Genomic DNA, 144179 nt, shown 5'->3' on the forward strand with positions numbered 1-144179 from the left:
TCTCACCAGGCATGGCGAATATTTTACTCAATTATAAAATCTTGTAAGATCTTGGCGAGTCTTTCACTAAATAATCAAACTTTGTAAATTCCTAGTGAATCTTAGCATAGGCTACATGCTGGTTTAATTCCCCCATTTAAATAGGCTACATTCCAGGTGAATACCATGGGTCAATACCATGTGCCATTTTTATTTTTATTAATTCTAATATTAGTGTTAATAATGGTTTTTTGCATGGTATTAATAACAATCTAGTCCATGGTATTTGCCCCATAGTATTTTGGCCATAGTTTTCACCTAAATATAACCCATTTTTTGAGTGTTCATAAATATAAGGTGACTTATGGAGTAAATATAAAAAAATGTTTTATTTGTTTACCATACCTCTCGTTTATTTATATTTTTATTAATTTACCATACCTCTTTTACAAATATGGTATTTGGCCCATAGGATTCACTTAAATAAAACCTCTTTCTTGAGCCTTCATAAATAGAACAAGGGTTATGGACTAAATATAAAAAGAGGTTTTATTTATTTACGATACGTCTAGTTTATTTATATTTTTATTTATTTACCATACCTTTTGAGTAAGTATAAAAAGATGTTTTATTTATTTACCATACCTCCACTTTACTTATATTTTTATTTGTTCACACCCTTACATGTATATAAGGTGACTTATGGAGTAAATATAAAAAATGTTTTATTTATTTACTATACCTCTCATTTATTTATATTTTTATTAATTTACCATACCTCTTTTATAAATATGGTATTTGGCCCATAGGATTCACTTAAATAAAACCTATTCTTGAAAATGGGCGAATGGAAGGTTGTAAGTCCTAATTTCAAGGGCTAAATTTACGTTTTTTACCCTCTCCCTTAAAATAAGGTGGGCTATTTGAGGTGATTTGTAAAAATGTACTATGATACAAATTATTCGCCCACTAAAAATTTAAAACCCCTTAATTTCGCCAAAGGGCGAACATTCGCCCCTAAAATTATCCTTGCCGTGGAGTACGGCCTATTCCCTTGTTGGCCGATAAACGGATTCCCGGTTCTCGCGCTACTAATCCCAGGGTTATTCCAACCTTGGAAAGGATTGCTACTTTGTCCTACAGAAGAAAAAGGCATGGATCCTACCGTCGGGTTGGAATGTGGTATATGACCACTTCCGAAAGGAAAACCTTGGAATGAAGCCGATCCACCCATCATGGACGTAACGTCACTAAACGGAACTGATGGAATACCCTGTGAGTGGGTGCCAAATGGGAAGAATCCAGTACCAAAAGCATTGGTTTGGGTATTTCCACTCGTGGAAGGACTGGAGGTAGACCCAACTAAAGATGTGCTAGCAAAAGATCCAAACAAGGAAGCAGAGGAGATGGAAATGGTTCCCCCCCCTTGCACCGATGTTGGGGTTTGCATAGTCGTAGCACTTGTAGAATCCATGCCTCCAGTAGTGGTCATCGATGGTAAGTGCATAGCGTAACCTGGACTTGACGGTCTATGCGTCGGAGTCCCAACGTATTGCAGTACGTTTGGATGACTAGATAGTAGTGGAGAATTTGGAGCCGCTAACGACTCTGAAAGTTCTTCTACCTCTATGTTATTCTCCACTTGAAAGAGAACTCGAGAAAGGACTGGAGTGTCCCTCTCTTGTTCAGAAGTGCCAGGCCTTGCTTGGCCGCTAATGCCCCCGAGAGGAGGATCAATCCCCGATGCGTCAACCGGCGTGGGATGGAACCCACCGGTAGTATTGCCTCTGCGCCTTCTAGGAGAAGGCTCTAAACTTGGTGGCGAAAGACCACGAAGTCTTTGAGACCATCTAGGAGATCGGTTAGCCACTTTGAATTTTTTGTTATGATCTAACTAAAGACTCAAAAAATTGAAAGCTAGGCCAACTAGGAGTATAGAGCACACACTATAAAGTCCCTAAAGATACAGCCAGTAAAACAACTTCCAAGTATTTCCGCTCCGGGTGATTAAGACCGGACACCAAAATACGAGAAAGTGAAATAATGGGCCTTCCGAAGATAGTCTGGGATGATGAGGGCCCAGTCCTATCAGCGAAGGTATCAGAGGAAGTTACGTTGACCTCCTAACAACAGCCTGCGCTGATGCAAGCCCCCAAGCTTCGCAAGGGTGCCCTCCAGTAATACTGTCGAGAGTGATGCAACGTCAACCTCAGGTGCCACGGGATTCCCCTCCGCAGCCACCTGTGTAGTTCCCTAGGAGCAGCAACTATGGATACAAACTCGTCGCAGAAGCCTGGCGAAACAGTCGTGAGGTAAGTTCGGACAAGTAGGAGAGGGGGTATCTCTCTTCCTTGTCTTCACAGACCCTCGTGCTTAACTCCCAGATCCAGAGCTTTCCTGGTCTTCCTAACGCTATTGGATTTTCTCTCGTTATTCAAACTCCTACGTTTGACGTTTATATGGCCTTGGAGAGTTAACTCTCCACTCGCCTAAACCAAGGCCCTAAAATCCTAATCTTGTTGGTGTAATTGACTAAAACAAAAAGTTCTAGTGAATTTTAGTTAGTGCTTGATTTTATTAGGTTGTTCTTTAAGTCACAAGGTAACGGAAGTGAAACTAATGGTGTTTTTTGACGCAAAAGAAATTAATAAAAACTTAACTACATGCACATGCACTTTTTCGTTTTTCAATGCAGAGCAATTTCTATAGGGTTCAGAGGTACTTCTAATAAAACAAATTTTCCTTTTCTTTTCGTTAATACACACTTCACACTCACAAAAGCTAACAAAGCTATGTATGCCTAAAAAGGGGATGCAAATCTATCCTAATGCAACAACTATATGTGGATGCAAGATTCGAAACTCCACTAAAAACAAAAAATGAAAGTTGCTTGCTTATCAATCTTTATCTTGCCACTTAAAATGCCTAGATGGAATATGAAATGTTACCATTCATTTCGTCTAGACACTAAAAACAAGTTCTAAGACAAACATAAAGCACTTTCACTTACTAAAAGGAAACCAAATGAAAAGCAAGTTCAAGAAAGCAAAACTAATATTTCCAAAAGATTTTCTTCAAAGCAACAAACAAAAGAGTCTTTTCAAAAAATGCTCTCAACAACACTGAAACTTGTGATTGAAGAATAGGCAATTAAACACTTTTGCGAATCAACACCACGCAATGGATGAAAACTCAACAAAAATAAATGTGTTTGAAATCGCTCTTAACAATCAAAAGCAACAATGAAAGCTTTGGCACCGAAAACCAAAAGATCAAAAAGACAAATTCCAAGAAAGTGTTAATCAACAACTTTCATGAAACAAAGAAGTGGATGGTCACTAAAAGCAGTTTTGTCAAGCAAACAAAAAGTCACCAAAAAGCAAGATTAACACAAAGATTGAATTCAATCTTCCTACCCTGATGAAACAGAGCAGCCAAGATTCCTAGCAAGAAATCTTGCGTGCTTTCGCAAAAAACGATGACACTTGCAATCAACAAAAAACAAGACCAATACTCCTTATAATCAGAGAGAATTCGGAACGAGATGCTTGCTGTAAAACAAATAACTGATACTGGAAAATGATTGTTTCAGACTGACTCAAACCACCAGACAAACCTTCAGAGACTAAAAAGATTTATAGATCTTGAAAATTGCAATATATACGCGACTGTACTTACGTACAGATTGCGTGTATATGCGACTGTGTTTGAGGAAACCTGCATATACGCGGGTTCACTCAAAGAAACAAGCGTATATATGCTTCTGTATCTAATAAAAACAGCGTATATGAAAAGCTTCAAGAAAAATAAAAAAGACAAACTGAAGAAACTGGCAAAACTTAAAGTTCAAAAACGGACTAGACAGTAACAGCAAGCAGACAAAGCAGCTGAGCCCTTATTGGCTTGAAAAACACCCAAACTAGGAACAACAAGAATGTTGTCCCCAGCGGAGTCACCAATTCTGGTAGAGGGAAATGTTCCCCTAGGGCTTTTTGGGTTGAAACCCTAGCAGACTGAAAGTTATCTATTCAAAGAAACATACATTCATACAGCCATTATGCTATTATAAGCAAATTCTATGATAAGGGTACGTACCTTTAGTCCTACGTTTGAGAAGACCTTTAGGGTGCAAACCCTTCTTGGAGTTCCCTTCTTCTCTTTTGTCCTGCAAAACAACCAATTCAAAGAATATAGCAGTACATGGACAAAAACTTATAAAGAAACCATCTTCATGTTATAAAGAAAGGTAGTTAGTTATGAAATCCAAACAACCATTTACATCTGAATTCTAAACATGAATATCATTAACATAAAGAAGATTCATTTCAGGAACCAAGACATGTGTTTCTTTTATTATAGACAAATAAAGTACATAAAAAGGAATATTTTCACCTGAGTCACCTTCAGCAGGCTCCAAGCAAAGCTTCCTTCCGGATCCGTTCCAGCCTCAAGCCTCTAACAAAACTCCTTCCATGACTCTCTCCATGATTTCATAAATGGTGGATGAACATCAACACACAAGGAAACAAAGGTTTCCTATACAAAATGGGGGAAGTGCAGAAGGCACAAGGGATTTCAGACCTGGTCAAGGGAAATATCTCAGCATAATAACCTTTCTCTCTCTTCTCTCCTCCCTTAGGCCTTCCCTTTGAGGTCTTTTTATACCATCTCCAAAGTAGTTTTTTATTTAGGAGTTGGTTGGGAACAGTTGGGCCACGAGCACTAACAGGTGATCAGCAGGTAAAACCCGCAATCTCCGCCCGAAAATAAGGAGTGTTATATTTTTTTAAGTGTTTTAGTACATACACTCGGGTTGGCTATACACATACCCGCGTATACACGCGTTTAACTCAGGGCAATGTCGCGTATAAGGGATAAAACACTGTTTTTTAAATTTTAGGACCAGGTCTGGAAGGAGGGATTGCCCTAGGCCATGAGTACAGCATCACAAACCATAAGAGTGAGATTTGGAGCTATAACAGTATTGAAGACAAGAATTGAGTTAGGAGGGAAAGCCTACCCTATCCCTGGGATGAGGTACCCTACCATATACTAAAATACATCTCTTGTGAAGTAAGGATGAGTGTAGTATATGGCTACCATTTTAGATTACTCCATGAACTAAGGTTTCAAGTAGAATTTCCCCTGGCCTAAAGAATCAGTGTACCATACTTCCTCCTATAGTCCATCAGGGACATGAGTCAAAAAGTGAGAGAGGGAAAACACCAACACCTAGGCCACCATGGCCTCATTAAAATTATGGTGGTATATTCCTTGAAAAAACTAAGGATCCGTGTCCTTTGGTCCAAATTCATTGTTATGGACATAGAGACCTTAATTGACACTCAAACCCTCACACCAGGTGAGACCCCAGCCTCTAGCGTTGGAGGAAGAGGTAGAGGCAGAAGAGGAAAGAGAGAGAGAGGTAGAGAAGACAGAAGAAGAACCATAGGAAGAATTAGAGAAAGAGCAAGATGAAGAGGAAGAGGGGGAGAAACAGGAAAAACCAAGCCCTGAGAAAACTATTAAATCTAGAGAAGCAGGGATATCCCCAGAAAAAACAAGGTTGTTTCCAAGACCTACAAAAAAAGAGGTAGCTTCCACCTTAGCTACATTGAGTACCCTAGTCAAACACAAAAAGAAGAGGCAAAGGCAAAATACCCTCTACTTTAAGACCATGAAAAGCACCAGGATTAAGCAAGGAAGGCCTCAAACTCCCACAAAGGCCCCTATAACAATTGAAGAGTCCCCAAGTAGGAAAGAGGAGGTGGGGCCCACTGAAAGAAAAGTTGAGAAGGTCACCTCTCCAAAGACCATATCAAAGACTCCCATAACTTAGACCCACCACTAGATCAACCTCCTTTAAATAAACCAAGACACCTACCACCCTCCAACAAAAAGGAAAGGGGAAGCTAATGGAAAAATAGAGCATGCTACAATAGAAATACAATGTGCTATAGGAAGAGTAGAGGGTGCTACAAGAAGGGAAGAATGAGCAACATGAGGGGTAGAAGGTAACAAAACATCCATAGGAGGGGTCATCTTCTCCAAAAACATTTGAGAAGAACTTCCTAGAGCTACAAGATCCTATTACACAACCTAATTTGAGCTCCTATTATAAATTCATTAAAGGAGGGAGATTTATTCCTCAAAATTTTTCAATCCCACTTTTCTTTGAACTTGAAGCAGAAAGAGGAAGAACCCATAGATGAATGTAGACTTCTAAGTCCAAAAATGTGGAAGATGTGGGCCTCATGAAAGAGAAGGTCCTTGAAAAGGGAAAAGATTTGAGTGAGCTAAGAGAGAAAGATACCACATTGAGGGAACAACTATAGGCAGAGAATACATGGTTGAGGAGAATCCGCAGGAGACGAAAACCTAACTGGCCATAATGGAAAGCCTCTCCCTAGAGGCATTGCAATGCAGACAACCATCTAAGTATTATGCACTCTTTCTCAAAGAGAAGAGGATTCTATTCCAAATAGAGATCCTACCACAACATGGATCCATGCCATTTCAAGACTACAAACAATTCATTGAATTATGTGACCAAAGTAGCATAGAAGATAGAGAAAAATTGGCTAAGTTCTACATGCATAACCTCAACTTGATTGATATGAATGTTTGGGATCCCAATTCAAAGTTGGGGGACATGCAACTGATGGCCCTAGCATCTTGGATGACTCATGAGGAGGCCAAAGCTAAGGAGGTAAAGAAAGTAATGGCAAAGGAAGAAAAATAACCACTATATATCAGGGCAGACCAGATAAGCCCAATGGTTGTCATTAATAATAATAACATCATATCCAATTATGCTCATCTATCACCCATATACCTTGCCACCCAAGAGTAGGCCATCTCACATTTTGAAGACACACTCAGGCTGTTAGGGATAGAAAGCCAAGAATATGGAATGCCTTACCCCACAATCTCTAGATCAAGGAATATCACTCTCCTGAAAGGTTGAGGAATGCATTGGAAAGGACACCCCTATACAAAAGAATCATGCAAATATTAAAAACCAACTAGATTGGACTCAAACTCAGTCCACCTTTGTTGCTAGGCCAACAGGAAGGAAGGGATGAGGAAGAGGAGAGGAAGCAGTGGACATACATAGAAAAGGATGTAGGCTGCTCTCCTCATGAAGGCACACCATCTAAAGAGCCATGGGATGTCAAAGAGGCCACACAGGCCATGAAATACATGGACATAGATGACTGAGTTTCTCAGAGGATGAGAAACAACATCAGTAGGGGGTGATGATGAGGCTCATCAATAGGTATATCACAAGGGTCATAATGCCATCCTCCAACTTTAGAATTATCTTTTTCTCACATTTATTTACATTTTTTGTTAAATTATTCTTAGTTACAAGGATAAAATATGTGTTGCTATGTCAAGTGGCTTAACATGGTTTAAATGTAGGAATTAGGATAGTTTTGAGATAATTTCAATCAGGAGCTCAAATCAGACAATTGGGAGAGATTGTAGGAGGTTTTCCACCTCCTTAACTCCTTCAATCAGCGAAGATCACCACTTTGTCTCTCATCAACTCAGAGTCATTGGTAGCCAATTAGGATGAGTTCATTAGTAGCCAAGCCAATGTAGTTCAAGGAAGATCTAGATCTACCTTTCTCAAGTTTTGGGAGACAAACATCTCTATTTTCTAGGGAGCTGTTGGTAGCTACCCTTTTGTATACATAAACATGCCAAGGAACTCATTAGGATTCAAATTTTTTTGGAAACTAAGAAGCTATTGAGCTAAAGCACTTGTTACTGATATTTTTAACTTGTTATGTGATGTATTTTACATTTTTGCAATGATAATGAGAATTTTATTATTGATCCATCACTGAGTTAGTTCAAAGGGTTGAGGCTCTTAGGTTTGGGCCCAACCCCACTAGCTTAGGTCCCTCTCGTGTATTGATATTCCTTTTTAGCTTAGAATGTTTATTAGTTGCTACATTTTAGTAGAATCTAAGTCCTCAAAAATCCTATGACTGTTGCCTCTATCTCATCCCTCTCATGGGAGCCTGACTAGAGGACTCTACAATCATAGCCTAAAAACACTATGTGATGATTTCTTGTTTATGATTTCTTAGAAAACGTTCTACAATAGTTATCTTGTTTTACATATTATTGTTGTAGATTAGAAGTTAATTCATTGAATGGATCAGAGTTTTTAGCGTCAGTTAGATAATTTCCAAATTCAACTCATCTTTTCCACAATTGGTTATTATATTTTGTAAATGAAAAGAAGAGCAGGTGCATGTGATGTTGTAGGACTATTGGACCTGTAGGAAAGGGACCTTTTCACCATCTCCATCCAGGACTTCTCCACTCTCTTTTGATGAATCCCAACCATTGTTCTTGATCTCTGCTTTTTAGGTCACCGTGAGCAACCCTCTTAGTCCAAAATTGGCCTTCCTAAAGTGTTGAGCTTGGCTAGGGGTGTTGGTCACCTTCCATCCATCCACCACAACCTTCATCCATCTTTCCATCCCTTGATCCCATCATCCTTACCTTCCAAACCCTCTCGACAACCTTCCTATAGCATTACATGACTTCCTGTAGCAATACATGGATCCTGTAGCAATACAAGGATCTTGTAGCAACCCGTTTTCCCCTTGTTTTGACCTATAATGCCAATATGGCTTAGTTTAGGAGTAGTTTCACCCCCTAGCTTGCACTCCATGATCATAGGTACCACCTAGGTCATTCCCACCATTCCTTTCCCTTCATTACAGAGAAAATAGCATTAGTTCTTCATCAGAGAATTAGAAAATAGGACATTACTCTATATGCAAGTGTGGATTAGATAGATGATGCATGAAATCTTGAGTTATGAGTTGGTAGAATAGTTTTTTGTCTTCAATTGAATGTGATAGCTATATGGTTGAGCGCAATTAGTGTAATTTCCTTTTTGCAGGTAGCGTAACTCTTGTTTTTTTTTCATGAATTGATTCAATAGCTTTTACAAGTGGGTAGCATTTACAAGTTAGATTTGAAAAGCATTTACTTCCTCTACACTAGGGCTAGCTTTTTAATTTCATTTTCAGTAGTTAATTCCCCCTAATTCAATAGAAAAATGGTCTTCGAGCCCTAATGATAAAATGGCCTAGTTGAAAGTGGCATGAGTAGAATTCCATCCATTGTGTATACAACACTGTCACCTCGAAGTTTGTACAAACCCCGAGTTGATAAATAGAGCTGAGGAGCCCCTGGGAGTTGCAATACTCTTGGTGCAATACCAAGGCTCACCAAAAGTTATGTCCATTTCTTTGACCATATCCTTGTACATTTTTTTGGACATTCCTACTGGCATGTTTCAAATATCATCTCATTGATCCTTTGAAATTTTCATAATCTTCTTGAAAAAGTAATAAACCATTTTTATATTGATATATGAAAACAAAATATAAAAAAATTGATATTAATAAATTAATGCTTTGTAATAATATATACATATAATTCTAGAAAGCATTTTAAATAAGAATATTACTTTTTGAATTATTCTTTTTTGTTGTTGTATGTTTTTGATATTGCAAGTCTCACATGTCTCATTGACCATTGCTCTAGAAATGCTTTCTGTAGTTTTAATATAACTTAGTTCTTGGTATCATTAGATTGATTTTTGTATTGTAAGTGGAAAGTACATTTATACACTCATTCCATTATATCCCTCAAGCTTTGTAAAAATCCCCCCCGCCCCTTTCATTAACCTCCAATGCCACTCCAGATGAGCTAAGGACCAATCCATCGTCGTTTACATGTTCTATAACTTTTTTTCTTATAACAAATTTATTTTCCTTCGTTGTTGGTTCTTGTAGAACATTAAACATATGTGAATTAGTAGATTCTTTGAAATATGTTATCTAATATTCTTAAGCATATTATTAATGAACATTCAAAAGAAAAAAACTCATGCTGAATAATATTTCTTCATTCACCTGATTCATACTTCTGCAATTTTTCCATCGGGATTTTACACTCTTCTGCACTTAGATAAAAAAAAAAATATTATCAAGCTTCCTCATTTTGTGGCTCTGCATGACACACAGTAACGAATGCATATTATTTAGACTTACATATAGTTCAAATAAATTAATTATGTAAAGAATTGACAAAGAACTTGGATTTTCTGCTTTTTTGGATGTGTTATCATTGTGTCGATCAATATTTTGCTACTTGTTCTTAGACACTTTTTTATGAATATACAATATGTACCATTTAATACAAAAGCCATTAAATATATTTAATAAGTAAATGACATAATTTTCACCCAAAAAGAGCTCTGGAAACTGGTGCGCTCATTTGAATAAACACACTAATGCATTTCATTCAGTAAACACACTAAGTGTTTAATAATTAAGCATTGACAACTAAAATTATTTAAAAAAAAACTTTAAATTATGATGGTGAGATATATAATGATAAAAGTACCTCCATGACAGTAAAAAAGGAAAACAATAAAATAAAAATAAAAACTTTTTTGACTTAGAGGTGCTATTTGACATAGGCGCCCTGATGCGTTATATAAAAATGGGGCATTGGTGCATTATCCTTTAGTAAATGCACCGAGCATTGAAAATGTTTTTTTTTAACTAAAACAAAAAAATTAAAACATGGTTTTTGACTTAACAATGCTATTTGTCATAGGTGCCCTAGTGCGTTATGTCAAACATGAAGCACTGGTGTGTTTTTTAAAACATAGCACATTGGTAAACAAAATTTATTTAAAAAAATAACGGATATAGATGATAGGGTTTGCATCCCATTCAAAAAATGCTTCGCGTGCTTTACATGTGAAACACCTTATATATAGTAATACACAAACCCCTTAAATCTAAAATGCCTAAATGAAAAGCCCTAATTATGAAGTGGTAGAGGGAGTTAAACCCTAAGATGAAATTTTTCAATCACATAAGCAAGAATAAACAAGGGTTTAAGATAAGTATTGTTTTTTTTTGTTTTTTTTTCTAAATTTTAATTAAATCAAAATAAGAACATATATTGTAAAAAAAATTATTAGTAAAATCAATAGTAGAATTTTTACCATGTAGAGGTTTTTTTTTTGTGAATTTCAATTAAATCTAAGAGAAATTGTAAAATTTGTTTTTAGTAAAATCAACAGTAAAATTTAAAATTTTTATTATGCAGGGGTTTTGAGTGAATCACTATACTTTCAAATTATGATCTTTTGAATAGTTAATCTGTTGTTACAAAGTATTTTGCTGCTCCACAGTGCTCCTAGTATGTCTCTCTTGCAATTATCTACTTTAATTAAATCTAACAAAAAATGTGATTTTTTTATTAGTAAAATTTAAAAATTTTACTATGCAAGGTTTTGAGTGAATCACAATACCTTTCCACTTCTCATCTTCTGAATAGTTATGTTGTTCCAAATTATCATGCTGCTCCACAATACTCTCATTTTGTCTCTCTTGTAAACCTCTCCATTGAAATTTTGGGAAAATAATGAAATGATGAATAAATTCTTACTATTTAAAATATTTTATGAAATTAGATTTTGAAAAATCATTCACTACTCATTTTTCAATTTGAAGAAAACCAACATGCATTTCTTTTTCGAACGTTGTTGCATTTCAAAGAAAAAATGCATCGGTTCATTTTTGCGTACTACACACCAGTTAAGATAACTTATTGGTGTGCTAAATTTTATAAGCCACCGATATGATAGAATTCCTTCTTCTTTTTTTTGAAATCCCTGAAAGCGGTGTGATTTTTAATTTAACGCCCTAGTGCAGTTATTGGTTAAACATATCGGTGTGGTTAGTTTTAGAAGAGCATTGATATGATATAATTCCTTTTTCATTTTTGAAATCCTGGAAACTAATGCAATTATTATTTTAATGCACTAGTGCAATTTTTGTTGAAACACATTAGTGTGATTAGTCTTAGAAGAACACTGAAATGATGGAATTCCTTTTTTAATTTTGAAATCTCGGAAACTGGTGTGGTTATTATGTTAACACATTGGTATTGTTATTATTGAATGCATCGGTGCATTGAAGTTTACAAGAGCACTGATATGCTTTAAAAGTTATCTGAATTTTTATTTTCACATAAAATGGCATATTCATCTCAAATTATCCTTTAGGATGCATCCACATGAGTTACAATAGTTCATAGTATACATTTTTTGCTTAAAGTCACCTTATTCTTGAAAAATGGTTTGAAAACTATATTGAAATTCAGATTGTGGTTATATGGTTCTCGAAATTAATTTGAGGTATGTACACAAAAATTTATTGCTAATTTTTTATGCGGGAGCATCCGGACTTAGCCAACAATGTGATTATATGTTCACATGTTGTGGATAACAAGAGATGAATTTCATTCACCTGAGTGGTCAAAATCAATTCTTAGTAGAGAGGGTTGAATCTCTTGAAAATGATCTTTACTCCAATTATTGTAATAATTTGAATATTGTATTATTTTTAGAATATGAGATAAGTTGTTAGTATAGGTGTTTATCAGAACTTGAGAATAGGGATTTAATGGTTGATTTGATAAAAATAGAGATTGAGTTGTCAATGCAGTTAAGATAGGATTTGATTCATAAAAGAGGAAAGAATGTAATGACAGAGAGATTAGATGTTCGAGAATAGAGTAAGTAAGCAAGAGGTGTGTGAGAGATAGGGTCGGAGAGTGAACAAAGGTCAGACAAACTGTTATAATCGAGCCAAGAGGGCCAAGACTCTGGAAATTCTATTTTGTTAAATAAATGATTAAGTGTGGGGTTGCGTGTTAATCCCAATGCAGAAATTCATTTGTATCAGTGTATTGGCGTTCTGGACCCTAATCGGGTATTTTTCTCTGTTTATACATTTTATTTATAAATCACAATCGATTAGTGTTAAGGGTTAATATTGTACTCAAGCGCTAAACATTTCCTTAAGCACCTTTCTCAAAATATGAATTAAGAACGTGGGTAGTATTTGGAAAGTGGTAAGTGGTATCTCGCATGCCCTAAAAGCTGTAAATGGTATTTCTAAATTTCACGCGATTAACCTTAGCGGGTGACACGTAGCACAACAAAACTACTTTTCTCGTGCACTCTCGACCTGATATCGGTTGTGCAAGAATCTGCATGAGATTGTGCCATAGCCATTCAATTGGACGGATTGGTCGACAACGGAGATTGGCCGAGCTAGTTGGCGAGTGGGTGACGCGATATCCATTAGATTTGAAGGAGTGAAATCGACAGCGTGGATTGAGGCACCTAACAAAAGGAAAAGTCAAAGAAGGACTGGCGGTGATTAGTCAGGAAGGTGGGACCCTCAGGAGGAAATATATGTACATAATCTAATTAAAGCACAACTGAATGGTTCTAAAGTTAACCAGTAGTCTAATTCCAGACTACCACCCCATTTTCATCAACCTCCTACATCATTTTGGTTTCAGAGCCAAGATTAAGTTTTGCTACAATAAACATGCCACCGAGGAAAGCAGTTGGCATAGGTCGGGGAAGACCTGTAGCGAATGCAGTTCTGCTAGATGAGATCCGAAATCTGTGTACAAGGATGGAGACAATGGAGACTGCTTAGAGGAGAGCACCTGATGAAGGAGATGCCAGTGTTGCAGAAGAATATTCTGAGGAAGAAGAAGAGGATGAATGTGAAGCTACCAAAGTTCTCAAGATATTGGCCAAAGCAAGTGGAAGACCAAAGGTGGAAATACCTTTGTATGACGGGAATCTCAATGTAGAAGAATTGATGGAATAGATCAGTTCATTAGACAAGTATTTTGACTATGAGGAGGTTGATGATAAAAAGAAGGTGAAATTTGCAGTTACCAGATTGAAGGGTCATGCAGCTATCTGGTGGGATGAATTACAAACATCCAGAGGGAGAAAGGGAAAGCCCAAGATCAAACAATGGGATAAAATGGTAAGTAGATTGAAAGCCAAATTTATGCCAAAAGATTATCAGTTAAATCTTTTCAAACAATTACAAAATTTGAGGCAAAAAGGAATAACTGTCAATGAATACATAGAAGAGTTTTATAAGCTAGGCATTAGAGCAGGACATGCAGAGGATGATGTAGAAAAGGTAGCCATATATATAAATGGGTTGAGATATGTGTTGACACCTAATCATCAGGATTGGGTGAATAAGTAACTAATGTAAATAAATAATAAAAAATATGAATAGACATGGGGAGATGAAGTGAACAATCTCTCCCTCATGTATATAATAAAGATCAACCTGAATGAATAAATGAATTAATTTGAAGAGAAGTTACTGCCTGATCTGACATGGTATCAGAGCCAACTCCTGAAATTAGCTTTTGTGTAACTCCTATTGTTAGTTTCCTGCCTATATTCTGCTCGGTTGCCTAAAGCCTGCTCCAGGCAGTGTCATATACATTTTAAAATCTGCGCCCTCTGTCACATGCGTTTTAAAATTTGGCGTAGTTGATGTTTCCATTATAGTGGCCTCCCTCCATATGCTGTTGCTCTTTCCCCACCCTCCATACATTGTAGCTCCATACTTTGTAGCTCCATTGTTGCTCTCAGTTTCAAAGCTCGTCTCCAGCATGGAAGCCGAATAGAGTTGTAATACTTTTGCACTGCGTGACACCTCGAGAAGATCTTTCAATGCATACAAAAATTGAGTCGCTGAAATATCAAAGGGGAATTCAGAACATTGAAGTGATTATTCTTTATCAAAAGCTGAGCTAATGTTGATATTTTAGCATAATTGGAAGAGCGATTCGTGTATTTGGAATCCAAGATTTCTGAAATGGAGATTGAATTGAAGAACATGATCTCTAGGATACGCACAAGCATTGCAAATAATGATGGCAATTAAGCCCCTTTATGCTTCAACTACTGTTATGTTTTATGTTCTCTCGGTCGCTATATATATTGTTATATATACTGCTATTGAATCTATTTGAGCCAATGTTATATGCATTGTGACTTTTATAAATATATGAGGATGTCCTCAATCCCTCTGAATTAGTTTAATGTCCAGGTTGAGTTTGTAATATTTTTAATAAGAAATTGGAATGAAGATTTCAAAGATCCTGATTGTCTTGATGTCCTATCAATTTCAGGCTTCTTCCTTTGAATTTTTGTTGTAGAACAGCTTGGGTGGCTATTCTTCACACTGTTAATAATCTCTTTAGAAGACTGTTGATTTTGTGTGGAAGGATTTGAAACTGGGGATAATGGATGAGACCTGCCTGATTATTGATCTTTGAGGGCTCTATTGTTGACATGATATTATTCATTGTTTTCCAAAAGAAGAATTAGAATATCTGTGCAGCTTGTTTCTTGGTTTTCATAAAAATTCAGAATATTGCTACTACAGCGCATTTTTTTCCATCAAAGCAGAGGTTTTTTTTTTACAGTATGCATTCAATCATATCTATTGTGGGAATAGTTCTCACTGGCAAGGAGAACTATCCTGAGTGGTCCCGGATGATAAAACACACCCTCATTTTCAATGAGTTGTGGAAAGGAGTGTGTATTGGAGACGGAGACAAAGAGCCAGAACAACCTACCTCAGACAAAGAGCTCGCCATTTGGGAAAATAAGAACAGCAAAGCCTATGCATTAATTGCAGCATCTGTAAGTGAAGAGGTGAGTCACCTTATTTCGCCATTTTCAACTGCTTTCGAAGCCTTAAAAAATCTTAAAGAACTCTATGACTCACATTCTCCACTTGAAGTTGTTCAACTCATGATTAAACTCTTCACCCTTGAATTGCAAAATAATGATCCTCTTGCTCTTGCATCCGAAGTAAAATCTATAATGCATGATATGAAAGCCACTAAGTTCAAATTGGATATTCCTCTTATTTCTTTTCTCAAGGCACTTCATCCTACTTACTCCAATTATCTTGAGTCATTGCAAGCAAATGTAAATCTCAAAGATATTATCTTTGACTCTCTTGTGAAAAAAATTGTTGAAAGAGAGAAAGCTTTTGGAAAGAAAACAACCCCTAAATCTTCTGAAGAGACTATGTGCCTTGCTCATAAAGAAAAGAATCCTGCTCAAGATTCTTCCAGAGGAAGAGGCGGTCGAAGAGGAAGAGGAAGATATTTCAGAGGTGGGGGGGCAGACACTTTCAAGGAGAAAAGGCATATTTGCACTACATACGCTGCAAAAGAAATGGATCACATGATGCCTCTACATGCAAGTTACCATGGGACAAAATTGAGCAGCAAAGAAACCAATAGAAAGGTAAAAATAATGACACAGACAAAGGTAAAGCACCTGAATCCGCTCACTATGTTGTGGCACAATGTAATATTGGAGTAAATGAAGATTTATTTAACGCTTCACTTGCTTCTTCGAAAAATGATTAGTTGCTTGATTCAGGAGCAACTTGCCACATGACTCATAGAAAAGATTTTTTTGAAGAATTTATTGACAATGTTGATGGAGCAGTATACTTTGCAGACCAATCAAAAATCAAGCCATCAGGGCTTGGCACAATCAGGCTTAAATTGCCTGGTCTTCCAGACTTTCTTCTGCATCATGCTCTATATCTCCCACAGCTGAAGAGAAACTTGTTGTCCTTGGTCCACATCCGCCAGCAAGGTCACTCCATTCATATGTTTGATGGCAAGTTTGAGGTGAGAAAAGCATCTGACCATTCACTTGTCATGAGGCGAATAGAAGAAGAAAGGCTTCTCAAGCTGCAAGGTACCTCTGCTCATGCACAACATCTCATAAAATTCTCATTATGAAGAAGGTACACTTCCATCAAGTTTATTATGGCATGCTAGATTTGGACATTTGAACTATGACAACCTCCGCTTATTGAAGAAAAATGGTGTTGCTGGTTTGCCTACAATTCTTAGGAAATTTAAGCAATGTGATGCTTTCATTCTAAGAAAGCATAGCAAACAGTCTTTTCATGATTCACATTCAAGAGAACATAGAAAACTTGAACTCATTCATTCAGATTTATGTGGTCCAATGTCTGTTCCTTATACAAATGGAAATAAATATATGATGACATTTATTGATGACTACGCCAGAATGTGTTGGGTTTATTTATTGAAGAACAAATCTCAAACATTCAAGAACTTTCATAAATGGATTGAAAATGATGCACAATCTCATATTGGGTCTATTCGCACTAATAATGGAAAAGAATACACAGCAAATGAATTTGAAAACTATCTTCGCCAACATGGGATCAAACATCAAACAATTGTGCCTTATAATCCCCAACAGAATGGTATAGCTGAAAGAATGAATAGGACAGTCTTAAATATGGTACGCTCCATGCTCTTCTTCAAAAATGTAAAAATAATGTTTTGGGTTGATGTTTTTCTATGTGCTACATATATAAAGAATAGATTTCCATCTAATGCTATTAGAAACAAGACTCCATCTGAAATGTGGTATGGGCACGTTCCTTCGATAAAGCATCTCAGGGTCTTTGGTTCCACTTGTTATGCCTTGATACCAAAGGTACATAGAAACAAACTTGGTGCAAGAAGTCGTAAGTGTATCTTCCTAGGGTATTCAAACACCTCTAAAGCATACCATCTCTATGATGAAGTCAATAAAAAGTTTGTTGTATCTAGAGATGTAATTTTTCCTGAATCATCCAAAACTGACAATGTTGTTGAGCGGCAATTTGATCGCTTGGATAGATTCGCAAATACAAAATCATTTCAAGAATTTGACAATCAGATTCCACATCTTGAAGGGGGGATTCCTATACTAGATCAACATGTGGAATCTTCTTTTGAAGAACTCTCTCCCCCGCATGAAACTCCAACAATGGATGATGCTTTAAGTGATGTGATTGATAGAATTGGGAGACTCAATCTTGATTCAGTCCCAACTCAATCAATGGAGCAACCTGGACCATTTGAGAAAGGTCCTCCAAAGTGGCTGATAAAGACACTTGAAAGTGTTCATCCTGATGAGGTTGGAAAGATAGGAACTAGAAATTCAAACCGGCAAAATGGAGGTGATGTAGATGACTCTAATTCACCTGTTGATATGGATGTTTCTTATGATTGTGAATTGAATTTGTCTACAGGTTTTGAACCAACTTCCTTCAAAGAAGCTGCTTCTCATGATGAATGGAAAGAAGTGATGCAAAAGGAGTATGATGCCCTCATAAAGAATGGCACTTGGAAGCTGGTTGATCCTCCATTAGGAACCAAACCAATTGGCTACAAGTGGGTCTATAAGAACAAGTATAAAGCTGATGGCTCACTTGACAAGCACAAAGCCAGGCTTGTGGAAAAAGGTTTTGCACAAAAGGAAGGGGTCGATTATGAAGAGACTTTTGCCCCCACAGCAAAATGGGCTACCATCCAGACACTCTTTGCCCTAGCAGCTCAAAACGGTTGGAAAGTCCATCAAATGGATGTAAAAACTGCTTTCTTGAATGGAGATCCAAAATAGAATGTTTTTGTGTCCCAGCCTGAAGGATTTGCTGTGAAAGGGCATGAACATAAAGTATGCAAACTTGTGAAATCCTTGTATGGCCTCAAACAATCACCGCGAGCCTGGTATGAAAAACTAACTGAGCATCTTCTGATACTCAATTTCAAACATTATGATCTTGATGATGCAACTTTATTTGTCAAGAAAGTTGGCAAAACAGTTGTATATCTTGTGGTATATGTAGATGATATTTTGACGACATGGAACAACTAAAGCTACATTGCATCCATAAAGAAGGAATTGTGGAAAAGTTTTGAAATGACTGATTTGGGCTATGTTCATTACTATCTTGGTATTGAAGTAACTCAACATCCGAAGTCCATATTTCTTTCTCAAAAGAAGTACATTGGGGATCTGTTGAACAAGTTTGGCATGAAGGAATGCAATCCTCTTACTACTCCAATGGAACAAAACTTAAATCTCACATCCATTGAAGGAAAAGAATTTGAGGATGCAACAAAGTATAGACAGCTTGTAGGAAGTATCAACTACCTAACTACTACCAAACCAGACATTTCGTTTGTTGTTGGAATCCTCTCTAGGTTTATGCAAAAGCCTTGTGAGGGACATTGGTTTACTGCAAAAAGAGTTCTAAGGTACTTTAAGGGAACTCAAGACTTTGGAATCAAGTATACACAGGTGGATGACTTCAGCTTGATTGGATACTCTGATTCAGACTTCGATGGAGACAAAGAAACTAGGGTATCTACTTCAGGTTATGCTATGAGTCTTGGATCAGGAGTTGTCTCCTGAAGATCACGCAAACAATCAGTTCCAACAGATTCCACAACAGAAGAAGAATATGTGGCAGCAGCTGAGGCAACAAAAGAAATTGTGTGGCTCAGGAAAATTCTTGAAGATTTGCAGGTAAAACAAGAACAATCGATTCCACTCATGATTGACAATACCTCGGCAATAAAGTTGGCCAAGAACTCAAAGTTCCATGATCGAACGAAGTGTTGGGTCTTAAAAATGTCATTCATTTCCATTACACTTTCACTATTATGTCCATTATATCACCTCCATTTCACTATTATGTCACTACATTCATCCCACTTTCATTATCATTGAGCCACATTTATGTTTTTCCAAAATTTATTAATTCTTAGCCTTTTTAAGTGAATTTGTGGTTAAAAATTAGAAAATAATGTGCATATGCTTATACCTAACAAGTGGGTCGAGATTGTTGACATGTGTAGGTTAAAACGAGGCTTCTAGAAGACCTTTATGTGGAACTCTAAGGCCAAATTCGAATTTGAGTGGAAAGAATCATGGGATCATGAGGATATGTGTCACATCTCCTAATTGTATTGAAACTCTAAGAAGACATGTGTCTTATCAGTTCCTATTTTGGTTAGGACTCTAGAGGTAGAGGGAGAGATTCATGGACTCTCATTAATGAGATGGATTCTCATCTTTTTGTATAAATAGGATATCTCTCTCCTTCATTTGTTAGTCTTAGCTTAGCTTGGCTTTTTAGTTCTTTAGCTTCGAGTTTGTAGTTCTTCCTTGATGGCTTTAGAAAGCTTTGGAGAGCTTTGTTGTACTTTGTAATTTTGAAGAATTTGAATAAAGCTTTGATGTTCTCAACATGGAAGGAGATGTGAAGTAGATGTCATGGAGCATATTAGAATGTAAGGTAGAGTAGATTTTATTTTGTAATTTTGCTTTGATTTCATTTATGTATGTCATTTTATTGCTTTCAAGTTTGATAGTTTAGAGTTTCCATTCATGCAATTTTAATTCATGCAAGTGTGTTCAATCAGTTGATGTAGATTAGTTTTTCTTTACATGTTCTTGTATTTGCTTATTAGTTTTTTCTCGAGCTTTTTAATGTAGTTTTTGCATCAAGTGGTGATATGAGATTTGCTTCTCTGCTGAAATTTAGCTTTTAAATTTCAGTTGTTATGTTTTGATTTCAGTGAGATTTGTTTGCTGCTATTAGCTAGTTTAGATATCAAGTTCTTCATGTTATTTGATGTTATCTCTGGTGCCATGGCTTAACCCGAGAAGTTAATTGGCGAGCTATTGGATTATAAGTGAAGTAATTTGATTTTTCTTTCATTAATCTGCAAGTAGGTAGTTTAGATATCAAGTTCTTCATGTTATTTGACGTTATCTCCGGTGCCATGGCTTAACCCGAGAAGTTAATTGGTGAGCTATCAGATTATAAGTGAAGTAATTTGATTTTTCTTTCATTAATTTGCAAGTAGGTAATTTAGATATCAATTTCTTCATGTTATTTGACGTTATCTTCGGTGCCATGGCTTAACCCGAGAAGTTAATTGGCGAGCTATCGGATTATAAGTAAAGTAATTTTATTTTGCTTTCATTAGTCTGCAATTTTTGGTTTTGAGTGCAACAGTTTAGATTTTATTTCTATAATTAGATGGACAGCAGAGAGAGTAACCTCATGTTCAATACTTCATCTTTTGTTTGATTTAAGTAGCTCCATGTTTACACTTTTGTTCAAGTTCTGATTTTATAGATAGCATGTTTTGAGATCTTTGAAGTGCTAAGTTTGGAAATTATCATAAGAAGCATAAACCTTGTCTTCAACTATACATCCACACTTGATCTTTAAAAGCATTCTTAAAACTTTAAACTAGGATTTCCATTGCATTAGAATACTTTAGGAGACCAACAAAAACAAAACCCCAAAACAACATAAACTATAAAACAACAAAGTAAGAAAAAGGGTTAACTAAGCACATACGGTGCACCACACTTCATCAGTTTACGATACCTGGATTGATAATTTATGTAGAGCAATTTCAGATGTTAAATTGACTAGACACAAAGCACATAAATACTAAATATCATCTTATTCGACATCATGTTGAGGCCAAAACAATCCATCTCCGCCATTGTTCCACTAATGAGCAAATTGCATACATCTTCACCAAAGTGCTTGGAAGAGAAAATCTTGAACGATTCAGAATGATGCTTGGACTCACCAACATTCCTTTAGATTAAGGGAGGGAATGTTGACACCTAATCATCAGGATTGGGTGAATAAGTAACTGATGTAAATAAATAATAAGAAATATGAATAGACATCGGGAGATGAAGTGAACAGTCTCTCCCTCATGTATATAATAAAGATCAACCTGAATGAATAAATGAATTGATTTGAAGAGGAGTTACTGCCTAGTCTAACAATATGACATACAGGATGAAATCAGCTTGCTGAGTCTGAAGACAATTGCAGATGCCTATCAAGCAACTTTGAAGGTAGAAAAGAAGATGTTGAGGAAGCAAAATCAGAGGAATAGAGGAAAAAGTTCAGCAAGAGGTAGAGGAACTACCAGATCAAGATTTCAACACCCTCAGGGTGAAGCAGGAAGTTCAAGTAGTAGACCACCACAGAGAGGAGAATTTAGTAGAGGAAGATTTTCACCTAGAGGAAGAGGCCGAGGAAGAGAAATTTGGTGTTACACATGTGGAGAATGGGGACATGGATCATGGGACTGTCCTCATAATAAAGTAACAAATCAGAGGAATGTGAATGTGGTTGAGGCAAGGGAAGAAAAACCTCAAATTGCAAACAAGGAAGAATCACCTGAAGTAGGAGAATCCTTGTTGTTGAAAAGGGTGTTGCTTAAGACAGAGAAAGAGACGGGAGAACTAACTAAAAGAAAGAGTTTATTCAAAACTACATGCAAGTCCAAAGGAAAATGTTGTAAAGTGATAATTGATAGTGGAAGCACTGATAACCTTGTTTCTACAGAAATGGTGGATAAGTTAGTACTAGTAAAAACAGTGCACCCTACTCCTTACAAAGTATCATGGCTACAAAAAGGACACCAACTTATTGTGACAGAACAATGCAAGGTAGAGATACAAATTGGTACTTATAAGGATGTGATATTGTGTGATGTAATTCCAATGGTTGTATGCCATGTGTTGCTGGGAAGACCTTGGCAGTTTGATCGGAAATATATTCATGATGGGATAAGAAATACTTACACTTTGGAGAAGGATGGAAATAAACACACACTGTTGCCATTGAAGGATGAAGCAGACAAAGAAGTGCCTGGAAACAATTTTATGCTGATGAGTGGGAAATAATTGATGCAAGAAGTCAAGAAGGATGAACAGATGCATTTTGTTGTCATAAGGAGACCTAAGGTAATTTTAACCTCCACAAAATTAGATGATTTATCTGAAGAAATCAAAACTCTGTTGAATGGTTTTGTTGATATTACTGTGGATGAGTTGCCAAATGCATTACCACCCATCAGGAGTATTAGTCATCGTATTGATCTAATACCTAGAGCAAGTTTTCCAAACAAAGCAGCATACAGGTTAACTCCTCAAGAAAATGTAGAAGTTGGAAGACAAGTATAGGAACTGATGGATAAGGGATTAATCAAAGAGAGTCTTAGTCCATGTGTTGTACCAACAATACTCGGTCCAAAGAAAAGTGGTGAATGGTGTATGTGTACATATTCCAGAGCCATAAACAAGATTACTATTAGGTATAGATTTCCTTTACCATGCATGGATGATTTGATGGATTGTTTAAGTGGGTCAAAGTATTTTTCTAAAATAGATCTGAAGAGTGGATATCATCAAATAAGGATTAGAGAAGGAGATGAATGGAAGACTGCATTTAAAACAAATAGTGGGTTGTATGAATGGTTAGTGATGCCTTTTGGACTCACTAATGCACCTAGCACATTCATGAGATTAATGAATGAAGTCTTGAAGGAATATGTAGGCAAGTTTGTCATTGTTTATCTTGATGATATTCTAGTTTTCAGTAGAAGCAAAGAAGAACATCTGGAGCATCTTAAGTTGTATTTAAGAACTTTGCAGAAAGAGAAACTACTGATAAATCTAAAGAAATTTAGTTTCATGAAAGAAGAATTAATATATTTGGGATTTGTAGTTTCTAAAAAAGGTTTGAAAATGGATCCAAAGAAAGTCCAAGAAATTTGGAATTGGCCTACTCCAAGAAGCATATTTGAGGTAAGAAGCTTTCATGGTCTTGCAAGTTTTTATAGAAAATTTATCAAAAGTTTTAGTCAGATTTGTGCACAAATTATTGAAACAATCAAAGAGACTAATCAGCCATTCAAGTGGATAGAAGCAGCAGACCGAAATATTAAGTTGTTGAAAAAGAAAATTACAGAGAAACTAGTTTTAGCTTTACCTGATTTTGGGAACGTTTTCCAAGCTGAAACTGATGCCAGTGGAGTTGCAATTGGAGCAGTTTTGAGTCGGGAATAGAGACCAATAGCCTACTTTAGTGAGAAACTAAATGAAGCTAAGAAGAAGTATTCTTTGTAGAAATTACCACTGTAGATCACCTGGTAATGCAATGTACTAAAGCAAAACACTTGATCTACTTCTACAAACAATTTAGAGGAAGCTTAATCAAACATGAGAAACATCAAGCATGAACAGATATAATTGAGAATGAGTAGTAATCAACCATAACACAGAAGATATATCACTAGGGAAAGCACCGGTCTAAAACCCCAACTCTGTATTATCATACAATTGGAAATCTTGTTCAAGTTACAAAAATAATTAGCTCTCAAGCTATCCTGCTCTCTCTGCAATCAAACAATACTGCTCACAGACTGAATAGACATAGAATATATCTTCCTCAAGCCCTCCAAGCCTCCTATTTCCTTGCACAGTTTTGATTGGGGTCCAATGATGTCACATGTGTGAATTGTCCTCATCACACTCACTGTAACCTCTGATCCAAATGCGCAATCCTTAAGGAATATTATTCCTTCTGCATGCAAGGAATATTCATCAAGGAATATCCTAGCAACTGATAGTACATTGTCCCTCCATCTGATCTCAACTGGATCTCTGACTGAACTGACATGCATGAGTTATCCATGAGTGAATATTCAGTTACCTGAAATACAGTAGTTACATGCATGCAAGCATTAACTAACTGAACTCTCATTAATTTAACAAACTGTTAAATTAATCTAACTGGACTTGACTCAGTTAACTAACCCAACTAATTACAACTCACTCTTATCTCTTTAACTAATGGATAAATCCCTCAATCAAAGGAGAAATTGTTGCATGTCCTCACATAAACTTCCAGTTCATAATTCCTTAACTAATTAACTCAAGAGAAATTAATTAATCAATTTACAAATTGTTGTTAATATCAAATTTGTATTTTACTTCCTATGTTTAGTCCAGGGACTGACTAAAATAAGAAGGGATCCCGAAATGCTATTTTTAGAAAATCTATTTTTAATACTTTCACTTTTCACCCATTATTGCTAAGATCCGCAATGACTGAACTGCTATTTATATCCCGACTATTTATAACCGTGCTATTTTTAGAATTTCTTGTTGCAAATCTCAACACTCCCTCTCAACAAGAAAGGGATTATCAGTAACCCCGATCCTGTCTCTATGGAACTTGAACTTGCATTTTGACAATGCCTTAGTCAAAATATCTGCATCCTGCTCCTCGGTCGAAACATACTGCAACATCATGATCCTCTTGACCACACAGTCCCGTAGATGATGGTAACGGATATCTATATGCTTGGACCTGTCATGAAACACTGGATTCTCATAGAGTTTTATGCAACTCTGATTATCATAGTATATCACTGTAGGATCCATCATCTGACCAAACAATCCCACTAGAATCTTTCGCATCCAAATGGCCCCACATGCTGCCTGACTAGTTGCCATGTATTCAGCCTTTACTGAGCTAAGTGCAACTGATCTCTATTTCCTGCTATACCAAGAAATTGCAGATGAACCAAGGTTGAAGATTCCTCCAGAAGTTCTCTTCCAATATGATGGACTACCAACCCAATCCGCATCTGTGAAGCCTTGCAGCTTCATTCCCTCTATCCATCTGTACCATAATCCATATTGTGTAGGGCCTTTGAGATATCTCAGCACATGCTTCGCTGCCTTCCAAAACAACTTGGTAGGCTGAACCATATCTTGACTCAGCTGGTTCACTGCAAAGCATAAATTGGTCATGTGTTCACCAAATACATAAGTGAACCCACCAGCTGTCGATAAACAATAGCAGCTACTACCTCACCTGAAGTAGCATCCTCCTTTCTCCAGTTCCCAGCTAGAGGAGTCTGCATGGGTTTGCACTTCTCCATGTGAAAGTGCCTGAGTATCTCATTGGCATACTTGCCCTGAGACACAAATACTTCCCCATCTTTCTGCCACACTTCCATGCCTAGAAAGTAGTGCATGAGGCCCATGTCCTTCATCTCAAACTCTCTTTCAAGGTCCTCCTTGCAAGATTTGATCAGCTGATCATCACCTGTCAAAATTAGATCATCGACATAAAGTAAAAAAATCAATGGCTTACCTTCTACCATGATGTGGTAAAGGTTCACGTCTGCTTCACTCTTGGTGAAGCCCATGAAATAGCTGTCGATCTTGGTATATCAAGCATGGGGTGCTTGCTTCAGCCCATACAGTGCTCGCTTGAGTTGGAAAACATGCAACTCACAATCGAAGGTCTCAAATCCTTCGGGCTACTCAATGCATACCTCTTCCTCAATCTTCCCATTGAGGAATGTCGTCCTCACATGCATCTGATGGATCTTCCAACCCATCTGATCTGATAGAGATAGCATCGATCTAATAGATGATTACCTTGCTACGGGATCAAAGGTCTCATCGTAGTCGATCCCCTCAACCTGTGAGAAACCTCGGGCAACAAACCTTGCCTTGTGTTTCTCAACACTGAAATCACCTGCCTACTTTACCTTGTAAAGCAATCGGGAAGTAACCACTGACTTGTCCCCAGGTCTAGGGACAACATCCCACACATTGTTCTATATGATAGAATCGTACTCTTCTACCATTGCATCAACCCAAACTGGTTGTTGCACTGCCTCCTGAAAAGAAGAAGGTTTGGTCGCTACACACTCCCCAACCAGGGCCATGTAGCCAGTGTATCTCTCAGGAGATCTCCTCTATCTGCACTGAGAGGATGGCTGCCCCACATTCTCTCTCACATCTAGCATCAATCTGTCAACTTCCCGCGAGTGTTTTCGCCTGTCTCTGGAAGACTATGCAGGAGTGGTGGTCTCCGCTACTGGATCCTCTGCATGTGGCTGATCCACATCATCAGGAGGCTCCTCCTCCTTTGGAACTAAAAGTTCCTCATCACCATGCAACTTGAGCTCCCTCTCAAGTGACACTCGCATGGCTCTTTACTCGTCTAACTTCAGATCCCTGCGCACTATGGTCCTCTGACTGGTAGGCAGAAAGATAGTTGTGGGATGTATCTTTGTACCCTACAAGTATCCCCAACTCATCTATTGGGTCTAGCTTCTTTCGAGCATCTTTGGTCACATGACAGAAAACTGGTGATCCAAAGATGCGGAAGTGACTCACATCTGGTCACTTCCCCGAAAAAGCCTCCATAGGTGTCTTCATCCGAAAATACGATGAGGACTTCTGTTTTGAAGGTACACTGTTGTATTGCATGCCTCAACCCACAGATGAAGAGGTAGGCTTTGGTCATGCAACATCGCTCGAGCTGCTCCCACAATAGATCTGTTCTTCCTTTCAGCCACCCCATTCTGTTGTGGGTTATGAGGTGCCGTCAGTTCCAGTTTAATTCCTTTTGTTGCACAAAGTCTTTAAACTACTGGGAAACATACTCTCCACCATTGTCACTACGCAAGGCTTTTACTTTCTTTCCAAATTCTTTCTCTGCCAAGGCTTTAAACTCACAAAACCTCAAGAAGGTCTTATCCTTCTTTTGTATAAAGTAGATCCAACATCTACGAGAAAAATCATCAATAAAAATAACAAAGTACCTTTGCTTAGAAGTGGAGGCTATAGAGAATGGTCCACATACATCTGAGTGAACTTGCTCCAGGATTGCTCCAGCTCTACTATCCCGATCCTGAAAGGAATCTTTTGCATACTTACCCAGGGTGCATCCTTTGCATGTATCTGTTTGCTCTAGTTTTCCCTTGGGTAAGCTGGTAGAAATTTGTTGCATGATCTTCAAGGCCCCGTGATGCAAGTGGCCCAGTCTTCTATGCCACAGCTCGCCAACATCTTGGCTTTGCACCACCTCTGCTTTGGAACTCAGTGCAGCACAGTCATCTACCTCCAGCTTGTAGAGATTCTTTACTCGAATCCCTATTCGCTTGGTCTGTCCAGTGCCGATATGCCTCAGGAAAACTTTTCCTTTACTAAAGACTACATCATAGCCTTTATCTTCTAGCATAGCAACAGACACAAGATTCTTTTTCAAACCTGGTACATACTTAACAACAGATAGGGTGAGAGGAGCACCATGCTCCCTCTGAAACACAACTGTACCTTCACCTGAGACACAGTACTTTCCATCATCGCCCATCTCGATCCATATCTGGAGATCCTTCTCCTCCAATGTACTGAAAAGATTCTTGTCACCCGACATGTGGAAAGAAGCTCCACTGTCCAGGTACCAAACACATCCCACCATGGATGAAACCATGCATGCGATAAGCGAGAAATCCAGCTCAAACTGTGAGGCTAATGCATCACCATCAAATCCCTTGGAGGAACCCTTCTTGGATTTATTTTGTGGACAATTCATTGCATAATGGCCCACTTCATGACAGTGAAAGCATCACACTTTCGACTTGTCAACCTTCTTCCCACCATGAGAAGATTTGGATTGGGACGCCTTCCCTTTCCCTTTCTTAGCTTTACTCGCTAAAGCTAGATTTTCTTCATCATCTTGTTTTGATGAAGATCCATCCCTGGTGTTGCACCTTATCTCCTCCTAATTCAGATCTAACCAAATTCATTCCCAATCTGGTAGTTTCTCTCTTCCATTAACTGAGTCCTGGTAGCTATGCCAGCTCTTAGGAAGACCGAGGAGTGCAAGACTCACCATGTCATCATCAGCTGTCATGATCCCTACGCTTCCAAGCTCATCCCTGCAGGTGGTGAGCTTGTTCAAGAACGTAGAGATTGTGTCGCCCTTTTCGCACTTGATCTTTCAAAGTTTATCTTTCAGCACCAGCTTCCTCTAATCGTTGTTATTCTGATAAAGATATTTCAATGTTTTCCACATCGAAAATGGAGTCTCCTTCCCATGGAGGCTCGAGACAATGTGATCTCGAACTCCCTCCAGGAGGATTCTCCTAGCTCTAGCCACACACTTTTTCCATTCCGCTAGTTGAGTAGCATCAGTCGGCTTTTGGACTTCTTGATCAATGAAGTCCTTTAGGCTGTTATCTTCTAATACTACCTCCATGCGATCCTTCCAGGCTATATAATTCAAAATGCCATCAAGGGCATATTCGAGTCTCAAACCACTGAACGCCATCGGTGAAATAGATGTGATAAGAACTCAATTCAATATTCAGAAACCAAACTTTGAACTTCTCCTGCTTGTATACTATTCCTTGATCACCTTTGCTCTAATACCATGTAGAAATTCCCACTGTAGATCACCTAGTAATGCAATGTATTAAAGCAAAACACTTGATCTACTTCTACAAACAATTTAGCAGAAGCTTAATCGAACATGAGAAACATCAAGCATGAATAGATAAAACTGAGAATGAGAATTGATCAACCATAACACAAAAGATATATCACTGTGGAAAGCACCAGCCTAAAAACCCAACTCTGTATTATCATACAAGTGGAAATCGTGTTCAAGTTACAAAAAGAATCATCTCTCAAGCTATCCTGCTCTCTCTGCAATCAAACAATACTACTCACAGACTGAATGGACATAGAATATATCTTCCTCAAGCCCTTCAAACCTCCTATTTCCTTGCGCAGTTTTGATTAGTGTCCAATGATGTCACATGTGTGAATTGGCCTCATCACACTCACTGTAATCTCTGATCCAACTGTGCAATCCTTAACGAATACTATTCCTTCTGCATGCAAGGAATATTCATCAAGGAATATCCTAGCAACTGATAGTACAATGTCCCTCTATCTAATCTCAAATGGGTCTCTGACTAAACTGACATGCATGAGTTATCCATGAGTGAATCTTCAGTTATCTGAAATACAGTACTTACATGCATGCAAGCGTTAACTAACTAAACTCTCATTAATTTAACAAACTATTAAATTAATCTAACTGGACTTGACTCAGTTAACTGAGCCAACTAATTACAACTCACTCTTATCTCTTTAACTGATGGATAAATCCCTCAATCAAAGGAGATATTGTTGCATGTCCTCACATAGACTTCAATTTCATAATTCCTTAACTAATTAACTCAAGATGAATTAATTAATCAATTTACAAACTCTTGTTAATATCAAATTCAAATTTTACTTCCTATGTTTAGTCCAGGGACTGACTAAAATAAGAAGGGATCCCGAAATGCTATTTTTAGAAAAGATATTTTTAGCACTTTCACTTTTCACCCATTGCTACGAATATCCACAATGGCTGAACTGTTATTTATAGCCTGGCTATTTATAGCAGTGCTATTTTTAGCATTTTCTATTTTTAGCATTCTTGTTGCAAATCTCAACATTCTTCTTATGATAAAGAATTTTATGCTATTGTGCAAGCTTTAAAAAATGGAGACATTATTTGCTACAAAAGGAGTTTGTATTATATTCTGACAATCATGCATTACAGTTCATAAACAACCAGCCAAAATTGAACCAGAAACATGCCAAGTGGGTAGAGTTTGTACATATTTTTACTTTTGTGATAAAACACACAAGTGGTAAGTTGAACAAAGTTGTTGATGCTTTAAGCAGGGTAAATTTCATTGTACAATAATTAAGAGTTGGTGTTGTAGGATTTGAAGAAATGGTTGATATGTATAAATATGATGCAAAATTTAAAGATATTTATGCAGTTGTACAAAATCCAGTAGTTCATAATAGAAGTCAGTGGTTAGATTATCTTATCCAAGGAGGTTTACTGTTTAAAGGTAACAAATTGTGCATTCCCAAATGTTCTATGAGGGAAAACATAATCAAGGAGAAACACAGTGGAGGATTATCTGGTCACTTTGGACAAGACAAAACCTTTGCTCAAGTAAATGCTTTTACTATTGGCCAAAGATGCAAACTGATGTTAAGAAATTTGTTGAGAAGTGCAGAATCTGTCAGCATGCTAAAGGGAGAAGCCAAAATACATGATTGTACTAGCCATTTCCAATACCAGACTGACCATGGGATGCAATTAGTATGGACTTTGTTTTGGGGTTAACTAGAAAAAAAGGAGGGAATGATTCCATTTATGTTGTGGTAGATAGATTTTCAAAAATGGCACATTTCATTGCATGTAAAAAGACTAGTGATGCAACACATATTTCTAATCTATTTTTTCAAAGGTTGTAAGGTTACATTGATTACATGTAAGTATTGTATTTGATAGGGATACAAAGTTTGTTGGGCATTTCTAGAGAACTCTTTGGAAGAAACTAGGTGCCAACTTTAGTTTCAGTTTAGCATATCATCCTCAAACAGATGGACAGACCGAAGTGGTAAACAGAAGCTTGGGAAACATAATCAGAAGTTTAGTGTTTAACAATCCTAAGAAGTGGGATTTAACAATTTCTCAAGCTGAGTTTGCTTATAATGACACTCCAAACTGAAGTACTGGGATGAGTCCATTTTAGATTGTTTTTGGAATGAATCCAAGAGGTGTGTATGAACTCAGAAATTTGGGTAAACAGGAGACAAGAAGTACAAAAGTTGAAGAGTTTGCAGAGCAGATGCAGAGACTACAAGAAGATGTCAAATACAGATTGTAGGAAAGCAGTGGTAGATGCAAACAGAGAGCTAATATGAGGAGGAGAGAAAAAGAATTCCAAGTGGGAGATCTAGTCAGATGGTATACTTGAGAAAAGAAAATTTTCCTGTTGGGACTTACAATAAACTAAAGATGAAAAAGATAGGCCCATGCAGAACTGTGAGGAAGTTTTCAACTAATGCTTATGAAATTGAATTGCCAGAAGGGATTGGAATATCACCTATCTTCAATGTTGCAGATTTGTATCCATACAAGGAGACAGAGTCGGAGCTATAGAAGGAACCTGCAGGAGATGAAGTTCAAACTTTAAATTGGGAAGAACACATGCCAAAGACAGTCAAGAAAGAGGTGGAAGCTATTTTGGAGAAAAGAGTATCCAAAAGAGCTAGAGGACAGGTTTATTTTCAATATTTAGTCAAATGGAGGGGTCAACCAATGGAGGATGCCAGTTGGATAGCAACGGAAGAATTACAAAAGTATGGAGTCAATCTTGAAAGTTTGACGAAGGATTATTTTCTTCCCCTGAAGTTTGATGCAGGAGCATCCGGACTTAGCCAAAAATGTGATTATATGTTCACATGTTGTGGCTAACAAGAGATGAATTTCATTGACCTGAGTGGTCAAAATCAATTCTTAGTAGAGAGGGTTGGATCTCTCAAAAATTATCTTTACTCCAATTATTGTAATAATTAGAATATTGTATTATTTTTAGAATAGGAGATAAGTTGTTAGTATAGGTGTGTATCATAGCTTGAGAATAGGGATTTAATGGTTGAGTTGATAAAAATAGAGATTGAGTTGTCAATGTAGTTAGGATAGGATTTGATTCATAAAAGAGGAAAGAATGTAATGACAGAGAGATTAGATGATCGAGAATAGAGTAAGTAAGTAAGAGGTGTGTGAGAGATAGGGTTGGAGAGTGAACAAAGGTCAGACTAACTGTTGTAATTGAGCCAAGAGGGCCAAGACTCTAGAAATTCTATTTTGTTGAATAAATGATTAAGTGTTGGAAATTGAAATGGGGAGGTGAATCTACTCTCCCGTGCAAGCTGCCGAGAGGTTGCTCCAACTCTCCTTCATCAACCAAGTGGGCCCCCTTGAGGGTGTTCTCCTTGGCCTTGATGGCCCCTACCACATTGTTGTTACCCTCTTTGTCTCTGCATGGAGGACCCTCGCAAGAAAATTCTTAGGCACAAAACAAAGAACCCCCCCTCTGCACTATAGACAACACTTTCTCCCCACCAGTGCACAAGCTTGGAAATGAGAGGTTATACAAGCACCTCTCTCTATCCTAGATGGACAATATATAATGCCCCAGTAGCCTCTGTAAAACCCACAATAATGCGACATTGAACTACAAACTCCTGTATGTGGAACAAAAGACTAAAATTTGTTCTCGCCACCCTTCAGGGTGTGCAACACTAAATAAAGAGGTGGACCATAAATGTACTCCCCACATGGATTTCCTTCCAAACCTTGTCACCACAATAAATCTTGTGGCATGACCCACCCTCTAAGCCTTGGCTATGGGTAGCCACTACCAATGCCCACTCCCAGCCACTCTTGGGCAAAGAGAACCACGATATCCCCCAAAGGAGAAACATCGTTGAATGAAAGAACATACACACCAGGACCACTCACACCAAGAATATAATGCTAGTCCAAATAGGCTTAACCAACATTTAAAACATGCACCCAATGTATTCCACGTAAAATTTTCTATGGAGTAGGTGAAAAACAAAGTTACCTGTGACAATTCGTCAATGGCCAACTCGGTATCTCGTCCACTACTTCATACTACTAGCGGTCAAAGTTCCTCGCTAAATTCTCCTCCACCATAGACCTGTTGAGATTTTCTGTTTTATTAAATTTGGGAAAAATCTCATGTATGTGACAACAATAGGATTAGTTGCAATATTAGCTCCAGTATTTTTTGAGGAGGAGTTAATGCATCCTATATTTATTGTGAGGGAATTTATGATTCAGTTTTATGCTCCAGCTATATAGAAATGTAATCCCGTAGAGGATTGAGAGTGTGTGTAGAGAAAGTAGAGAAAATAGGAGAGCTGAGAGTATGTGCGAAGAATTAGATTTGTTGTAATCTCCTTTGAATAATAAGATTGTCGATGCCTCTGTTCTGGTGGACGTAGCCCAAATTGGTTGGGTGAACCACGTTAAATCTGTGTGTTATGGTTTTATGATTTGTTAATGTGTTGTGTATGTTTTGTTTAGTTTATTTCCGCTACGCATTGTTTAGTCTAACAGGTGGTATCAGAGCGGCGCAGTGGAAGTGTGGAGGGCCCATAACCTACAGGTCTCTGGTTGTGGAGCTGGTGCGTGTGACAGAGCTGCTGAAGGTGGAGTTTTGGCGATTGGCGCAATTTCGGTAAAGACAATCGCGCCAATTTCTGACAGAGATCGGGTTGGCGCGTTTAATTTTGGAACAGACGCGCCAGTGGCGCGGATCCGAGTTTAATACTCGCACCAGAGCGCCAGTATCCCGATTGGTGTGCAATTTAAGCGCGCCAATATTTACACCATTTTCGTTCCGGCGCAGATCGTCTGCTGTCAAAGAAGTGCCAACGTGCCAAGCGAGGATCGATTTGGTAAAACTGCAATTTTGTTATTTGTTTTTTATTTGTAATCTGTAGTTTGTACAGCAGAGGGATTGTATGATAAGGTAAAGGTAGCGCAATAGAAGGCAAAAGCATTTTTTGTTACATATTAACTTTGTTTATTAAGTTGGAATTGGAGATTCAGTTTGATACAACATGGCAAAAACTCAAAGTGCTCGTTTTGAGATCGAGAAGTTCAATGGCAAAAATAACTTCGAAATCTGGAAAGTGAAGATGCATGATCTGCTTGTGCAACAAGGCGTGGCGAATGCGCTGTTGGGAAAAACCAAACAACCTTACACCATGACAGATGATGAATGGAATGAATTGGATGGAAGAGCTCTAAGCGGTATTCGACTGTGTTTGGCAGATGATGTTTTGTTTAACATCGTGTCAGAGAAAACTGTTGCTGGTTTGTGGAAAAAGCTTGAGAAGCTATACATGACAAAATCCTTGACCAATAGGATTCTTCTGAAGCGACAATTGTACAGTGTTCTCATGAAGGAAGGTACAGCTATTACTGATCATTTGAATGTCTTTAATACTCTTCTGGTGCAATTAGAAAGTATAGAAGTAAAATTTGAATCAGAAGATAAAGCTATAACTTTATTATGCTCGTTGCCCGAGTCATGGGATCATTTTGTTACCTCTATAAGTCTTAGTACATCAGAAACCCTTGAATTTGATGATGTTGTTGGAGCTTTGTTGACCGAAGAGACAAGGAAGAGGTCAAATTCCGAAACCTCTACATCAGAAGCAATGATGGCTAGAGGTCATTCTAGAGAACGACGCTCTGGTAAGCACATCAAATCGCGTTCAAAATCGAAAGGGAAGAAGAGTAAGGTAAAGTGTTGGTTTTGTGGCAAATTGGGACATTTGAAGAAGGACTGTTGGAAGAGACAGCAGGCATCCAAAGAAGTCTCTTCACCAGTGAAGCAAGAAGCAAACACGACAAATACAGGTTCGGCATCCAAGACAGGTATGAGTGATGAAGTGTTATCAGTTGATTTGTCTAGTCATGATCAACATTGGCTGTTAGATTCTAGTGCATCAAATCACATGTGTATTCATAGGGAATGGTTTAAAACTTATAAACCAATCAATGATGGAGTAGTTTACATGGGAAATGATGTCACATGTAAAATTGTGGGAATTGGAACCGTTCAGCTTAAAATGTTTGATGGGACAAATAAAATTTTAACCGATGAAAGACATGTACCTGAACTAAGGAAAAACCTCATTTCATTAGGAGAACTGGACACAAATGGATATAAAACCTTTGTTCAAGGTGGAGTAATGAAAATTTATAAAGGAATTTTACTAGTAATGAAAGCAAAGAAGGTTGGAAATCTTTTTCAGTTATAAGGAAGAACAGAGTCAGATCATGTTTCTATAGTGTCTAAAAACGACAATAATTCTATTCGTTTATGGCATCAAAGGTTGGGCCATATGAGCGAAAGAGGATTAAAGATTTTATCTGATCGCAAGTTACTTCCTAGTCTAAAGTCTGTTAAGTTAGATTTCTGCAAACATTCTCTGTTTGGGAAACAAAGCAAGCAGAAGTTTAAAACTGGAATACATACTAGTAAGCGAATCCTTGATTATATCCATTCTGATGTTTGGGGTCCGTCTCCTAGAACCTCATATGGAGGTTCGTCATATTTTGTATCTTTTATTGATGATTTCTCTAGAAAAGTGTGGGTCTACATGTTAAAGAAGAAGTCTGATGTGTTTACAGCTTTCAAACAGTTTAGAGCATTAGTTGAAAACATCACTGGAAGAACTATTAAATGCTTAAGAACTGACAATGGTGGTGAGTTTACTTCAAAGGAATTTGATAATTATTGCAAGGAAGTTGGGATCGAAAGACATAAAACCACTGTGTATACTCCTCAGCAAAATGGAGTTGTTGAACGCATGAACATGACTCTTTTAGAGAGAGCAAGAAGTATGATGAGTAACGCCAATTTGCAGAAGGAATTGTGAACAGAAGCGGTTGCTACAGCTTGCTATTTGATAAATCGATCACCATCAATTGCAATAGGATGCAAAATTCCTCAAGAGGTATGGAAAGGTCATCCTTGTGATTATTCTAAACTGAGAGTTTTTGGTTGTGATGCATATGCTCTAGTTCCAAAACATCAACATTCTCAATTAGATCCTAAGTCAAAAAGATATATCTTTGTTGGATATGGTGATGGGACTAAGGGATACAGATTGTGGGATCCTACTACTCACAAGATCATCATTAACAAGATGTTAAATTTAATGAATCCCCACTTGAAAGTTCAGATGTAGATGATAAATTGAAACAGGATAATATATCTAAGCTTCAACACATTTAGTTTGAAACCAGTCCAAATATTGATGATGATCAAGATGAACATGGTTCAAATGTAAGCCATGAACAAGTTTCAGATGCAGGTCATGAACAAGATTCAGATGTAGATCATGAACGTGATTCAGATGCTGATCATGAAGAAGTTCCTACAGATAATAATCAGCAAATTGTGGAAGTACCAGAAACATCTTTAAGGAGGTCCACAAGAATTAAACGTCCTCCTAGAAGGTATGATGATTATGTTACTTCAGTTGCTTTAACCGCTAACGATGATGAACCTTTGTGCTATTAGGAAGCTGTAGAAGGTTCTAAAAGTGAAAAGTGGAAAGAAGCTATGAAGGACGAGATGATGGCATTAGACAAGAATGACACATGGGATCTAGTAGAACTTCCTAAAGACAGAAAAACTATGGGATGTAAATGGGTGTACAAATTGAAAAGGGGTGTTGATGGTTCAAAGGACAAGTACAAAGCAAGGCTGGTCGCAAAAGGTTTTTCTCAAAAAGCAAGAATTGATTTTCATGAGATATTTTCACCAGTTGTAAAAATTGTTTCAATTCGAATTGTATTAGCATTAGTTGCCTTACTTGATTTAGAATTACAGCAACTAGACGTTAAAACTGCATTTTTACAAGGAGATTTACATGGAACAACCGGAAGGGTTTGTTCAAGATCGCAACAAGAAATTTGTCTGCAGGCTCAAGAAATCATTGTATGGTCTGAAGCAGTCGCCTCGACAATGGTACAAGAAGTTTGATTCTTTCATGTTGAATCAAAATTATATAAGAAGTGAATATGATCATTGTGTTTACTTTAAGAAATTAAGTAATGGCATGTTCATTATCTTAGTGTTGTATGTTGACGATATGCTTTTAGCAAGCAAAAGCATAACAGAGATCAACAGGTTAAAGGCTCATATGGCTAGGACATTTGATATGAAAGATCTAGGAGTAGCAAGACAAATTTTGGGCATGGAGATTTTCAGAGACAGGAGCAATGGTAAGCTGTGGCTATCACAACAGAAGTATGTTGAGAGAATACTCTTGAGGTTTGGTATGAACACTGTGAAGCCTGTTTCAGTCCCTTTAGCTTCCCATTTTAAGCTTTCTTCAAGTTTATGTCCTAGTACAAATGAAGAAAAGGAATATATGTCTCGAATTCCATATGCCAATGTAGTAGGTTGTTTAATGTATGCGATGGTTTGTACTCGACCAGATATTCCACATGCGGTTGGGGTTGTCAGTAGGTATATGGCAAATCCAGGAAAAGAACATTGGTTAGCAGTGAAATGGGTGCTTCGGTATTTGAGAGGCACAAGTGACTATTGTATCACTTATAACAGAAGTAGTGAATTTGTTTGCAGATATGTTGATTCCGATTTTGCAGGTGATTTGGATAAGAGAAGGTCAACTTCAGGATATGTCTTTACTCTTGCAGGTGGAGCTATTAGCTGGATGTCAAAGCTATAGAATATTGTTGCTTTATCCACTATTGAAGCAAAATACATAGCTGCTTCACATGGTTGCAAAGAAGCGGTTTGGTTGAAAGGTTTGATTGGTGAGTTTGGTAGGTTACAGGACAACATCAAGTTATTTTGTGATAGTCAAAGTGCAATTCATTTGGCTAAGAATCCAACCTATCATAGTAAATCAAAGCATATACCTATAAAGTACCATTTTGTAAGACAGGTTATCACTGAAAGGGGTGTTTCTCTTGAAAAGGTGCATACAAAGGAAAACTGTGCAGACATGTTCACGAAACCAGTTTTGTTAGAGAAGCTGCGTTGGTGTCTGGCTTCTCTTGGCTTACAGAAAAGATAAAAATAATAAATGAACAGGGCATCAGGCTAATTGTTGTCAAGGTGGAGATTGTTGAGATTTTCTGTTTTATTAAATTTGGGAAAAATCTCATGTATGTGACAACAATAGGATTAGTTGCTATATTAGCTCTAGTATTTTTTGAGGAGGAGTTAATGCATCCTATATTTGTTGTGAGGGAATTTATGATTCATTTTTATGCTCCAGCTATATAGAAATGTAATCCCGTAGAGGATTGAGAGTGTGTGTAGAGAAAGTAGAGAAAATAGGAGAGCTGAGAGTATGTGCGAAGAATTAGATTTGTTGTAATCTCCTTTGAATAATAAGATTGTCGATGCCTCTGTTCTGGTGGACGTAGCCCAGATTGGTTGGGTGAACCACGTTAAATCTGTGTGTTATGGTTTTATGATTTGTTAATGTGTTGTGTATGTTTTGTTTAGTTTATTTCCACTGCGCATTGTTTAGTCTAACAAGACCAATCTCACTGAGATATTCAAATCCTCGACACGAGTTAATCTCAGGTCCCACTTGAGAAGCTAGAGAAGGCCACACTTCACCATCCTCACACAACTAAAACACAAATGAGGTCACACACCAACCATTGTACATGCTTGGCTCTCCAATAAGGCCACCCATAGTTCTGGTGCAAATAGTTCCTTCTACAAAACCAATTTTCACCTCCCAAATCCTGAAAATACTCACCATTATCATTGTCGCGGGTATTAAAACCCATATGGTGTTGAGATTGTTTTGCATCATGCCTTGAGTGTCTTCTTGCCTATCACATTTCAATGCCATTACTGTCACGTGGGGGGGAAATAATTACCCCTGTCTTGGGGATCTTCCATGCTCGTCACCCCCAACAGGGAGAAAAATAGTTTTTCTAATAATATTGAAAAATAAATACTTATTTTTCAAAGTTAAACATTATAAGTTGCATTGGTTAATGCTAAACTAATAATGGTCAAGGGCGAATGGATTGTTAGACTCCTCCCTTGGCAGAGTCTAATAATGATTTTGTAATCATATTTAAAATTTTAAAGTTAAGCTGTAAGGGAGAAGAAAAGGGACAGGCAGTGTGAGGTGTTTGTAGATTTGCAGGAGCGAGGGTTAATGCTATGGCTCAATGAGATGAGGGTTTCTTACAGTTTTAATGGAGAATGTAGGCAACAACAAAGCGCTGTGGGCCTTCCTAAAGAAAATTCCAAATTTTGCAGCGAAACGAAAACCCAGCTGCAGATCGAAAAAATCAGACAATGGTAGCCAGAAAACCCCAGAAATTCTGATTAAAATGTTAAATCCTTTTGCTTCATGTTTATTCGTGAAACCCTCATGAAAGTTTCCAGATCTAAAAATTTCACAACCCTTGGGCTGTAAATTTTAATGATATCCCTGCAAAATTATGTTGATAAATCGCCACATTCTCTTCCTTTCCTTCTCTGTTTATCCCCCCATCTCTCCCTCTCTCTCCTCCCTCCCTAACTCTATCATTTTCTCTCAATCATTCCATCCCTCTCTCCCCCCTCTCTTCTACATGGTCTCGATATCATTCTCTCCCAACACATTCTTTCAATATCCCCTTCTTATTCTCTCACTATCTCCCATATCCTATCTCTCAAACTGTCCATATTTTCCCTATATATCTCTCTCCCCCTCTCTCATACCATCGCTATTTTCCCATCACTCCCTCTCTCCCCCTTCTTCATGTCCATCTTGTCTCACACACTCTCATGCTCTTCCCTCATCCCTCTCTCCCCTCCCTCTCTCTCTCATGCTCCCTTTCTTTCTCTCCACTATCTTGCTCCCTCTCTCTCTTCCCACCCATCCCTTGCACTATCCCTTAACAATAGGCCAATACCATGGCTTATCAATACCACATGCCCAAAAACCATAGATAATTTCACAATCAAAATATTTTATAAATATTTAATTTTAAAATATTTTTTAATTAAATCTAAAAGAAAAAGGGTTATAGTTTTGAGATATATCTAAACCCTTCTACTCTCACTACTACTATATATATTTCGTGGATATTCCATAGAGATTAAATCAAAATTTTAATCAAATGAAAAATGAAAATACTTTTATATATAGAGATATAAAATTTATATAATACCAACGTAGATTCATCTTAACCCCAGATCTACCACGCCTCGAGAGGGATCAAATCTCTTTTCACTCCAAAAGAGGTTTGCATCTCAAAATATTTGATCCCGCTCAGAGCTTGGTAGATCTTTATTTAAGATGGATCTAGGTTGGTTAATAAGTTGACCATTAGACTCCTTCAACCTACAAATCACCTTGGAGGAAACATATTGTGAATAGAGAGAGCCTTACCTTCCTCCTCCAAATCATCATCAGGGTCGTTCTTATTCTCAAATTCATCAACAAGATTCTAAAAAAAGGTTTCCATGGTACATATTCAATCCCTCTCGACGCTTGGTAGATCTTGAGTTAAGATGGATCTAGGTTGGTTAATAAGTTGGCCATTAGTCTGCTTCAACCTACAAATCTCGTTGAGACAACACACTGTGAATAGAGAAAGCCTTAACTTACTCCTTCAAAAGAGGTTTGCACCTCAAGAGATTTGATCACAGTGGAAGTTTGGTAGATCTTGAGTTAAGATGGATCTAGGATGGTTAATAAACGAGCCATTAGTCTTCTCCAACCTACAAATCTCCTTCAAGGCAACATATTGTGAATAGAGAAAGCCTTAACTTACTCCTTTAAATCATTATCAAGATCCGTGTTATTCTCAAATTCATTAACAAGATTCTTAAAAAATGGTTTCCATGGTTCTAGCCAAAACATCAAAGCTCCTAATCCTGTCAATCATAATCATAGTAGTTTAGAATATGATAGCTTAAATCTTCAACAGATTCTTAAGTTCTTCATTCTGTGTTTGCAATAGAAAACAAATGGATTACAAATTAATGACTATGTTCTAAATTAAATCCGATTTTTTAACAGATCTCGCGCCACATGTCTCTGATCTCACGCCCTCATACGGATTTTCAAATTCCATATTCCATTTAACTTCTTTTTTTCAGAAGAAAAAGCTGAATGTATTATATTAAGATGATATAAAGATCGAGGATACATAAGGCGAGTTGCCACAGGCAAAGATGAAGTATAGATCCAGAAATACAATGGAGGCGATGCCTCATGCAGGAATTTGAGCAAAGCCATGTTATGACAAACAAGTGAGATAGAAGCATATATAGATAGCCGAACTGCTGAACCAAAGGTGCAAGCAGAGGAAGATCGTGCCTCGAAGAAGGCAGATAGCAGAAAAAGAATTGCCCAGCATGTGGCAGAGAAGATGCAAATACAAACAGATATATATATAGAAAAGGCTGTAATGAGGAAAGTAGCTGAAGAGAAGACACCGAATAGCGCCCAACCTAGGACGAATCAGGCAGAGACCCCCGGATAATAGGTAGAATGGAGAAAAGAGGAAGGGGGCAGTCCTGAAAGATGCGCCGGCATCGCCATTTCCAGATGTTCCAACATGTTGTAATAAAAAGAGCCTGCCAGATTGGGCATTGTGTGCCCCACCAGGTGAATGCATCCTGTACAGTAGAAAACAGCTTGTGAGGAAAACCGAAGATGCAGGAGAGATCATACCAAAGAGCTGTGGATGCTGAGCATTGAAGGAAACAGTGGAAATTCGATTCCAAAGCTGCTTGGCAAAGTTGACATCTACCGGGCCCAGACCATCCTTTCTTTTGTAGAACATCCCCCCGAGAAGAAAATTTCTCATCCATTTAACTTCAATTGAACGGGCAGTGGCTTTTTGAACGTCAAAGTCTCTCCAGGATTAATCCATTTCATAAAAATCTTATAAATGTCTTAATGTTAAAAAAGATAACTAAAACCAGTGAACACTCTGTAAGCTTAAAATTGCATCATTACGAAAAGGTTCGTTGAAAAATATTACCATTCACATTATAATAATATTAAAGAGATCATTTTGAAAAATTCATATGCTTTTTTTGAATAAGAATTTTAAAAGATATATAATATTAAATTGTGAATTTTACAAATTGAATTTATTTAAATTATAATATTATAAAAACAAAAAGTAGTGTCATGAAATTTCAGTCAAAAAAGACAAGGAAAGTCATGAAAGCGTTTACAAACTACGGCTTTACAACTATATACAAAACAATGTGCCAAAGTTGTATGTCAATACCACTAAATAGTATCAGTGGTTTACACATTCCCCCACATGACCAAAAACAATCGATCTAATACCATTGGGTGTGTTTCATTTAAATTTCTATTTTAATTCATTTAGCGTGCACAATCCAAGTATCAGAGAACAAATTTTACCATCAACGTAACGTATGGACAGAAATCAAGTAGAAACTAGAATAAACTTTACCATCACTTTACCATAATTCAAATGGAAATATTATTACCGTGTTGCAATTAATATTACAAGTAGGACAATACTAGAAATAATCTCAATGCAATGGATGCAAATAGGTAGTTCAAATAGAAACTAAGCCAAGGATCAGGGCAAACTCTTTCTGGTTGCAGATAATATTACAAGTACGACAATACCAGAAAGCCTCAGAGTCCTTGTATGCATACGCTGTCAACAAACATAAATGGCTTACTTTCAAAGTGAAAACTAAATTAAATGGAGACGCTGTTGGGGATTCCTTTCCCTGTGAGTCCTCCTTCATGACTCAAATCAGAGGTGTTCGGATAAAGTAAGGTATACGGGATCTGGGCAGGACCAGACCTGTTCTTCAACTCTGCATCTTGGTTCCTCTCTGTTATTTTCTTCTCTATCTCTTTCAACTTTGTGCCAAAACGTTTAAATGCCTCTGTCACACCTTCATCCTCGCTCCATTCACTTGTGGCTCTCTGCCCCAGATATACCTCGTCTGTTGAATGCCTCGATAGGATTTCTATCAGGGCTATCCCCAGGGTGGTTTGAAATTGGTTGTTAATCGTTCCCAGGAAAAACAAATCCGGATTCTCCACCATCTGTGAGAATTCTTGGGACCCTTCTTCTGGAATGAACCTTCTGGTTATGGTGGGCCGGTTGGGTATGTATCCGGCGTATGGGTATTGCCCAAAATTAACTGCAGCGTGGAGAGCCGAGGCCACCCATATGATTGTTGTCAACGCCTTTTCAAGTTCTTCCACGGTCTCCATGCTGTACCACCACGTCTCATCCCTCTTGTCTCCGTGACCAACATTTCTGATTTCATCCCACCATGCTTGAAGCTCTGTATCAGATTTCACTGCATTATCACTCTGGTAGTACAAGGACAGGTACTCCTGAACCCATGAAACTATTGCAGACCATATATCCAATCCATCCACGGCATAAGGGTAGTCTTCGATCATCAGCTTTAGCCCATGGGGCATTGATGAATCCACCATTGCCATACCCCTGTCAAGTCGTAGCCACACATATGATATATTAATCAAAATTAGAATTGATGATAATGAAACATAGATCAAGCTCAGATATTTGTCAGTAATGTTTAAGATTACCTTTTAAGGAGATCTGCAGGCAATCCTTGTTCGTCAAACCTCCAGTCCTTGTACGCTACCGCAGACATCTCCAGGCTATACTTTCCAGGAAAGACTGTTGTTTCAAAAATGCCTCCGGCGTTTATAAGAGTTTGGCGAGCCAGAGCATTGATGTTCATGGTGTCCCGGAAATGGGGAGTCAGTAGCTTATACACGGGATGCATCACACTCAGCTGTCTGTTGGTAGCGATGACAAATGGCTCCGTGACTGCGTGAGTCTTAAGCCTGAAAAAGTCCGACCTTAGTATATCGGGACACCTTGTACAATGGTATTGTAAAATACTTGAGAAAATTTGCATGTAATGGTGCCTAATTAGATTTTACCAGTGGCTGAAAAGCTGATGATAACCAGTATCATTAACGGTGACGTAGGCCTTGGCGAGTTGCCATAGAGCTCCTTGTGCGCCTTCCTCCGCGGGAGTGAACACCTGCCGAACACTTTCCGGGCGTTGATGTGAAGGGGGTAGGCTCAGCTCGATTGCAACTGGCCTTAATGTGCCATACTTGTTAAGGAAGAGAATTGTCCGAGATGCATATATCTTTCTAGACAGAGCATTTATTCGGTTGACATAAGGCATGAAGACATCATGATGGTCCAGAATGAACAGCTTGTTGTGGTCTAGAGCCTGAAAACATCATATCAATCTTTGAATAAATGAAATTCTCGGCAGATGAAAAGAGTTTGACATGAGTAGATTTAAATTAAGCAACAAGAGGTGAGTTGAGTTGGATCATACCTGCTCCACTGTTAGCCCATCGAGATTCTTTTGTATATGTGAAGCGGTAATAGAACTGGTCTGAGGACCATACATCTCCGGGCCCAGTTTACTTGTTGGGGGGAAACTCTGTCAATTTAATCAGTGACTACATTAAAACTATGTACAGAGTACGCGTAATTGAAATTCAAGCGATTTTCATGAGTTTTCTATGCCCTGATCTTGACGGGCCTCCAAAATTTATACGAAAATAGAGGGAGGGGCTAATTACTTGGAGTCTCTGTATAACAACCGGATCTTCACCAGCCAACATTTGGCGGGCGAACTCCTCGTCTTTTCTCCATGCATATTCGTCTTCTGCGCCCATTAAGTCCAGTCCCATAAAATTAAGTTATACAGAATATGGTAGAAATACAGAAAGTGCTAGAATAAGACCATGCAGAGATGTGTTTAGACAAGAAATACTCACTGGAAATAACCTGAGGAAGGGGATACTTGAGCAATCTTTGGCCATCTGTTTTGAGGAACTGCTGGATGAGTTCAAGAGGAACGAGATTCTTTGCAGCGTCGAATAGAGATTCTTTGGATGAGTAAGGCAGTTTTATCCCATCAGAGTAGAGCTTCTTAATGTCTTCAAAGGAGTCGAATTCATTGGGGGTTGAATCGAAGAGCGATTTAAGGTCTGGCACCAGGGTTTGGGCAACGGCCTTGAGGGAATAGGCCAAGAAATCAGACAATTTCAGATGCCCAAAACGTTCATCTCGTGGAACGTAGATGTCGAAACTCATGCCTAATGACAATCTGCTCTCAGTAGCGGGCTCTGTCAGCGATCAACACACACCGTGACAAAATTAGGCTCACTGCCCTGTACATAAATGGGCATTGAATTGTTGTATGAATGCGCAATAAAACTAATCTCACCTGTCTTTGTACGTGGGCGGCCCGTTCTGCCCCTCCGAGGGTATGGAAAATGTTGAGACCCTCCCAACACTGGCCGGCTGAGCTCCATTTTCTTGTCTGGGTCTCCAAGATCATTATACAAATCGTAGGCATACACTCTTTTCCACTCTTTCCTCTCAGTCTCCGCCATTCCATTGTATTCACCTCTTAAGTTGATCAGCTCCTCCTCCCTCAGTTTTTTGAGAGCAGGAGGACTATTAACAGGGAGATAGCTCTGCATAATACATACATAATGACGCAGTTAGTAGCCCATAAATTCGTTTCTTAACCAAAACACTATTTCCTATCTGATATTTGAGATGAATCACATGTTTACCCGATTAGAGAAAAAAATGCGGGTTCTATTGTATTTAGAGGCGGGATACACCCAAGAGTTGCAGTCGAAGTGAACATTGGCATGACCAGGAACTTCAAGAGTGAGTGAGATGAGGAAGAACTCGTGATGATGCGAATTAGTTATGAGGATTGCTCCGGGGGTTCCGAAGTTGGAGTCCCAATCGAACTCGATGCCATATTTGGTATGGCCAGCGACGAGCCCTTCGGGATTAGAGATCCAATTCTGGAGAAGCGCACTCTTGCTCAACTTTCCAATTCCATTGCCTGAAGACGAAGACGAAGACGAAGAGGAATTTAGAGTTACAAGAGTGAAAGTCAAGTTAAATCAATAAAAAGTGACTGAATTTATAATGAATAAAGAATCAGCACGCACTGGAATCGATTTGAGTTGCGCTGACGAGCTGGAACGAGACTCCTCTGCCAAACAACTCGCTAAGATTATCTGTGATGCCTGCGTTAAAATCGTTGAGATCCAAAACATTTTTTTTCTGTATGACCATAAACCCTTTAATCTTCTGCTCTGCAGACTTGGGCTGGGCAGCTTGAAGGGGGTCTTGGGATTTATCCATGGCGGGTTTTCTTTGGCTGTAAGATGCACGTAAAAATGGAAGAGCGTGGAGGGAGGGTGGGAGAAATGTGAGGAGGGTAATGGAAACAGAGATTTAGGAGAGGAGAGGAGAGTATAATATGAGATTGGTGAAGAATCGATATCAACTTTATAGTAGCAGCAATGCGTATAATGGTGTTATTGACCACGTCGAAATTGCCGAGTCCGAGGTTGGAAGGAAGGGGAATAAGTCTTTGTATTGTATGGACAATTTATGTGTGGACGGCGAGTAAGTCTTTGCAGGGGCAATTGATGTTTGATGTTAGCTCTGCAAGGGTTTCAACTTTCAGTAAATCATGCATTTGGAAAGCGCCAGTATGGACGGGGAGTAAGTCTTTGCATGGGCAATTGATGTTTGAATAAAGCTCTGCAAGGGTTTCAACTTTCAGTAAATCATGCATTTGGAAAGCGCCAGTATGGCATTTTCTTCGAAATATCAGCGTCGCGCATGGTACTCGATTTAACTCGACTCTTCAATTTTGTCCATGGACTTGACCGCGTGCCACAGCACGGACTGACCGACTACCATTGCAGGTAGGTCCTACTGAAACGTTTGAGGTCCTACAGACGACGGAACAAGCTCTTGACTTTGAGAGGAATTGTGTGGTTACGTTTGACTTGGAGAGAATTTCTGTGGTCGATTATATGTCCTAATCTATGGGAGTGAAGGTGACAATTATTAATTAAATTTAAACCTTCACATTACAAACTTACTTTTCATTACAAATTAGAAAAACAACCCACCAAAGACTCAGTCGCAAATTGGAAAAACAACTCACCAAAGGAACGTAGTGAGAATGTCATACGTAGCAATTTACAGACCATGCATGCGCTGCATCAAACCTGTTTTAAAAACCCAAATATATGACAATATCTTACCATCACAAATCATTGACTCATTCGATACACTACAAGTTTCAGTCTCATATTATATATTTAATCTGATCATTCACACAAGGTGTTCTCACAAAGCAATATTAAATAAACCTAGATAATATTGGTAAGTGATAAGCATATTATAAATTGAAGTTAAGTTTGAATAAGATGATGAATGAGATTTATATAAATATATAGAAATATATGAATTATATTTACAATTACATTGGTTAATATATGGATAGATATATATTAATCACATTAATAATTATTAAGTGTATCTTATTAAAGATTGATTATTTGTAATGATATTATTATATAATATTACATTAATATATTAATAGATATATTTCCAAATGTAACATAATTAACATATAATATAATAATAGTATGTGGTTATTATTATTAATAATTAGTTATTTTTCGTCATTATTTTATGGTGAATAATATATATGAAAATTTTCTTAATTTCTATTATTATTATTATTATCCAATTTTAAGGTCACGGCCAAGTCACACACCAAATTGGTCTATGAGACCCCCTTGTTTGTGGAACAAGGGACCCACATTTTGTAGACACACTAAGTGTATATGCACATAAAGATTGCGCCAGTACAAGTTCATAAACATAGATAGAGCTTAAAGAGCAAGAACTGTCGTAGATATGCATGGAGCGTCATAAAAGAAGCTAGGAATAGCAAAAAGCAAAAATAAAAAATTATGGTTGACTGGTGTGTATCTTTTCTCTTTTGCCTTTTCTTCTATGCACTATTTTCCAACCTCCAAGATTTGGATCAACTAGGACCAAGGTTAATTCTTGTCCCACTTGTTGGACTTCTTTGTCTTGAAGTCAGAACTATCTAATACATGTGTTTTTTTTAGCCCCTAGATCCATCCACTATCAATATGTCCATGGGCTCTTTTTCAACATGTTGTACATTGCTAGAGGCCAGCTATATTGTGGTGTCCCCCTCTTGGTCAACCCCCTACAGTTCTATGTAATTAGTTTCTTCTTGATCTTGTTGCCAACCTTTTCATTTGTTTGTTTGCCTCTTCTTCTTCCTAGGATTCTTCCTTGCCCATGGGCAAGCTTGCTGTAGATGGCTAGTCTGAAAACACACACAACATCTAAATGTAATATGTTCATTGTCTATGACATGTGACCAACATAAGTTTTGGTGTTTGAGATTTATATGATTAGGAAGACCTTTGCTTAGGTCAATCTCCACAAATATTCTAGCATAGGTAAAAATACCATTTTCTGTTCTCTCCATATCGATTCTTTTAAATTTGCCCAGTGTGTTTCCTATGTCTTCAAGCACTTTATGGTGCCAGAATAGGAGTGGAAGATTTGGGAGCCTGCCCCAAACTGACATAGTAGATACCACCATAAAGTTTGCATCAAACTCAAGAAACAACAATGTAATGAATAGACTAGCTCTGCCGCAAAACCATGGCCTTGCATTTAGTGCGTAGTCTAGATCCTTCAGTGTTTCAAACTGTATTATGAAAAACCCTTTTGAACATAAAAAATGTTTCAAATTCCAAATTCCAAGTGGAAAGAATCCATTGTACGAGAGCTTCAAGTTTGGGCCAAAACCCATTGAATCTACATGTGATAGCTTTAGATTGTAACAGAGAACAAGGAATTTACCTCGAGAAGGTTTACTTCCATGGAAGGAGCTTTTTCCATTTGTTCAACTGTATATGGGCCAAAAATGCTTTGAATCTATTCTTTTGGGGTTGAAACCTTCCCATTGGTGGAATCCTTATAGGATACAAGGGTCCCATTACTAGATTTTGCACCAAGTGCACCCCCACGAAGTCTTGTGTTCATAATAATGGTTGAGTTTTTAGAGATATTATAGTCTTGAAGCAGGAATGTGTCGGCTAAGACCTTTCCTTCAAATTGAAGGCTTTGATAACAATATTAGATACCCCATCTTGTTTCAATGACCTGCTTTAACGAGCATATAGTTGAAGAGTTGTTGACCCATAATAGTTTAGCTTCCCTGAAAAAGCTCTTAATCAAAATATGGAAGGTGGAACTCACTCTGTTTCCTATCATAGAAGAAACATTCTTAAATCTGGTCATATTTTCAAGCTTTGTCTATAAAAAGAGGATTTCAAAAAACATGGGTAGAGAGCAGTAGGTGCCTTGTCTTAACACTTATGCAAACTGTGTGGCCTCATTGGAATATATATATATATATATATATATATATATATATATATATATATATATATATATATATATATATATATATGAAATAACCCATGGAAAAGTACTCAAAGGAAAAAATGGACCACAAGAATGGGTGATTATCACCATGGTACCTGCTATATGCTTTACCCACATCCATAACAACAAGGATTGAACGTCGATGAAGCATTTAGCGGAGTATCTAGAGGCATAAACGAGGCATCGAATTGGCCATGATATGTCGACAGGACTTGGAAAATCCCTTGCTTTGGCTCTACAAGTTTCATTTCCCACGAAATCCTTACAAAATTGTTGCAAATACAACTCTTCCAAATGGGACCAAACTCATTTGAACCCCACAACTTCATACTTGTGAGAAACCCTAGCTTGACTCGCCATCGCTCCCACCATCCAGAAAATTTTTCCATGTAATAATTATATATATTATATATTAAACTAAAATATCATATAAATATATAATTATAAAATGAAAAATATATTTATATTAATATTAATATATATATTTATGAGTATATATTATTAATATATTTATAATTATATATATGGTTAATTATATATATATATATATATATATATATATATATATATATATCCAATATTATAAATACTAATATATGTAAATCCTGTGTATCAATCCTATATATTTAAAAACCTAATAGTAAACGTAATATTATAAACCTCAATATTAATCCCAATATTAAAAACCCAAAAACTAAATCCAAATATTAACCAACCTAGATCCATCTTAGCTCTAGATCTACCAAACTCCGAGAAGGATCAAATCTCTTTTCACTCTAAAAGAGGTTTGCATCTCAAGAGATTTGATCCTGATAGATACAAAGTTAAGATGGATCTAGGTTGGTTTAATTTCCCCCTTTAAATAGGTTATATTTGATCCATATGGATGTTGGTGACCACCCGCCTATCTCACTTGGACCCACACCACTGTCTCTTTCAGTTTTTCAGTTTCCTTAATTGTAGCAAGATTTACTATTTTTGGCAGTTTTTCGGGTCCTGAACTTCCGGAGATGTTTTGAGGCCCTAAATGACGTTTTTTTGGCAAAATTACTTTAGCGAGTATGAAGGTAATCACGTCAACCACTGCAATCCTCAGAGAGATATTTCCAATGAGGTGTCATACATGTCAAACATAGATAATATGACCAAGTTACGACCCCGGGAAGTTGGCTGCCCAACTAACCCCAACGGGGCTCATAAACTCTTAGTGTTACATTTCCTCGGGTTAGGGTTTTGGTTGTTTAGGGTTTTCTCTTATTGTTCAATAATAAAAAGGCCCTTGAGCCTCATTGTAACTGAGTTCATAGGCATGTAGCCGCCACCTCTTCTCAGAGATAAGCTACCATCGCCTAAGCTATCTTATTTCCATTCTGTTTGTAAGCATAGTTCAGTATTTTTCTATTAATTAAATGAAGTGTTTTTCTACTACATCTCTGTGTTTATGATTATATATGTAAGTTGTTGCGTTCATGTTTAAGTTCGGATCAATGGTATCAGAGAGGTCTGCTCTTTCTTTGTTTTTCTTTGCATGTCCCCAACAAGGTTGGGATATAAGGAGTTAGGGCTTGAACTAGTCGAACCTTTGCAAGACTATCCTCACAAATCTCGATGGCCTCCCATGGCAGATGAAAATAACGACGAGGGACCAAGAGATCCTATCAAAATCTTGCTTGAAGAAGCCCTCGAGCGACAAAGGAACGCGATGATGGACAACTTTGCCTAGATCCTTTAGTGGCTACCCAGGGGCGACGCGTCTACTTCCAACAGCTACTCTGGAAGAGCCACACCCTTTAAGGTACAAATTAAATTTGACATTCCCATATTTGAGGCTCAGATAAATGCGGATGCCATAGATAAATGGTTAAATATGCTAGAAGGATATTTTTCTATTTATGATTTTTCGAGCTGGGAAAAGATCATTTTTTCACTTCTCAATACCGCCCCCCACATTAAGGACTGGTGGGAAACTTACTGCGAGCAAAAGGATGAAAGTACGACCTCGATGTTTTTAGCCACACCCACTTGGAATTGATTCCCAGATGCCATCAAGGAGCAGTACAACCCTGTTGGAATCTATGAGGATAAATACATAAAGTGGACCACGCTGCAGTAGGGAAGGGACCAAGACGTGCCAGAGCTTACCAATATTTTTCATACCCTTCACACAAAGTTGGGTATCAAGGATTCTAAGTGGCATTTGGTACTCAAATATCGTGATTTCCTACACAGGTACATCCAGGACGAGATGGAGTTCTTGGACATCTCCTCGCTTAGCATGACATACCTGTTGGCTTGATGGGGCCTGACTCAGGTTCGGAGTTAATTAGCAAAACAAATCCATGTACTACTGGCCCTTTCGGCAACAGTCTGAAAAGCACGGACTGAGGTCTCACCTGAAGTAGTATGGGAGGGTGCTGGAACCAGGTTTCCACACCCTTGAGATGTCTGAGAGGTTGAATTGGTCCAACTATTAGTCCCTTCGCACAGGTTACCTTGTGCACTTCCCTGCCCTAATATACTTATCTTCCTACACAAGTTAGTTATCTTCACGTAAATGGATGCTTTACGTTAATTTATTTATACAACACCTTCATATAAGTTTGTGCAACAAATAAACAATAAACTTGCAACTTATACCCAATAATATATAAAGCAGGAAACGATACATAGAAATATGGTAAAACTTCTCTTTATTAATTCTTCCCACGGTTATAGACTCGACCTGCCCTGCGCACTCAGTCGCAGGGGTCCACGCACTCAACTATGGACTATTAGGCCTTTGTGCACTCAGCTGCAGAGCCTTATCCTACTCTACGACCCAAAGACACATGTTACACTTTGACTCAATCTCTTAGACTCATCATGCTTCTATTCTATTCATTTCTTGATTCCCTTTTTCTACACTTAGATCCTCGCTCTATTGATACAATCCCATGGTCCATGGACCATGGTTAGATCTTTCAAGCTGACATTACATTACAAAAACAAGGGCGGACAACCCTGTGACTCTATTATGACTTCACGCTCCGTGCCCATAAATTGCGGAGTCTTTACAAAGGACTTGGTCAAAACATGGGCTTTAAGCCCCAAAACATGTCTTGGGGGGGATTCCATGCCCAATATGCCCCCAACACAAACATCATGATTCGTCCTCAAGTCCCTCCAACTTTGTTGAAATAGCTGCAAGTTCGGTAGTGAACTGAGCGGCTGCCTGTTGAATCTCCTGTACCCATTGTTCTGAGACCGCGGTGTCGGAAATGCTTCCCTGCATCTGTTCCTGCTTCCCCTTCATTTGTGTGAGCTTGCCTTCAATTGTGGTGGTAATGGTGAAGGCATCGTCAATCCAAGGCTAAAAACGCGCCTTTAGAACTGCTTCTCGGTGTCGTGTGGCATCCACTTGCTCTTTCAGCGCCTTGGCCTGTTGCATTCACGCAAGCCTTTGAGTGAGGGCCACCATCTGTGCGGTCCCTTTGACGTTGTCATACTGCTGCTGGAGTTAACGTGCCTCTGTCTCTAAGCACTGGATGTTAGGGTCCTCCTGCAGATTTGTGAGGACCTCAAATGACTCCTCCAACATTCTGGTGCAGTCCCTTACTACACTATCGATCTCTTCCAGCCCTGATGTAATAGCACTAGTGCACTATTCTCTTACTTCCAAAGGGGTGGACGGTTACGCCTTCAACTACAGCTCTGCTATCTGAAGGTTTAGCTGCAGCTGAACCTTATTTATTTCTTATCACGCCTCGCGCACCCCTGCTGCTAGTCTATGGATGCGCGCCTCTGTTGGTGTGTCTGCTGGGATGGCCAACTCAGGGACCATCTGACAGGCTTCTTCCAATACCTGTACCAGCTACCTATTCTACAACACTACTTTGTCGCGCTGCAAGCTCAACTGCTCCATGTTGATCTTTTGCTCGCTCAGTACTTGCAGTGCGCGGCTCTCCCTAGCCAACAGCTCTGCAGTAATCCCATCCTGCAGAATGTAGAGCGTCTCCCATGGGAGTGCAACCATGTTGATCTCGATACCTTTCAGTGTGTTAATAATAGGCATATCGGCCTCATTTGTTGTAACGAGTGCCCCTTCTGGCAGCACTATTGTATTGGTTTTCCAAGCGCGCAACATCTGCTCTGCTGCAGTTGTCCCTACTGCGAGGCTAGTTGAAAGGATACCAGCCTAAGGAGTACACACCTATAACTCCCGAAGCTACGCTCTAAGGGTCCCAAAACAATCTGGTTCTCTTGCACGAAGTTCTGGAGGGCCTCGGAGGTGACATCACGCACTGTCTCACCAATGTCGTGCAGATCACCCTTAGTAAGGGTGATTGGGTCGATAGACAACTTTGATGCCTTGACCTTCTTGCGCAGCCCCGTCTGCTCACTCGGGCGTTGGCGCTTCAATTGTGTTGACGTGGTTTGCGGTTTCGTGTCGCCCTCCTCTTCCTCTGTTTCTTGCCCATGCAAAGGCGACTTCTGGCCCTTGTACGCCTTCTCAGCTGCCTCCTGTGCTGTTGTTGCTATGGTCTTTTTCTGTTCTGCTACTGTCTGTGTGGCGTCCAGTGCTTCCTGTGCTTTGGCTATCATTGCTTCTTGCCTTCTCTTCTCTGCCAACTGTGCTATGCACAATTTGGCCTCTTCTTTCTTTTGGGTTGTGTTATATTCTTTCCACGTAGTTAACAGGGGGTTTGAGGGGCACCCGTAACCCCACTTTATGGGGTCCGAGGCAACGCCCCATAAAATTTTGGTTTTGGACCCTATGTTAGGTTGGGCGGACCCACCTATGGTTTTGTGCATGATTTTCGCACATGTTTTTTTTGGACACGATGGTTTTTCGGTCCATGGTATTGGATGCGATGGTTTTCAGTCCATGATATTGGATGCTTCGGCATGTATAAATATGTATTGTAACGTTGAAAGGAACATAATAAAAAAATCAAGCTGGTAATCCCGGTTTTGGGATCCAGGGGAAAATATTTGTGTATATGTGTTTTATGTGTTTTGCTCTCACATTTTCTATTTTCTGTGTTTTAGAATTCGTATGCAGGTAATTTCTGTACGAGGTTAAAACCTACATTTGGCATCAGAGCAGTTTTGGCTTCAAGGGGACGCCTTTGTTGCTGAGGGGTTTCACTCGGGCCTGTGGTAGACCCTGTTCAGTGGGAGATCTGCAAGATCGATTCTGGTGGTGAAAGAAGATGGCGCGTAGTGGAAAGATAGAGATTGGGAAATTTAATGGTCAGAGTTTTGAGTTGTGGAAACTCAAGATGGAGGATCTATTGGTGGATAAAGACCAATGGATCGCAGTAGATCCGGGTACTAAACCAACGGGAGTGTCCGATGAAGAATGGAAGAAGTTGGATCGGAAGGCAAAGAGCACAATACGATTGTGTGTCTCAGGTTCAGTATTGCTGAATGTGTCAAGGGAAGCTACGGCGAAGGCTTTGTGGGAAAAGTTAGGGACTTTATACCAATCTAAGTCTCTGGTGAATAAACTGTTCCTGCGGAAAAAGTTGTATAACTTGAGGATGAAAGATGGAGACTCAGTGACAGAGCATTTGAATGCATTTATCACTGTGGTAAGTCAGTTAGAATCTGTTGATATTAAAATTTCAAATGAAGATAAGTGCATCAGTTTGTTGTGTTCTCTATAAGATTTGTGGGATAGTCTGGTTATTGCAATAGGTAGCAATGCAACTGCCTTGCATTTTGATGAAATAGTCTCATCCTTGTTAACGGAGGAGATGAGACGGAAAAATATGGAGAGCCAAAATGGTAATGCCTTGGCTGTACGAGGGCGGATCCAGAACAGAAACAAAAATAAGTCATCGAGTGGGGGATCTAAATCTAAAGGGAGATCTAAATCTCCAGGAAAACCTGTAAAGGTGGTATGCTGGAAATGTGGAAAGGAAGGGCACTACAAAAGGGACTGTAAATCTAAAGCTCCTGACAAAGGAAAGGGATATGATGAGGCTCCTTCTGTAGAGGCGAAAACCACCTCAGCTGAAGGTGGGATGTGTACTTGGCTTCTTCAAGTACACATGTAGATCATGAGGCATGGTTGATTGACTCAGGTGCATCCTTTCACTTCACTCCCCATAGAGAGTGGTTCTGCAAGTATGAGAAATATGATGGTGGTGATGTCTTCTTGGGGGATGACAGGAAGGCTAGAATCATTGGTCGCGGAAAAGTAAAGTTGAAGTTGCAAGGTGGAAGGGTTAGAACACTTCCGAGTGTTCTACATATTCCTGCATTGGCTAGAAATCTGATTTCTGTAAGCAAGCTGGATGATGCAGGTGTAAAAATAGTGTTCGAGAAGGATACCTACAAGATGGTTCGGGGAGAATTGGTATTGATGTGGGGAGTTCGGATTGGAACTCTGTAAAAGCTGCAAGGTAGCACTGTTATTGATGGGTGAAATAGTTCTGTGGTTCCTGAAAGTGGGGTAGAAAATCTAGTGGTCTCTGGAGAGAAGACCATGCTGTGGCATCAAAGGCTTGGACATATTGGAGAAAAGGGCCTTCAGATACTTCATGGTAAAGGTATGGTAGAAGGTATGAGCAATAGCTCTCTGGATTTTGATTTCTGTGAAAATTGTGTATATGGGAAGCAGAATCGGGTGAGTTTCCCCTCTGGTAGTAAGATGGCGAAATAGATATTAGAACTTATGCACAGTGATGTATTTGGACCTGTGAAGGTTCCATCACTGGGTAAGTCTGTGTACTATGTATCATTTATAGATGAATTCTCAAGGAATAAATGGATATATTTCCTTAAGAAGAAATCTGAAGTCTTTGATAGGTTTAAAGAATTTAAGGCTCTGGTAGAAAACCAGACAGAGAAGAAGATAAAGGTGCTGAGGACAGATAACGGTGGAGAGTTTTGCAGTAAGGAATTTGAAAAAAATTGTAAGAAGTGTGGTATAGCACGGCAGAAGACTACTCCATATACACCTCAGCAAAATGGAGTTGCAGAAAGAATGAATAGGACATTGATGGAAAGGGCAAGAAGCATGCTCAGTGGTGCCAGGTTAGGACATGAATTCTGGGCAGAGGTGGTGGATACTACATGTTACCTGGTCAACAGGTCGCCTTCATTAGCGTTGGAGGATAAGACTCCACAAGAGGTATGGACTGGTAAGAAACCCTCTCTTTCACATCTGAGGGTATTTGGATGTGATGCATATGTACATGTTCCAAAGGAGAAACGAACCAAGTTGGATAGTAAATCTGGAAAGTGCATCTTTATTGGGTATAAGGATGGTTTAAAGGGTTATAAGCTTTGGAACCCAGTCACACGGAAGGTTGTGTACAGCCGAGATGTGGTGTTCAGAGAGGTGAAAGATGTTATTAAACATGAAGTCCAACGAAAGGAACCTGCGAAGATAGCATTTGAGCTAAAGGAGGAAGAATCAGACGCTACAGCAGAGGAGGAATCAGAAGATTAAGAGCCACAAACTCCGATTGTGAGAAGATCAGTTCGAGAAAGAAGACAGCCTGAAAGGTATAGTCCATCTGCTTTCTGTTCAAATTTTTCTTTATCTATTACTGACGATGATCCCAAAACTGTGAAGGAAGCAGTAGATTCAGAGGATGGAAAACTCTGGAAAGAGGCCATGGTTGATGAAATGGCATCTTTGCACAAAAATGAGGCTTTGGATCTGGTGGTGTTGTCGGCTGGAAGGAAACCCATAGGCAGCAAATGGGTGTTCAATAAGAAGACAAATGCAGAAGGAAAGGTGGAGAAATACAAAGCTCGGTTGGTAGCAAAAGGGTATTCCCAGGTGTCGGGAATTGATTTTGGTGATATTTTTTCTCCTATTCCCAAGGTAACTTCTATTATATTACTTTTATCTGTTGTTGTTGCTTTTGATTTTGAGGTAGAACAGATGGATGTGAAGACAACATTTCTTCATGGGGATCTGGAAGAGGAAATCTACATGAAGCAACCTCAAGGCTTTGTAGTGAAGGGTAAGAAAGAATTGGTATGCAAGTTAAAGAAGTCTATGTATGGATTAAAACAGTCACCAAAGATGTGGTATCAGAAATTTGATACATTTATACGGGGACTTGGCTTCACCAGAAGCAAAGTAGATCACTGTGTGTATTTTAAATTAATTGGTGACCGTGTTATTTTTCTGGTCTTGTATGTGGATGATATGTTGCTGGTTGGAAATGACAAAGAAATTATCGAGGATTTGAAGACCCAATTGTCCTCCAAATTCGACATGAAAGATCTTGGTGCTGCAAACTATATTTTGGGCATGGAAATTAAAAGATATCGGGCAAAGAGGAAGCTCTGGTTGAACCAGAGGAAGTATGTCGAGACAATGTTGCAGAGGTTTAATATGCAGGATAGTAAACCGGTGAAGGTTCCTATTCCTGTAGGTGTGAGGTTATCTGTTGAACAGTGTACCAAGACACAAGAAGAGGAAGAGGACATGTCCCGTGTTCCATATGCAAGTGTAGTCGATAGCCTGATGTATGCAATGGTCTGTACTAGACCAGACATTGCACATGCGGTGGGAGAATTGAGCAGGTTTATGTCAAAACCAGGGAAGGAGCACTGGACAACAGTGAAGCGGGTTTTCAGGTATTTGCGTGGCACTAGTAATTATGGTTTGTGCTACCAAGGAAGACCAGGATTGGACAGAGTGTTGAATATTCATGGCTTTATTGATGGAGACTGGGCTGGAGATCTGGATCAAAGAAGATCTACAAGTGGGTATGTGTTTAACGTATTTGGAGGTGCAGTTAGTTGGATGAGTAAGAAACAATCTGTAGTGGCAATGTCAACTACAGAGGCAGAATACATGGCAGCCACTCATGAAAGCAACGAATCATTTTGGTTGTAGAGATTGTGTTCAAGTATGGGGTTAGTACAGGAAGCTATAAGGATAGATTGTGACAGCCAAAGTGCAATTTTCTTGGCAAAGAACCCCGCATATCATTCAAAGACAAAGCACATTGATGTTCAGTATCACTTTGTGAGGGATATGATAGAAGAAAAAAAGGTGTTGCTGGTAAAGGTGGACACTTTTAAGAATACTGCAGATGCATTGACAAAATTTGTGAGCTCTGAGAAGTTCTTTTGGTGTAGAGAGACAATGGGCATTTCAGGGCTGGAAAAATGACTAAGCTCTCTTGTGGCCCCCTGTGGAAAGAAAACAACAAGTGGGAGAATGTTGGGTTGTGTTATATTCTTTCCACATAGTTAACAGGGATTTTGAGGGGCACCCGTAACCCCACTTTATGGGGTCTGGGGCAACGCCCTTGAAAATTTTGGTTTTGGACCCTATGTTAGGTTGGGCGGATCCACCTATGGTTTTGTGCATGATTTTCGCACATGTTTTTTTTTTGGACGCGATGGTTTTTCGGTCAATGGTATTGGACGCGATGGTTTTCAGTCCATGGTATTGGATGCTTCGGCATGTATAAATATGTATTGTAACATTGAAATGAACATAATAAAATAATCAAGTTGGTAATCCCGGTTTTGGGATCCAGGGGAAAATATCTGTGTTTATGTGTTTTATGTGTTCTGCTCTTGCATTGTCTATTTTCTACGTTTTAGAATTTGTATGCAGGTAATTTCTGTACGGGGTTAAAACCTACACTTTCTTCTTCTGCGTCGCAGACTTCTCCATTGCCACGATGTCTCGGGCGCACCACTCCGAAGGCCATGTTTCCAGTACATCAAATATTACGTCATCTGTGGCTACAAAGGGTAGCTCTCTCCATTTCTTGGTTGGGTCCTTGCGCGCTTTGATATAGATGTTGTGGAGGTCTGCTTTAAATTCTGCAAAACTTTGCAGGCTATTGTAGACAGTGGGTGATAACCGCGGCTTGGGTGTTCATTTCCATGAACACCCAGAATATCTTACTTTCGCGAATTCAGGTTGCGTCCTTCGTGGCCCAGAGTGAAGTGTACTTCGCAGCCTCTGGCAGATCCCTGTCAATTGTGGGGAACTGACTATCCTCCAGCAATTCCCCTACCACGAGCACTATGGACAGTAGAAGCCATGCATAGTGGAACGTTTTGCCTTGTTCCTAAGCCTCGTGGAAATTTTCCAGGAACTCCTTGCAGAGGAACTCATACCAGTTAAACTGGAACCCCTCCACGCATTGCTCAGCAAGTGCCACCACCGGCGCAGGTACCTCGTCCGTGTGGCACTTGCGCATAACTTTACTTGCCAAAATTTGGGTCGCCACTTTAACTGCTTTGTTGTTGACGTTGGATATGGCGTAGCCTCATTTCTTCTTCTCCAGCTTGTACTTTTTTTCGTGGCCTCTGCGATGGCCAAGTCACTGCTCTTCCCCTCCGAGATGTCTGCGGGGTCCTCTCCTATGCATGGGAGTCGGGTAATGTGGTGAATTAAGTGGTCCATGATGGGGATGGGATCCTCTAGCCACAAACACCCCACATGAACCAGGCAGAGTAGCTGCCTGATGACGAATATTGTTATTGGGGCGCGGTGGAAATGTATCACCCACAACAGGTTTAGTAACCCTGCCTTTTCCACTCCACGTAACCACTTTCGTGGCTCTAATTCGATAACCCCCGTTGCAGTGTTCTACTTGAGCTTCATGAGCTGCATGGTCTCTAGGTGAGGGAACTTCTCGTGGTCAGCGAGATCCCAATCTTAAAATTTCAAGCTAGGCACCCGTCCCAGGTGCGTGCCCTCAAAAATGATGTCGTCTGGGAGGAGCGGGGTCTAGAGAGAGCTCTTGCTCTCGTCGAGATCCTTAGGAACTTTTGCCTTCCCCTTCCACGGGGGGATATAAGCGGGCAACTTCATTGGAGGGTGCGCAAGCTCAGTTTCTTCCTCCATGCCTTCGTCCCCATCTTCTTCAATGATAAGGTCCTCTAGGACTTTCTCCTCCTCGTCAGTTTCCAAGTTAACTACCTTCCCTTTCTCCTCCATCGTTAACCTAGTGCACAACGGGTTTCATGGGGACACTGATATGGGAACCATTGGTTGTTTGTCTTTCTTCGGCCTCGGCGTGCACAGTGAATTAGGGATTTCTGCCATAATCTTGGCGCCTTTAGGGGCATCCCCCACAGTCAGGGCCTGTGCGGCCTCTTCGGCAGTCATCTCTGTAATTTCCATAACTTCCTCAGATGTTGCCATCATGTCTATCCAGAAATCTATCACTCGCGTAATCAAGGGCTCAATCAACGCTCTACACAGGTTAAACAGGGCTCTGCTTAGAATACACGGGGTATATAAGATCTCAATTCACAAATGAACAAGTGTTGTTTGTTGGGAAGCCCCTTGTAATTTATAGCACCTTTTGAATTTGAATTCGACCGTTCCCTCCAAATCCAGTTCATTAATGCTCCCTTGGTAGCAGATTTTCCCAAATCTTGCCCATAAATCACATCTTAAATGCGTGCCACCCGCTCCATTTGGTCTCAAGTCGCGTATCACATTGTGAATAGTGACTCCAATGGTCACTTTCTGGCCAACCCGTAACCAACCTTGCGCGACCGTGGACCTTGTGACACTTTACTCCTGCGCGCAACTTCAACATCGCACAGCTCCTGGGCAGAGTAGTTTATAGTCCCTTGCCTCCTTTCAACTGCCTGGAGTGCTAAGACTGTGCTTCCCTCGGCTAGTCAGGTGGTTGCGCCACCTATATAGGGTTTCATCCTGTCACCCATCATTTTTCCTAGAAAACACCCACTTTTTATTGTTACTGGCGGCGTCACGCAATTTATCATCTGTAGCAAACGACCATGGTTGATTCATTTATTAATATGCAGTCCAAGCCAAGGCATTAGACTGATGAATTCGCGGTGACAGCCCCCAAAATTTGTCAACATGATCGTGCGCACCCTGTTTTATCACCTTGGTCTTCTTATCGAGAAAATCCTCAAACTTCTTGAAATCAGCTTCCACCAGAGCACTCTTCTCCCTTAATCGCACCCCATATTCCATAAGTTCTCGGAGCCTAAGGTCACCCTGTCAGATTTCCTCGTCAGGTCCCAAGTATTCTACTTCGCTTAGCTACGCTACCTTTCTTCCAAGGTTCCGTAAACTGTCGTATCTGCTAGTGCTGCCATGCGCGGACTAGGTATTTTATGAACTATGGGGACTACAATGTTCGCACCATACTCCAGCCTCAGAGGCACCTACGCCGTTAGTTTATTGCACGTGGTCCTATAAGCCCACAAAATCACTGGTACGTGTAGGTCACAGTCAGTCCACTGCACATTGTGGACCTTGTTCAGCGCTTCGCATACTTTGTTAAAGGCTTCTGTGTGGATAACCATCTACACACTTGGTATTTCCATACTCAGTGGTTCCAACTAGAGGGGTCATTCATGCCATTGCCTTGCCCGCACTTGCTTACTGACCGTGTTTCCTAACGTGAAGGCTGTGTGCATCCGCGCAGGTTTCGTACCATATGCCTGTATCCATCTGGACAGGTGGGCGGAAGACCGTTTCATCTGGTACTTTTGTCTGTTAATTGCATCGGAGGCTTCCCAAACTGTATGCACATCGTCCTCCTCCATTTGCGCCAGTCCTCAAAACTTCTTTGGTGCATACCCCACCACCTCGCGGGCGTAGCGCACAGTGCCCATTTCAAAGCTTCAAAACGTTGCTATTCTGACACCTCTCTTTCGAATCTTTTTAGGAAGTCATCTACCTCACTTAACCCATCATACGTAGGCAAATCCCTTACCTCTGTTGACACGTAGCACAACGATATCATCATCATGTTAAAGTTCAGCGTGGTTACCTCATCTAACCGATTCTGTGATCGTTCTATCTCCTCGTCCGAATCCTATGTGCAGGAGCTTTCACGCTCCCATGAGATTCATCCATCCGCGGTTGGATTCACCCAGTCTTGTTCTCACGCGGTTATCTTGTAGATGCAGTCCAAATCTTCATCGCTATCGTAGTTGCGCACTAGCTCTGTGTAGCACGATCCTTCTACAGGGTTTAAAGGTACAACTACGTGCAGAGGCTTTTCTCAAAAATCATCTGCGCTTCTTTAGATTTATCACCCCATTCATGTCAGTGGCCCATTCCATTCCTAATAGTGTGGGTAGGGATTGCTATCATCTATTGGGTCCCTATAATACTAGTGATTACCCCATTACTATTGTAGTTATACCCCTTATTTATATTGTTGTGCCCCTATTACCCCCATGTTGTTATTTCTGTGCCCCTTAGAATCCCTCTATTGTTATTTTTGTGGCTTTATATTATTATTGTTAGGTCGGCTGGATTATATTGTGACTCCTTAGACTCCTATATATAGAAAGGAGGTTTTGTCAATTGTATCATCCAAGAATTGTTCTTTTATTTAATGTAAAGGAGGTTTCCCCCTCGAAGAGGCTAAATTCTAAGGCGTTGATCTATCTTTTCTATCTTTTCTTGAGCTGGTTTCATAACATTTGGTATCAGAGCTTTGGATTATAGGGTTTTGCTGCTCCAAACAGGTCATCGTGGCATTTTCGCTATAACTTTTTTTCTGTGACGTTTCAGAAGTCGCAAAAAAAATCTGTTTGAGAAGAAATCTCGCTAAACCTTGGGTCCGAATTTCAGAACTTTTCGCGCGATATTTGCGGAGATATGATCTGAGGAAGTTGGTATTTTTGCAGACTCCTGAATTACATTCAAAACAAGTGACCTGGGGAAAATCGTCATAACTTTCTCTCTGGGGATTGGATTGAAATTTCGTAAGAAGGTACAGAAAGAGGACGGACTTTAGTTTCTTGTATGCGTGTTTCAGATCCAAAGGTTGAAACAGTGACTCGTGGCACGTCGTACAAGTTCGCTCTACTGAACTAGTCTAAAAGAAAGTCACTGTGGGAGATTTCACATAACTCTTCCTTGGAGAATCCAATTTGGGTCAGACTTGTGGCATTGGAAAGAGGACACAGAAGGCTACTACAAGTCACAACTTTAGAACTAGATGATCCAAAATTATATAGATACATCAGATTCAATATCAGGCTTCTATAAAGTGAAAAAAGGTGTGTAGCTTTTTTTAAATTTTTGTGTAAGCTTGGTTTAACGGAATTCAAAGGGCATAGTAAAGCATTATTATCGGTAACTGATGCCCCGAGGAAAGAAAATGCAAACACCTAGTAAGGAACCTGAAATCTCTAGCATGACTCATGAAGAAGAGGAAGAAATGCTACATGATATATCAAAATTACAAGAACAAGTGCAACAAATGTCACACTCACAAAAGCTAACAGAAGCTAAGATAAATGGCGTGGAATCTAAGATAAATGGCGTGGAATCTAAGATCAAGGGCATGGAAGCTAATATGGATAATTCGAAGACAGATTTGAAGAGAGACATGGCAGATTTGAAGATAGATTTGAAGACAGATTTGAAAACAGACATGGCAGATTTGAAGACAGATTTGACAAATTTTCTACAAGAAATACTTATTAATGGTGAAAAGGTTGTAAAGGAAACTCATGATGTGAACAAAAGTAATGTTAATCATGATTCCATAGACTCTAATGTTGGATCGAAGACCCACCATATTCCAAAAATCGATATGAGGAAGTTTGATGGCAAGGATCCCGCCACATGGATATTACAGATGGAGCAGTTCTTCGATCTCAATAATGTGCAAAACACACAAAAGGTACGTATGGCAACTGTATATTTGGAACCAAATCAGTTTGTATGGTATCAATGGCTTTGCTCTCGTAAAAAATTTATCACTTGGGCAATTTTTACGGAAGAATTGATAGCACATTATGAAGATACAAAAAACAACACTTTTTTTAGCCAATTGATAAGTCTCAAACAAAAGGGTTCAGTAATGGAGCACATTGAGGAGTTCCAAAAATTGAACATAAGGGTAAAAGATATTCCAGAGGAGCATAGGATTGATGTGTTCATAGGGTCTTTAAAGGATAATATCCAACATGATGTTCGCCTTTGGGAACCTGATTCATTAGAGAAGGCATTCAGGTTAGCAAGAAAAATGGAAAGCAAAATTATGGCAACCAGGAAGCATACCACTCACAACTATAAAGATGGAAGTGTTGTTGCCCCTAGTCTTCCACAACCTATAAGGTTGACACCACAACAATTGGAAGAAAAAAGAGCAAAAGGGCTTTGTTACAGTTGTGATAGCAAATACACTAAAGGTCATAAGTGTGCTGAGAAGAAATTATTCTACATAGATTGTGAAGAGGAAGAAGAAAAGGAGCAAGAAAGGTCAAAAGAAGAAGATATACTCCAGGAACAAAGCCTAGATGAAGAACAAATAAATCCGACCATATCTTGTAATGCATTGGCGGGAATTACCACTCCTCAAACCATCAAGATAGAAGGACAAATCAAGAAGAAAAAGGTAATAGTGTTGATTGATTCAGGAAGCACCCACAATTTTATTCATTGTAAGGTAGCAAAAGAATTGAATTGCTTCCTATATCCAGCACCAGAGTGTCAAGTGATGATTGCAAATGGAGGAACAATAAATTTCTCTGGAAGGTGCCATAATATCAAGCTATCCATGGGAGAATATGTATTGACTAGCCCAATGCTTTCCATTCCAATGGGAGGTGTTGATGTTGTACTAGGAGTCCAATGGCTACAATCCTTGGGTACAATAGCTTTTAATTTTCAAGAATTTTCATCAAATTTTCTATGGAAGGAAAGGAAGTTGAATTAAGGGGTATTGCAGGGAAACCATGAAAGATAATCAGCTCTAATGGTATGACAAAGCTTCTAAAAAAGGAGCAAAGAGGTGTAATTGCACAATTATGTTCGCTAGATGTTTCCACATCGGAATCATCTATTTCTCCAGATCTCCAAAAGGTCCTGGACAATCATTCCAAGGTATTTGAGACTCCCAAAGGTCTCCCACCTATGCGTGATCATGATCATGCTATTCATCTGATTCCAGGAAGTGTTCCTCCAAACATCAGGCCGTACAGATATCCCTATGTCCAAAAAAGTGAAATTGAACGTATGGTTGCAGAAATGCTAGAGGCTGGTATAATTCAACCAAGTCAAAGTTCTTTCTCTGCTCCAGTAGTATTGGTGCACAAGAAGGATGGATCATGGCGCATGTGTCCGGATTATAGGGAGCTCAACAAGCTCACTATTAAAGATAAGTTCCCCATTCCTGTCATTGATGAATTACTGGATGAATTGCATGGATCAATTTACTTCACCAAGTTGGATCTTCGTTTGGGATATCATCAAATCAGAATGAAGATTGAAGACATTCCGAAAACGGCATTTAGAACTCATGAGGGTCATTATGAATTTTTGGTCATGCCTTTTGGCCTTACCAATGCACCTTCAACATTTCAAGGTTTGATGAATTCAATTTTCAAACCATTCCTTAGAAAATTTGTGTTAGTATTTTTTGATGATATACTAATCTACAGCAAGTCTTGGAAGGATCATGTTGAACATGTTGACAGGGTGCTACAACTATTGGAGGAGAAACAATTATATGCAAAAAGATCCAAATGTTTCTTTGGAGTCCAGGAGGTGGAATATTTGGGTCATATTGTATCTCATGAAGGAGTTAAGGTAGACCCTAGCAAAATTAAAGCCATTAAGGAATGGAAAATCCCCACATCCATAAAGCATCTGCGAGGATTTCTTGGGTTGACAGGGTATTATCGCAAGTTTGTTAAGAATTATGGGAGAATAGCAGCACCTCTAACAACATTATTGAAGAAAGATGCATTTTCATGGACTTCGGAAGCAACAAAGGCCTTTGAACATCTTAAAGAGGCAATGTGCCAAGCACCGGTCTTAGCTACACCGGACTTCACAAAAACCTTTATTGTGGAATGTGATGCTTCAGGAAATGGAATTGGTGCTGTTCTAATGCAAGATGAAAGACCCATTGCTTTTGAAAGTCGTCCAATCAAGGGAAAGTTTTTAAGCAAAGCTATTTATGAGAAGGAAATGTTGGCAATACTCCATGCACTTAAGAAATGGCGACCCTACCTAATGGGAAGACACTTCAAGGTAAAAATAGATCATGATAGCCTTAAATACTTTTTAGAACAAAGATTATCCTCTGAAGAGCAACAAAAGTGGGTCACAAAGATGTTGGGTTATGACTTTGAAATCATCTACAAAAAAGGGAAGCAAAATGTGGTGGCAGATGCACTCTCAAGAAAGGATGAGGATGTGGAAGCATTGTTGTGCGCCATTTCTATTATCCAACCAGATTGGATAAATGAAGCAAGGGAGGAATGGAAGAATGATGAAGAAGTGTGGGCACTTATTCGAAAGCTACAACAAGATTCCAGTACGTCTGATACATTTAGCTGGCAAAATGATTCATTATGGTACAAAGATCGCTTATACCTCTGTAAGAATTCCCAGCTAAAACAAAAGATTCTTATGGAATTGCACACTTCTCCCTTAGGAGGGCACTCAGGATTTTTAAAAACTTACCACAGGGTTAAGAAGGAATTTTTTTGGGATGGCCTTAAATCAGATATTCAAAAGTTTGTGGCGGAATGTTTGGTTTGCCAACAAAATAAAGTTGAAACAATTAAGACACCGAGTCTATTACAACCTTTATCCATTCCAAGCCAACGTTGGGAGGAGGTTTCAATGGATTTTATCACAGGTTTACCCAAGTCTGAGGGAAAGAGTGTCATCATGGTGGTAGTTGACAGACTTACCAAGTATGCACACTTTTGTGCATTATCACATCCATTTAAAGCCAGTACAGTTTCTACTGCATTTATGGAAACAATTCAAAAGCTACATGGAAACCCAAAGATTATTGTAAGTGACAGAGATCCCATTTTCACTGGAAATTTTTGGACAGAATTATTTTCTTGTCTTGGTACTCAGTTAGCTCATAGCTCATCTTATCATCCTCAATCTGATGGGCAAACTGAGATAGTAAACAAATGTTTGGAAGGATATCTTCGTTGCTTTGTATCTGATAAACAGACACAATGGGTCAAATGGTTGCCTCTGGCTGAATGGTGGTATAACACTTCCTTTCATACAGCAACAAAAATGACCCCATTTATGGCACTTTATGGGTATCAACCACCATCCATCACATCATATTTAAGAGAAAATTCTAAGGTTCAGGCAGTGGAACATCACATCGAACATCAACAACAAGTCCTCCAACTCTTAAAGGATAACCTCGTGTTGGCACAAAATAGAATGAAACAACAGGCATATCAACATCGCAGTGAAAGAAGTTTTGATGTAGGTGATTGGGTATTCCTACGGCTACAACCATATAAGCAAATGTCCCTAAAGCAAGCTAAGAAGGATAATAATTATCACCAAAGTATTATGGTCCGTACAAGGTGTTGCAAAAGATTGGTACTATGGCATACAAATTGGAGCTTCCTGCAGCTTCTCGATTGCACCCAGTTTTCCATGTTTCATGTTTAAAGAAGGTTATAGGCGACAAGCTCCGAGTTCAAACAATATTGCCAGAACTTGATGAGGAAGAAAAAATTATATTGGAACCGAAAGTAGTCACAAAAACAAGAACTCGACAGCTACGAAATCGATCAATTTCAGATTATCTTATCAAGTGGAAGAACTTATCCGCTGAAGATTCCACATGGGAGGATGAGAATTTTATGCAGAAGTATCCAGAACTACTCAAAATTGAGGACAACACTTTTTTGAAGGAGAGGGGCATGTTGGGTCCCTATAATACTAGTGATTACCCCATTACTATTGTAGTTATACCCCTTATTTATATTGTTGTGCCCCTATTACCCCCATGTTGTTATTTCTGTGCCCCTTAGAATCCCTCTATTGTTATTTTTGTGGCTTTATATTATTATTGTTAGGTCGGCTGGATTATATTGTGACTCCTTAGACTCCTATATATAGAAAGGAGGTTTTGTCTATTGTATCATCCAAGAATTGTTCATTTATGTAATGTAAAGGAGGTTTCCCCCTCGAAGAGGCTGATTTCTAAGGTGTTGATCTATCTTTTCTATCTTTTCTTGAGCTGGTTTCATAACATCATCAACAATATCTATTACTTTGAAGTCTGCTAGTGTGCTTTCTCCTTCGATATCCACTGTGATTCCCTGCAATCTCCCCATAGGTAGGATCTTTTGTTGGTTCACCATTCGTAGTTGGATAGGAGACCATTGCAGCGTAAGCCTTCCCATGCGCTCCCATGATTGCTTCGGCAGAATGTTCGTGTCTGATCCTAGGTCCAGAATCACTTGCTCCATCTCATATTCCCCAATCTGCGCGGTCAATCTCATCTCCCTTCCCGTCCTTGTCGTGTGCTTTCTGAGCTTCTGAACTACGCGTGGTTCTCCTGGCACAGTCCCAACTCATCTATTTATGAGTTCATGTAGCCCCTTTATAGCCTTGCTGTCACGCAATAGTTTCATGCGTGTTTCCAGGAATGTTGTAAGCATCGATGGGTCCATTTCCGGCTTCGGTTTGTCTTTTCTTCCTGAAGTGGAGGCATCAACGAAGCTCTTCCTGGCTTCCATAAAGGTTTCCTTAGGCGCTCCAAATCAAACTTTGGTTCTTTTGTCGGAGCCTTGCAAACCCAAGTACTCTCTTCAGGCTACTTACCTTTGTCATCCCCTATTGTAATTCCACTTTCGAGCACAATATTCACATTAGGGCCTCCCTCGCAACTCAGACCTCATCATTTGTAGGTTCTGAGTCGAGGGAGTTTGGAGTGCTCCTTTATCATGCAACCTCGCTATCAGTGTGGGACAATCCTCCATCTCATGATCAAACAATGTACAATACAAGCATGATGATTGCGTTGGATTCGTATAATCGTGGGCATAATGTCCTCGCCCTTCGTAATTGTAACATATTAGCTATCCGCGACCTCTTCCAGGTCCTTATCCACCTCGACCTCATCCACGCCCTTGAAATTCGGTTCATGCCATCCCTGCGTTATGGTCAAGGGATTGCGTTTCGGCCTGAACTCTGTAGGTAGGAGCCTGATCCATCATCATCTCATAACTTCTACATGTGCGCTCATCATTTCCCACTGATCTACAGAAATTACAAAAAAACTGTTGTGAATTTTGTGTACTTCTACAATAAATGGCAGTTATCTGTAGCATGCTTTCCTCCTATTTGACAAATCGCGCACCACAGCGCAGGCACTACGCTAGGCCTTGCTTGTGCCTCTGGTCTCAATGGCATTGGTCCTCCTCCTGCGAGGTAATTCGCGAACACCGGGCAGTGGTCCTTGTCATGTCCCTGACCCTTTCACTTTACGCACCATACCTCATCATGCACTTTTGGGCGAGCTATCTTGTCTTGTTTCAGACTCTGCATCTCAAGGCACAAGTTTTTCAACTGCGCGTGGATCTGCTAAACTCCCAGGTTGGGATCCTGTATTGGGGTCTCGTGCAGTCTCATCGTGATATCCAAGGCCTCTACCTGAGTTGTTAGCCTCTGTTGTGACAACGCATTCCTTAAATGCGTCGTTAACGATGCTACAAACCATTCGCGGTATTGTCCATCCCTCAGCGTCATGTTAGCTTCACGAATTGTGCACTTCAGTCTCTAATCCAACTCCCAAGGAGTCTCACCTGGTAGCATTGTGATTTCCTTGAACCCAATGATCAACTCCGCCTCTGAATTCGACCTGCTAAATTGTTTCTTTAGCATAGTTTGGATATCCGTGAACCCCGCATTCAGATTGTCATTGGAATGCTTAATGTACCAAGTCAGCGCGCAATCTTGCAGAGCATTAACCAACGTTGCTTTCTTTATATTGTCATCCATGACTCCCTGTGCTTCCCATATAGCTTTTATTACGAACCAAAACTGGTCCGGATCTTCATTTCCTACTCCCTTAAACACTGGAAATTTTATCACGCTTGCCATATTGACTCGCAGTGGTGGCGGAGGTGGTATGGGCGAAGATGGGGGTGAAGACGGTGAAACTGGCGGTGGTGTGGGTTGGGGTGGTATGCGTAGAATCCTTTGCCTTATCAAATTGATCGCACTTCTTGGTGAGACCTTTGTGAGCTCTTCCTCACCCCCGCGCAAAGGTGAAATCAAGGGGCTAGTTTCTAGTTCCGCACTACCTTTGTTTTTGTAGATTCACCCACTTTGCGTAGCCCCAAACATCAATTTCTTAGCATAACCTTCTTTTCACACAACAACATTTTAATCCAAGTGTTCAAAGACTTAACGTACTTACGTTGCGGTCCTTTGAGGAAGCATCATTCTGCCTCGATATAACTCACTAAAGTATTTACCGCGAACTTAGTGATGAATGCTCCTATAATTTGATCGAGCTAGTGATCAACAGTGCGTGCAATCTTATCCTCTGAAGCTTCCAATCTGCACATCAATTCTGGGGTCCACACAATAGGTCTTTCGAGCTTGCACCTTCCTTGGCTATCTGTTAGCTTCGCGATACACTCGTATAGCTCGGTAGGGAAATATGCGAAGAAAATTTCATGGATCTGTGTGTATAAGTAGTAGTCTAACCACTCTTCTTTCAATAGTCGTGGATTCCTGTTCTCCTATGCCCCGAACTCGTGAATCTTCCTATCCAACCAATCTTAAATTCCTTCCTTTGTTAGATTCAAGTGATACGACATCAAACATCTCTATGCAGATCTTGGTCCTGACAATGGAACCATTTGTTGGCTTGATGGGGCCTGACCTAGGTTTAGAGTTAATTATCCAAACAAATCCCTTTACTACTGGCCCTTTTGGCAATAGTCCACAGAGCGCGGGCTGAGGTCCCACCCGAAGAAGTATGGGGGGGTGCTAGAACAAGGTTTCCGCACCCTTGAGATGTCTGAGAAGTTGAATTGGTCCAATTGTTAGTCCCTTCGTGCAGGTTACCTTGCGCCCTTCGCTGCCCTGAGAAGGAATTGCATGAGTTGAGGGAGCAACATCAAAAGGAACAAGAGCTACGCAAACAAGAGAGGGAAGTGCAGCAACAGTAGCAGATACAACAAGGGGTGCAACATGTTCAAACAGATGAATCAACGCCCGTACAAGTAGTTGATTCATCAGAACAGCTAGCATCAGGCAAACAGGGTGAACCATCACATGAGCAAGACTTCGATCATGAGATAGAAAAAGCACTTCAACAGTTGGATGAAGACATGGAGTAACGAGAGTTGGAACAGGACACCAAACTCATGCCTTACCACAAAGAGGTCGACTTACCTGCTTCAATGTATCCAGATGATGAGCAAGTCTCAGACGACCAAGGAGGCACTGAGAGATTCCTTGGTGATCAGCTAGAAGGAGAGATGCACAACATCACATTTGACGAATCTCATCATAGAGTTGTGCAGTCTCGCAGAGTGTCAACTACGGAGGATCATACATCTCCTGCATAGGTTGAAGAACGAGTGATCATGACTGATGTACGCAAACATCCAGCTACCTTGGCCGATGCAACCAAAGTGTATGCCGAAGCCACTAGCTCAAGTGTTCACTTTTTGATAGCTGAGAAGGAGTGAATGGCGAAGAAACTACAAACGCCCAAGCAAGGAGGAGACTTGGTGACAATGTCTGGCCGAGCTGAACTGAAGAAGGCAATACTAGATGAAGTATTGTCCCTTGACATAGTTATGCGAGCTTTGTACTCCAAGTTTGGTACCATGAACAAGGCAGCCGTCCATCTCAACCGATGGAAAAAATGATATGCTAAAAGAGCACGTATCTTGATGAACTTGAGAATATGGATATAATGGTTAAGTAGAAAAAAATAGAGATTGAGTTGTCAATGTAGTTATGATAGGATTTTATTCATAAAAGAGGAAAGAATGTAATGACAGAGAGATTAGATGATCGAGAATAGAGTAAGTAAGCAAGAGGTGTGTGAGAGATAGGGTTGGAGAGTGAACAGAGATCAGACTAACTGTTGTAATTGAGCCAAGAGGGCCAAGACTCTGGAAATTCTATTTTGTTGAATAAATGATTAAGTGTTGGAAATCGAAATGGGGAGGTGAATCTACTCTCCTGTGCACGTTGCCGAGAGGTTGCTCCAACTCTCCTTCATCAACCAGTGGCCCCCCTTGAGGGTGTTCTCCTTGGCCTTGATGGCCCCTACCACATTGTTGTTACCCTCTTTGTCTCTGCATGGAGGACCCTCGCAAGCAAATTCTTAGGCACAAAACAAAGAACCCCCCCACTACACTATAGACAACACTTTCTCCCCACTAGCACACAAGCTTGGAAATGAGAGGTTATACAAGCACCTCTCTCTATCCTAGATGGACAATATATAATGCCCCAGTAACCTCTGTAAAACCCACAACAATGCGACATTGAACTACAAACTCCTGTATGTGGAACAAAAGACTAAAATTTGTTCTCGCCACCCTTCAGGGCGTGCAACACTAGATAAAGAGGTGGACCATAAATGTAATCCCCACATGGATTTCCTTCCGAACCTTGTCACCACAATAAATCTTGTGGCGTGACCCACCCTCTAAGCCTTGGCTATGGGTAGCAACTACCAATGCCCATTCCCATCACACTCTTGGGCAAAGAGAACCACGATATCCCCCAAAGGAGAAACATCGTTGAAGGAAAGAATATACACACCAAGACCACTCACACCAAGAATATAATGCTAGTCCAAATAGGCTTAACCAACATTTAAAACATGCACCCAATGTATTCCACATAAAATTTTCTATGGAGTAGGTGAAAAACAAAGTTACCTGTGACAATTCGTCAATGGCCAACTTGGTATCTCATCCACTACTTCGCACTACTAGCGGTCGAAGTTCCTCATTGAATTCTCCTCCACCATAGACCAATCTCACTGAGATATTCAAATCCTCGACACGAGTTAATCTCAGGTCCCACTTGAGAAGCTAGAGAAGGCCACACTTCACCATCCTCACACAACTAAAACACAAATGAGGTCACACACCAACCAGTGTACATGCTTGGCTCTCCAATGAGGCCACCCATAATTCTGGTGCAAATAGTTGCTTCTACAAAACCAATTTTCACCTCCCAAATCCTGAAAATACTCACCATTATCATTGTCGCAGGTATTAAAACCCATATGGTGTTGAGATTGTTTTGCATCATGCCTTGAGTCTCTTCTTGCCTATCACATTTCAATGCCATTACTGTCACGTGGGGGGGCAATAATTACCCCTGTCTTGGGGATCTTCCATGCTCGTCACCCCCAACAAGGAGAAAAATAGTTTTTCTAATAATATTGAAAAATAAATACTTATTTTTCAAAGTTAAACATTATAAGTTGCATTGGTTAATGCTAAACTAATAATGGTCAAGGGCAAATAGATTGTTAGACTCCTCCCTTGGCAGAGTCTAATAATGATTTTGTAATCATATTTAAAATTTTAAAGTTAATTAATAAGCACATAAAAACTTAATACTTACAATAAACTTACAATATGATAAGATTCTTAACAATAGGCCAATACCATGGCTTATCAATACCACATGCCCAAAAACCATAACTAATTTCACAATGAAAATATTTTATAAATATTTAATTTTAAAATATTTTTTAAATAAATCTAAAAGAAAAAAGGTTATAGTTTTGAGATATATCTAAACCCTTCTACTCTCACTACTACTATAAATATTTCGTGGATATTCCATAGATATTAAATCAAAATTTTAATCAAATGAAAAATGAAAATACTTTTACATATAGAAATATAAAATTTATATAATATGAACGTAGATTCATCATAACCCCATATCTACCAAGCCTCGAGAGGGATCATATCTCTTTTCACTCAAAAAGAGGTTTGCACCTCAAAATATTTGATCCCGCTCAAAGCTTCGTAGATCTTTATTTAAGATGGGTCTAGGTTGGTTAGCTTGGTAGATCTTTATTTAAGATGGATCTAGGTTGGTTAATGAGTTGACCATTAGTCTCCTTCAACCTACAAATCACCTTGGAGGAAACATATTGTGAATAGAGAGATCCTTACCTTCTGTTAGTGTCAGTATTTCCAGCCTTCCTCCAGTGATCAAATATGCTCTTACAAAGTGATTTAGAAGTGTTAAGGTCAAATTTTGTCATTTCAGTGAGTCTTCAAGCAAAATTTGGTCACTAGGCATTAGGTCTAGGGTTTGCTCCCACTCTTTTCAAAGTTGCCCAAATGCCCATCTATGTCACTATTCAGCTGAGTCTATCATCATTCATAGGGTTGTCATTATCATGTCAGTGTCTAATGAGTCATTTTACACCTTGTTCATGCTTCAGTTGCACCTAGGCAAGGTCATTTCCCTCTCCTAGGGTTGTGAAAGTTAATTTCTCTTGAATGGTCAAATCATTAGCAAAACTTGTATCCAGATGTTCATACACCTTCCCCTATCCTTAAAATACCTTACCAAATGCTTCCCATCACTGAGATCCCCCAAAATCCTCATTTTTGCACAAACCCTAGTTTCTAGCTACAATCTGGCAATTTTCTAGGTTGGGCCTGTGTTTTGCCCTTTTGGACCCCTTCCCCTCACTCAATCTCTGAGATTCCACTTTCCTCTGCTTCCTAACATCCCTCCCTACTCCCCTAAATTTCCTCAAGAATTTAGAAGCCCCCTATCCCCTTCATTTCGCTCCATTTCGACAAAATTCCTTGTTTCACACATCGGGACAAGTCGCACTCAAATGATGTTCCAGAGCAATAAAAGATGAATTTTGGAAACCTGAGAGAGGTTTTTGTCCATAACATGCCAAAGAAGAAAAACCTCCTTCACTTTTTGCACATGTGTCATGGTTTTAAAGAAATGTCAAAATTGCAATCGCTAGATCCAAGGAGGTTGGCCAAGGCACTAAAACGACGGAAAAGGCCCGATCCACTCCAAATTTTGGCCAAAGCCTCTTTGACTGAGCATGGTACTTTATTGGGGACCCCCAGCACAAATTCCAAGAAATTTTGAGCATTTTGGGTAAATTTTGGTTTTTTCAGGCAATTTACAGGTTTTCTCCATTAACGGGTCTCACCCCCCGCGCGACCCTTCATCCTGACAACTCCATTTTGAAAAAAATCAGCATTTCAAGATTTGTCATGAGAAGTTACATATGATCATCCATGGACAAGAGATTTTATGAAGTTTTGGGCCTCCAGAAAGTCAAAAAACAAACAAAAAATGACTTTCTGCCACATTTTTGAGACACAGAAATAAGTCTTGGGAGATTGCAATTTTGGAGGGGCAAATGACCACCAAATTCAGAAATTCTAGTTGGGTTGGAAAGTAGACTCACAGACCTTTCCAACAAGCCTACTCTTGCTCAATTTTGACACCTGGAAGTGCCCCAAAAGTGGTCCCAAAGGCGAGCGACCCGTCAGGCAGAGGCGCGCGACCCGTCAGGCAAATTTCTCCAAATTTCAGTGTACAGCTCAGAAAAATGTAGTTTGACCCTGTTTGACTTTTTGGGGTGGATTATTATCCTCTTTGATGTAATTAATGTACTTTTATGACACTTTTACACTTATGTACCTCTTCTAGAAGATTCATTCATGAAAAAGGTGAAAATTAAATGAATGAATTGGTTTCCTAGCTTATAGAGGCAAGTTGTTTTGACTGCCTAGTTTGTAGTGCTCAGTTTAGAATTGGTTGAAACAGATCCTAGAAGGATGATCTCGACCCCTAGAGGCAAGGAAAGAGGTTGGCTTGCCTATATTATGTATTTTCTCAATCATTTTCAGAGGTTGGAGAGGTTGGACTCTTGAGGGAGAAGCTATCATTGTGTTATTCACTGTATCTCTGCAATTTTTGGCTAAGGAAGACCAGGGTTTTGCAGTCCTCTTTGGGATTCTTGTGGTTACATGTATTGATGGTGTGTTTTCTTATGTACCTGTAAGTGTTTTATGTGAATCATTTCCTTTCTTTTCCTTCTGCACATTAAGCAAACGAAGTGTTAAAGTAAGAATTCATGACTGTCATGCTCTGCTTTTAAGTTTGTTTAATTTCAATGTTTTCTACTGTTTAAGGAGAATTCAAAGTTATTGTTTGCTCTCCTTAGCTCCTCACCTGTCATTCCTGACCATCCACCTCAATCAAAGGCATCAATACTGTCTCCTACCTCGCCCCAAAGAATCCCCTGCAGAAACTGTGTCCAATCCCCGCACCCAAAATTGCCATCCTCTCAATTTGCCACCAAAAACTCTAAAAACCCCAAATCAAACTCTTTGATCAGTTTACTAGCCTAATATCAGTGTTACCTTATTGGTCATCTCATCTATTGAAGATTTTACCGAGATTGATCGGAGAGAGCCTTCTCCTGCCCCGTAGGGCTAGCTACGAGGCTAAATGGTTTGATGTTGCCTTGAGGTTTACCTTTCTCAGCCTGAGGTGAAATTTCAAGCACTAACATATTGGCGACCATACTGGGGAGAAAAAACTAATCGTTTGCTCATTGACGTGTTATTTCATAAGTCTTAGACGGAGTCTGAAGATACGCCAGGTAGCCTTCGAAACACTTTTGCTTTGCATAAGCAGAAGTAGATAAACGCTGCTTCAGTCAATCTCCGTGAGCTTGTGAATACAACACTTCATTTGCATTTTACCCCAGTACATGTATCAAGTTCAGATCTGATTGTTGATAGTGGACAACGATCAGACATTGACAAGGCTGAAATCATTCACTGGCGACTCCTTCACTAAAAACTCCAGAGATCAATGCTTCATGGTGACTTCACTGCAGAGAGATCAGTAGCTTTGAGCTTTTCAAGATGGATCGGATTGCAAGAAGATACGCTCCCCTGAGCCGAGATCACATCCCTGGTTTTCCAAATAAAATTCCAAAGGTAGATTGGTCAAGGAATTTGCCTACATTTAATGATGATGGTAAGAAGGATGCTGCTTTACATCTAGTTAGATTTCATATTCATATTCGCAAGTTGAAGGTGGATTTTCCTGAAGATTGCTTGATGAAGATATTCTTGGCCACTCTCGAAGGTAAAGCCGAATCATGGTATGAAAGTTTTCCGCCTGCTTGTATTTATTGTTTAAAGGATTTTCATGCTATGTTCATTGAACGATATAAGGACTCTTATCCATCATTAAATTTATTTCAAGACTGTTGCAAGCATGCTTATAGTTTTATTGAAAGCCTTGAGAAATATTATGAAGATGATAATTTTATGGACGTTGAGATTATGGAGGCTCTGTATGAGAATCCATTTCAGCAGCACACAGAAATCTTAGAGGATATTTGTCAAGATCAGCAGGCTGAAGATTTCCATATGGTTGAAAATGAGGAAAGAGAAAATGTTGTTTCAGATCTATCCATAGAAGAAGACAACATGCAGGTAACGCAGGAAAGTAATGTTCAAATCTCAGAAAGTGATGATGATAAATCAGATCGGGAGATAAATTGTGATGAGGCAAAACATGTTGTTTCGGATCTCATAAAAGAGAGTTGTATTGTCGCGGCTGCCTCAAATGAAGAAAATCAAGTAGCAGACCTAAATTCTCTCATCTCACCAGCACTAGATCTTCATGAGGAGGTAGTCCATTGCCTCTGTGAAAACCAAGACAAGATCTTCGTTCAAGTAAGTGAAAAGGTTTCTCTGGATGAATCTATGATAGATGATAGAAATGTTAGTGTTGGGTTTCATGAAACATCTAAAATTTCTTTTCTCATGATTGATGAATGTAATGAGAATCTGGCTATCATATCATATGAGGATGACCTACCATATATTCAAACTACAAAAGATTAGACCATTCAGGATTACCTTTCAGATTCTTCATATGTTTCATGTGCTGAAATGCTTTTCCAAGAAGAGATCTGCCCATCCATTTGTTCAGAGTTTTTTGAAGCCCATGAGCATTCTTTTACCGAAGCACATGATGAAGGCAGATCAGAATTTGAAACAAAGGATACCTTGTTCTTTCAGCAGGAGGTGGCAGTGGCAATTCTTCATGTTTTCCAGGATCCAATGGCAGATTTGTTACAGTTAGCAGTGAAAGTGATTATTATTGTGTTCAGTGATGAAGGAGATCATGGTAAACTATGTTTTTGGATGCCCAGTGATAGGTTTGTACTGTTGACCAGAAGTTCTGATAGGAAGAATCAGTCAAGAAGCCATCTTCTTGATTGGTTGCATTGGCATTTTGATATAGTTTGATGGTATATTGTCTTGTAAGAAACACAGGTGGTTGTCATCATGATTTCAAATCTTGATGGACTGCTGCCCTTCAATAAGCTTTGAAAAGTCTTGTTTTAAGTCAGTCATGAGTCATTTGTGTTTGGTCTGTTGAGTGAGTTTTTCAAGTTATTTCAGTTTGCCATCGAGTCGGTTTGAGTCAAGTTTCAGTTAAGTTTCAGTCAGTTTTCAGTCAAGTTTTCATTCAATAAATGAGTCAAAGTCTTGTGTCGTTTGCCTAAATAATGACTCCATTGCCCAATGATTGAAAGGCACTGGTCTGCTCTCCCAGAGGTCTAAGGTTCTTGGCACCTCCAAGGAGCTACCATCCCCATTGGAGCCAATGTTAGTGTCAGTCTTTCCAGCCTTCCTCCAGTGATCAAATATGCTCTTACAAAGTGATTTAGAAGTGTTAAGGTCAAATTTTGTCATTTCAGTGAGTCTTCAAGCAAAATTTGGTCACTAGGCATTAGGTCTAGGGTTTTCTCCCACTCTTTTCAAAGTTGCCCAAATTCTCATCTATGTCACTATTCAGCTGAGTCTATCATCATTCATAGGGTTGTCATTATCATGTCATTGTCTAATGAGTCATTTTACACCTTGTTCATGCTTCAGTTGCACCTAGGCAAGGTCATTTCCCTCTCCTAGGGTTGTGAAAGCTAATTTCTCTTGAATGGTCAAATCATTAGCAAAACTTTTATCCAGATGTTCATACACCTTCCCCTATCCTTAAAATACCTTACCAAATGCTTCCCATCACTGAGATCCCCCAAAATCCTCATTTTTGCACAAACCCTAGTTTCTAGCTACAACCTGGCAATTTTCTAGGTTGGGCCTGTGTTTTGCCCTTTTGGACCCCTTCCCCTCACTCAATCTCTGAGATTCCACTTTCCCCTGCTTCCTAACATCCCTCCCTACTCCCCTAAATTTCCTCAAGAATTTAGAAGCCCCCTATCCCCTTCATTTCGCTCCATTTCGACAAAATTCCTTGTTTCACACATCGGGACAAGTCGCACTCAAATGATGTTCCAGAGCAATAAAAGATGAATTTTGGAAAACTGAGAGAGGTTTTTGTCCATAACATGCCAAAGAAGAAAAACCTCCTTCACTTTTTGCACAGGTGTCATGGTTTTAAAGAAATGTCAAAATTGCAATCGCTAGATCCAAGGAGGTTGGCCAAGGCACTAAAACGACGGAAAAGGCCCGATCCACTCCAAATTTTCGCCAAAGCCTCTTTGAATGAGCATGGTACTTTATTGGGGACTCCTAGCACAAATTCCAAGAAATTTTGAGCATTTTGGGTAAATTTTGGTTTTTTCAGGCAATTTACAGGTTTTCTCCATTAACGGGTCTCACCCCCCGCGTGACCCTTCATCCTGGCAACTCCATTTTGCAAAAACTCAGCATTTCTAGATTTGTCATGAGAAGTTACATATGCTCATCCATGGACAAGAGATTTTATGAAGTTTTGGGCCTCCAGAAAGTCAAAAAACAAACAAAAAATGACTTTCTGCCACATTTTTAAGACACAGAAAGCAGTCTTGGGAGATTGCAATTTTGGAGGGGCAAATGACCACCAAATTCAGAAATTCCAGTTGGGTTGGAAAGTAGACTCACAGAACTTTCCAACAAGCCTACTCTTGCTCAATTTGGACACCTAGAAGTGCCCCAAAAGTGGTCCCAAAGGCGTGCGACCCGTCAGGCAGAGGCGCGCGACCCATCAAGCAAATTTCTCCAAATTTCAGTGTACAGCTCAGAAAAACGCAGTTTGACCCTGTTTGACTTTTTGGGGTGGATTATTATCCTCTTTGATGTAATTAATGTACTTTTATGACACTTTTACACTTATGTACCTCTTCTAGAAGATTCATTCATGAAAAAGGTGAAAATTAAATGAATGAATTGGTTTCCTAGCTTATAGAGGCAAGTTGTTTTGACTGCCTAGTTTGTAGTGCTCAGTTTAGAATTGGTTGAAACAGCTCCTAGAAGGATGAGCTCGACCCCTAGAGGCAAGGAAAGAGGTTGGCTTGCCTATATTATGTATTTTCTCAATCATTTTCAGAGGTTGGAGAGGTTGGACTCTTGAGGGAGAAGCTATCATTGTATTATTCACTGTATCTCTGCAATTTTTGGCTAAGGAAGACCAGGGTTTTGCAGTCCTCTTTGGGATTCTTGTGGTTACATGTATTGATGGTGTGTTTTCTTATGTACCTGTAAGTGTGTTATGTGAATCATTTCCTTTCTTTTCCTTCTGCACATTAAGCAAACGAAGTGTTAAAGTAAGAATTCATGACTGTCATGCTCTGCTTTTAAGTTTGTTTAATTTCAATGTTTTCTACTGTTTAAGGAGAATTCAAAGTTATTGTTTGCTCTCTTTAGCTCCTCACCTGTCATTCCTGACCATCCACCTCAATCAAAGGCATCAATACTGTCTCCTACCTCGCCCCAAAGAACCCCCTGCAGAAACTGTGTCCAATCCCCGCACCCAAAATTGCCATCCTCTCAATTTGCCACCAAAAACTCTAAAAACCCCAAATCAAACTCTTTGATCAGTTTACTAGCCTAATATCAGTGTTACCTTATTGGTCATCTCATCTATTGAAGATTTTACCGAGATTGACCGGAGAGAGCCTTCTCCTGCCCCGTAGGGCTAGCTACGAGGCTAAATGGTTTGATGTTGCCTTGAGGTTTACCTTTCTCAGCCTGAGGTGAAATTTCAAGCGCTAACACCTTCCTCCTCCAAATCATCATCAGGGTCATTCTTATTCTCAAATTCATCAACAAGATTCTAAAAAAAGGTTTCCATGGTACATATTCGATCCCTCTCGACGCTTGGTAGATCTTGAGTTAAGATGGATCTAGGTTGGTTAATAATTTGGCCATTAGTTTGCTTCAACCTTCAAATCTCGTTGAGGCAACACACTGTGAATAGAGAGAGCCTTAACTTACTCCTTCAAAAGAGGTTTGCACCTCAAGAGATTTGATCCCCGTGGAAGCTTGGTAGATCTTGAGTTAAGATGGATCTAGGATGGTTAATAAACTGACCATTAGTCTTCTTCAACCTACAAATCTCCTTCGAGACAACATATTGTGAATAGAGAAAGCCTTAACTTACTCCTCTAAATCATTATCAAGATCCGTGTTATTCTCAAATTCATTAACAAGATTCTTAAAAAAGGTTTCCATGGTTCTAGCCAAAACATCAAAGCTCCTAATCTTATCAATCATCATAATCATAGTAGTTCAGAATATGATAGCTTAAATCTTCAACCGATTCTTAAGTTCTTCATTCTTTGTTTGCAATAGAAAACAAATGGATTACAAATTAATGACCATGTTCTAATTTTTTAACACATCTCGTGCCACATATCTCTGATCTCACGCCCTCAATTGAACGGGCAGTGGCTTTTTGAACGTGAAAAGTCTCTCCAGGATTAATCTATATCATAAAAATCTTATAAATGTCTTAATGTTAAAAAAGATAACTAAAACCAGTGAACACTTTGTAAGCTTAAAATTGGATCATTAGGAAAAGGTTTGTTGAAAAATATTACCATTAACATTATAATAATAGTAAAGAGATCATTTTGAAAATTTCATATGCTTTTTTGAATAAGAATTTTAAAAGATATATAATATTAAATTGTGAATTTTACATAATTTGAAATTGAATTTATTTAAATTATAATATTATAAAAACAAAAAGTAGTGTCATAAAATTCCAGTCAAAAAGGACCAGGAAAGTCATGAAAGCGTTTACAAACTACGGGTTTACAGCTATATACAAAACAATGTGCCAAAGTTGTATGTCAATACCACTAAATAGTATCAGTGGTTTACACATTCCCCCACATGACCAAAAACAATTGATCTAATACCATTGGGTGTGTTTCTTTTAAATTTCTATTTTAATTCATTTAGCGTGCACAATCCAAGTCAGGTCCATTAATTAAATGATGTAGGTAAGGTCATAATTAGGCCGAGTATGAGAGAACAAATTTTACCATCAACGTAACGTATGGACAGAAATCAAGTAGAAACTAGAATAAACTAGTGTGAGGTTGGAAGGAAGGGGAATAAGTCTTTGTATTGTATGGACAATTTATGTGTGGACGGGGAATAAGTCTTTGCATGGGCAATTGATGTTAGCTCTGCAAGGGTTTCAACTTTCAGTAAATCATGCATTTGGAAAGCGCCAGTATGGCATTTTCTTCTAAATATCAGCGTCGCGCATGGTACTGCATTTAACTCGACTCTTCAATTTTGTCCATGGACTTGACCGCGTGCCACAGCACGGACTGACCGACTACCATTGCAGGTAGGTCCTACTGAAACGTTTCATTCGAATTGTCGTATTTTCATAATTTTCATATTTTCCTTCCCCTGGAGGGAGGACCACGTTTGACGACGGAACAAGCTCTTGACTTTGAGAGGAATTGTGTGGTTTTTTTTGGTCGGTTATATGTCCTAATCGATGGGAGTGAAGTTGACCATTGTTAATTAAATTTAAACCTTCACATTACAAACTGGCTTTTCATTAAAGAGTCAGTGCAAATTGGAAAAACAACTCAACAAAGGAACGTAGTGAGAATGTCATACGTAGCAATTTACAGACCATGCATGCGCTGCATCAAACCTGTTTTTATAAATAAATATATGACAATATCTTACCATCACAAATCAGTCTCATATTATATATTTAATCTGATCATTCACACAAGGTGTTCTCACAAAGCAATATTAAATAAACCTAGATAATATTGTTAAGTGATAAGCATATTATAAATTGAAGTTAAGTTTGAATAAGATAGGGGGACAATTATATTAACGTATATGTATATGTATATGTATATGAATATGAATATAAATATAAATATAAATATAAATATAAATATAAATATAAAGATGTATAAGTTTGAAGTTAAGTTTGATTTATATAAATATGTAGAGATATATGAATTATATTTACAATTATATTAGTAAATATAATTAATATATATGGATAGATATATATCAATCACATTAATAATTATTAAGTGTATTTTATTAAAGATTAATTATTTGTAATTATATATATTATATATTAAACCAAAATATAATAATAATAATAATGGTTGAGTTTTTAGAGATATTATAGTCTTGAAGCAGGAATGTGTCTGCTAAGACTTTTCCTTCAAATTGAAGGCTTTGATAACAATATGAGATACCCCATCTTGTTTCAATGACCTGCTTTAACGAGCATATAGTTGAAGAGTTGTTGACCCATAATAGTTTAGCTTCCCCGCAGAAGCCCTTAATCAAAATGTGGAAGGTGGAACTCACTCTATTTCCTGTCATAGAAGAAACATTCTTAAATCTGGTCATATTTTCAAGCTCTGTCTATAAAAAGAGGATTTCAAAAAACATGGGTAGAGAGCAATAGGTGCCCTGTCTTAACACCAATGCAAACTGTGTGGCCTCATTGGCATCTATATATATATATGTATATATATATATATATATATATATATATATATATATATATATATGAAATAACCCATGGAAAAGTACTCAAAGGCAAAAATGGACCACAAGAATGGGTGATTATCACCATGGTACCTGCAATATGCTTTACCCACATCCATAACAACAAGGATTGAACGTTGATGAAGCATTTAGAAGAGTATCTAGAGGCATAAACGAGGCATCAAATTGGCCACGATATGTCGACGGGACTTGGAAAATCCCTTGCTTTGGCTCTACAAGTTCCATTTCCCACGAATTCCTTACAAAATTGTTGCAAATACAACTCTTCCAAACGGGACCAAACTCGTTTGAACCCCACACATTGGGCACGAGAACACATTATGAGACCATATGCAAAGATGGAAGCCACGAATGTGGAGGCCTCATACACAATGACAACTTCAGACTTGTGAGAAACCCTAGCTTGACTCGCCATCGCTCCCAACATCCAGAAAATTTTTCCATGTAATAATTATATATATTATATATTAAACTAAAATATAATATAAATATATAATTATAAAATGAAAAATATATTTATAATAATATGTTAGGTCCCTATAATACTAGTGATTACCCCATTACTATTGTAGTTGTATCCCTTATTAATATTGTTGTGCCCCTATTGTCCCCATATTTTTATTACCGTGCCCCATAGAATCCCTCTATTGTTATTTTTGTGCCTTTATATTATTATTCTTAGGTCAGCTAGGTTATATTGTGACTCGTTAGACTCCTATATATAGAAAGGAGGTTTTGTCATTTGAATCATCAAAGAATCATTCATTTGTGAAATGTAAAGGAGGTTGCCCCCTCGAAGAGGCTGAATTCTAAGGCGTTGATCTATCTTTTCTATCTTTTTGTGAGCTAGTTTCATAACATTTGGTATCAGAGCTTTGAATTCTAGGGTTTCGTTGCTCCAAACAGGTCATCGTGGTATTTGTGCTATAACTTTTTTTTCTGCGACGTTTCAAATGCTAAAAAAAAAACTCATTTGGGCCGAAATCGTTCTGAACCATAGTTCTGAATTTCAGAACATTTTGCGCTATATTTGCAGAGATATGATCTGAGGAAGTTGGCATTTTTGCAGACTCCCGAATTACATTCCAAACAGGTGACCTGGGTAAAATAGTCATAACTTTTGTTTTGAGCATCAGATTGAAATTTCGTTAAGAAGTTACAGAAAGAAGACGGACTATAGTTTCCTGTGTATATTTTTTAGATCCTAAGGTGGAAACAATGGCACGTGGCACTTCCTACAAGTTCGCTCTTTTGAAAAGGTCTATAATCAGGTCATCTTGGGAGATTGTGCATAACTCTACCTTGGAGAATCCAAATTCGATCAAACTGGTGGCATTGGAAAGAGGACATCGAGGGCTATTGCAGGTCACAATTTCAGAATTGGATGATCCAAAATTACAGAGATACATTGGAGGCAATATCGAGCTCCTACAAAGTGAAAAAAGGTGTGTATATTTTTTTAAATTTTTGCTTAAGCTTGGTTTGAAAAATTATTTTGAAGGAATTGAAAGGGCATAGTAGAGCATTATTATTGGTAACTGATGCCCTGAGGAAAGAAAATGCAAACACCTAGTAAGAAACTTGAAAGCTATAGCATGACTTATGAAGAAGAGGAAAAAATGCAACATGATATATCAAAATTACGAGACCAAGAGCAACAAATGTCACTTGCACAAAAAAGTAATAGAATCTAAGATGGATGGTTTAAAGAAAGATGTAGAAGCTAAGATGAATGACTTGGAAGCTAAGATGGATGCTTTGAAGATAGATTTGAAAACAGATTTGAAGTCAGGCATGGCAGATTTGAAGACAAATTTGACAAATTTTCTACAAGAAATACTTACTAATGGTGAAAGGGTAGTAAAGGAAACTCATTATGAGAACAAAAGAAATGTTAATCATGATTTCTAGCATGGCTTGCTTAAGCCATCTTGTTCACATGGGTACATGTGCATTGTAATGTTTAGTCATGCCAAGTGTAAGTCAAGTGTCAATAATTGGATGTAACAGTCATAGAGTAGGTGAAGAGTCATGAGAGTAGTTGAACTATCACAAAGGGGAATGTCAAGGGTCACCCCACCCTTTGCTATAAATAGTCTCTCATAACTCATTGTATAGGCTTTTGGTCAGCCAAGTTTCCAATAAGACTATCTTGGAGAGATCTTGGATAGTATTGTAACGCACCTTGGCTTCTCCATTACACGGAGCTAGTACATCTCTTTAGAGGAGCATGCATATGTGGCTGTAACATTCCACTATTGGAGCTAGTGATTGGACATGGATGTATTGTAGGATTGGAACTTACATTTCGTCATATAATAAGAGCCAACATCTTTCATGCATATGTTGTATTGTATTCTATATATCTTGTTTACTCTAAATGGCATATGCATTTCCTTTCTTACGCATGCATGTATGGACTATTTTGTATGAGTATGTATGAATTTTTCTGAAATGTGTTGTTGTTTTAACCATCACTTTGGATTGCTAGCTAACTTGCTTTCCAACTTGTGATGTATCTTCGCTTGTGTGTTCCCTTTTACAGGTTTCCAAGGGGCGAACTCATCTCAACCCACTTGTGTTAGAACCTCTCATGCACCTTCCTTGACTCACTATAGCTGTCACACCCTTGCTACCAACATATTTATCTTACTTGCCTCTGTGTGAAATTGTAGTCAAGGCATTACCATACGACCCACTGCTGCAACTCCTACACTAAACAGTCTGAGGTCTAATTGGAACTTCTCACTAGGGAGATCCACTTGACATGTTGGTGAGTCCAACACCATCAACATTTTTGGCGCTAGAAGGAGGCCAACTGACAAGCCGTGTCCTCTCGACCAGTTTTGAACGTTTGCATATCTTTCATGGATTCTTGCACTCTTCTCTCTCCGCGATGTTTTTTAAATCATGAAGATGTCACCATCACGAGGGATTTTTTCGATCTCTTGTCTACTTACATGTATGATGGTGAAGGCAGAGTGGTCTAGCCTGAGTACTTAAATGACTTTCTTTCCATGCTTCATGAGGAATATGGGTGTTCTGATGAACATGCCAACTTGATGCTTGCATACACACTTCATGAATCTCCACTTCGATGGTTGTGTAGCCTACCAACTGACAACGTGCACTCACTTGAGCACTTTTGTGATATCATTGAAGACACTTTCTATCATTTTGATCCAAACCATCTTGACCGAAAACTATTACAGCAACGGAAGGCTTCACATGAATCGATTATGGATTTTTGGCAGTGCTTCCATGACTTGCAGTTTCAAGCTCCGTGGAGCCAAATGAAATTTGCCTATCTTTGGGACCGGTTCGAGTATTGCCTTAAGAAATCTGCCCGTCCTAAGAAGAAGCTTGAAATCAAGCCTTGCTCAACATTCTTCACTGATGGAGTTGTGCAATCTCATGCGGATGAGACCACTGTCTCGATTGACTGTCCGCCATCCCCTCATTCAACAGCTCCACCACTGACAAGTGATGTTGAGGATCATGCTCACTCACTTGTTCAACTTGCACATCCTCATAGCATCACTTCACTCAATTTTCACCCAATGTTGGTTTTAAGTCCCTCAATTTCCCATATGCGACCTTTGTCTTCACACTCGGTTGTTCCTCCGGATGATATTTTCTTGTGTTCTTCCATTCTGGACACTTCACTGGTTGTGAACAAGGAACAAGCCACTGATGGAGTTGGTGTTGCACAACCAACATGCGCTGTCATTCATGAAGGGTATGAGTGGGAGCTTGAGCATCAACACTCGACAAAGGATGACTCCCTTCCATCTAAGACCCCTCTATTCTTTCCTAACATAGTTGGTGAACTTGCCATCCATGATTTCGCATGTGTGTCTTCATCCACGGATGCACCCATTGTTGATCACTCGTAGGACTCACCGGATGTTGGTCTGTTATTTGACAACGGAGAGAATAAGTTATTCATTGAAAATCCACTTGATCTTTCATCTTCCTTTTTCGGAAGCACAAAGGATGAGTTTGTTCGCTTTTCATCTACCCCTCTATTTGATTCATTAGATCATGAGGATGATGATGAAATCATTGATTTTTCTAATCGTGGCGGTCGTGATCCATTTACTCCCATATTTTATCACGATCATGAAGCTATCATAGTTGATCTTTCGAAGCCACCAATTTATGATGATCTACCTGATGATGAAGTTGAAACACTTAAGGCTGTCGAGGCACTTCAGCCGAGCTGATAGTTATGTCAGGCCCTCGCTCTCTTGGGGTTAGTCTCACTTTCGATCATGAAACCGTTCAATCACCCAAGGCTCCTCATCACTCATTTGTATGCATTGAAGATCAATATCACACTTATTTGTATGCATTGAAGATCAATATCACCCAAGGCTCCTCATCACTCATTTGTATGTCAGGCCCTCGCTCTCTTGGGGTTAGTCTCACTTTCGATCATGAAACTGTTTAATCACCCAATGCTCCTCATCACTCATTGGTGACCACCCACCTATTCCACTTGGACCCACACCACTATCTCTTTCAGTTTTTCAGTTTCCTTAATTGTAGTAAGATTTACTATTTTTGGCAAATTTTCAGGTCCTGAACTTCTGGAGATGTTTTGAGGCCCTAAATGACATTTTTTTTGGCAAAATTTCTTTAGCGATTATGAAGGTAATCACATCAACCATTGTAATCCTCGGAGAGATCTTTCCAACAAGGTGTCATACGCGTCAAACAGAGATAATATGACCAAGTTACGACCCCGGGAAGTTGGCTGCCCAAATAACCCCAACGGGGCTCATAAACTCTTGGTGTTACATTTCCTCGAGTTAGGGTTTTGGTTGTTTAGGGTTTTATCTTATTGTTCAATAATAAAAAGACCCTTGAGCCTCATTGTAACTGAGTTTATAGGCATGTAGCCACCACCTCTTCTCAGAGATAAGCTACCATTGCCCAAGCTATCTTATTTCCATTCTGTTTGTAAGCATAGTTAAGTATTTTTCTATTAATGAAATGAAGTGTTTTTATGTTGCATCTCTGTGTTTATGATTATATATGTAAGTTGTTGCGTTCAAGTTTAAGTTTGGATCAATGGTATCAGATAGGTCTGCTCTTTCTTTGTTTTTCTTTGCATGTCCCCAACGAGGTCGAGATATAAGGAGTTAGGGCTTGAACTAGTCGAACCTTTGTAAGACCATCCTCACAAATCCCAATGGCCTCCCATGGTGGATGAAAAGAACGAGGGACCAGGAGATCCTATCAAAATCTTGCTTGAAGAAGCCCTCGAGCAACAAAGGAACGCGATGATGGACAACTTTGCCCAGATCCTTCAGCGGCTACCTAGGGGTGACGCTTCTACTTCCAACAACTACTTTGAAAGCGCCACACCCTTTAAGGTACAATTTAAATTTGTGTGGATATATTTCCTAATCTATTAAACTGAAATTAACAATTATTAATTAAATTTAAACCTTCACATTACAAATTGAATTTTCATTGCAAATTATAAAAACAACCCACCAAATACTTAATACAAATTGGAAAAACAACTCACCAAAGGAACGTAGTGAGAATGTCATATGTAGCAATTTACAGACCATGCATGCACTGCATCAAACCTGTTTTTATAAATAAATATATGACAATATCTTACCATCATAAATGATTGACTCATTCGATACACTACACGTTTCAGTCTCATATTATATATTTAATCTGATCATTCACGCAAGGGGTTTTCACAAAGCAATATTAAATAAATCTAGATAATATTGGTAAGTGATAAGCATATTATAAACTGAAGTTAAGTTTGAATAACATATGGCACACTTATATTTATCAATGTGATTCATATAAATATATAGATGTATATGAATTACATTTATAATTACATAAGTAAATATGGTTAATATATATGGATAGACATATATCAACCATATTAATAATTATTAAGTGTATCTTGTTATAGATTAATTATTTGTAATTATATTATATGTTAATATAGTATTATGTTATTATATAATATTATATTAATATATTAATAGTTATATTTCAAAATGTAACATAATTAATATATGATATAATAATAGTGTATGGTTATTATTATTAATAATTAGTTATTTCTCACTATTATTTTATGGTTAATAATATATATATGAAAAAAATCTTAATTTATATTATTAAGATCCATCTTAACACCGGATTTATCAAGCGTCGAGAGGGATCAAATCTCTCGGGGTGCAAACCTATTTTTTGAGTGCAAAACTTGAGGATAGGTTTGCACCTCGAGAGAGTTGATCCCTCTCGGCGGTTGCTAGATCCGGTGTTAAGTTGGATCTAGGTTGGTTTCAGTAATGTGCGATCATACAAAATTTGTTGAACATCTAATTATTTTGATCATTTTAAATATGCTAAATATGTCTAAGATTATTTGAGTCAATTTAATTTAAAAATTGCTTAGTTACCTTAGTTTGTTGAGATGAGAGAGAGACCCTGTTAGTAATTTGAATGATGAAAAATGATGAAATACAAATTTTCGTAAATTGCCAACCTTTTCGTTTGTTTGTTTGCCTCTTCTTCTTCCTAGGATTCTTCCTTGCCCGTGGGCAAGATTGCTATAGATGGCTAGTCTAAAAACGCACACAACATCTAAATGTCATATTTTCATTGTCTATGACATGTGACCAACATAAGTTTTGGTGTTTCAGATTTATATGATTAGGAATACCTTTGCTTAGGTCAATCTCTACAAATATTCTAGCATAGGTGAAAATACCATTTTATGTTCTCTCCATATCGATTCTTTTAAATTTGCCTAGTGTGTTTCCTATGTCTTCAAGCACTTTATGGTGCCAGAATAGGAGTGGAAGATTTGGGAGCCTGCCCCAAACTGACATAGTAGATACCACTATAGAGTTTGCATCAAACTCAAGAAACAACAATGTAATGAATAGACTAACTCTGCCGCAAAACCATGGCCTTGCATTTAGTGCGTAGTCTAGATCCTTCAGTGTTTCAAACTATATTATGAAAAAACCTTTTGAACATAAAAAAATGTTTCAAATTCCAAAGTCCAAGTGGAAACAATCCATTGTACAAGAGCTTCAAGTTTGGGCCAAAACCCATTGAATATACATATGATAGCTTTAGATTGTAACAAAGAACAAGGAATTTACCTCGAGAAGGTTTACTTCCATGGAAGGAGATTTTTCCATTTGTTCAACTATATATGGGCCAACAATACTTTGAAGCTATTCTTTTGGGGTTGAAACCTTCCTATTGGTGGAATCCTTATAGGATACAGGGGTCCCATTACCAGATTTTGCACCAAGTGCACCCCCATGAAGTCTTGTGTTCATAATAATGGTTGAGTTTTTAGAGATATTATAGTCTTGAAGTAGGAATGTGTCTGCTAAGACCTTTCCTTCAAATTGAGGGCTTTGATAACGATATGAGATACCCATATTGTTTCAATGACTTGCTTTAACGAGCATATAGTTGAAGAGTTGTTGACCCATAATAGTTTAGTTTCCTTGTAGAAGCTCTTAATCAAAATCTGGAAGGTGGAACTCACTCTGTTTCCTGTCAGAGAAGAAGCATTCTTAAATCTGGTCATATTTTCAATCTTTGTCTAGAAAAAGGGGATTTCAAAAAACATGGGTAGAGAGCAATGGGTTCCCTGTCTTAACACCAATGGAAACTGTGTGGCCTCATTGGCATATATATATATATATATGAAATAACCCATGGAAAAGTACTCAAAGACAAAAATGGACCGCAAGAATGTGTGATTATCACCATGGTACCTGCTATATGCTTTACCCACATCCATAACAACAAGGATTGAACGTCGATGAATCATTTAGCGGAGTATCTAGAGGCATAAACGAGGCATCAAATTGGCCACGATATGTTCACAGGACTTGGAAAATCCCTTGTTTTGGCTCTACAAGTTCCATTTCCCATGAATTCCTTACAAAATTGTTGCAAATACAACTCTTCCAAATGGGACCAAACTCGTTTGAACCCCACACATTGGGCACAAGAACACATTATGAGACCATATGAAAAGATGGAAGCCACAAATGTGGAGGCCTCATACACAATGACAACTTCAGACTTGTGAGAAACCCTAGCTTGACTCACCATCGCTCCCACCATCCAGAAATTTTTTCCATGTAATAATTATATATATTATATATTAAACTAAAATAGAATATATTAATATATATATATATATATCTATATATATATATATATATATATAATATATATATATATATATATATATATATATATATATATATATATATATATGAGTATATATTACTAATAAATTTATAATTATATATATGGTTAATTAATCATATATATATATATATATATATATATATATATACCTAATATTATAAATACTAATATATGTAAATCTTGTGTATCAAGCTTATATATTAAAAAACTTAATAGTAAACGTAATATTATAAACCTCAATATTAATCCCAATATTAAAAACCCCAATACTAAACCCAAATATTAACCAACCTAGATCCATCTTAGCTTTATATATACCAAATGCCGAGAAGGATCAAATCTCTTTTAACTCTAAAAGAGGTTTGCATCTCAGGAGATTCGATCCCGATAGATACAAAGTGAAGATGGATCTAGGTTGGTTTAATTTCCCCCTTTAAATAGGTTATATTTGATCCATATGGATGTTGGTGGCCACCAACCTATCCCACTTGGACCCACACCACTGTCTCTTTCAATTTTTCAGTTTCCTTAGTTGTAGCAAGATTTACTATTTTTGGTAGTTTTTCGGGTCCTGAATTTTTGGAGATGTTTTGAGACCATAAAGGACGTTTTTTTGGCAAAATTTCTTTATTGATTATCAAGGTAATCATGTCAACCATTGTAATCCTCAGAGAGATATTTCCAACGAGGTGTCATATGTGTCAAACAGAGATAATATGACCAAGTTACGACCCCGGGAAGTTGGCTGCCCAACTAACCCCAACAGGGCTCATAAACTCTTAGTGTTACATCTCCTCGGGTTAGGGTTTTGGTTGTTTAGGGTTTTCTATTATTGTTTAATAATAAAAAGGCCCTTGAGCCTCATTGTAACTGAGTTCATAGGCATGTAGCCACCACATCTTCTCAAAGATAAGCTACCATTGCCCAAACTATCTTATTTCCATTTTGTTTGTAAACATAGTTTAGTATTTTTCTATTAACGAAATGAAGTGTTTTTCTGCTGCATATTTGTGTTTATGATTATATATGTAATTTGTTGCATTCATGTTTAATTTCGGATCAATGGTATCAGAGAGGTCTACTCTTTCTTTGTTTTTCTTTGCATGTCCCCAACGAGGTCGAGATATAATGAGTTAGGGCTTGAACTGGTCGAACCTTTGCAAGACCATCCTCGCAAATCCCGATGGCCTCACATGGCGGATGAAAATAATGACGAGGGAGAGGAGATCCTATCAAAATCTTGCTCGAAGAAGCCCTTGAATGACAAAGGAATGCGATGATGGACAACTTTGCCCAGATCCTTTTGCGGCCACCCAGGGCAACGCATCTACTTCCAACAGCTACTCTAGAAGCGCCACACCCTTTAAGGTACAAGTTAAATTTGACATTCCAATATTTGAGTGTTAGATAAATGCAGATGCCGTAGATAAATGGTTAAATCTATTAGAAGGATATTTTTCTGTTCATGATTTTTCGAGCTGGGAAAAGATCATTTTTTCACTTCTCAAAGTGGCCCCCACGTTAAGGACTGGTGGGAAACTTACTACGAGCAAAAGGATGAAAGTACGACCTCGCTGTTTTCAGCCACACCCACTTGGAATTCATTCCCGGATGCCATCAAGGAGTAGTACTACCCTGTCGGAAGTTATGAGGATAAATACATAAAGTGGACTACGTTGTGGTAGGGAAGGGACAAAGACGTGCCAGAGTTTACCAATATTTTTCATACCCTTCACACAAACTTTAGTATCAAGGATTCTGAGTGGCATTTGGTACTCAAATATCGTGATTGCCTACATAGGTACATCCAGGATGAGATGGAGTTCTTAGACATCTCCTTTCTTGGCACGACATACCTATTGGCTTGATGCGGCTTGACCCAGGTTCAGAGTTAATTAGCCAAACAAATCCCTGTACTATTGGCCCTTTCGGAAACAGTCCATAGAGCGTGGACTGAGGTCTCACCCGAAGTAGTATGGGGGGGTGCTGGAACTAGGTTTCCACACCCTTGAGATGTCTGAGAGGTTGAATTGGTCCAACTGTTAGTCTCTTTGTGCAGGTTACCATGCGCGCTTCCCTGCCCTAATATACTTGCCTTCGCACAACCCTAACCAGGGGTTGTGGGGCTTCCGCGCTGCTGGAGTAGTGCTCTGCACTATTTCCCTAAGTCACACCTGAGATCTTACTTATCTTCCTACACCAGTTAGTTATCTTCACGTAAATGGATGCCTTACGTTATATTTATTTATACAAAACATTCATATAAGTTCACGCAACAAATAAATAGTAAACTTGCAACTTATACCCAATAAGACATAAAGCAAGAAAAGATACACAGAAATATGGTAAAACATCTCTTTATTAATTATTCCCATGGTTACAGACTCGACCTGCCCTGCGCACTCAGCTGTAGACTACTATGCCTCTGCGCACTCAGCTGCAGACTACTATGCCTCTGCGCACTCAGCTACAGAGCCTTCTCCTACTCTACGACCCAAAGACACACGTTACACTTCAACTCAATCTCTTAGACTCATCATTCTTCTATTCTATTCCTTTCTTGATTCCCATTTTCTACACTTAGAGCCTCGCTCTATTTGTACAATACCATGGTTCGTGGACCATGGGTAGATCTTTCAAGCCGAAATTACATTACAAAAACAAGGGCAGACAACCCTGTGACTCTATTATGACTTCGCGCTCTGCACCCATAAATCGCTAAGTCTTTACAAATGACTTGGTCAAAACCTGGGCTTTAAGCCCCAAAACATGTCTTGGGGGGGATTCCATGCCCAACAGGCCCCCAACACAAACATCGTGACTCACCCTCGAGTCACTCTGTTGATGCGGAGATCTTCGCACGGAGTCCCTCCACCTTTGTTTGAACCACTGGAAGTTCAACATCGCACTGAGCGGCTGCCTACTGAATCTCCTGTACCTGTTGTTCCAAGACTGCGGTGTCGAAACTGCTTCCTTGCGTCCGTTCCTGCGTCCCCTACATTTGTGTGATCTTGCCTTCAATTGTGGTGGTAATGGTGAAGGCCTCTTCAATCCAAGGCTAAACGCGCGCCTTCAATCCAAGGTTGATAAACAACTTTGATGCCTTGAACTTCTTGCGCGGCCCCGTCTGCTCGCTCGGGCATTGGCGCTTCAATTGTGTTGATGTAGTTTGTGGGTTTGCGTCGCCCTCCTCTTCCTCTGTTTCTTGCCCATGCGAAGGCAACTTCTGGCCCTCGCGCGCCTTCTTGGCTGCCTCCTTTGTTGCTGTTGCTACTACGACCTTCTTTTGTTCTGCTGCTATTTGTGCAGCGTCCCGCGCCTCCTGTGCTTTGGCTGCCACTTCTTCTTGTCTTCTCTTGTCTGCCAACTGCGCTATGCGCAGTTTGGCCTCTTATTTCTTCTTTTGCGCCGTAGACTTCTCCATTGTCGCGATGTTTGGGGCGCGCCACTCTGACGGCCATGTTTCCAGTACATCAAATATTACATCATCTGTGGCTACAAATGGTAGCTCTCTCCATTTCTTGGCCGGGTCCTTGCGTGCTCTGATATAGATGCTGTGGAGGTCTACTTTAAATTCTACAAAACTTTGTAGGTTGTTGTAGATAGTGGGTGATAACCATGACTTGCAGTTAATCCCCATTCGGATGTTCATTTCCATGAACACCCAGAATATCTTACTGTCGCGGATATGGGTTGCATCCTTCATGGCCCAGAGCGAAGTGTACTTCACGGCCTCTGGCAGATCCCTATCAATTGTGGGGAACTGACTGTCCTCTGGAAATTCCCCTGCCACGAGCACTATGGACAGCAGAAGCCATGCATAGTGGAATGTTTTGCCTTGTTCCTGAGCCTCGCGACAATTTTCTAGGAACTCCTTGTAGAGGAACTCGGACCAGTTAAACTGGACCCCCTCCGCGCACTACTCAACAAGTGCCACCACTGGCGTGGGTACCTCGTCTGTGCGGCACTTGTGCATAAATTTACTTACCAGTATTTAGGTCACCACTTTAACTGCTTTGTTGTTGATGCTAGATATGGCATAGCCCTATTTCTTCTTCTCCAGCTTGTACTTCTTTTCCATGGCCTCTGCGATGGCCAAGTCATTTCTCTTCCCCTCCGAGATGTCTGCAGGTTCCTCTCCTTTGCATGGGAGCCGGGTAATGTGGTGAATTAAGTGGTTCGTGATGGGGATGGGCTCCTCCAGCCACAAACACCCACCATGCACCAGGCAGAGCAGCTGCCTGATGACGAATATTGTTATTGGGGTGTGGTGGATATGTGGCACCCAGAGCAAATTTAGTAACCCTGCCTTTTCCACTCTGCGTAACCACTTTCGCGGCTCTAATTAGATAACCCCCACCGCGGTGTTCTACTTGGGCTTCATGAGTTGTGTGGTCTCCAGGTGAGGGAACTTCTCGTGGTCAGTGAGATCCTAATCTTCAAATTTCAAGCTAGGCACCTGTCCCAGGTGCATGCCCTCAAAAATGATGTGTCTGAGAAGAGTGGGATCTGGAGAGAGCTCTTGTTCTCGTCGAGATCCTTAGGCACTTTTACCTTCCCCTTCCGTGGGGGGATATAGGTGGGAACTTCGTTAGAGGGTGCACAGGCTTAGTTTCTTCCTCCATGCCTTCATCCTCATCTTCTTCAATGATAAGGTCCTCCAGGTCTTCCTCCTCCTCATCGGTTTCCAAGTTAACTGCCTTCCCCTTCTCCTCCATCATTAACCTGTTGCATAGCGGGTTTCGCGGGGACACTCATATGGGAACCATCAGTTGTTTGTCTTTCTTCGGCCTCAGCGTGCGCGGTGATTTAGGGCATCCCCCACAGTTAGGGCCTACGCGGCCTCTTCTACGGTCATCTCTGCAATTTCCATAACTTCCTCAGATGCTGCCATCGTGTCCGTCCAGAAATATATCACTTGCGTAATCAGGGGCTAAATCAACACTATCCGTAGGTCAAACAGGGCTCTGCTCAGAATTCGCGGGGTATACAATAGCTCAATTCGCAACTGACCAAGTGTTGTTTACTGGGAAGCCCCTTGTAATTTATAACGCCTTTTGAATTTGAATTCGACCGTTCCCCCCAATTCGGTTCATTAATGCTCCCTTGGCGACATATTTTCCCAAATATTGCCCATAAATCGCATCTTAAATGCCTGTTGCCCACTTCATTTGGTCTCAAGTCGTGCATCACATCGTGAATAGTGACTCCAACAGTCAATTTCTGGCCAACTCGCGCAGCAGTGCAACCCACGTTGCACGGTCGCGGACCTTGTGACACTTTACTCCTGCGCGCAGCTCCTAGGAAAAGTAGTTTATATTCCCGTGCCTCCTTTCAACTTCCTGGAGCGCTAAGACTATGCTTCCCCCAGCTAGTTATGTGGCCGCATCACCTGTATAGGGTTTCATCCGGTCACCCATCATGTTTCTTGGAAAGCACCCACCTTTTATTGTTATTGGCAACATCGTGCACTTTATCATCTGTAGCGTGCCACCATGGTTGATTCATTTAGTAATATGCAGTCAAAGCCAAGGCATTGGACTGATCAATTCGCGGCAATAGCCCCCAAATTTGTCAACGTGATCGTGCGCACCCTATTTTATCACCCTGGTCTTCTTATCGAGAAAATCTTCCTTTATCTTGTCCTCAAGCTTCTTGACTTCTGCTTCCACCAAAGCGATTTTCTCTCTTAATCGCACCCTATCTTTCATAATTTCTCAGAGCCTAAGGTCACCTTGTCGGATTTCCTTGTCAGGTCCCAAGTATTCTGCTTCTCTTAGCTGCGCTACCCCTTCTTTCAAGGTTCCGCGAACCGTCGTATCTGCCGGTGCTGCCATGCACGGACTAGGTATTTTATGCTCTATGGGGATTACAGTGTTCACGCCATACTCCAGCCTCAGAGGTGCCTGCACCGTCAATTTCTTGCACATGGTCCTATAAGCCCACAGAACCTCTGGTACACGCAGGTCCCAATCAGTCCACTGTGCATTGTGGACCTTGTTCAGCACTACACATACTTCATTAAAGGCTTCTACGTGGATAACATTCTACGCACTTGGTCTTTCCATACTCCGTGGTTCCAACCAGAGGGGTCGTTCGTGCCATTGCCTTGCCCGCAATTGCTTACTAACCATGTCTCCTAACGCAAAGGCTGTGTGCATCCGCGCGAATTTTGTACCATATGCCTGTATCCATTTGGACAGGTGGGCACGCAGACCGTTTCATCTCGTAATTTTGTCTGTTAATCACATCTGAGGCTTCCCAAACCATATGTGCATCATCCTCCTGCATTGCACCAGTCCTCAAAACTTCTTTGGTGCGTACCCCACCACCTCACGGGCGTAGTGCGCAGTACCCATTTCAAAGCTTCAAAACATTTTTGTTCCGGCACCTGTCTTTCAAATCTTTTTAGGAAGTCATCTACCTCACTTAACCCATCATACGTAGGCAGATCCCTTACCTCCGTTGATATGCAACACAACGATCTTGTCATCATGTTACAGTTTAGCGTGGTTACCTCATGTAACCGGTTCTGCCATTGTTCTATCTCCTCGTCCTAATCCGATGTGCAGGATCTTTCACTCTCCCATGAGATTCGTCCATCCCTGGTTGGATTCACCCAATCTTGTTCTTGTGCAGTTATATTGTAGATGCAGTTCAAATCGTCGTCGCTATCATAGTCGCTCATTGGCTCCGTGTAGCACGATCCTTCTGCAGGGTCTAAAGGTACAAATATGCGCAGAGACTTTTTCTCAAAAGTCTTCTTGCACTTCTTTGGATTTATCACCCCATTCATGTCAGTGGCCCAATCTATTCCTAATAGCGCAGGGTAGGGATTGTTGTCATCAACAATCTCTATTACTTCGAAGTCTACTAGCGCACTTGCTCCTTCGATATCCAATGTGATTCCCTGCAATCTCCCCATAGGTAGGATCTTTTGCTGGTTCGCCATTCGTAGTTGGATAAGGGACCATTGCAGCATAGGCCTTCCCATGCGCTCCCATGTTTGCTTCGGCAGAACGTTCGCGTCTGATCCTAGGTCTAGAATCACTTGGTCCATCTCATATTCCCAATCTGCGCGGTCAATCTCATCTCCCTTACCATCCTCTTTGTGTGCTTTCCGAGCTTCCAGACTATGCACGGTTCTCCTGGCACAGTCCCAATGAATCTATTTATGATTTCTAGCAGCCCCTTTACAGCCTTGTTGTTGTGCAATAGCTTCATGCATGTTTCTAGGAATTTTGTAAGCTTTGATGGGTCCATTTCCGGCTCCGGTCTGTCTTTGCTTCCTGAAGTGGAGGCACCAACGAAGCTCTTCCTAGATTCCATGAAGGTTTCCTTATCGTGCTCCAAATCAAACTCTGGTTCTTTCGTCGAAGCCTTGCGTACCCAAGTACTCTCTTCAAGCTACTTGCCTTTGTCATTCCCTATCGTAATTCCACTTCGGAGCACAATATTCACATTAGGGTCTCCCTCGCGCAGCTCAAACCTCATCATTTGTAGGTTCTGAGTTGGGGGAAGTTGGAGTGCTCCTTTATTGCGCAACCTTGCTATCAGTGTGGGACAATCCTCCATCTCATGATCAAAAAATGTACAATACAAGCATGGTGGTCACGTTTGATTCGTACAATCATGGGCATAATGTCCTGGCCTTCCAAAATTGTAACATATCAGCTGTTCGTGACCTCTTCCAGGTCCTTCTCCACCTCGGCCTCATCCGTGCCCCTGAAATCCAGTTCGTGCCATCCCTGCATTATGGTCAAGGGGCTGCATTTAGGCCTGAACTCTGTAGGTAGGAGTTTGATCCATCATTAGCTCATAACTTCTACAGGTGCGCTCATCATGTCCCACTGATCTACAGAAATTATAGAACAACTGCTGTGAATTCTGTGTGTACTTCTGCAATAAATGATAGTTATCTGTAGCATGATTTCCTCCTATTTGACAAATCATGCACCACAACGTAGGCACTGTGCTAGGCCCTGCTTATGCCTCCAGTATCAATGGCATTGGTGCTCCTCCTGCGAGGTAATTCGCAAACACTGGGCAGTGATCCTTGTCATGTCCTTGACCCGTGCACTTTATGCACCATACTTCGTCGCGCACTTTTGGGCAAGCTGTCCTGTCTTGTTTCAGACTCTGCATCTCAAGGCATAAGTTTTTCAACTATGCGTGGATATGCTGAACTCCCAGGTTGGGATCTTGTATTGGGGTCTTGTGCAGTATTATTGCGATCCCCAAGGACTCTGCCTAAGTTGTTAGCCTCTGTTGAGACAACGCGTTCCTTAAATGTGGAGTTAACGATGCTACAAAACATTCGCGGCGTTGTCCATCCATCAACGTCATGTTAACTTCGCGAATTGTGCATTTCAGTCTCTGATCCAGCTCCCAATAGGTCTCGCGGTGTTGTCCATCCAACCAATCTTCAATTCCTTTCTTTGTTGGATTCCAGTGATACACCATCAAACATCTCTATGCAGATCCTGGTCCCAGCAATGGAACCATTTGTTGGCTTGATGGGGCCTGACCTAGGTTTAGAGTTAATTAGCCAAACAAATCCCTGTACTATTGGACCTTTCAGCAACAGTTCGTGGAGTGCGGACTGAGGTCTCACCCGAAGTAGTATGTGGGGTTCTGGAACCAAGTCTCTGCACCCTTGAGATTTCTAAGAGATTGAATTGGTCCAACTGTTAGTCCATTCGTGCAGGTTACCTTGCGCACTACCTTGCCCTGATATACTTTCCTTTGCGCAGCCCTAACCATGGGCTGTGGGGCTTCCATGCTGTTGGAGCAGTGCTATGCACTATTTCCCTAAGTCACACCTGATATCTTACTTATCTTCCTACACCAGTGAGTTATCTTCACGTAAATGGATGCCTTACGTTAATTTATTTATACAACACATTCATATAAGTTCACGCAACAAATAAACAATAAACCTGCAACTTATACCCAATAATACATAAAGTAGGAAAAGATACACAAAAATATGGTAAAACTTCTCTTTATAAATTATTCCCACGGTTACAAACTCGACCTACCCTGCGCACTTACCTGCAGGGGTCCGCGCACTCAGCTGCAGACTATTAGGCCTCTGCACACTCAGCTACAGAGCCTTCTCCTACTTTACGACCCAAAGACACACTTTACACTTCAATTCAATCTCTTAGACTCATCATGCTTCTATTCTATTCATTTCTTGATTCCCCTTTTCTACACTAAGAGCCTTGCTCTATTTATACAATCCCATGGTCTGTGGACCATGGGTAGATCTTTTAAGCTGGCATTACATTACAAAAACAAGGGCGGACAACCCTGTGACTCTATTATGACTTTGCGCTCCATGCCCATAAATCGTGGAGTCTTTACAAAGGACTTGATTAAAACTTGGGCTTTAAGCCCCAAAACATGTCTTAGGGGGGATTCCATGCCCAATAATACCGATACACTGTAAAGATCGAGCATAAGTTTAAACAAAAGAAGAGAGACTTTGGATCTGTGAATCCGAAGAACAAAGGACAAAGCCAAGGCGGGGTGTCCCAAGACAACCCGTCAAAGTTGCAAGAAAATAAAACCACCACGAAGTCAAAGAAGGACACATGAAAGTGGTGTGAGATCCATAAGAGCCCCTCTCACAACACAAGTGAGTGTCGGGCCAAGCCGTCGTTGGTGGCTGAGTTGAAGGCTTTAGAATTAGATGCATGTTCCGACCCTGAGTTAGAACCTAACAAGAGGAAAGACAAAGGGAAGCAAATTATTGATGCGGAGCCCAACGCCACTGTTGTCACTGCCAAGATCCAAAAGAATGAGCCCGAAGATCCAGACGAAGGGGAGCGTATTTTCCACTCACACATGTGGGTGAAGGGTTCGTCGCTACAATTCATTATCCACAGTGGTAGCCAAAAGAACCTCATTTCAGCAGAGGTCATGAAGCAGCTGGGCCTATTGACCATACCACACCCATAGTCATACATTGTTAGGTGGCTTCAACAAGGATGAGATCTTCGAGTCAGCCAATAGTGCCACCTTCCCTACAACATCAAGCCCTTCACAGATGAGGTATTGTGTGATGTTGCTCCTCTCGAAATATGTGATGTATTATTAGGACAACCATATTTGTGGAAGCGACATGTTGTATATGAGTCTAGACCTTGCTCTGTGATTATTTCTTTGGGTAATAAGTTATACATGATACCGTAGGTAGCCTCACCTACTGCCACCTCTTTGATATTTTCTAAGAAATGCAGTAAGATCATCTCCCGGACTAGGAAATTTATTTTATTTTTGGTTCCCTCTCAAAGTAAGGGGAAGATAGTAGCCACATCCCTGGCCCCTAGGAAGGGTTCCTCTACGTAGCAGAAGCAGGTGGATACGGTCATGAAAGAATACAAGGGAATCTTCTCCTCACCCACAGGGGTACTGTTGCACTGTTAGGTCAAGTATTGGTTCGATCTGACTCTCGAAATACCTCTACCCAACGTGTCAATATATCATCGCTCCATTGTGGAAAATGCCAAGTACAAGTAGCAACATTATCAACATTGGGTGCTACACAAGTTTCCGGTGGGCGATAAAGTCTGGTTGCATTTGTAGAAAGAATGCCTTGAAAGAGCCCATCGGAAGCTCATACCACTCTGATATGGCCCTTATACCATTACCAAGGTTGTGGGAAACATTACTTTGGAGCACAAGGGTTACACAAAGTGTTCAATGTGGACCGCCCTCTACCATGCTTCCCACCATTATTGGACACATTAGAGATTGCAGAACATCTCACCAGGGACCAAGTTCAGTAGAAGTTTCCCCATCTCATGGAGGAACTCAATGCAATGGGGACCATTGCTTCCTAAGGGGGAAGGAATGATCTAGGTGGATGTTGGTGGCCACCCACTTGGATCCCCACCACTGTCTCTTTCAATTTTTCAGTTTCCTTAATTGTAGCATGATTTACTATTTTTGGCAGTTTTTCGGGTCCTGAACTTCCGGAGTTGTTTTGAGGCCCTAAACAACGTTTTTTTGGCAAAATTGCTTTTGTAATATCTATGGAAATCACGTAAGCGACTGTAACCCTCGGAGAGATATTTCCAATGAGGTATCATATGCGTCAAATGGGGATAATATGACCAAATTACGACCCTGGGAAGTTGGCTGCCCAACTAACCCCAATGGGACCCATAAAATCTTGGTGTTACATCCCCTCAGGTTAGGGTTTTGGTTGTTTAGGTTTTTATCTTATTTTTCAATAATAAAAAGGCCCTTGAGCCTCATTGTAGCTGAGTTCACAAGCATGTAGCCTCCACATCTCTTCTCAGAGATAAGCTACCATTGCCTGAGCTATCTTATTTCCATTATGTTTGTAAGCATAGTTCAATATTTTTCTATTAATTAAATGAAGTGTTTTTATGTTGCATCTATGTGTTTATGATTATATCTATAAGTTGTTGCGCTCCTGTTTAAGTTTGGATCAATATTCCACATTAATACCATGGATGAATACCATGAAGTTGTTTTTATTCTAATGTTATTTTTATTATTTTTATTTTATTTTGACCGAGTAAAATTATTTTCATGTTATTAATTTTTTTTTTTTTACTTTTATCTAAAAAGAATACCATGAGAAAAACCACGGGTTGTCAAAACCTACAGCCAAGAAACTATGAACGATTATATTAACTATTTTACAATTATTTTATTTTTTTATTTTTACACCATAAGGCGTTCCTTTGGGAATAACTCCCCTAGGATGCCACTCTACACCATTTGGCATAGTCTGATCGATTGTTAGATGATTGAAATATTTTTGGTCATTGGATCCCACCACCAAATCCTACTGGAACTGTCAACCGCTTGAACTGTGAGTTGATTCCCTTCTTTCCATTGCCAACCTTCCTTCCACCGAATGGAAGTGATCGAGTGTGGGAGATTCTTGATTTCAGTGGAAGAGGTTTTCAGGTTCTATGGTTATACATTGATATCCCAATTCCTATGAGGTTTGATTGTGGGACCTCTGAATTTTTTAGTTTTTTTTTTTTTATTTCAATTCAAGAGGCTTAAATTTCGAGTTCTATGGTTTTCTTTTTCCATCAATGGAGGTGGGGGAATTGTCAAGAATTGGGCTAGCGGGTATGGAAGTGATGGAAAGAACATAGGCCTCAATGTCATAGAGACAGGTTTCATGATCTCTGTCTACAATCACATAGTAAGTTGTGTGGACGAAACCTTGGAGCGTGCCTAGGACGAAGGTGGCCTAACCCTAAAGGGATACTACAATCTGAAAGACTTTTCTCCATCGATCAAGAGCCGAGGTCAGTGATCATCCTCATCAAGGTTAGGGCACCTGTGGACCAGAAAATCTCCATTCTCTCTAACTACATGGATCTTGGAGATTGCATCCTCAACAGGGGAAATGAGTGGTGCAAGAACACATAGTGGTGAACAATGAACGTCACAGACAAGGGGTTATTATATTTGGGAATGGGGGTCTCTAGCGGTGAGGAGGTGGCTCGCCATGGCTCGTCGCTCATGCCCCAATGAAACCATCAAGGCTTACATGATTTCTTTTATCACATTATTCTTGTGCCCATTTTAGACAAATCTAGGTCAATCATGGTCTTTTAGCTCCAACTTTTTGTACCAATGAATATGGTTTGCTTCAATTAGTTTATTTACATGGCAATGTTTTAAGGTCTAGTTTGATGGAATTACATCAATTCAGTAGTGAGCATAACCTTATCATGTGTGCATCGACATTTGGCATGATCAAGAGTATTTCTCATGGTCTTCTCAAGACCTCCTCTGCTTTTATTACATTTTTCATGAGCTTATTTTGGACAAATATAGGTCAACTTTGATCTTTTAATGAGACCATTTTCTATCTATATTCGAGTAGATTATAGTGACACTTTAATTACTTATTCTACATGAAAATTTTGTTTGAATTGGCTTTGGTTTTGGCTTCACTTCATTCATTCAGTAGTGACTAGAACTCCTTTCCTTTATTTATCACATTGGCATCTTGTACGATCTAAAGTATTTCTCATAGATTCTCAGGGACTGGTCTATTTTTATTACTCATGGTCTTCTCAAGGCCTGATCCTCTGTTTCTATTGTATTTTTTATATGCCCATTTCGAATAGATATCAGTCAATTTTGATATTTTATTCACATGTACACTTTTGGTATTTAAGTTAAGATTTAGTAGAGGTAAACTACATAGCTCATGAAATATTTTTTGTTTTTGAATTCAGGTTGAAGATCTCCTACAAAATTTTGAAAATGTTTGTACTCTTATGGTTAGAACTCCCATCTCCTACAACTGAGTAACCCTCGCGATTTCATCACAAAGATCACTCGATATGAGAAAGTGGTAAATACACCAAACAATGTCACACTATCTAACACCATCCTCCCACATCTAGCCAAGTAATCATCCATCTGAGGTAAACATGTGACGAGAAGTTACTATGATATGATTCAACCTATTAATTCACGTTAAGGAGTTGGAACCGAAGAAAACACACCATACAAACCTTCAACATCAGCAACAGGACTCCTAAGAACCATCCCAAAATTTCTGGTAACTAGTCCCTAGGTCCCATTGAGTTTTTAGACCACTTGACCCCCTGGTGCTCCCATGCTATGGGCTTGACAGCATCTAGGAGGCTCTGGATGCTCTCATGACAAGGCATGCTACTGTTCAGGGGCTATTTTTCTCAGTGTTGTGTCAGCGTCCCTGGGATTTGAGCCACTTTTTCAGGCCCAGAGCCCAGGTCACTGCCTAGAATTGAATGAAACCTTCAGAACAAAAATATAATAAGGACATGATGACACAAGTGCAATTACTTCAACAAGCCCTTGACTATATCCCTACTAGACATGACAAGAATTTCATCAAACATATCACAAATATGTAATCTACAGGTGTAAATAACAGATCTAAGCATAGGGGTCTCATAATCATATGAGAATCACTAAGAAGCATTGATGCCTCAACACATTAGCTACAGTTTCATCCATTAGGTCATAGATACATTGCTCATTCATTTACAAGTAAAAACATGATGAGATCCATACATAGATATTGTCATAAAACATATACATAACCAACATAATAGCAACACAAATACCAAAGAAATCATAGCCATATGATCCAGATATAGACCAATATAATACTCATAGAAATAAAAGGAGAAATAACCTCATATTGATGATGCAAAATCCAAACCTGGGATGGGACTTCCACATTCCACTTGGCTGTAGAATGGCTAAGCCAAATCTCTCTTCATTTATTCACCCCCGCTCCATATTCCAAGCATGAAGGTGGGATCTCATAGAAAACATCAATCCAAAACCATCCAGGGCTTCTAGAGGCCAACCACCTCAACCCATAAAACAATGATTCCACCTCATAGTTGGACTTCACAAAACCATCATCAGATTGGTCTCTACCCAAGTCTTTCAGAGCTCCAGAGCGTTTGTTCCAACCAAGGCTTCCAGGACTAGTAACTCAAACCACAACTATCATCAGGCTTCTAAAGAATTTGTCCAACCAGGGCTTCCAGGACTAGTAACTCAACCCACTAAGGGCTTCTAGATCATTTTTGCAACCAAGGCTTCCAGGACTAGTAACTCAACCCAATTTGTTACAGGGCTTCCGAAGTGTTTGTCCAACTAGGGCGTCCTGGAACTAATAGCTCAACCCAAGCTAAAGGAAACATGAGAACCAACAAAAAAAACAAGGAAATAAACCCACAATTCTCCATGGCTATCCAGGAAATGGCAAGGCTAGGAAATCCAATGTCAATCCAAGCAATCCTCCATGCCACTGAAAAATCATGACTAATAATCCACATGCATATGCCATGGATGCCAAAACTAGTGAGGAAAAAATACGTGCAACTCGGTACTTGCAAGCCAAATCTATTATCACTGTTGATCTCGATGTCTTCTTATGATTTCCTTCTCTTCCTTTGCCTTCTTTCTCCAAAACTCCAAGTATTCCACACTCTCCAAGAGTGCTCCAAGAAAAATCTAAGTATCCAAGAGTATGAGAGAGAGAGAGAATAATGAGAAAGCTCCAAAATTGAACTGAAAAAAATCAGTGTACTGATCCTCAGAAGCCATTTTATGAATGAGGCCTCTATTTTCTTCATTTTCCATTATTTTCCTTCAATTTCCTCCTCACATGCAACCTATGACATTTCACCTCCCTTTTCTCCTAATTTTCATTATTTTCATAAATAAATGTGCCAAAAATGCCATTTTGACTTTCCAAAGCCTTAACCATTGCCTTTGTCAATTTCCTTAGCCATTAATAACCAAATGAATGCCCACACTATGATGTTTTGCCCAACATTCAGCTTGGAATAAGTGTCCCATCAACCATGGTTATTGTTTTGCCTTTATTAACTTTTATTACATGGAATTTTCACCAGGGTTGTTACAGAACCCTTCCCCTTGGGGGAACAACGTCCTCAGTGTTCAACAACACCTACAACCATAAGACTGCTGTAAGAAAAACATATTGTAGATGGTGCTTTATAACTTAGCTCGTTGCAATATTTACAATAATCAACCTGCTGAGAAGAAAACCAACATGAAAACATAACAAGTATAACATCATAATGACATGACACCCATACAACTTATTAGAGCTTGATAACATAGCTCATGGTAGTATTTACATCCATATACATATGTACATATACCAAACATCACCAAAACATGTACCAATACATATATCAAAACATATATCGAGACACCATACCAAAACTGCTTTGCCTCAATTGGCATACAATGAAGGATACATAGCCCAGATCTAATCTGCTATCTCCAATGTAGCTTCATCGGGCCCAAGGTACTTCCATTTCACCTTAACCTTCTTGACTACTTGGTTTCAAAACATGAGCACCTTTTTCTGCAATATACACTAAGGCTTCGACTGTAATTCTCCATCTGGTTCCACCTGAAATACAGACTAGTCAATCACATGATCATCATCTTTAACATAATTATTAAGAAATGACACATGGAAAACATCATGGAATTTCACTGTCAGAGGCAGTGAAATTCGATAGGCTACTAGCCTAATCCTCTTAATAATACTGAAGGGTCCACAAAACCGAGGTGCCAGCTTGGCACATGATCCAATCCGTAAGGAGCTTTTCTTTGGTTTGATATACAAGTACACCTATTCCCCAACCTAGAACTCCTTGAACAACTTGTTCTAATATGCATAGCTCTTTTTCCTATCTTGTGCTGCCTTTAGATTCTTATTTATAACCTGCATTTCCTATTCCACGTCCGCCAACATGTCCAATCCAATCAACACCCTATTAACTGGATCACTCCAATTGATGGGAGTATTTCAACTTCGCCCATACAATGCCTCAAACACACTCATCCTCAAAGATTCTTGAGACCCATTTTTGTAAGAAAACTCTACTAGTGGAAGATACTCTTCCCACTTTCACTACTGATGCATCACATACATTCTCCAAATTTTTTTGATCCTCTCTATTTGTCGATATGATTGCGGATGATAAGTTGTGCTGAAGGCCAACTCTATGTCAAAACCTGCAAACAACTCCTTCCAAAACTTGGAAGTGAACTGTATATCCCTGTCCGACACGATATTTTTTGGAACACCATGCAATCTGACCACATCTCTGATGAATACCTTTGCTACATCGCTAGCTGAGAATGTAGAGTTCACTGGAATGAAGTGCGCAACCTTTGTCAACCTGTCCACAATAACCATGATGGAATCATGTTGTCTTACTATCATCGACAAACATGTGATGAAGTCCATGGAAATGACTTCCCATCTCCATTCTGGAATTGAAATCGGCTGTAGCAGTCCACCTAGATGCTTACATTTTTCCTTCACACGCTAAAATTCAAAACACCTAGCCACACAGTGACATCCTTCTTTAGATTCAACCAATAATAAAATTTCTTCACTGATGTCAACGTTTTTTGATAACCTAGGTGACCTGAATATGGTTTCCCATGAAACTATCTCAAGATCACTTTCTTGAGCTCACTATTATCTAGCACATATATCCTATCTCTGAATCTAATCAATTTGTCTGTTGTAAGGAAATAGTACACATCTTATGTGCCTGCACCTGTACTTGTACATGTACCTTTACCTACATTACTACCTGTACCTATAGATGTACCACCACATGTACTTGTACTACTACTTGTACTTGTACCTATACTACCACAAGTCCCTGTACCTGTACTCTGCTGCAACCTCCGCATAATCTCCATATACGTGACATCCTGCTGACCTGCCTGCAAGATCCTATCCTATAAGTTTGTCCCATAGGAGCTCATAGTTTCTAAGTGATTTACCTGTATTCACTTGTTAAGAGAATCAACCACAATATTCTCTTTATCTTTGATATACCTGATCTCAAAATCGAATTCACTGATCATAGCCAACCGCTGAGCCTCCCTGCCACTTAGATTTGGTCGATCAAATAGATACCGCAAAACATTGTGATCATTCATCAATATAAACCTCATGCCCAGAAGGTAGTGCCTCCACATCTTCAATGTGTGTATGATCGTTGCCATATCAAGGTCATGTCTGGGGTAGTTATGCTCATGCCCATTCAGTTTTCACGACTCATAGCATACCGCATGTCCATCCTGCATAAGGAATCCACCAAATCCTTTCTTGCAAGCATATGTGCATACTACAAAATATTTGTCCGGATCTGCATTCTTTAACACTAGTGCATGTGTCAACAACTACTTAAGCTACTCAAAACTAGCCTCACACTCCTCTGTCCACTCAAACTTCTTACCCTTTCTCTGCAATGATGTAATAGAATAATAAATATGTAAGGAGTTCCCAATGAACCTCCTATAATAACCTACCAATCCCATGAAGGACCTCACCTCATCTACATTCCTATGAGCTACCCACTCCATGATGGCCCTTATCTTTCCTGGATAGACTGCAATGCCCTCATTAGCCACAACATGTCCCAAGTAATGTTCCTCAGTCTGGAAGAAATTGCACTTACTGAGCTTAGCATACAATTGATGCTCTCTCAACAACCTCAACACTACAACTAAATGCTCGACATGCTCTTCCTCATTTTTAGAATATACCAATATGACATCAATGAACACAATAACAAACTTATCCAAGTACGGATGCAACACACTATTCATCAAGCACATAAATGTAGATGGAGCATTAGTCAAACCAAATGGAAGTACAACAAACTCATAATGCCCATACCTGGTTCGAAAAGTTGTCTTGTAAATGTCCTCCTCTTTGATGCGTACCTAATTATATCTGGATCTCAGATCAATCTTCGAGAACATTGTTTCTCCCTTTAGCTAATTGAACAAGTCATCAATCCTCGGCAATGGATACCTATTCTTGATGGTCACTTTCTTCAACGGCCTATATTCAATACATAATCTTATAATACCATATTTCTTCTTTACAAACAATACCAATGTGCCCCATGGTGATTCACTTGGCCTAATGTATCATTGATCCAACATTTCCTTCAAATGCAGCTTCAAAGCTACCAACTCAGGTGTGCTCATCCTCTAAGGTGACTTTGATGTTGGAGCTACCCCTGGCACTAACTCAACAGAAAATTCTACTTCCCTGTGAGGTGGCAACTCTGAAATATCCTCAATAAATACATCCTAAAAATATTGTAGAATTGGGTACCTGCTAAAACATCTTCATCCTTAACTTCCTTACTCTTGTCACTAGAAACGTGTACTACGAATAATTCACCCCTTTTCCTGTGGCTACCCTTTGCCTGCATAGTTGTTATCATCCTAATTGATGTGGCTTTCTTCTTTCCCTGTAAGGATATTGGTTCTCCATTATCATCCAAGCACTCAATGGCCTTGTCATAACAATCCAACTTGGTTCTATGAAGGTACAACCAAGCCATGCTGAAAAACATATTTTATGATCCCAATGGTAATACATTCAAATGTGTTGCGGTAGGCATACCATTCAAATCAAATGCACAAGCTCTTACCCAATGATGAACTTGCTTCTTTGTACTTGTAGCCAACTACACTAACCAATATTCTGCATGAAATTACTTACTCAAACCACACTTATCCACCAATTTAGGACTAACATAGCTATAATTAGATCCAAGGTCAATCAAAATAGAAATAACTTGATCAAAAAGCTTACTATCCATCTCAATGATAAATTCCTGATGGTCTCCCTATTTGTTATCCAATGCTGCATAGATACGAGGAACACTCTGATCAACATCCCCAATAGTCTGTGCATCCTGTGCACTATACATCTGAGGCCTACCACCTTGATTATATGGATAATCTCTCCTGCGATGATCCTTGCCACAAGTCCACCACTCTATAGGCTTCCAACCTGCATCCTCATCCTGCTCCTCAAATCAAAATCCCTGTCCTCTGTCTGATGCATTGAACTTCTTAGATGGCACTACATTCTCTTTATTGCCTATACCTTGAGGTCTTGCTCACTTCTTGTCCCATTTTCCTTTATTCTTTGCATTACCTTTCCAATTCAGCTTAGTCTTAGATTTGCATTTCAAGTATTCATATAAATGCCTTGGCTTTTGAATGGTCTCCTCCAATGATCTAGGCTCATCGAACTCAATCCTATCTTTGAATGCAATCGGTAATCCACTAATGAACCTCTGAATCTTGGCCTTCTCCTCCATGAGGTAAGGCACATACCTTAGTAGCTCCAAGAACCTGCTAGTGCACTCCTCATCTATCATTGATCCCATCTTCAACTCATAGAATTATTTTTCCCTGTCATCAAAGTATCTCTCCGACATATACTTATTCTTGAATAACCTCCTGAACTCACTCCAAGTCAAGTCCTCCTCCTGAATACATATGATATTATTCACATCTTCCCACCAAATGTTTGCTTTACCTTTGAGACCGAATGTAACTACTCTAGCTTTCATGTTCTCTGAATAGTCATGCAACCTGAAGAACTTCCTCATGCTAATAAATCATGCCTCTCCATCCTGTGGTTTCTTCATCTCTCCATCAAAGTAGGTAGCTTTGCTTTCTTAAACTCATCTGGCAAGTATCCCCTATCACACCTCCTATAAGGATGATAATGATGATGATCATAGTTCCTTTCTAAATCAGAACTAGAATAGTACCTATATCCATCACCTCTCCTATCTAGAATTGCCAACAATCTGCCATCTCTATCCGATCTATAACCACCATGAGACCTACTACCATATGCCCCATTAGTTTTTTCCTCCTGCTCATCGCTAATCTGACATGGTCCCCATCATTGAAAATGTGATAAACTCTAAAGTATCACTTCATTTACCTCTGCTTGTTTCTCCGGTGCCTGTATGATTTTGTCATTGTTTGCCTTAGAACTCCTTATTTCTTCCTTTAAGCTTCTCAGTGTTGTAGTGTTTTCTTCTCAAAGGTGTACGAAAAGAACCCACTTAAAATTGTGGATGAAAAACAATCTCAACAATATAAATGGCTGTTAAACATTGTATATCTTCAGCAACTGATAGAAACAAAACCTGCCAAAGTCTAGATCTATGCCACAATCATAGTTAAACAACAAAAAGAAAGAGTAATAACCCCAAAAATCCAATGGAACCAGATATGTAAAGAATAATTTTATTGTAACACCAGTGAAGAGAACAGATAAATGTTACTAGTCCCTCTCTATGGGATGGGTTCTTGGCTATCCTCAAATGTCTTCAACTTGTGTAGAGTCTCTTTCCTCTATAATGCATAAACCCGACAAAAATATTGTGTGCGACAATGAAAATAATCAGAGTTACAACAATGAGTGCAACAATGAAAATAATCAAAAGTGAATAATGAATGGAAAACCCTTCTATTTATAATAAAATATTGAGTTATCCTCGAATAATGAGCAATAATAAAATATTATTGATCCCATTCTTGGAGTAACCACTTGGAATATTTTATTATATTTGTTTAGGAGGGAAAAAGTATTTAAACTTTTATTTAGAAATAATAAATAAATAAATGATTTATTTATCATCTCAAGGAATTAGTTAAGAAATAATAAACAAATAAGGATTTATCTAATTATTCCTAGGGATTTAGTCAAATTTAACAAAGAATAATGATTAATTAGTGATTAATTAATTATTATTAGAGAAAAATAAGAAAAATAATGATTTATCTATTATAAGAAGAGTTTCGGCATAAGTCACATGTAGAAAACCTTTGTCGGCGCATTTCGAACCAACTTGTCATGACGATGAACCACACTAGTTGGTTCGAAATGCATCGATAAAGGTTTTCTACGTGTGATTTACGCCGAAACTCTTCTTATAATTGTTATGGATCACAGAAGCCTCAATTCTACAAATGATTTATTTGTTTATTTTTCATGATTGGGTCAAATTTGACAAGGAATAATAATAAAACAATGGTTTAATTAATTATTCCTAGAAGAAAAACAAATAAATAGTGATTTATTTAATTATTCTTCATGGGTTTAACTATAAATTAATTAATAAAGGTGGTTTATTAGGTAATTTCTCACAGTGAAAGCAATTTTACTATGGTAAAATTGGCTTTACATGGTGTACTTCTATTCATCTAGTAAATTAGGCTAGATGATCAATTTTTTGGTGATAACACTCAGTTTGTCTGCTAGATTAAAAGAATGCCCAACACCATGATGATCATCTGAACCATAGGGAGAGTCTCAGGAATTATAGTCTACCATCTTTCTAGTCATCTTTGATATTCTTCCTGCAAGGTATAACATGTTAGCTAAACCAAATCACAATAAACCAACGTACCTTAGCATAGTTCAAAGAGGATATATTATTTGCAAGATCAACAAATCAACGAGATACATGTATAACATAATCATGACAGGTGTAATCTAGAGGTGTAAATAACAAATCTAAGCATAGGGGTCTCATACTCATCTAAGAATCCCTAAGAAGCATTGATGCCTCAACACATTAGCTATAGTTTCATCCATTAGGTCATAGATACATTTTTCATTCATTTACAAGTAAAAGCATGATGAGAGTCAAACATAGCTACTATCATAAAACATATACATAACCAGCATAATAACAACAAAAATACCAAAGGGGAATTGGTCTTTGCAACGATTTTTTTTCCCGAGGTTGGGTAGGGAGGCGAACCAGAGCCAGGGTTTATGCGGTTTAGCGTTTGAGACAGTGCTGGAACAACACAGATTCAGACTGGCAGCACTGTTTCGAAAGGGGCAAGTGCTGTCGGACTGGATGGGAGCAGAGGGGTCTAGTGGGACCCCAACTTTTAAGCAGATTGTCATGCAGAAGCAGCAACAAAACTTGAAAGAGGGAGTCAGAATAGTTGGAATGAAAAATAAGATGCAGAATAGCAGAAAAAACAAGGAGAAGCAACCAATGATACCTGACAAGACAGACAATATTTCAGAAATCAGGAATAAAGAGAAGCAGAATCGAGAAAACACTAAAGACAAAACAGCTGCAAAGCTTCAACCCTCAGGAAACGAGGAGGAACGACCAGAAGAAGACAAAGAGCCAAAAAGCAACAACGAGGGTCAACTGGAGAAGGAGGGGGAGACCAGAGCGAACCCCAACAAGACCTCTATGAATAATAATGCCTGCAAGCCCAAGAAAAAAGACAACCTAAGGGTAATAATCAATGACCCTGAAATCCAGGCATACAAAGAGCATATGGCGGAACATGCCATCATTTGTAAATTCAAGGGAATCTGGCCATCTGAAAGGACTCTGTGCCAATGGATAAGACAGCAGTGGAAGCTGAAAGGGGATGTGCAGCTTCATCTGGGTGCTAAAGGATTTTTTACAGTATTCTTCACAAATCTAGAAGATAAAGACAGAGTATTCAAGGGTGGTCCTTATTTTCTAGCGGCTGCGGGCTTGTATATGAGACCTTGGAAGCCAAACTTTTTCCCAGAAAAGGAATCGTTTACTCAAGTCCCGGTATGGATCAGACTGTTCTCTCTCCCAATAGACTATTGGGGATTGAACGCCTTAAAACAGATTGGTGATAAGCTGGGCACCTTTGTTAAAGCCTCGGAAGCTACTATGCAGAAAAGATACACTTCATACGCTAGAATTTGTGTGGAACTAGACGTTTCCGGAGCACTACATGAAGGTTTATGGCTCGAATACAGGGATGAGGAATACTTTCAAGCCTTAGACTATGAGCAAATACCCTTCAGGTGTCGTAAATGCCACGAGCATGGGCATCTGATAAGGGACTGTCCACTGAATCGAAAGGAGGTAGAAGATGAGACAATACAGAACAACAAAGACAAGAACAATTTCACTAAACCAAAGAACAGGCAGAGAGCCAACAGAAGAAGAGCTAACAAAGGCAGCACAGAAAGAAATCACTTCAGTAACCCCTTTGAGATCCTAGATATTGAGACTGACTCGGAGGACAAGCAAGATAGACCTAATGTGGAGGCAGGGCAGGAAGAACAGGAAGAACCAACTAGGAAAGGGACTGAGGAAGGAGAATTTAACAATGAAATCCATATGCAAGAAAGAACAGCAGACATGGAAGAAGAAACAGAAATGCTAGCCAGTGAAGGGGGGAGTGAGGATCTGGAGCTGGAAGAAACCCTAGTTATGGAAGGAATAGACCTACCAGCGATTGTAGAGAGCTGGAGAGCCGGAGGGATCGAGGCAGCACCGGAGGAAGAAATCAAGAAGGTTAATGAGTTATTCATAGCATGGCAGAAAGCCGAACTAGAAAAACAAAAAAGAAAGTTAGGTATAGTCAAAGGCAGTAGCCCACATTATAAAGAACTCCTGGGAAAAACTTCCGGTTCGAGGCAAAAACGACGTAGAGGCCGCAGAACAAATGGAGAAGTTTTGCAGGAGCTTGGTGAGATGCTGTTTAATGCAGGTAAGATAAAGACGCTAGATGATTTCCCGTCCTTCCAACTATTTGTTTAATTATGAAGATTGTCTCATGGAACGCAAGGGGAATTAACAGCCAGGCTAAATAGAGAATTCTGAAGTGGCAGATGCAGAAATATAACCCGGATATGTTGTTTCTACAAGAGACCAAATGTAATAGAGTCAGTATAGATCACCTACGCAACAAGTTGGGGAGAAACTTTGAAGTCCTAGAGATCGAGAGCCAAGGGAGAGAAGGAGGCCTAGCTACATTTTGGGATGCAAGGGAGATCCAGATTCTAACAACTGAGGCAAGCAAACACTACATAGCACTGGAAGCTCAACCTACAGGTAACTCCAAATCTTTCCTTTGCATCAATATATACAGCCCTCAGAAGTTAGAAGATAAGTTAAATTTCCTAGCTTCGTTATCCAAACTTATAGAAAGGCACCCAGACTCTAATTATATATTGGGGGGAGATTTCAACATGATTACCTCCCTCCTGGAGAAAAAAGGAGGCCTCAGAAAACTAAACAGGGATGCGGAGGCTTTCGCAAGTTTCATTGAAAATGCCAGAATGGTAGATGTATTCCCTAAGAGTGGTAAATTTACCTGGAACAACAGAAGGGGGGGCGAACGATTAATAGCATCCAGACTGGATCGTTTCTTAGTCTCGAAAAGCATAATCATGGATGGAACAATAGTTGAATCGAACATTCTCCCAAGTGGAGGGTCAGATCATTGGCCGATCTCACTCACTGTCGAGCTTCAGGGCACCCCCAGGAATAAACCCTTTAGATTCGAAAAGTTCTGGATAGAACGCCCCGACTTTCTCTCGATGGTGGAAAAATGGTGGTCAGAACCTCTAGATGAAACGGGCTCCAAAATGTTCAATCTTCAAAAGAGATTAAAAATCATCAAAATAAGGATAAAAGATTGGAATAAAACAGTGTTTGGCAACATTTTTCAGGAGAAAATCATCCTCGAAAACAAGCTGGAACAAATTCAAAAGGATGGTGCGGTAGGATGCAGAAATGAGGAGACCTCTGAGCAAGAAAAAGAGCTTACTCAAAAATGGCATAACAGATGCAAGCAGGAAGAATCATTATGGAGGCAGAAGTCAAGAATTCAATGGTTGAAGGAAGGGGAGAAAAATACTAAGTTCTTCCATAGATCAGCCATGGATTATAGAAGTGCCAACAAAATCTTAGAACTAAAAAACAGTGAGGGAGAATTCCTTAAAAATCATAACGAGATATCTGCTTCCTTATCGGATCACTTTAGCTTTATAGTGCAAGAACCGGGGATCAACAGAGAGGAAGCCATCAAAGAAGTCACTAATGCCATCCCTAAATCCATTACAGAGGATCAGAATTGGGCCCTAAGAAAAGTAATTACTTTGGAGGAAGTGGAGGAGGCAGTACGGAGCATGCCCAGCGACAAAGCACCAGGACCGGATGGATTCACCATCAACTTCTACAAAGCCTGCTGGCACATTGTTAAGCAAGATATATGGGAAGTCGTGGAAGATTCAAGACGTTCAAAAACTATCCTAAAATCTCTAAATTCAACCTTCATTGATCTCATACCCAAAGTTGAAGAAGCAAACAAACCAGAGAAATTCAGGCCCATAGCCCTTTGTAATGTTATCTACAAAATCATTTCCAAGGTCATAGCCAACAGGCTGAAGTCGATCCTTCCACGCATAATATCGCAGGAGCAATCTGGCTACGTTGAAGGAAGGCAAATTCTAGACAATATTCTATTGGCACAGGAGATGATTCACTCACTTCATTCGCGGAAAGAAGCCGGAATGCTTATGCAATTAGATCTTTCTAAAGCTTATGACAAAGTAAGCTGGACTTACCTGGAAGCAGTCTTAGAAGCATTTGGTTTCAGCAGGCAATGGATAAAATGGGTTTTAGCCCTCATAAAATCTCCTAGATACTCTATCCTGGTGAATGGCGCCCCCTCAGCCCCCTTTAGCCCTTCAAGAGGCATCAGACAGGGTGATCCCCTGTCCCCGTTCTTGTTTGTCATTCTAATGGAAGGCCTAAGTAGATTAATAGCCAGGAAAAAAGCAGAGGGTCAAATTAGAGGCTTGCAGCCTATTAGATCCATCCCAACCACAACTCATCAACAGTTTGTGGATGATACTATGTTACATGGTGTTCCAACAGTAAAAGAAGCATTAGCCTACAGGGACATTCTAACTTTGTTCAGCAGAGCCTCCGGGATGGAATTAAATTTCTCCAAGTCTACAATTTTCTTCTTCAATACTCATCAGGCTATCCAGTCTCATTTGTCTCAGCTTCTGGGGTTTAAAATTGGAACCTTGCCTTCGAGATATCTTGGGGCCCCTCTCACTCTCAAACCATGGCAAAAGGTTCATTGGGAGAAAGTTTTGGCCAGTATGGAGAGAAAATGCAAACAATGGACAAACAGAGCTCTAAATTTGGCAGGCAGACTCATACTTACCAAAGCTGTCTTGCAGGCCATCCCTCAATATCTGTTATCAATTCTTCCTGCTCCAAAAGGAATCTTAAATCAAATGAGAATAATCCAACGATCCTTTTTATGGAGTGGAAACAATGACAAGAAAAAATGGTCTCTGGTTGCTTGGCAGAAATTATGTAAACCTAAGGATAGGGGGGGACTAAATTTGGTTGATCCCTCAGTGGCAAATAGAATATGTGGTGCCAAAATCTGGTGGAAATGGATCATTGATACCAGCCTACCTTGGGCCAGTCATTGGAAGGAAAAGTACTTGCCGAATTGCTACGATCAAGACCTAATCAGAACACAGGATGCTCCTGACGGCTCGCCAATATGGAATCATGCTAAAAACAACAGAAGCATAGTTCAGGAACACAGTTTCTGGGAGATACGTAATGGAACCCAAGCTCTTTTCTGGGAGGATGCTTGGCAGCAATCCCCTAAACTGGAATCCCTACAGCTTTTACCCCTGAAGCAAAATAATCAAAATGAGGGCAAATTCAGAGTCAATCAATACTGGAACCCAATCAGTAGAGACCCGGAATGGAGGGAGTGGACAGTTTTCAACTCAAGCAATAACGAAAACATTCAAGAAAGTATTCAAGCTTTAAATCAGGAACTCCTCAAAAGGAAAATTCGGGTTTCCGGAGAGATTGATAAGCTGAGATGGGGTCCGCATGGCAATGGAGACTTCTCCCTGAAAGAAGCCAGGAGTATAATAGAGAAGGAAGAGTAGCCTGAAATAGTTCCCTGGTCCAACAAGGTATGGGACAACCTTCACTGGCCGAAGATCAGAACCTTCTTATGGCTTCTTATGCAAAAGAAAACACTGACTTGGGAGAATCTACTAAAAAAAGGATTCAGGGGACCTTCAAGGTGCCCAATGTGTACGGAAGCAGCGGAAACTATAAATCACCTTTTTAATTCTTGTGAATGGGCTAACCAGCTTTGGCACTGGATGGAAGGATTGCTAGGTGCATCCGATCGTGACAAAGATTCCATTCAAGGTACCATCATTAACTGGAGGAAAAACTTTTCTCGCATTCGAAGAGTTGAGAGTATATGGAAATGTGTCCCAGGTTTCATCTTATGGACGATATGGAAGGAGCGCAATTGAAGGATTTTTCAAGAGGAAATCAGAAACATAGAATGTGCCAAAGACTCAATCTTAATTAACATCCAACAGCTCATCCAGACAAAATGCAAAGAAATACCGAATGAAAAACCGTCGGCTCAGGACTTACGTATCCTGAAGAGCTTTCAGTTGGAAGCATCCAGCAATCTACCGAATGTGGGAAACAGCTCACAACCTTCCTCGCAAATCCTTAGATGGCAATGCCCGCCGGAGGGAGGCCTAAAATTGAATTTTGACGGGGCTTCGAGGGGCAACCTAGGCATAGCAGGTATCGGAGGCGTTATTCGCAATCAGGCTGGAGAAATCTTACATATCTACTGTAGGGCGCTTGGTGAAAGTACTAACAATGAAATGGAGTTTGCTGCGCTCGAACAAGGTCTGAGAATTCTAAGGATAATTCAACGAGGCAATGTAATAGTTGAAGGGGATTCCTCTTTGGCAATCATGGCGGCCAAACGCATACAAGCAGGGACCAGGGCCAGTAAAGCCACCAAACATTGGAGGTTGGCTAAGGTTACTGAGAACATAGCGGAGCTGATAGCAGGAATGAGAGGTTTGGTGTTCCAAACAATCAGGAGGAAAGCGAACGGGTTGGCAGACTACTTGGCAAACCATGGTGTAGACAACCAGGACAAAATATGGGACAGCTGTTGGCAGGAGGTGGACTGCCCAATCCTCAAAGCGACATGCGCACAGCTGGCAGAGAAGGATTTAATCGAGGCCGATCAAGCCTAGCCGGTGACGGTCTTGGGTCGCGGTACCGGAGGTTTGTAGTTACCGGCAACGGTAGCAATAATATCAACGGAAGTTGGATGATAGGACATTTTTGGCGGTGGAATTCTTGGCGGCGGCAAGCCAACCAGACGAATGATCATAACAGATCGCACCACAGAGCACACAGCCTCAGCAGCATAGGAAATGGGCCACCTGGGACGGTTCCGTATGGGAAAACATCAGCAACATTTATGATGATTTCGAGAGGAGAGGGTTGGCCCGAGATATGGCACAAGGAGGCCAGACATGCTGGAAATCAGGATAAATCAAGCACCACAATTCACCATATCAATAGCTCAGAAGCACAGGACACATGGCATAACTCAACTTGGATTAAGATCAGCCACATTCAAGTTCATTCGGCTTGGAGCGGTTTGGCCTGTGCGAACCTCAACCGTATTAATTACAACAATACTCCCACTACCAGCTGGATTAAGACAGGCTTCATGAGAGAATACAAGGGAAGGCACTATAAATCAGAGAGTAGAAACCCTGTTCTCTCCATAGTGTTTCAAAATATAGCTGAGCACGCCTCCCTCGTTGGCAACTGCATCAGCCGGGAAGAGCGTAGAGAGTTAGTTATGGACGCGGAGAGTTGTCGTTGCGCTGCGGCGAATCAGGACCTACAAGATGCGAAGAGAGGGTATGAGACCAGAACGACAAGCAAGAACAAACGCAAAGTCGCCGAGCTGGAAGCCAAGGCTAAACAAGAGGAAGTTGGGTGCACGGAGGAGGAGGTAGCGGAAGAGGTTGACTGGATGAAGGACCCGGGCACGCCTTCAAAGAGAGCCACGCAGTTTGTCAGAACTAAAGTAGAGAGTTGGCGCATCAAGACTCTCATTGCTAAAGCCCTGGAATCGATTGAGAAAGAAAAGCAGCAAGTCGTGAATGAGGTGAACCTGACGGAGGCACAAATGGCCAAAATCATCGACTACAACAGTTCGTTGGACCGCAGAATCACAACGGTGCATGAGACCATTCAAACAATCAACAGAAAGCTTACTTTGCTCATCAGGATCCTGAGGGACACAGTGAACCCAGCACCCATGAATCAGCAGCAGACCACAACAGAAGTGCAGGAGAACGAGCCAATCGAAGCCCTGCAAGCAAAAGTGGACAAACATGTTCGAGAGGTTGGCCTGGATACAATCAGTTGCATGGGCAAGTTCATCTAGTGTCGTCCCCTTCACTGTTTTCTTCTTCTCTTTCCATGCTTCGGCCTTTGTTTCTTAATGTTGCTGTCAGGTATTGTCAGGTTTTGATAGTGTCGGGTAATTAGGCATCAGCTCCTTGTTCGGGCCACCCTGCGCGGTGTGCGCTGTGCAGTTTCTTTTTGAACTTTCTGAGCATTTGATGCTTCTGTTTCTAGTCTGTCAGTGCCTCTCGATCTGCTTTTGCAGATTTTCTGTACTATATTTTGTGCTATAATATAAACATCCGACTTACAAAAAAAAACAAAAATACCAAAGAAATCACAACCATATGATCCACATATAAACCAGTATAATACTCATAGAAATACAAGGAGAAATAACCTCATATTGAGGATGCAAAATCCAAACCCGGGATGGGACTTCCACATTCCACCCAACCGTAGAATGGTTGAGCCAAATCTCTCTTCATCGATTCACCCTTATGCCATGTTCCAAGAATGAATGTGGGATCTCGTAGAACATATCAATCCAAAACCATCTAGTGGTTCTAGAGGCCAACCACCTCAACCCATCAAACAATGATTCCACCTCATGGTTAGACATCACAAAACCATCATCAGATTGGTCTCTACCCAAGCCTTCCAGGGCTCTAGAGCATTTGTTCCAACCAAGGCTTCTAGGACTAGTAACTCAACCCACAACTGTCGTCGAGATTCCAGAGTGTTTGTCCAACTAGGGCTTCCAGATCTATTAACTCAACCTACCAAGGGCTTCTAGAGAATTTTTCCAACCAAGGCTTCTAGGACTAGTAACTCAACCCAAGCTATTACAGGGCTTCCAAATCATTTGTCCAACTAGGGCTTCCAAGAAATAATAACTCAACCAAAACAAAACAAGGAAATAAACCCACAATTCTCCATGACTATCCAAGAAATGTCAAGGCTAGGCAATTCACTGTCAATCCAGGAAATCCTCTATGCTGGTGACAGATTGTGACCAATAATCCACATGCAAATTCCATGCATGCCGAAATTAGTGAGGAAAACACACATGCAACTTGGTACCTGCAAGCCAAATCCGCTATAGCTACTGATCCTAATAACCTCTTACACTTTCCTACTCTTCCTTTTCCTTCTTGCTCCAAAAATCCAAGTGTGCCACACTCTCCAAGAGTGCTCCATGAAAACTCTAAGTATCCAATAGTATGAGAGAGAGAGAATAATTATAGAGATCCAAAACTGAACTGACAAAAGTCAGTGTACTGATCCTCAGAAGCCTTTTTATGAATGAGGCCTCTATTTTGTTCATTTTCGATTATTTTCTTTCAAATTCCTCCTCACATGCAACCCGTGACCTTCCACCTCCATTTTCTCCTAATTTCCATTATTTTCATAAATAAATGTGTCAAAAATGCCATTTTTCCTTTCCAAATCCTTAGTCATTACCTTTGCCAATTTCCTTAGCCATTAATAACCAAATGAACAACCACACTAGGATGTCTTTCCCAATATTCAACTTTGAATAAGTGTCCCATCAATTGTGGTTATTGTTTTTCCTTTATCAACTTTTGTTACATGGAATTTTCACGAGGGTTGTTACGCAATACTTGATGAGTTGTTGCCAATCTTGATTGAGATGGAAAAAAGGAATTGTACTGGCATAAGGAAATTTACAAACCCATGTGTTCTAAGCCATAATGAAATTTTACAGATGCATAGAGAATATATTGATCGTACTTTCAAGTGGACAAACTTTTCCCTTGAACAATAGGAAAAAGTCATAATTTCTCCTCAAAGTATTAATAAAATGGATTCCACCAAGTTGAAGACGAAATTTCCACAATTGTTGTCAATGAAATATTAAGATCAAGATTATATGAGACCAACAGGAAGAACAAGTTAGCCAATGGAGTTTAGTCCTTTCTTAAGATCAATTTTTCATTTGTTGTAGCAGATTTTTTCTCTGCTTAGGCAGGCAAAGAATCCACATGCTTAATTGGGGGACCATTCATAAGGTCATCCAGTGCTTTATTATTTTTAGCTCACAAATGGAGGATCTTATTTGGTGGATTATTCTAGATATATTCTACTATGTTTCTTTCGATATTAAAATTTTAGTTCACCAACAAAGGATATGACTAGCTAGGGTATTCTAGATATATTCTATTATTTGGAATATATTAATCTTTGAAAAGACTGCTCCTCTTGTATGAAATAAGTTATCACATTTTTATAAAGTAACTACCCAAGATTTGTGTGTGGAGATACTTGTTTATGATTATTATTCTTGGAAAAATTCTATTTGGGTTCAAGTGAGATGTACATTAACATACTTTTTAGGGATTCCCTTCTTTGTGAAAAATATGTACGTTGGATGGAGAAAATTTTAAATTCAAATAATATCACCCTGACATTAATTTATCTCAAGTTCATAATGCAATAGCCTTATTAAGTTCATTGGAATACATTAGTTCTTTTGAAGAAAATCGCTCTTATCGGTTAACTTGTGTCTCAGAAACTACACATCATTTGTGTATCTACATGATTTAAAGGAATTTCTGATTTGGACATATATTTAGTAATTTGACTCTGTTAGTATGAATAATGGTAGGAAAAATATTGTTAAGGCAATTGATTTGGATAAATCACATGAGTTGTGATTATCCTGTTTTGTCCGATTTGGTAGAGAATTTCCATCTTGCAGCTAATTGTAGTTCAACATTTTCTGTTACAGAATCATCCTACCATGAAATTAGTTGTTTACATTACTAATGGGTCTTGGATCCCCACAACTCATTGATTTCTATTTTCCTTTTGATAGAATACATATTATTCTGATTTTTGAATGGCTTGGAAAACTTGAATGAATGCCTATGGGGTGGGGAATTTGCTTCTTCATAGACTCATACAAGTATGAATCTTCCATGAAAACATGTCAGTTGGATTTTATTGAATACCTACTATAGATCTTGTTCTCTTACCCCTATCACACTTTAAATTGCATCTTACCTTCTTAGCTTGTCTAATCATTGCAAAAGGACACGAAAGATGACTCCTTAATTCAAGCATTTAACTCATGATTGACTTTGAAATTCTATTTATTCTAAATTCTTAATCATTATGGTTTTATTCAAGCTATGAACTTATTTTTTTAATTATTATAGATTTTTGTCCATTAATTTTGTGTCTATGAATTAAGTCTTTTTTCCATGACGTCTATGGCTAGGAGTAGATAATTTTTCACTTGTCTAGGTTGTCTCCATCTTAAGGTGTCTCGTAGACCATGGAATTGAATTGTTGGGATTGAATTTTAGTTTACTCCAATAAATTGGGAGAGAATATCACAAACAATGCCCCAGTCCAAACACTCTATAGTGACTTATGTGTTAAAATCTTTGAACATATAACACATTTATAAAATCACATAAGATGATAGAGATGTAGCTTAAGAGTTATTAACCTTATTGTTCTAGTTACCACCATAATTTTCTTTATGCCTCTTTATCATTAGCCCATCCAAAAAACAAATGCGTCTCTAGCATCTTTCCACCACAACCGCACTTTCTTAGAGAAGTCAAAAGATCCAAAAATGTTAGCAGAGACCACCATTGACAATAAAGGAAAACTATCTCCATCCACATACCATGCCATGTGTGGATTCAATATTGAATGGAGGAAAAAAACATCTATATACAAGTAGAAAGAGGCCAATGAAAACAAAGTAAACAACTAAATTATAAGTTATGTGATCCATATTGGATCATTATATTTTTTTCCATCCATATCGTTGCATTTGGAGTGGAAAAAGTGGAGGAATTAGCTCATGGGATCGCTTTTACTAGTGTGACCCAGTTTGGTAAAACGAGGTCCAAAACCTTCCGGGAGCATTTTGAGGCATCAAATGTCGTTTTTCAGGGTAAGATTTTGTTGCTTTAGTGCATCATTGTTTCATGCTATTCTACACACAAATATCTTTCTAACGACATAGGAATCACATCAATCGAAGTCCGTATGCAAACGTTATGCCACTTAGAAGTTGGCGTTCCTGTTTTCACACCTATAGTTTGGGAGGATGCCATGTCATCCCCCATTATTCATGGAAAAGGGACTAGCCACATGATTACGATGTAAAAGACTCTAGAAGAGTATATATTGTAAATCTAGTTAAGAGTTGATGTAGTCAAAATTAACCACTAATAGGTTATCGGGTTGTGTTATAACTAGGCCACTAGGAGGAAGAGGCATTCCATTCTTTTGAAACAATTTTGTTTCATATCTGAGAAAATATAGCCAGGAGAGATAGGAGGTATAGAAAACAGAGAGGATCTATGCACTGTAGCAACCCACGGGCCAAAGGCATTGCTTTTTTGTATCTCAACCATATTTCTAGACAAATAAAGAGAGCGAAGCAGCCTCACCTTCCAGCTGGGTGTTCTCCCAAAAGGGTTTCCCAGAGAGCATATCTTGTGTATTATGTGTGTGTGTGAGCTTATTTTTTTGCTCTCTATTTTTCTTCATAATTTTCATTCACATGCATGTACTAATTACAGTTAAATATACAGATCTTAAAGTTTAATAAAACTATTGTTAAAGTCGCGAATTGGTTTTTTACTACCCTTTTACCATCTCATTTCACCTTTTTTTCACCATTTTATAGCAGTCCTAGCATGCTCAAGGGCAAGTTCAACTCTTAAAAAGGTATTTATCATCCTATTGTAGTGGCTACAACCACCCTTTAAATTTTTCCTATGCTTCAAATTTGGAACCTCCCTTCTTATCCACAACAACTCATCTCACACTGATCCAGGTATGTATGCTTCGATTGCGAATTATATTTCCGTTTTTGCTCTTGTTTGTTCACTCAGCTGATTCTTCTAAGTCACAAGTTGATATCCCAACTTGGTCTCACAACAGTTCTGGGCTTGCCTCTAGAAACTGTGCAATCCTTAAGGGAAAGCATCCTTGATGATGGGAATTGTACAATCCTAAATGAAAGTCAGCCTTAAGCTCAGAAAATTTGTAGTCATGGGAGGGAGCCCAACAATTGCACAACCCTCACTCAGCTCAAAATCTGCATAGTGCATTGAGCTGGAAAGTTTCCCAGTTGCCTGGAACTACACAGTCTTTTTTCGACAGTGTGCATGGCAAGTTTCCCCATAAAAAGACAAAAGAAAAAAATAAAAAGCATGCCTAAAAAATAAGGATCTATTTTTAGTATCCCGAAGGAGGAACTTTCGCTATTTTTAGAAACTTCTGCCAAGTGTCACCTTTTCCTTGATTTTAGGCACGTGCATCATAAACCCTAATTTGTTGAAATATATTTAATCAATGCTTCTAGAACTCATTTTCACATTCAATATTGGAGATATAGCATTCTCGAGGAGATCAAGGAACCTTTGGTGCGATTGTTTGTGCTTTTCCAGGTGATTTTTTCTTTTGTCGTCTTTGGCCGCTTTTTTAGTCGTTTTTTTTGTTTGGCTTGTGTGAGTGTTGTTTCACTTGTTTCTCTTCATGGTTGTTGGAATTTTGACTTGTTTTAACTTGTATAAGTGTTGTTTTAAGCTTTAGATTGACTTTCCCAAGTGTCGCATTAGTTTTCCTACTTTTTCAACCATGGTCGTCATTGCAGCGACTCTCCTCACTTACTTCATTTTCTTTCCGCTTGATTAATTATTGCACTTGATTCACATGCATCTATTTTCACTTAATCAGATCTGCACTCAACTTCACACCATCTCTCATATCTACTCATTTTCACAGTTCCATTTGCAGATCTGGATTTCCCTTGGTCGGTTTACATTTTTCATACCTGGTACTACGCAATCCTGAGGCTCAAGCCAAAAGCTTGGCCTCTAGAATTGCACAATGTTTAGTCCAAGATGGATCTAAATATGCACTACATAGTTCCAGGAGCCAACCTACCATCCTTGGCCACTAAGACTATGTAATGCGTAGTCTCTCCCAGGCCTTTGTCTAGGTCAAGCTTCCATCCTCACTGTTGGGACTTTGCAGTGCGCAGTTCCCACAGGAAGCCAATCCCTCTTGCAAGATAAAATTGCACAATCCTCCCCATTTGATGATCGGTTTTCTACTTGAACATGCCTTGTAAGTTGTTTTTCTTAAGATTGACATTTTATTTCCATGAGTGTCCTTTCTATCCCACACGTACAACAATTGCTGAGCACCTCTCCAGTAATCACTTTTACCATGGCATCTAAGAGAGATGCATAAAAGGAAACCAGTGAGAGTAGTACTGGGGAAGTAGTTGAGAAAACATCAATATATTTTTCAGCGTATGCAGATAATCATTTGTTTATAGAGAAAGGACCATCACTAATATGCCAGCAAATTAAAGATGCTTTTGCAAAGGAATTTGAGGCAGACTTAGAGGACCGATAGGTTTATCTCAACATTTGACAGTCAGGGCTATACAAGGTTGTGTTATCACTCAGGTTGTTCCCTACCTCCTGAAGGGAATACGGCCGAGGTAACCACTAACCAGTCCTTTAGCTGCAGATTATAGCCAATCTGCAACCAGAGGCTCTCTCTGGTTGCAGATTGGCTAGAATCTGCAGCTAAAGGACTGGTTAGTGGTTACCTCGGTCGTATTCCCTTCAGGAGGCAGGGAACAACCTGAGTGATAACAGGTTGCATGCAGGTATCCAACCTTCCCATGTGCATATGTTATCAACTGGATTGTCTCACACATCTATGAGAAGAGCATGACATTGAGCAGTGCCAGTGAGTAGAAGCTTGCCACCTTCCAGGCAAAAGACTTTCAAAAAATGTATCACTTGCCTGAGCCATTTGAGTGCATGGACTCACTCTTCTATGCCACCCACAACTATGTGAACACAAGAGACATTGTCAAATGTTGGGTGAAAGAGCCATCAAAGTTTCGACAGACACCCACCCATGTGTACAAGACAAAGTCCCTCAGGAAGGCTTACCAGCTCTTGGTTATCTTCGCTTACAAAATCCATGGTCAAGAGAGCACTGAAACCTTTCCTGAAGGGTGGGAAGTCTTATTAGACCAGTTGGTGAATGATGGGAGGCCATTCAACTGGTCAGATCTGTTGGCTCAACAATTGAAGGCCCATGTAGCACAGGTTCAAAATCCATCCAAGGTGAGTGAGAAAGGTTCTATATGTCTGCATACTTATTGGATGCAATCTGTGTGCAACAACAGTTCCTTGGCATGAACTAGACATGGAAACCACAAGAGACTATTGTGCATATCTATTGCAAGTTTATTTCGAAATGCAGTTATCGAGGAGTAATGGCACGATTAACTAACCACTTCATCATCCCAATGTACAAGCTTATCTTTGAAGAAGATTCACCTTGCATGTCACGAGAAGCAATGGAGGTGATAGTAGACATCACAGATTGGTATGCCTCACCAGGTGGCAACTTCATTAGTGTGTTTGGCAGAGATAAGTCTCCACATGTCTTACTAAGGTATGCCACTAACAAACTGATCATGCAAGAAGTATCGTACCATCTCTATACAGGGTTGTCAGCAGCGCTGCACAGGAGGAGGAAAGCACCATGGACCACTCTTCCTTTGTAGATTAGATTATACAAGATAAAGAACTTGAAATTCACAGATATCGAGGCTAAGGACAGATATTGAATTCGGCAACTAGTACAAACGGTAATAGAACCAATATGACTTATCTCTTTGGCAGTAAATGAATTTTGAAAACAAAGAGGATTCATTAAACGAGGCATGGCCCAATAAGAAGTTAAAATTTACATCCAATCAATAAGGATAAATGCGAATCAATTTTTGACAGAAAATAAAAAATCATTTATTAAAGCTATAATTTAATAATTTGAAAAATATTTGATATATTTGACCAAGTTAATACAAATCCAACCAATACTTGTTGTGTGATACTTGCCTGGGGGCAGAGATAATAAGTAGCACAACCGCATTTATCAATGTGGTTGATATAAATATATAGACATATATGAGGTACATCTACAATTACATTAGTAAATATGGTAAATATACATGGATAGACATATATCAACCACATTAATAATTATTAAGTGTATCTTGTTAAAGGTTAACTATTTTTTATTATATTATATTTTAATATAGTATTATGTTATTATATAATATTGCATTAATATATTAATAGTTATATTTCAAAATGTAACATAATTAACATATAATATAATAATATTATATCGTTATTATTATTAATAATTATTTATTTCCCACCATTATCTTATGGCCAATAATACACACACACACACACACACGTGAAAAAAATCGTAATTTCTATTAATTAAACTAAAAATTACATTTTGTAGACACCCTCAGTGTATATGCATATAAAGGTCAAGCCAGTACATGTTGATAAACATAGATAGAGCTAAAAGTAGCAATAAAGGTAATAAATATACATGGAGCATCATAAAATAAACTAGGAACAACAAAAAGGAAAAATAAAAAATTATGGTTGATTAGTACATATCTTTTCTCTTTTTCCTTTTTCGTCTATGCATTGTTTTCCAGCCTTAAGGATTTCGATCAACTTGGACCAAGGCTGGTTCTTGTCCCACATTTTGGACTTCTTTGTCTAAGTCAGAACTATTGATACATGTGATTTTTTTGATCCCCCATATCCATCCACTATCAATATGTCCATGGGCTCCTTTTCAACCTATTGTACATTGTGAGAGGCCAACTATATTGTAGTGTCCCCCTCATGTCAACCCCTTATAGTTCTATGTCATTAGTTTCTTCTTCATCTTGTTTACATTATTTTTATTGTCTTCTTCATCTTTAGAAGGATATTGCTATGTAAATTGCCAACCTTTTGGCTTGTTTGTTTGCCTCTTCTTCTTCCTAGGATTCTTCCTTGCCTGTGGACAAACTTGTTGTAGATGGCCTGTCTGAAAACGCACACAACATCTAAATGTCATATTTTCATTGTCTATGACTTGTGACCAATAGAAATTTTGGTGTTTCATATTTATATGATTAGGAAGACCTTTTCTTAGGTTAATCTTCATAAATATTCTAGCATAGGTAAAAATACCATTTTATGTTCTCCTCATATAGATTCTTTTAAATTTACCCAGCGTGTTTCCTATGTCTTCAAGCACTTTATGGTGCCATAATGGGAGTGGAAGATTTGGGAGCCTGACCCAAACTGACATAGTAAATACCACCATAGAGTTTGCATCAAACTCAGGAAACCACAGTGTAATGAATAGACCAAATCTTCCCCAAAACCATGGCCCTACATTTAGCGCGTAGTCTAGATCCTTTTGTGTTTCAAACTGTGTTATGAAAAACCTTTTGAACAAAAAAAAATTCAAATTCCAAAGTTCAAGTAGAAAGAATCCATTTTATGAGATCTTCAAGTTTGGGCTAAAACCCATTGAATCTACATATGATAGATTTAGATTGTAACAAAGAACAAGGGATTTACTTCGAGAAGGTTTACTTCCATGGAAGGAGATTTTTCCATTTGTTCAACTATATTGGGCCAGGAATACTTTTAATCTATTATGTTGGGGTTGAAACCTTCCTATTGGTGGCATCCTTATAGGGTACAGGGGTCTCATTAGCAGATTTTTCACCAAGTGTACCCCCACAAAATCTTGTGCTCATAATAATGGTTGAGTTTTTAGAGATATTATAGTCTTGAACCACGAATGTGCCCACTAAGACCTTTCTATCAAATTGAAGGCTTTGATAACAATATGAGATACCCCATCTTATTTCAATGGTCTTCTTTAACGAGCATACAATAGAAGAGTTGTTGACCCATAATAGTTTAGTTTCCCCACATAAGCTCTTAATCAAAATCTAGAAGGTGGAACTCACTCTGTTTCCTGTCAGAGTAAGAAGAATTCTTAAATCTGGTCATATTTTCAAGCTCTATCTAGAAAAAGGGGATTTCAAAAAACACGAGTAGAGAGCAGTGGGTGCCCTAGCCTAACACCGATGGAAACTGTGTGGCCTCATATATCTATATATATATATATATATATATATATATATATATATATATATATATATATATATATATATATATACCCATGGAAAAGTACTGCAAGGGAAAAATGGACCACAAGAATGGGGAATTATCACCATGGTACCTGTTATATGCTTTACCCACGTCCATAACAACAAGCATTGGACATCGATGAAGAATTCAACGAAGTATCTGGAGGCATAAATGAGGCATCATATTGGCCACAATATGTCCATAGGACTTGGAAAATCCCTTGTTTTGGCTCTACAAGTTCCATTTCCCACGAACTCCTTACAAAATTGTTACAAATAAAACTCTTCGAAATGCGACCATGTTGCAAATAAAACTCTTCCAAACTCGTTTGAACCCCACACATTGGGCAGGAGAACAAATTATGAGACCATATGCAAAGACGAAAGCCATGAATGTGGAGGTATTTTACACAATGACAACTTCAGACTTGTGAGAAACGAATAGAGAAACCCTAGCTTGACTCGCCATCTCTCCCACCATCCAATTTTTTTTTCCATGTAACAATTATGTATATTATATATTAAACTAAAATATATTATAGATATATAATATAAAATGAAATATATATATATATATATATATATATATATATATATATATATATATATATATATATATATATACCCAATATTATAAACACTAATATATGTAAACCCTATATATCAATCCTATATATTAAAAACCCTAATATTAAACGTAATATTATAAACCTCAATATTAATCCCAATATTAAAAACCTCAATACTAAACCTAAATATTAACCAACCTAGATCCATCTGAACTCTGGATCTACCAAATTCCAAGAATGATCAAATCTCTTTCCTCTAAAAGAGGTTTTCATTTCAGGAGATTTGATCCTGATAAATATAGAGTTAAGATGGATCTAGGTTGGTTTAATTTCCTCCTTTAAATAGACTATATTCCACATTAATACCATGGGTGAATACCATGAAGTTATTTTTATTTTAACATTTTTTTTTATTATTTTTATTTTATTTTGACCGAGTAAAATTATTTTCATGTTATTAATTTTATTTTTAATGGGTGAAATGTGAAATTGGGTTACACTTTTTGCACTTTTTTTGAGAAAAAATATCATTTTTAGAAGTTTTTCAACTTTCAGCAAGCCAAAGCAATTTTTCTATTTAGAATTTCATTTTACAATAAAAATGAAACTTGTTAGAAATTTTATTAGCTTTCTATTACTTTTTTTTGGAATTTTTTTTATTCACATTTGATATGTCAACTTAGAAATTGTTTGACTGTGTTTTTTAAAAATCAAGGGATTCATAACACACCATGTTTTTGAACACTAGTGTATTCTTTGTTAACTTGGCATTTTTGAAGAACAAAATGTGTTTCAACAATCTAGACGGATTCTACTTCGATATCATTATATTTATGAAACCAATTGATGCATATCATAATTAGTAGAATTTTTTGAATTGAACCAATATGAAAAAACTATAAATTTTGAATATGTTTAGCTAAGCGTCCATTTTCTCAACATATTAGTTATAAACTAAGAATATAAAAACTACTCATTACAGAAGACGGACAAATGTAATGAACCATAAATTTTTTATATTTTTTTATAGTGTATTTCGGAAGATACAGATTTTGGATTTCATTGAATCATACTGACCTTCAGAATTTTTTTACACACAATTTTTAAGAAAATTAATTAAAATTAGCAAATTTCTATGAAATTCCATAAAATTTATATCTACTAAAACTAGATTCAATTATGAAAATTCTTGTTTTTGTTTCGACAACAATTCATCATATTTGATGAAGTTTAAGCATTCTGAAATTGGAAAAATGTGACCAAAGTCGAGTTGTTGTAGAGTTGCAAGTTAAAACAGTTCAACCTAATTAAAATTATGTTCGATCGAACTTGTGTTTGTCGTCGACGGCCATTAAAATAAACGGAAAAATCATTTGGTGGAATTATTTTAAAATTTTGACCAAATTAATTTTGAAATTTCAGCCGAAAATGTGTCGATATTTTCCGTCGTCTGCAAAAATGAAAAGATGCGACCCTCCAAAAAAATGTTTCGCACAAAACAATATAAATACATGGAGTGAAAACTTCATTTTCGCACACTTTCCTCATTTGGATTAAAGTTTTAAGGTAAATGTCTTTTTTGGGCTGAACTTTTTGGACGAATGTTTTTGGCCTTAATTTTTAAAGTAGGCCTTTTAAGATAAATTTTTTAAGTGAGAATTTTTAACTTAATTTTTAAAGGAAGTTATTTGAGCTGAATTTTTTATGTGATATTTTTTAGCTTAATTTTTAAAATAATTCTTTTGGGCTGAATTTTTAAATTGAGTTTTTTTAGCTTAATTTTTAAAGTATTTTTTTTGGGCTTAATTTTTAAAGAAAGTTTTTTACGCTGAACTTTTAAAGTGATTTTTGTGCTGAATTTTCAAAGTGAGTTTTTTTTAAAGTAAAATTTTTTGGCTGAATTTTTAAAGTGATTTTTTTTTAAAGTAATTCTTTTGTGCTAAATTTTTAAAGTGAGCTTTTTGGTCTAAATTTTGAAAGTGAATTTTTTTTGCAGGATTTTTTGAAATTGATTTTTTTGGGTTGGATTTTAAAAATCTACATAGATTGAATTATCATGAGAAATCAAAGAAATTGCAAGAGAAAATATGATCGAACAAGAGACATTGAGGAGTGTAGAGAATATGGGAGAAACTATTACAAAAGAAAGAAAGAAGAATGCGCAAATATTGAAAGGGAAAATCAATCTCAACTAGAAGTTGAAGCAGGTATGTAAATGTAAATATTATAAATGATATTTAAAATTTAACTAGTGTATTGTGAAATTCAATTTTTATTTGATGAACTAATTTGAAAAATATTTTGCAATGTAAATAGAAAGAAATGTTCCTTATAACATTGATGATGAGATTGAAAATGTTGAAAGATAAAGTGAAAAAGATAATGAACCAATAATTGATGATGTTGTTGAAAATGTTGATAGAGATTCAAATGAAGAAGTTGAATCACCATCAAGTATGTATATATATATATGTCATGTGTATTATTGAAGTTATACATATTTATTAATTTCAATTTCATTCAAACTCTATTTTTAAATTTTATTATTTATTGAATATTTATACCCATTTACATTTAATTTTCATATGTATAGATGAAATCAATACCAATGATCAGATGTTAGAAAATGTTGACATTGACATATATGAAGATAAAAAAGTTGACCATATTGTATGATATCGTGTTAAGGTCATTATTGAGAAGTTCTTCAAAGATGAAAATGTGACATTTCAAACTCAATTTTTGAGAGGTCTCTTAACATCAAAGAAATTAAAAGATGCTACAACTCTATTGGGTATTCGAAAATCAATGAAAGATAAAAAAGTGAAGGAAAATGTGATTCAAAATATAAATAGTGCTTTAAAATCAATTGGAAGATCTAGAAAGACAAGTAATATAAATGCATGCAGAGAAATGCAAATGGCAGTGGTTTCATCAAGTACTAAACGAAATCATTTGGTAAAATCTATGGCAAAAATATTAGGGACCTCACGAACATGTAAATGATGAGCTTTCTTGTTAGACAGTTATTTGTAGGCAACCATACAAAAATAGACTTGGACAAGATGTTAAATATTGGATAAAAAATTCATGTGTTTCACCAAAAGTGAGGGATGTGATGCAACGAATAATAACACGAAATCAATATGAAGAACATGAAAAACATATCTTGGACACCACTCAGATATAGTTGTTCAATAAGTTCATAGAAGAGAATCGTGGAATTAATGTCTCAATTAGTACTTTTGTGCAACAAAAACCATGGTAGTTAAACATATCATTGTACACAACACTTGTTGTTGTCATTATCATGTGGAATTTCAATTATATTATGACACCTTAATTTTGGTAAAACATTTTGGAAAAAAATCACCTCCTCCTTCCACTATCCATGGTTTCATATTTGAAATTCTATGTGAAAGGGAGAGTCATGAATTATTTTACCTAAATAAATGTGTTGGTGGTAAAAAATGCAATCATTCCAGAAATTTGGCTTTATTTCACAACAAATATTGTATTGATATAAATGATCAATCATTGTCTAACCTAAAAGTGAAATGGAAGAGATATGAATATATCCATACATCAATTAGTTCAAATAATATTACAAGCCCTAAAAGGATTGAATTACAAGAAGAAGAAATTCATGAGAGTTTTTGAAGAAATTTGAGACATAAATTTATAAGTACACCAAGCATTCGCATAGAGCTTGATCGTAGGACCTGCAATTCAAAAAATACCGTGAAATGTTTCCATTGGGGACCATCTTTTCAATAGTTGATTTTGCAGAGAATTACACATTTGTTGCACAAAATGAAATATAGAGTGAATATTATCATTCTGACCAAGTCTCTATGCTTGTCCATATTCTATATATACATGATGAATGAAATGTTGATGATATGGAAAGCACTAGTGAGAATCAACATGTTATTAAAGAATGTTACTTTTATATTAGTGATGATCGTACACATGATACACATTTTGTACAACATTGTTTTGATAAGATTTATGACTCATTGAAAGGTCGTGGAATAAAATTCAATGAACATTGGATATGGTCAGATGGATGCGTAGGTCAATTCAAATATTCATGATCATTATTTTAGTTTTTTCATCTTGATAAGAAAACTCACATTAAACATCGTTGGAATTTCTTTAAGACTGGTAATGGAAAAGGAGAACATGATGGTGCAGGGGCATGTATAAAACGACAACTTCAAAGATATCAAATGGAACACTCTGCAGACATACTTGTTTTAGCTAAACAAGTTGTTCAATGGTGCGACGTTGCAATAAGCTATCAGACTAACCCATCAAGGGAGGTATGAAGGTATGTACATATATGTACAAATCAATTTGTATATAGTTTTAATATATGATCATTTTTATTAATTTTTTAATTTTAAACATTTATAAATTATATAGTTTAAATAGTATGACAATGATTATCTTCAACATATATAAATTGTATTTTAAATAACATATTTAAATTGTTGTTTAAATTTACTATAGGTTTTTTTGGCATATTGGAGTCAAAGATGTAGATAGATCGATTACATATGAAGCAAAAACAGTAAAAGGGAGTCGAAAATTGCATTCAGTTAAAAAAAAGGATTACCGAAATGCGTTTGCATTTGATAAAATAAAATATTCTTGTTTTTGTCTTGTTAGAGAAGGTAAAATTTCAATTGATTTCAGTATATATATGTTTTATGTTTTTAAAATCAATGTGTATAAGTATCTAGATAATAGTTAAAATATAGAGCTCTATAAATAGATAATAAAATCAAGTCCATATTGATAAAGTTAATTTCATGTAACTTATGATCTGACTTTACACTTGTTTTATTATGCAAGAGATGTTTTTGTTGTAGTTTTACCCACTAACAACATAGAAAATGTCAAGTATTATTTGATGCGGTGCATTGAACGAAATATGAAGTTATTGGAAGACTATGATGATAACGATTTTATATATGAAAGACAATCTATTATACTGAAAGGTTATTTTTCCAAGAACTCACCAAAATGAGAGTAATGTTTACTTTCAAGACTATCAACCCGATGTCATAAGTTGTCAATATATTCACTTGGTGTGTGTAGCGCACATAAAGTTGATAGAAGTTCAATACAAAAAAAAAATTGAAATTTAAAAAATGTAGAACGCCAAAAGTTGACCATTAACGGATCATTGAAGATGGCATTCCATTAGAATTTTTTTAATTGAACAACCCAACAATTTCTTAGATACTTGGATTCATCTTTGAGAACATAAAGTCAAGTACATTATCAACATTTCTTTTTGTGCACTCTTAAGTTGTACATTCTTAAGAATGTGTTGATGTGAAAGCAATATTCATTGGGTCTTGTATTGAGTTACAAAGTTATATGTATGTTTCTTGTTATGTAGACCTATATTGGGGATTTACTGCTCTATTAATTTGTGATGTGTACTTCATTGTTACTACTCTATTAAATTTTTATTGTAGTTGGTTGAGTCGAGCATTGTTACCTCTCTATTAATTTGTGATTGTGGTTGCTTAATTCATTTACTAAGAATCATTTACTAACATTATAGGAAGGATCAAATGCAAAATGGACCAAGTAAATGCAAATTTACTTTCATTTCTATATATTCATGAACTTAAATTATATGCAAAACCTTTAAAAGAATCAACCATGCACATGCATCATGCAAATTGTTATCATTGTTTGACATCTACATCGAATTATACTTGATTCATTCAAATGCAAAATACAGACCACATTTTGTAATTTGCAATTTTAATAGATTCATTTGAAAGAAGCCTTGAAGACAAAACAACTTTAAACAAAACCTAAGAATCATCTATTAACATTATAGGAATTATTGAATGAAAAATGTACCAACTAAATGAAAATATATATAAAAAAAAATTTAAAAGCATCAAGCCATGGATGCATCATGCAAATTGTGGGCCATGTTTTATAATGCAATTTTATCTATCTTATGTAAATGTACATTCAAAGAAATTTATGTTAAAAGTTAACTATCAACCGACATCCATAGTAGCCTTTTTATATATGAATGAAAAATGTACATGTACCATATTTTATAATGCAATTTTAAGTTATCATTATTTTAGACATCTATAATGAATTATACTTGATTCATTCAAATGCAAAATGCATACGACATTTTGTAATTTTCAATTTTAAAAGATTCATTTGAAATAAGTCAAGGCAAAACAACTTTAAACAAAACCTACGAATCATCTACTAACATTATAGGAAAGATTGAATGCAAAATGTACCAACTAAATGCAAATATGTAAAACATTTAAAAGCATCAATCCATGCATGCATCATGCAAATTGTGGGCCATGTTTTATAATGCAATTTTATCTAACTCATGTCAATGTGCATTCAAAGAACTTTATATTAAAAGTTAACTATCAACCGACATCCATGGTAGACTTTCTATACATAAAGGAAAAATGTACATGTACCATATTTTATAATGCAATTTTAAGTTATCATTGTTTTAGACATCTACATCGAATTATATTTGATTCATTCAAGTGCAAAATGCAAACCACATTTTGTAATTTGCAATTTTAATAGATTCATTTTAAATAAGTCAAGAAAAAACAAATTAAACAAAACTTAAGAATCATCTACTAACATTATAGGAATGATTGAATGCAAAATGTACCTACTAAATGCAAATTTACTTTCATTGCACTACATACTCATGCACTTAAATATGTAAAACCAAGTTTTAAGCATCAAAACATATATCAATTATACCATGAAAAATGTACATGAACTCCAAAATTAGCATGTATTAAATGCAAATTTACTTTCATTTCCCTATATATTCATGAACCTAAATATGTAAAAACAAGTTTTAAGCATCGAACCATACATCAATTGTACCATGCAAAATATATATAAACTCCAAAATTAGCATGTATTGAATCATAATAAAGAGTTCAACATTCAAAATATGTCCAAAATTTTAAAATATATAATAAAAAGTTGTCAAATAATAAGTTGCATCAATTCATAATAAACAGTTTTACTTTAAATATCTCCAAAATTTATATCATGATAAAAATAATATAACATTAACAAATTGTCAAATAAAAAGTTGCATCAATTTAGAAAATATCACTCAAATATATGATCTATCAACCTCCTGGTGCTCTCCTCTGAATCATGGGTGCCCTGCACAACATGTGTAATTGCATATATACATAAGATTATGTACTTTAAAATTAAATTTTAATGTTTTAAAATTAAATGAGAATGTAAGATCATCAAAACAAAATTATAAAAAAATCAAATTCCATGCAATACCTCATGGTGTTCGCCCTCCATTGTGCCCTTTTGGTGTTCATCTTGCATTGTGCCCTCCTGGATTCCCTGTACAATACATGTACATGTATATATTAGAAATTTTAAATTGCATGTATGAAAATGCATAAAATCACAATATTAAAAAAATCGTTACACGACTTTTTCAAATTGTTTAGATGATCCTATCCCCATTGTCGACTCCATCGCTAAAGTCCCTAGACAATGGAAATCTCCCCAAACCTAAAATTCCAAAATTTTAAAATTATAAGATAAATCTATAAATCATTTTTTAATGAAACTTGCACTTCAATTTATAACAAAACATAAGTGAAATATTCAATACTTGTGGCACATCTCCTAATAGGGAGGAAGAGGGTGGTGCTATGTCCAAAAGATTGGTCGGAATCAAAATTTGTTAACATTTAATTATATATACATTTAATTATTTCTTTTAAAAATATGTCAGGTCACAATATACCGATATAATAAAAGTAGAATAATAACTATATCAACATGAACTCTTCAAAAAAACTAACATCTCTCAAAATATCTTCATTGGAACCTGAACCTGGGACTGTGACATTATCAAAATTTTCGTTCAACAAATGAGTTAACTACAAATGGTGAACATATGATACATTTTTGTTAGATTATATCTAAAAAAATAACAAAATGTATGTGAATCAACATTAACACATACATTACAAATTACATTAAAATATCAACCTTGAACATTGACACATACCGATCCCACACCCTCTTCTTCATGAACAATTAGGTCTTGCCAACCATTACGAAAAGCCTTTGCATATGATTTAAGTTCTTCAGTATTCATATTATCTATCTCCTCATCTATTTTATATACAAAACTTGCACGTGCATTAGCTCGTGCTCTTTTCTGATTTAGACCGATATCAATTACGGTCAATGCACTTTGTATGTTATCTATAATGTCATCCCTTCCTTGTCAATTAATTTGAGAAGTGGAATCCGTAACGGACCGCAAAGTTACCAGACGAGGAGGTTGACATACCAAAGGTGGCCGAGGGCGAGGAAATTCAACATCATGTAATGTGCCCTTACGATTATATAACCGACCTTTCCCAGTACCGTAATATTCAGATTGAAGGTCATTGTAATCTGGTTTCATAACCAAAAAAAATTATGCATAAAATAATTTTGCAAAATAGATTGGAACCTCATCATTCCCTGGAAGCTTTCCATACGATGCAAGGAACCTATCATATAGATGGTAAGCTATATTGGGGTGCTTTCAATATTTGCACCTTAAACATTTTTCTTTTCGGCCCTTCTTTGAAATTAAACATAGATTTTGCATCTTCTTTTGCAACCCTTTTATTAGCCCCGACCCATCAATGCTTCCTTTCTATGCCTCATCATATTTATAAATGAATCTGTGGTTGTCCCAAGCTTCTCGTAAACTTCAAGAAATTAGCTTAGAGAGTGTGTAACTATTTCTAAGCTTTCTCTACTCTCTGCAGGGAGCTCCAAACTCCCGAGATCTTTCCTCAATTTAGAATAATGAGTTTTGCACTTTTGTAATGTGCATTGTAAGAGGTTTGTCTTCTAAGGAAACTCATTCAGAATATCAGATGGATAAAAAGTAGTTGGTGTCTGGCCTTCTTCTTGAACCGTCTAGTTTCTCTTATGTCTACTTGGACTAGCATTTTCATCCTCTGGATCAATATATATAAAATTTCATAAATATAAAAACATATGAACAAATGTATTTGTACATGTATGCAATATAGACATGTATAATTTACCAAAATGATGTTGACCACCTAGAGAATGTTGACCACCGTCACATGACAACATTGTGAGTGAATCATCTAAAAAAATAGAAAATCAATTTTCAATATTTATATGTACATACATATGATTCTACTTATTTATCATTTAAGTAAATGCACAAACATATATATATATATATATATATATATACCACGATGTGAATGATGGACCTCCCCCGATTCATTTGATATTATCTTTGATCCACGACCTCAACCTCCTGCTCTAGTAGATGCATGAGACTCTATTGATGTTCGCCTCGAAGAATCATGTGGCAAATGTGCATCCATGATATGGATATCTATAGATATATAAACATGCATGATATTTAAAAATTTACCTTGTGGATTTACAATTTATAAAAAATGCTATTTAAAAAGATCATGAATTCAAAAAATTGTTGTAACTCTTCAAGTTACAACATGCATTTAAAAATATTGAAATTTCTATTTAAAAAGATTAAAAATTCAGAAAATTGAGATAACCCTTGAAGTTACCTCATGCATTTAATTGATTTAACCCTTGAAATTACATCATGCATTTTAAGATCTTAAAATTGATATTTAAAAACATTGAAAGACTAAAAACACAAGTGTTGAAGCATGCACATTTTGAAAATTAAATACAAAATTTTTTAAAACATGTCAAGTTCATCAAGTTGTGCTTACATATTGATAACTAAAAAACACACACATATCAAAGATATCTTACAGTGTCCATCAATAAATATTGATGGAGAACTTCTTAACAATAATTCATCTTTCACACACAAATCTTGAATTGGCATTGCCCCATACAATAGATCACTAGACATCCTATTAACATTTGCACAATGTATTATGCTAAATGATTGAAATTGACTGACAATATTTTTTGCTTCTCCATGCAGTTGTTTTAATCTCTCCTTTTTAACTTGGTACACTCCTTTCATCTAGTTGCACACAAGCTTAGAATTGGCGAAGACTACAATTCCATTGGATCCATACTCCCTAGATTTTCCTAAGCCTTCTATTAATGCAATATAATATGCTTCATTGTTTGTTTTTCTTCCAGGTACATTCCTTTTCCTTTGGAGGAATTTGTTCGTCACAATATTACATAGCACATAAGTAATCATTGCTTTCCCTAGATTGGGATAACAAGAAACTTCTATGCATAATGTCCATTTTTCAACCATGTTTAATGGGTTTTCTGATCCCTGTAAAAAAAAAATTCAATAAAATGAATTTAATATATTTATACAGGTATTGTTAGGTTGTGCAAAAGATTATTGTTTAGACAAATCTATCGGAAGGCTAGGTAGCAAGAAAGGTTGTTTCTACTTGGTTGGATGGTTGGAGAATTGCAAGAAGAAGACAACTAGAGATCTCTAATTAGCAACCCAATAACATTAATGCCAACACTATAATTACTCATTAATGTTTTCCTTCACCATTCAAACAAGTAATCAAATTAATTCATCGAGGAAAGTAAATGTAATTGCAAGATGTAAGTCAATGATGGTGACCAGGCCACCATTTCAACTCAAGTGAAAATATCCATTTTTGAAAAGCATTTTTTAAATATTTGTCCATTTTTTCATTTGGCTAATTTTATTTCAATTAATTCTAGTAGAGGATTTGTACATTCTTTGATTCATTATAAGTATGTAATGTGGAATCATACATTTAATTTTTTAGTATATATGATATCTATATTGTATTGTTGCTACAAATTTTATTATTATTATTATTATTATTTTAGAGATTTCGTAGTTGTGCTAGGATTTAATGTGGTAGTTGAATCTTCTACCAGAAGTATGCAGATGCATTAATAATCTGGTGATTTTATTTCTTAGGAGGACGTAGATCAAACTCTATTCTTCTTATCACATCGTGGAAATTATTTTGTGCAATGTTTTAACCTGGGCATCAGAAACTGAGAGACATTTTGTTTAGCCTTGGTAGGGTGGTTTCTCAAGCATCAAGTCTATCCATTCGATATTTTTTGTTCCTATTTGAATCTTTTCAATTCATTAATCTGTTAATTTTTTATTAAATGAACACAAAATTTTAGTAGTTTCAAAAAGAAAAATAAACCTGCAATTAGAATTTTCTAAGGTAATATTGGGAAGGATTTTTTGGTAAAATTGAGAGAGTATTTTATGGTTTATTTGTGATTTTTCAACTGAAGAAATCGTGCTTGGAGAAGCCCTCAGGCATACATAGTAGTTTACCCAGACAGACATATTTTTCATTCAATAAGAGAGGATGTGAACAACAGTAGTATGTCATCCATGCATAAGGAAAAATTAGTAAGCCAATACCAATAATCAACAACCAAAATTCTTATTATGATCAACAATTTTTTTTATATAGGTGCATATTCCACATGTTGAATGATCAATTGAACTTAAGGTCTATATGTAATAATAATGTATAGGTTATTGTACTGCAGTGGCTCTCCAGGAAAAATAAGAAGGCCTTTTATGACGCACTTGAAAATGTAAAGGTAGGCTTGAGGTGCTAGATATTTTTGTCACCCATGAAGCCCTTCAAAGGCAATGCAATTGGTTATAGGTAAATTTGATTGTTGTCTAGATTTGTATTATAAGTTCAATGCTTATAAGTTTGAACGACATATTGAGATTTCTTTCTTTTTTTTGTAAATAGAGATTTCCCTCTCGGGGAGAACTCAAAATAAGTGCAGATTCAATTTTCCCAGATCCGAATGAAGGACTGAGCCAACTACTAAAGCCTTTTCACCGAATGGAAAAGGAAAAATATGGACATGCATTAGAATTTAAAATCCCAGTGGATATAGAGAGTGTATTACGATCTTGTAAATGAATGTCTTTTCCTGTTATGATGATCTAAACTTGTAACTCTAATCAAACATGACTTACTTATAGCTTGCTAACCCATATCTA

At 38.4% G+C, this 144179-nt stretch overlaps 1 protein-coding gene across 1 annotated transcript; it reads right to left on the minus strand.

The window, feature by feature from the left end:
• Window positions 1–42308: 42308 nt before the first annotated feature.
• LOC149153701 (putative linoleate 9S-lipoxygenase 5) lies at window positions 42309–46287 on the minus strand. Its single transcript, XM_089439177.1, has 9 exons — window positions 45869–46287; window positions 45476–45759; window positions 45121–45373; window positions 44669–45019; window positions 44471–44556; window positions 44221–44328; window positions 43808–44109; window positions 43445–43708; window positions 42309–43340 (listed from the first exon to the last, which is right to left on the minus strand). Exons 1-9 carry the CDS (start codon window positions 46062–46064, stop codon window positions 42572–42574), a joined length of 2613 nt encoding a protein of 870 aa, XP_089295303.1. The 5' UTR covers window positions 46065–46287; the 3' UTR covers window positions 42309–42571.
• Window positions 46288–144179: the final 97892 nt, after the last annotated feature.

This window comes from Pinus tabuliformis, chromosome 9 (genome assembly GCF_031772625.1).
Source record: "Pinus tabuliformis cultivar Carrire ecotype Pingquan chromosome 9, CPIR1, whole genome shotgun sequence".
NCBI lineage: Eukaryota > Viridiplantae > Streptophyta > Pinopsida > Pinales > Pinaceae > Pinus > Pinus tabuliformis.

What these genes read in the sequence shown, in the direction of transcription:
- LOC149153701 (XM_089439177.1), bottom strand. Translation starts at nt 46,064, where the DNA reads ATGGATAAATCCCAAGACCCCCTTCAAGCTGCCCAGCCCAAGTCTGCA. An exon ending in CCGCCCACGTACAAAGACAG is followed by an intron (nt 45,020 to 45,120) that starts GTGAGATTAGTT and finishes GATCGCTGACAG; the next exon opens with AGCCCGCTACTGAGAGCAGA. An exon ending in CATCAGCTTTTCAGCCACTG is followed by an intron (nt 43,709 to 43,807) that starts GTAAAATCTAAT and finishes GGACTTTTTCAG; the next exon opens with GCTTAAGACTCACGCAGTCA.